The 140564-nt window shown below is 40.7% G+C and overlaps 5 protein-coding genes and 1 pseudogene across 9 annotated transcripts; 4 read left to right on the top strand and 2 right to left on the bottom strand.

The window, feature by feature from the left end:
- Positions 1-6915: 6915 nt before the first annotated feature.
- On the bottom strand, positions 6916-19137 carry LOC117502006 (G-protein coupled receptor 20). Its single transcript, XM_034160984.1, has 2 exons — positions 18557-19137; positions 6916-7626 (listed from the first exon to the last, which is right to left on the bottom strand). The coding sequence occupies exons 1-2, from the start codon at positions 19043-19045 to the stop codon at positions 7039-7041; spliced, it is 1077 nt and encodes a 358-aa protein (XP_034016875.1). The 5' UTR covers positions 19046-19137; the 3' UTR covers positions 6916-7038.
- Positions 19138-32282: 13145 nt separating this feature from the next.
- Positions 32283-36449, top strand: LOC117501932 (annotated as a pseudogene).
- Positions 36450-39867: 3418 nt separating this feature from the next.
- On the top strand, positions 39868-43793 carry LOC117501679 (cilia- and flagella-associated protein 20). Of its 4 annotated transcripts, none has more exons than XM_034160635.1 (7): positions 39868-40042; positions 41273-41352; positions 41433-41544; positions 41666-41854; positions 41944-42057; positions 42183-42207; positions 43783-43793. In XM_034160635.1, the coding sequence occupies exons 1-6, from the start codon at positions 39959-39961 to the stop codon at positions 42183-42185; spliced, it is 582 nt and encodes a 193-aa protein (XP_034016526.1). In that variant the 5' UTR covers positions 39868-39958; the 3' UTR covers positions 42186-42207; positions 43783-43793. The 4 variants fall into 4 exon arrangements, with proteins under 4 accessions (XP_034016526.1, XP_034016525.1, XP_034016524.1 ...); XM_034160633.1 differs by having other exon boundaries at positions 39869-40042; positions 42180-42207; XM_034160634.1 differs by lacking the exon at positions 43783-43793 and having other exon boundaries at positions 42183-43657.
- A 3245-nt stretch (positions 43794-47038) lies between these two features.
- Positions 47039-50332, top strand: LOC117501681 (cilia- and flagella-associated protein 20-like). Its single transcript, XM_034160636.1, is given in 7 exon segments — positions 47039-47065; positions 47067-47123; positions 48370-48449; positions 48530-48641; positions 48763-48951; positions 49041-49154; positions 49276-50332. Coding segments are annotated over 7 exon segments (585 nt in total). The 3' UTR covers positions 49282-50332.
- Positions 50333-53313: 2981 nt separating this feature from the next.
- Positions 53314-94122, bottom strand: LOC117501682 (diacylglycerol O-acyltransferase 1-like). The gene is given in 19 exon segments (XM_034160637.1): positions 53314-53728; positions 53819-53881; positions 54002-54089; positions 62660-62725; positions 64822-64934; positions 69594-69638; positions 73636-73647; positions 73649-73681; positions 73775-73809; positions 73949-74053; positions 74739-74799; positions 74801-74814; positions 75980-76108; positions 76336-76441; positions 77125-77183; positions 77949-78034; positions 80442-80482; positions 88074-88161; positions 93627-94122. Coding segments are annotated over 19 exon segments (1572 nt in total). The 5' UTR covers positions 93908-94122; the 3' UTR covers positions 53314-53581.
- A 1181-nt stretch (positions 94123-95303) lies between these two features.
- On the top strand, positions 95304-110377 carry zgc:63863 (uncharacterized protein LOC393372 homolog). Of its 2 annotated transcripts, none has more exons than XM_034160966.1 (10): positions 95304-95655; positions 99610-99664; positions 101527-101657; positions 101778-101858; positions 103371-103557; positions 104654-104755; positions 106120-106261; positions 106798-106982; positions 107502-107611; positions 108893-110377. In XM_034160966.1, exons 1-10 carry the CDS (start codon positions 95574-95576, stop codon positions 109072-109074), a joined length of 1257 nt encoding a protein of 418 aa, XP_034016857.1. In that variant the 5' UTR covers positions 95304-95573; the 3' UTR covers positions 109075-110377. The 2 variants fall into 2 exon arrangements, with proteins under 2 accessions (XP_034016857.1, XP_034016858.1); XM_034160967.1 differs by having other exon boundaries at positions 95306-95640.
- Positions 110378-140564: the final 30187 nt, after the last annotated feature.

Below are 140564 nucleotides of genomic sequence, written 5' to 3'. Positions count from 1 at the left end.
AAACAAACAAAAAAAAAACTGTTCAGAAACAAACGTCGTCTTCTCTTTTATTACTAAACTTTTTGAAGCCTTAACGTATTTTTCATATTGAATGAAACATGGACACACATCTGCTGATGACAGATGCGCTACACTCTACATACAGGGGTGCAGCCAGGAATCATTTATCTAATGTGTGTGTGTGGGGGGGTCTGTAAATATTTTATGTTTTGAAATGTTGAAAGGTACAAATAAATTGTGCCTTTCAAGCATTTGCAAGTGTCATCCTGTGAAGTAGTTGTTTCATTTAGCGTTGAAAGCACAGTGAATTTTCTGAACCAGTTTCATTTTGTGTTTGAAACCTTGAATCCTTTCGTTTTTCATAATTTTATTTAGTCGTGTTTACAACATTTTGAAATGATTACTCAATTCTTTGAAGCATCCATCCATCCATCCATGGATGGATACAACCCCTGGCAAAAATTATGGAATCACCGGCCTCGGAGGATGTTCATTCAGTTGTTTAATTTTGTAGAAAAAAAGCAGATCACAGACATGACACAAAACTAAAGTCATTTCAAATGGCAACTTTCTGGCTTTAAGATACACTATGGGAAATCAAGAAAAAAAAAATTGTGGCAGTCAGTAATGGTTACTTTTTTAGACCAAGCAGAGGGAAAAAATATGGAATCACTCAATTCTGAGGAAAAAATTATGGAATCATGAAAAACAAAAGAACGCTCCAACACATCACTAGTATTTTGTTGCACCACCTCTGGCTTTTATAACAGCTTGCAGTCTCTGAGGCATGGACTTAATGAGTGACAAACAGTACTCTTCATCAATCTGGCTCCAACGTTCTCTGATTGCTGTTGCCAGATCAGCTTTGCAGGTTGGAGCCTTGTCATGGACCATTTTCTTCAACTTCCACCAAAGATTTTCAATTGGATTAAGATCCGGACTATTTGCAGGCCATGACATTGACCCTGTGTGTCTTTTTGCAAGGAATGTTTTCACAGTTTTTGCTCTATGGCAAGATGCATTATCATCTTGAAAAATGATTTCATCATCCCCAAACATCCTTTCAATTGATGGGATAAGAAAAGTGTCCAAAATATCAACGTAAACTTGTGCATTTATTGATGATGTAATGACAGCCATCTCCCCAGTGCCTTTACCTGACATGCAGCCCCATATCATCAATGACTGTGGAAATTTACATGTTCTCTTCATACAGTCATCTTTATAAATCTCATTGGAACAGCACCAAACAAAAGTTCCAGCATCATCACCTTTCCCAATGCAGATTCGAGATTCATCACTGAATGACTTTCATCCAGTCATCCACAGTCCACGATTGCTTTTCCTTAGCCCATTGTAACCTTGTTTTTTTTTCTGTTTAGGTGTTAATGATGGCTTTCGTTTAGCTTTTCTGTATGTAAATCCCATTTCCTTTAGGCGGTTTCTTACAGTTCGGTCACAGACGTTGACTCCAGTTTCCTCCCATTCGTTCATTTGTTTTGTTGTGCATTTTCGATTTTTGAGACATATTGCTTTCAGTTTTCTGTCTTGACACTTTGATGTCTTCCTTGGTCTACCAGTATGTTTGCCTTTAATAACCTTCCCATGTTGTTTGTATTTGGTCCAGAGTTTAGACACAGCTGACTGTGAACAACCAACATCTTTTTGCAACATTGTGTGATGATTTACCCTCTTTTAAGAGTTTGATAATTCTCTCCTTGGTTTCAATTGACATCTCTCGTGTTGGAGCCATGATTCATGTCAGTCCATTTGGTGCAACAGCTCTCCAAGGTGAGCTCCTTTTTAGATGCAGACTAACGAGCAGATCTGATTTGATGCAGGTGTTAGTTTTGGGGATGAAAATTTACAGGGTGATTCCATAATTTATTCCTCAGAATTGAGTGACTCCATATTTTTTTTCCCTCTGCTTGGTCTAAAAAAGTAACCGTTACTGACTGCCACAATTTTTTTTCTTGATTTCTTATAGTGTTTCTTAAAGCCAGAAAGTTGCCATTTGAAATGACTTTAGTTTTGTCATGTCTGTGATCTGCTTTTTTTTTTTTTCTACAAATTAAACAACTGAATGAACATCCTCCGAGGCCGGTGATTCCATAATTTTTGCCAGGGGTTGTAGAATAGAATGCTTTTTATTGTCATTATACACAAGGTACAGTGAAATTAAAAGACAACTCCTGTAGTGCAAAGGTGTAAAAGTAAATATAAAAAAATATAAATATAAAAAGACATAAGTATATATATGTATTTACAAGGGAGCCAGTAGGTATATATGGATGGATGGATTTTCTGAAACTGTTGTTTGTATTAAACTTTATTTAACCAGATCAAAAACGCCTATTGAGGTCAAGACCTCTTTCTCTATCGTATTATCAGGTGTACAACAAGGATTTCATTGATATTCCAGTTCCTCCAGTGATGTGTTGAATGCAGGAGGTGAGGGTGACTGCCCAGGTGACTTCTTGCAAAACCAGCTGCTGATCTGCATTTTCAGGATTCTTTCACTCTGTGTTCTCGGACAATAACTTCTTAAATCAGCATCTGCAGTGCTTTCCCATGATGCAATGTAGTTTAAGAAGACGAGAATGGTACAGTGCATCCAGAAAGTGTTCACAGTGTTTCACTTTATCCACATTTTGCTGTGTTACAGCCTTATTCCAAAATAGAGTAAATTAATTTTTTCCCCAAAACTTCTGCTCACAACACCCCTTGAAAAAAACTTTTTAGAAATATTTGCAAATTTATTAAAAAAAATAAAAAAATAAAGCACACATAGGTGGGTGATTCTTAGACTACGGGCACTTATGTCCTTTGATCATATTGTATGAAAAACAGAAAAATGGGGACATTTCACACTTTTATAGTTATCTTTACAATGACAGTGTGTTAAGAAATTTGTTCTAGTAGTCTGATGACTTTTTCACCTTTTTTCAGCATCATTATATGCAAATATTGCCGTTTTGTGCTTGTCCCCCACCCAGACTTTTGATCTTCAATGATAAAAATGAATGGTAAAGAAATGTTTTTTCTAATGTTTTAAAATATCTCTGAATAAAATATCAGTAAAATAATCAAAACATAATTGGGGTAAATGCTGAAAGCAAAAGGAAAATCAATTTCAGCACAGCAGGCAAAGAGGAAAAAAGAACAGTGACAGTTCAGATGAGGGGGTAATTCTGCATAATTAGAATTAATTTTATGTAAAAAAAAAAAAAAAAGTATGGAAATTTGTATATATCACCACATAAAAAAATACATTAAAACCTTGTGGTGTTACTATAATACAAATCATAATTTCTTTTCAAATCATCCACACTAGGTGAGGAATCCACATACCAAGGCAAACTACTCAACATAATGGCTCTATTGCTGAAAATGTTTTCCTTCTATTCAGTCTCGACCTTTCAACCTCAAGGCTCAGCCCATGGCCTCTAAGGCCAGCATATCTTCTCATTTCAAAGAAAATTTAAAAATTAATATTTTCATGTTCATGTAAGATTTTGTACATTTCAATTAAATCACCTCTAGTGTGTCTATCATCTAAAGTAGTTGAACCGAGTCCAGCAAGTCTATCCATATAGGACATATGTTGCAACTCGGGTACCAACTTAGTGCAGGAAGTCAGCGAAAAAGAAATGATTCGATTTAAAATCCTACACCAAAAAAACCATCTCAAAATCCTGACAGGCGATACAGTGGTCTGGAGGGGGAACAGCAGACACCCAAAAGCTGTCCGAGTTGGACCAGTGCATCAGGGCCATCAGCGGGGCGATGGCACTCAGGTAGGCCATGGGTAAAATGTGAATCATTTTATATTTAATTTTCTTCTAGCCTGCGTTTCGGGAGTACCATTGACTGAGAGTCTGGATACAGACCTGGGCCCCAGCAATGCTTCCATCCTCTCCCACTGTGGCTGCTACTCCACTTGATTAATGTTAAAGTGTTGGTACATTGTAAAAACTGAAGTTCACCAGCTGCCTTGTAAATGTGAGTTAATTCAAATGAATATCAGTTAACTCACCTTAAAAATAAGCTTCATTTCAACTCAGTTAGTGAAGACAATGGATAGCTTTAAGTTCAGATTTGAAAACATGTAAACTTGACTCAAATATCCTAAACTTGCCATTACAAGTGGAGTAAATGAGAAGAAATAAGTTCACTGAATGGGGGCTATCATTTTTTTTTTTTACAATACATTTAATTTATTTTAATCTAACAAATACTCTGTAAATTACCAAAACGTAACATACTGTAATGAAGAGAGATCACTGCAATATCCTATTTTAATACCCTTCACATAAACAGACAACGCAACCAATGTGGCAACATGTCGGCACTGAAATGTGCATATATAAGCTTACTCCTGAGTTTGTAGGATTCCTGGACAGGAAAACATTCATTAATGCCACAGTCTTTGCAAAATCTTCGTAAGCAGGAGTTGGGAACAAATTTGTTCTTAAGAACAGTTGGTGAATGATTCCCAATGTCCTGCTGAAAGATGAACCGTCGCCCCAGTCTGATGTCAAGAGCGCTCTGGAGCAGGTTTTCATCCAGGATGTCTCTGTACATTACCGCATTCATCTTTCCCTCAATCCTGACTAGTCTCCCAGTTCCTGCTGCTGAAAAACATCCCCACAGCATGATGCTGCCACCACCATGCTTTACTGTAGGGATGGTGCCTGGTTTCCGCCAAACATGACGCCTGGCATTCATGCCAAAGACATGTCTGCAGTGCCACCTGTTGAATGATTAGTGAATGCTGTTTTGATGATGGATTAGTTTGCAGCTGTGCTCGTCAATCAATGAGACAGACACTTTCTGAAGAAAAAATAAAGCACTAAATGAGAGAAGTAAAGTTATGTTGTGATTGTTTAATAGCGATAATGTTCTAAAGCGGTCATACGTCTACACAAGCCAACAGGATTTTGTACAAATTTTGCCACAAAAGAAAAGGAAAGTAAGAGAGATGTTTGAGTGAGGTGCAGAGTCATCCATTAGTGTTTTCCACAAAAATGTACTAAAGACAAATGAACTGTTTTCTGATTAACAGTATTTATAGTCTATACCTCACATAGATTACATATCCACACAACCCCAAGGATTTTTAGACAAAGCGGGCGGCTTCCTTCTTTCTCTGTTTCAATTTGTTCAACTTAACCAGGGCTGCCCAATTTATTTTAAATTTAGAATATTCATTTTCTATGATGTAATAGAGTTCATTAGATCAACGTTTACATTTAATCTGTGGCCACTGAGATTAATTCACGGCTCTTCAAAGGAAATAATTTGGGCATCTTTGTGAAATTTGAAATTAACTTGTCAGTTTCTTTCCAAATCCCATACAGTAACTGCTGAGGCTGTTATGGACTGTTTGCTTTTATATGAGTCACGGACCCCAAGTTTCTATGTGACGCAGTTAAACATTTTTCCTACAAATGAATGAAAAGTCCTGTGTTGACCTTTGACAGTGGTAAAATTCCCGCTCGCTGTATCTCGGTAACCACAGATGCCAGAGAGAACATTTTACACTTCAGTTATTAATGAACCCCAAGTTTCTGTATGATCCAAATGAGCATTTTTACTGAAAATGGACATGTCTTTGACCCCAATGAAGTGACCCCCCCCGCTGTGGCAGATCAACAGAACTGTTACCATTCCAAAATTTGCCTTTTGCTGTGATTTGACTTGAAGGATCCTTCTTTAATGTTACATTAAAGGTTTTCAAGTAGGTACTTGGGGACGAAGTGTTCTGAGTGTTTATTCTTCTTGGTTTACTTCGAGTTTCAGCCCTTCTGCACTGTTTTTTTTTTTTTTTTTTTTTTTTATCTTTGTGTTGCTCGGTGTCCTAATGTTGTTTATGCCATCTATTCTAAATGCTTCTGTCCTCTAGTCTGGATGTACGCACTAATGATCACACAGTTAAGGTATTTTATCAAGTACCGCCTTACAATAAGTATATTTTTGAGGTATGTGCACTTTTATTGAAGTTTTCCATTTTATCTTGTGTTCATTTAAAAGTAGATATTTCATGCATTATACTTGTACTTTATACTCTGGTTATGCAAAATATTATGCACTTATGAAATTTATTTAACTTTTGATATTTAAATTGCATAACTAAATATAATGATTTTACATAACAAAGTGTGTATGCAGGAGTTTTAAAGGGATTCTATTGTACAAAATTGTCTTAAGCTCCTTCACAGTTATATGTGGTTGAAGATTCATGTCCTACAAATCCCACAGTTCTACATCAATGCACATAAAAACTACTCTGCTATAAGAAAATGTATGCCCAAGACATCTTGTTTCAGATTTCTGCGACATATGTCATGAAAGTACATATTGAATCATGCTTCGCCTTTTATTTGATGTGATAAAACTACCTTTTTTCATAGATGATCTGTAATTTATCATAAATACATTTTAAAAACAACACAACTGTTTGTTTTTTTTCAGTGATAAAAATACATGATTTTATTTAGGTGGTCTCCTGTAAGTTATAAAAAAAAAGGTTACATTGCGCGCGCACACACACACACACACACACACACACACACACACACACACACACACACACACACACACACACACACACACACACACACACACACACACACATATATGTATGAAGATTTGTAATTTTATAATTGATTAATTTTTAATTTTTACATTTCAATTTTCCTAAAATAAGTGTTTAGACATTTAAAATTGATCTTCAGTTGATCCACTAGTACATTAAAAACACATTTTTGCAAAAAGAAAAAAAAAAAGACTTTTGTGCTTTGTTGCTGTTGAAAGCCTGCATGATAACGATATGATCCCTTTCATGTACTTGATGATATCCTAGTTTTGCCTTGAAGGATCTGAATGCTTCTTCCATCACTGAGCACTGCTTCAAGACTCTTCTCTGTCTTTTCCTCTGCATCTTTTCCTCCCATTATGTTCTCCATACTGTCCATCTTTGGGACAGATGGTGTCCATGTGTGTCTCATTCTGTCTGGAAGGTAACATCTCCTGATGTCAGGGTGTAGTGGACTGGTCTATGTTGGTTACAGATAGGGGTGCGCTGGTGAGGGACAGCACCATGACACCTTGAGCTATCGCCTGCAGTGCCATACCTGAAATCTTCTCCTCTTCTCCCGGGCTTGTATGCCCCACTTCCCTGTCCCGCTCTTCTTCCCTCCCTCCCCTCTTCTTCATCCTCCACACCCGTTTGAAGCTGTCTGTCACGAAACAGTAAACCACTGGGTCCAAGCAGCTGTTCAGGCTGCTCAGGGTCACTGTCACATGATAGGCAAGGACATGTCCCGCCTGGTGTCTCAGCCCCTCCCATCCCCCCTGTACCCTAAAGTAAACAAGCACCTGCCGGATATGAAAAGGGGTGAAACAGACAGTGAAGACCACCAGGACGGTCACCAGCAGCTTGATGGCGCGCGCTCTCCTCAACCGGCTCTGCTGTGGGATCGGACCTCGGCTCGTGGAGAGAAAACAAGCCACACGCAGAGTGAAGCCCACAACGGCCAGCAGGGGGAGCAGGAACTCCAGGATGGTGAGGTAGAAAAGGGTGGGAAGGAGCACGCAGGAGGTGCTGAGCTCAAAAGCTGTGGTCTATAGAGAGGAGAGAACCAGGGGTAAGATCCCCACACACATAAAAAAGACACTATGAACAACAACAAAACGAAAATGGTGGAAAGTTTGACCAGGAACTAAATGAGTTGTTTCACAGCTATCACAATACGATACAGATCATGATACATTTATTAAGATTTGATACATATCACAATACTATCAAGATTTGATAAATATTACGATGCACAATTACATTGCTGTTCACAATAATTATGTAAGTACCATATTTTCTGAAGTGAGAGGTCCTGCAGATTATACTCCAGCATAATTTATACACCAAAAAAAAATCACACATTTTTAAAAAATTATTAATAGTAGTCTCCCCCTCTAGCTGCCGCCTTATCGTGGTGGGGGAGTTTGCGTACCCGGATGATCCTAGGAGCTATGTTGTCGGGGGCTTTGTGCCCCTTGTAGGGTCTCCCAAGGCAAACAGGTCCTAGGTGATGGGCCAGACTAAGGGCAGTTCAGAAGCTCCCATGACCAGTAAAAAATCAAGGACCGAGACATCACCTGGTATGGCGGAGCCGGGGCCTCACCCTGGAGCCAGGCCTGGGGTTGCGCTCACGCACGAGCGCCTGGTGGTCCAGCCTTAGCCCATGGGGCCTGGCCGGGCTCAGCATGAAAGAGCGACGTGGGCCCGCCCTCCTGTGGGTTCACCACCTGCAGATGGGGCCATGGGGGTCGGGTGCAGAGAGGACTGGGTGGCGGTCGAGGGCGTGTGGCCCGGCAGCCCGGTCCGCGCTCACAGCCCCTGGCTGTTCAATCAATCAATCAACTTTTTTCTTGTATAGCGCCAAATCACAACAAACAGTTGCCCCAAGGCGCTCCACATTGCAAGGCAAGGCCATACAATAATTATGAAACACAGTCTACGTCTAAAGCAACATAACCAAGGGATGGTCCAGGGTCACCCGATCCAGCCCTAACTATAAGCCTTAGCGAAAAGGAAAGTTTTAAGCCTAATCTTAAAAGTAGAGAGGGTATCTGTCTCCCTGATCTGAATTGGGAGCTGGTTCCACAGGAGAGGAGCCTGAAAGCTGAAGGCTCTGCCTCCCATTCTACTCTTACAAACCCTAGGAACTACAAGTAAGCCCGCAGTCTGAGAGCGAAGCGCTCTAATGGGGTAATATGGTACTACGAGGTCCCTAAGATAAGATGGGACCTGATTATTCAAAACCTTATAAGTAAGAAGAAGAATTTTAAATTCTATTCTAGCATTAACAGGAAGCCAATGAAGGGAGGCCAACACGGGTGAGATATGCTCTCTCCTGCTAGTCCCCGTCAGTACTCTAGCTGCAGCATTCTGAACCAACTGAAGGCTTTTTAGGGAACTTTTAGGACAACCTGATAATAATGAATTACAATAGTCCAGCCTAGAGGAAACAAATGCATGAATTAGTTTTTCAGCATCACTCTGAGACAAGACCTTTCTGATTTTAGAGATATTGCGTAAATGCAAAAAGGCAGTCCTACATATTTGTTTAATATGCGCTTTGAATGACATATCCTGATCAAAAATAACTCCAAGATTTCTCACAGTATTACTAGAGATCAGGGAAATGCCATCCAGAGTAACGATCTGGTTAGACACCATGCTTCTAAGATTTGTGGGGCCAAGTACAATAACTTCAGTTTTATCTGAGTTTAAAAGCAGGAAATTAGAGATCATCCATGTCTTTATGTCTGTAAGACAATCCTGCAGTTTAGCTAATTGGTGCGTATCCTCTGGCTTCATGGATAGATAAAGCTGGGTATCATCTGCGTAACAATGAAAATTTAAGCAATACCGTCTAATAATACTGCCCAAGGGAAGCATGTATAAAGTGAATAAAATTGGTCCTAGCACAGAACCTTGTGGAACTCCATAATTAACTTTAGTCTGTGAAGAAGATTCCCCATTTACATGAACAAACTGTAATCTATTAGACAAATATGATTCAAACCACCGCAGCGCAATGCCTTTAATACCTATGACATGCTCTAATCTCTGTAATAAAATTTTATGGTCAACAGTATCAAAAGCAGCACTGAGGTCCAACAGAACAAGCACAGAGATAAGTCCACTGTCCGAAGCCATAAGAAGATCATTTGTAACCTTCACTAATGCTGTTTCTGTACTATGATGAATTCTAAAACCTGACTGAAACTCTTCAAATAGACCATTCCTCTGCAGGTGATCAGTTAGCTGTTTTACAACTACCCTCTCAAGAATCTTTGAGAGAAAAGGAAGGTTGGAGATTGGCCTATAATTAGCTAAGATAGCTGGGTCAAGTGATGGCTTTTTAAGTAATGGTTTAATTACTGCCACCTTAAAGGCCTGTGGTACATAACCAACTAACAAAGATAGATTGATCATATTTAAGATTGAAGCATTAAATAATGGTAGGACTTCCTTGAGCAGCCTGGCAGGAATGGGGTCTAATAAGCATGTTGATGGTTTGGATGAAGTAACTAATGAAAATAACTCAGACAGAACAATCGGAGAGAAAGAGTCTAACCAAATACCAGCATCACTGAAAGCAGCCAAAGATAACGATACATCTTTGGGATGGTTATGAGTAATTTTTTCTCTAATAGTCAAAATTTTGTTAGCAAAGAAAGTCATGAAGTCATTACTAGTTAAAGTTAATGGAATACTCAGCTCAATAGAGCTCTGACTCTTTGTCAGCCTGGCTACAGTGCTGAAAAGAAACCTGGGGTTGTTCTTATTTTCTTCAATTAGTGATGAGTAGAAAGATGTCCTAGCTTCACGAAGGGCTTTCTTATAGAGCAACAAACTCTTTTTCCAGGCTAAGTGAAGATCTTCTAAATTAGTGAGACGCCATTTCCTCTCCAACTTACGGGTTATCTGCTTTAAGCTACGAGTTTGTGAGTTATACCACGGAGTCAGACACTTCTGATTTAAAGCTCTCTTTTTCAGAGGAGCTACAGCATCCAAAGTTGTCTTCAATGAGGATGTAAAACTATTGACAAGATACTCTAACTCCCTTACAGAGTTTAGGTAGCTACTCTGCTCTGTGTTGGTATATGACATTAGAGAACATAAAGAAGGAATCATATCCTTAAACCTAGTTACAGCGCTTTCTGAAAGACTTCTAGTGTAATGAAACTTATTCCCCACTGCAGGGTAGTCCATCAGGGTAAATGTAAATGTTATTAAAAAATGATCAGACAAAAGGGAGTTTTCAGGGAATACTGTTAAGTCTTCTATTTCCATACCATAAGTCAGAACAAGATCTAAAATATGATTAAAGTGGTGGGTGGACTCATTTACTTTTTGAGCAAAGCCGATAGAGTCTAATAATAGATTAAATGCAGTGTTGAGGCTGTCATTCTCAGCATCTGTGTGGATGTTAAAATCGCCCACTATAATTATCTTATCTGAGCTAAGCACTAAGTCAGACAAAAGGTCTGAAAATTCACAGAGAAACTCACAGTAACGACCAGGTGGACGATAGATAATAACAAATAAAACTGGTTTTTGGGACTTCCAATTTGGATGGACAAGACTAAGAGACAAGCTTTCAAATGAATTAAAGCTCTGTCTAGGTTTTTGATTAATTAATAAGCTGGAATGGAAGATTGCTGCTAATCCTCCGCCCCGGCCCGTGCTACGAGCATTCTGACAGTTAGTGTGACTCGGGGGTGTTGACTCATTTAAACTAACATATTCATCCTGCTGTAACCAAGTTTCTGTTAGGCAGAATAAATCAATACGTTGATCAATTATTATATCATTTACCAACAGGGACTTAGAAGAAAGAGACCTAATGTTTAATAGACCACATTTAACTGTTTTAGTCTGTGGTGCAATTGAAGGTGCTATATTATTTTTTCTTTTTGAATTTTTATGCTTAAATAGATTTTTGCTAGTTATTGGTGGTCTGGGAGCAGGCACCGTCTCTACGGGGATGGGGTAATAGGGGGATGGCAGGGGGAGAGAAGCTGCAGAGAGGTGTATAAGACCACAGCTCTGCCTCCTGGTCCCAACGCTAGACAGTCACAGTTTGGAGGATCCCAAAAAATTGGCCAGATTTCTAGAAATGAGAGCTGCTCCCTCTAAAGTGGGATGGATGCCGTCTCTCCTAACAAGACCAGGTTTTCCCCAGAAGCTTTGCCAATTATCAATGAAGCCCACCTCATTTTTTGGACACCACTCAGACAGCCAGCAATTCAAGGAGAACATGCGGCTAAACATGTCACTCCCGGTCTGATTGGGGAGGGGCCCAGAGAAAACAACAGAGTCCGACATTGTTTTTGCAAAGTTACACACCGATTCAATGTTAATTTTAGTGACCTCCGATTGGCGTAACCGAGTGTCATTACTGCCGACGTGAATTACAATCTTACCAAATTTACGCTTAGCCTTAGCCAGCAATTTCAAATGTCCTTCGATGTCGCCTGCTCTGGCCCCCGGAAGACAATTGACAATGGTTGCTGGTGTCGCTAACTTCACATTTCTCAAAACAGAGTCGCCAATAACCAGAGTTTGATCCTCGGCGAGTGTATCGTCGAGTGGGGAAAAACGGTTAGAGATGTGAACGGGTTGACGGTGTACACGGGGCTTCTGTTTAGGGCTACGCTTCCTCCTCACAGTCACCCAGTCAGCCTGCCTTCCCGACTGCACGGGGTCTGCCAGGGGGGAACTAACGGCGGCTAAGCTACCTTGGTCCGCACCGACTACAGGGGCCTGGCTAGCTGTAGAATTTTCCACTGTGCGGAGCCGAGCCTCCAATTCGCCCAGCCTGGCCTCCAAAGCTACGAATAAGCTGCACTTATTACATGTACCGTTACTGCTAAAAGAGGCCGAGGAATAACTAAACATTTCACACCCAGAGCAGAAAAGTACGGGAGAGACAGGAGAAGCCGCCATGCTAAAACGGCTAAGAGCTAGTAGCTACGCTAAGCTAGCGGATTCCCAAACAGGGAATCCGACACTAGACAGGCTGTGGAGCAGCACAGGTAACGCACGACAACAGCGCTAAATAAAAATCCACTGGACAGGCTGTGGAGCAGCACAGGTAACGCACAACAACAGCGCTAAATAAAAATCCACTAGACAGGCTGTGGAGCAGCACAGGTAACGCACGACAACAGCGCTAAATAAAAATCCACTAGACAGGCTGTGGAGCAGCACAGGTAACGCACGACAACAGCGCTAAATAAAAATCCACTGGACAGGCTGTGGAGCAGCACAGGTAACGCACGACAACAGCGCCCAAAAAAATAAAATAAAAATCAAAATCCACTGGACAGGCTGTGGAGCAGCACAGGTAACGCACGACAACAGTGGTAAAAAATAAAATAAAAATCCACTGGACAGGCTGTGGAGCAGCACAGGTAACGCACGACAACAGTGCTAAAAAATAAAATAAAAATCCACTGGACAGGCTGTGGAGCAGCACAGGTAACGCACGACAACAGCGCTAAAAAAATAAAAATAAATAAATAAATAAAATAAAATAATAAAATAAAAATCCACTGGACAGGCTGTGGAGCAGCACAGGTAACGCACGACAACAGTGCTAAAAAATAAAATAAAAATCCACTGGACAGGCTGTGGAGCAGCACAGGTAACGCACGACAACAGCGCTAAAAAAATAAAAATAAATAAATAAATAAAATAAAATAATAAAATAAAAATCCACTGGACAGGCTGCGGAGCAGCACAGGTAACACACGACAACAGTGGTAAAAAATAAATAAAAATCCACTAGACAACTGTTCCACATCCCAACTGTTGGGATGTGGAATGTCACCTCACTGGGGGGGAGCCTGAGCTTGTGCGGGAGGTTGAGAGATACCGACTAGAGATAGTCGGGCTCACCTCCACGCACAGCTTGGGCTCTGGTACCCAACTCCTGGAGAGGGGCTGGATGCTCCACCTTTCTGGAGTTGCCCACGGGGAGAGGTGGAGAGCTGGTGTCGCATTGCTTATTGCTCCCCAGCTCAGTTGCCATGTGTTGGAGTTCACTCCGGTGAACGAGAGGGTCGCGTCCCTACGCCTTCGGGTCGGGGACAGGTCTCTCACTGTTGTCTCGGCCTACGGGCCGTGCGGGAGTGCAGAGTACCCGACCTTCTTGGAGTCCCTGGGAGGGGATAGCGCTCTGACTCGGGACTCCGTTGTTCTCCTGGGGGATTTCAACGCCCACGTGGGCGGCAACAGTGAGACCTGGAGGGGGGTGATTGGGAAGCACGGCTTCCCCGATCTGAACCCGAGTGGTGTTCAGTTGTTGGACTTCTGTGCTAGTCACAGTTTGTCCATTACGAACACCATGTTCGAGCACAAGGGTGTCCATAAGTGCACGTGGCACCAGGACACCCTGAGCCGGAGGCCGATGATCGACTTTGTAGTTGTATCATCTGACCTTCGGCCATGTGTCTCGGACACTCGAGTGAAGAGAGGGGCTGAGCTGTTGACCGTTCACCACCTGGTGGTGAGTTGGATCCGCTGGGAGGGGAGGAAGCCGGTCAGACCTGGCAGGCCCAAACGTATTGTGAGGGTCTGCTGGGAATGACTGGCGGAACCCTCTGTCAGCGAGGTCTTCAACTCCCACCTCCGGGAGAGCTTCTCCCAGATCCCGGGGGAGGTTGGAGATATGGAGTCCGAGTGGACCATGTTCTCCACCTCCATTGTCGATGTGGCCGTTCGTAGCTGTGGTCTCTGGTGCCTGTCGCGGTGGCAATCCCCAAACTCAGTGGTGGATGCCGGAAGTAAGGGATGCCGTCAAGCTGAAGAAGGAGTCCTACTTGTCTTTGTTGGTAGGTGGGACCCCGGAGGCAGCTGACAGGTACCGGCAGGCCAAATGTGCCGCAGCCCGTGCGGTCGCAGAATCAAAAACTCAGGTCTGGGAGGAGTTTGGGGAGGCCATGGAGGCGGACTATCAGTCGGCGTCGAAGAAATTCTGGCAAACTGTCCGACGCCTCAGGAGGCGGAAACAGCTCTCCACCAGCACTGTCTATGGTGCGGGTGGGGAGCTGTTGACCCTGACTGGGGATGTTGTCGGGCGGTGGAAGAAATACTTTGAGGATCTCCTCAATCCCATTGTCACGTCTTCCGAAGAGGAAGCAGAGACTGGGGACTCAGAGGCAGACTCATCCATTACCCAGGCCGAAGTCACAGAGGTGGTTAGAAAGCTCCTCAGTGGCAAGGCTCCTGGGGTAGATGAAATCCGTCCTGAGTACCTTAAGTCTCTGGATGTTGTGGGACTGTCTTGGCTGACACGCCTCTGCAACATCGCGTGGTGGTCGAGGACAGTGCCTCTGGATTGGCAGACCGGGGTGGTGGTCCCTCTGTTTAAGAAGGGGGACCGGAGGGTGTGTTCCAACTACAGGGGGATCACACTCCTCAGCCTCCCCGGTAAGGCCTATTCCAGAGTACTGGAGAGGAGAATTCAACTGATAGCCGAACCTCTGATCCAGGAGGAGCAGTGTGGTTTTCATCCTGGTCACGGCACACTGGACCAGCTCTACACGCTCCATCGGCTGCTCGAGGGTTCATGGGAGGTCGCCCAACCAGTCCACATGTGCTTTGTGGATCTGGAGAAGGCGTTCGACCGTGTCCCTCGGGGCACCCTGTGGGGGGTGCTCCCGGAGTACGGGGTCCAGGGTTCTTTGTTAAGGGCTATCCGGCCCCTGTACGACCGCAGCAGGAGCTTGGTTTGCATTGCTGTTTGTAAGTCAAACCTGTTCCCAGTGCACGTTGGCCTCCTCCAGGGCTGCCCTTTTCACTGGTTCTGTTCATTATCTTTATGGACAGAATTTCTAGGTGCAGCCAGGGTGTAGAGGGGGTCTGGTTTGGGAACCATAGAATCTCATCTCTGCTGTTTACAGATGATGTGGTTCTGTTGGCTTCATCAAATCAGGACCTTCAGCGTGCACTGGGGCAGCGTCCGGGATGAAAATCAGCACCTCCAAATCTGAGGCCATGGTTCTCGACCGGAAAAAGGTGCTTTGCCCTCTTCATGTCGGTGGAGTGTCCTTGCCTCAAGTGGAGGAGTTTAAGTATCTCGGGGTCTTGTTTACGAGTGAGGGATGGATGGAGTGTGAGATCGACAGACGGATTGGTGCAGCATCTGCAGTGATGCGGTCGCTGTATCAGACCATCTTGGTGAAGAGAGAGTTGAGTGGGGGGGCAAAGCTCTCGATTTATCAATTGATCTACGTTCCGAATCTCACCTATGGTCATGAGATTTGGCTCATGACCAAAAGAACGAGATCGCGAGTACAAGCGGCCGAGATGAGTTTCCTCCACAGGGTGGCTGGGCGCTCCCTTAGAGATAGGGTGAGGAGCTCAGTCACTCGGGAGGAGCTCGGAGTCGAGCCGCTGCTCCTCCATGCCGAAAGGAGCCAGTTGAGGTGGCTCGGGCATCTTTTCCGGATGCCTCCTGGACGCCTTGCTGGAGAGGTGTTCCGGGCACGTCCCATCGGGAGGAGGCCCCGGGGAAGATCCAGGACACGCTGGAGGGACTACGTCTGTCGGCTGGCTTGGGAACACCTTGGGGTTCCCCCCGGAGGAGCTGGGGGAGGTGTGTGTGGATCGGGAGGTCTGGGCGGCTTTGCTTGAGCTGCTGCCCCCCGACCCGACTCCGGATAAAGCGGAAGAAAATGGATGGATGGATGGATGGATAATAGTAGTTATAATGACTATTATAAATAAACTCAAATAATAAAAGAAAACTTTTAATAATAAAAGAATGCTACAACAATGCACAAAAATCCCAAATTAAAGAGTTGATCATACAGAAAATTTGCGATTTATGTATGGGTTTTCCCTCTTCAAGAAGCATTTTTAAACAGGTGCGAATTAGACTCCGGTGCGACGTATACGCCACAAAACACGGAAATCTGTGATGAACATTTAACCTTAAGGGCCCCTTTACACATAATACGAATAAGTAGAAATCACGGCGAATCACAGCAGAACACCTCGTATGAGGGAACCACAAAAACCTCGAGTTGGCAGGCATGTGTGAATGATGCCACTGCGACAGTTTCATGCACACGGGAACAGAGTGCAAGCAGCTGCATCACGCAGCTCCTGTGAGAATAGAAAAATAAAAAATACATGCCACCCACGGGATTTGAACCTGCAATTTCCAAAAGCTCTGATTACCAGTCAGAAGCTTTACCACTGAGCTACCATTGCTGTCCTGTAAAAGGTGCAGGAAAATGCCTGATATCAAGAAGGACATGGATGTATTTAAAAAAAAACAGCCCATTTTATTGAATCCCTCTTATCAAGTGGGCAATACAAGTATGAACCATCTGGTCCTCTGTCGATGACCCATGGTCACAGACGTACAGTCATGAAATGACATGAATGAAGCAGAGCGCTCTTATCATGGCCACGTCTGCTGGCCGGCCCCACGTGTGTGTCCGGCCTGACACGCATGTCTTGTGGACGGTGCACCACACGACAGACACCGCGTCATGTGGAGCAGAGCTCACGTGGGTGACATGACATTCAGATCGCCCGCTGCATGTTATAATCTGAAGGCCATTTCACCTGGGGTAGCCTGTCAATGTGCACAGCTTGCGCTTGCTCGCTGCAGCCCATTGCAACAGCGATATATGTTTTTATGTATGTCCACATGAGGACAGCAAGCAGACACGCGCGTCACAGTGGGCAGTTGTTAGTTCATGTCCATCCAAACACAGTACGCGTTCTCCAGCCATGATGTCCAGATCCACAGATGTCCACAGCTGTTCCTGTGGGTGGACACACCCCCTGTCAGTTCAGCGCACACACCAACATGTCACTGTGTGTCTGTGTTATATGAGCTGTCAGTGAGTGTCTGGTCAGCAGCTGACAGGCACCTCACTGTCCTGTGTGTGCTCTGGCCTGCCTGTCCGGCCCCCATGTGATCATGTCTGTGCAGCATATATATATATCAGCATTTTATGCAAGTGTGCTCCCCTCCCCGGCACGCCACATGTGTTGGGGAGCGGGGGGAGTGCAAACCACACGTATGCCATATGTGGTTCGGAGGGAGGGAGCATGACACACACGCACATGTGCGACACACATGCAGACCACATGTGTGTTGCTGTTTGCAAAGCCACACTCGTGTGGGCACTTAGACAAATTTCACATCCAGCTTGACAGTGATAATCTGCTGACTGTTTTCGTGCTAATGACGTGCATGGCCACACATTTTCTAAGTGCCAAGCGAGCGGTGTTAGATATGTGTGCATGTCACCTGGAATTTAGCCTACACCTGCCGCAAGAGGGTTCGATGGGCTCTCACAGCACACACTCTGTCTTTCAGCCACTGCTGTGCACAAATAGTTGTAGCAACAGGTGTACGAGGCGTTGGAGGCAGCTACGATTTTACGCGTATTGCATACGATTCCTGCTTCATGTGCAATTTGACCACATTCACACTATGTGTGAAGGGGCCCTAAAGAAAGAAGTTATTCTGAAGTATAAATTGTAATCCATGATGTTAATCGTTTCTTATGTGTATTTTGTAAATCATGTATGATTTCTTCCATTCAGTACTTGACTTTTCATTGTATTGTGATACTCTTCGATACAAGTCCTACGAAAAGGTTATCACGATACGCAATGTATCGTTGCACTTTAGTAGCTAACCCTTGAAACCGTGATGAGGAGATACTGTACATCCTTCAAAAATGGTCCCACTCAACAGAACTTTGTTGAGAAAAACAGTTACACCTTTTGATTTTACAGGTTAAAACTATAAACAGAATATAGAAACTGAAATTATGTTATTTTGTATTGCTGTTGGCAGAATAAGAATAAGAACAGCAACAAAAGTTGTACTAGGACAATGAAAGGTCAGGTGCACAAAAAAAATCTCGCAAAATAGAAGAGAAAATAGTGATTGTAGCTGTTGAGTTTAAAATGTGTATGTGGTTATGTCTATAGTGCTCATGACCACACCTGGAAAGAGTAGGTGACCACAACTGCTGTCAGCCAAACAATGACGCTGATCCACCTGGCCGCTGCTGCAGTCCTCCATCGATGGAGAGTGTTGGCTGCATGTACAACAGCAAGGTATCGATCTATACAGATACTGGAAACGTAGCCCACATGAGAAATGAAGACAAAGACACAAAAACATACAAACTGTGGTAACTGCAGCAAGGCGTGTCCCACCCACCTGGTCAGAAAGAGGATACTGCAGTACATGTTGACAAAGTAGCTAAAGGTGTGGACGTAGGCACAGGCCACACAGCTCCCCCCACTGTGGTACAGGGCAATGCGGGCGGGGAGGGACAGCGCCACCAGCAGGTCAGCCACAGCCAGGTTCATGGTGTAAACCACAGAGGCCGACTGGTTAGTGGATCCACAGAACACGCAGAGGGCCAGACTGTTGAGGACCACCCCGAACACCAGCATCAAACAGTTACACACCTGTCTCCGAGACATCAAAACGATCCGTCAGTGACCATCATATCTGAGGGTCCAAACTCCCGTGGGGTTCATTCAGTTCCAGAAGCAAGAAACAATCACACACACACTCACACAACACAATGAGTAAATTCAAAATGACCACCAAAATTCGAGGTCTATTAGAAAAGTATCCGACCTTATTATTTTTTTCAAAAACCATATGGATTTGAATCACGTGTGATTACATCAGACATGCTTGAACCCTCGTGGGCATGCAAGAGTTTTTTCACGCCTGTCGGTTACATCATTCGCCTGTGGGCAGTCTTTGAGTGAGGAGTCGCCCACCCTCTCATTGATTTTTTCATTGTTTAGGAATGGCTCAGAGACTGCTGCTTTGTTTGATCAAAAATTTTTTCAAAACTGTAAGGCACAACAACACCATTCAATAAATTCAGCTGGTTTTCGGTAAAAATTAACGGCTGATGAGAGATTTTGGTCTGGTAGTGTCGCCGTAAGGACGGCCCACGGCGCCTGACGGCGATCTGCGCTTCGAGGCAGCAGCGTCTCGCCGTTTCAAGTTGAAAACTTCCACATTTCAGGCTCTGTTGACCCAGGAAGTCGTCAGAGAACAGAGAACTTTCAGAAGAAGTCGGCATGAGGAGTTTATTCGGACATTCCATTGTTAACGGACATTTTGTAATGAAAGAACGTGTGGGCAGAGTCGCATGTCGGGCCGGACCCGACTGCGGGGGGTCGCGACAGGAAAAACACCTCCGTTAGAAACCTTAACGGGCAAGTTGGAACATGCCCAAGCTGTTAAACAATTTCTCAGTTACTCACTTGTTGAAAGCCATCAAAAGCCGCCTGAATTTTACAAATGGTTTTCAACACGGAGGTGTTTTTCCTGTCGCGGCGCACACAGATTCGCTGAGTCATCACGGAAACGACTCGGCGAATTTGCGCGCACGTCTTTCATTAAAAAATGTCCTTAAACAGTGGAATGTCTGCATAAAGTCCTCATGTCGGCCTCTTCTGAATCTTCTCTGTTCTCTCACGACGTCCTGGGTGAATTAAGCCTTAAATTAGGAGGTTTTCAGGTCGAAACAGGCCGACGACGGCGTCTGGAAGCGCTGCGCGACGTCCTGCTCTGTGGGAAGTCCTTACACCGACAGAAACACCCCATAATCTCTCATCAGCCGTTAAACTTTTCACCGAAAACCAGCTTAATTTCTCGAATAGTGTCCACTCGGATATTCCTCACAGGTCCCGAAAAAATTTTGATAAAGCAACGCGCGCCGTCTCGAGCAGCGTGTGAAACATTGGAATTCAGCCGAGAGGGCGGGACCACATCTCACTCAAGGCCTGCACACAGGGAAATGACGTCACTGACATGCGTGAAAAAACTCACGCATGTGCACGAGGGTTCAAGCATGATTGGTGGAATCGCACGTCATTCAAATCCATATAGTTAAAAAAAAATAAAAGGGTCGGTACCTACACCACCAAAATTGGATGGAGGTTCCAATTTTATACCTGTTTGTCTTCCAGTTATCAGTCAGAAATCAAGTGCCAAAAAGCAATGAGAAATTGTGCATAGCAGAGAGAACCAATGTTCTGTGAAAAAGAATTCAGAAACACAAAAAAATCAATGCACAACCTAATTACATCTCCTGACATTTCATCACATCTAATTTATCTTATGGAAAGTCACTTCTAACAGGACTTTTACCTTGGAAATTCTTTCCAAGGTAAAATTTTGTGCAACCAGTGTTGGCAGAGGTTTGCGCTCTATGAGCGCTGTGGTCTAGTTCTAGTTCTGATGCGTTGGCATGCATAAAAATTTTTATTATTATTATTTTGTAGCTCCCCTACTGTTACTTCACCTGTCAGATCAATCCCAATAATAATAATAATAATAATGACTTGGATTTCTATAGCGCCTTTCATGATACCCAAGGTTGCTTCACAAGAGTGGGAGGAGGGAGGTAGAGGGCAGTGGGAGGGGATTTAGGGAGGATAGGCAAGAGAAAAGAGATGTGATTTGAGGTGCTTTCGGAACTGTGTCAAAGAAGTGGCAGAACGGATGAGAAGGGGCAGGCTGTTCCAAAGGGTAAGGGCAATTACACAGAAAGCCCTATCTCCAAAAGTTCTGAGTCTGGTGCGGGGAATAGAGAGTAGGTCCTTGCTGGTGGAGCGCAGGGGCCGTGACTGGGAGCAGGGGTGAACAAGGTCAGTGATGTACTTGGGTGCCAGTGAATGAAGTGATTTATAGGTAATGAGGAGGATTTTGTAGCTGATGCATTCTTTGACTGGGAGCCAGTGAAGTTTCTTGAGGGTGGGAGTGATGTGCTGCCAGGGCTTGGTGTGAGTTAGCACCCTGGCAGCTGAGTTCAATCCCAGTCCCAAGTGACTAATATTTCAAAATCTGCATTTTCAGTTATTCTGACTGGTATAATTTCAGCTTCAAGAATCATCCGGAGACACTGGAAAACATCCGATGTTCTACGTGGAGAAGAATGGATGGAGGCAGCTGTGGAGACGGCATCATATGAGTGTATGCTCAACAGACTGAAAGGAGAAATGGATGATGGGACTCTGTTATGGAATAGGTTTTGAACTTATGAAGGAAGATTCTCTGTCTACTTAATATAGATCATAATTTGCTTTTTAAAGTCTGTGACTGAGGGTTGATATTTTTCCCCATATTTTTTCTCTTTTGTATATTTGATATCTCACTTCATGCATTTGTTTATTATGGTCTGTGCCCCCCCCCCCCCCCCAAAAAAAAATAAAATAAAATGGCACAATCCCTTTCTCTATATCTTCTTTTATTTATCATTTATTTATTTTTAAAAATCTTACCATAAGAGAGACCCAAACAGCATAGAAGTCTTGATACAGTTGCATGTTCAGTTGTGCTAGACTGTGCACGTATTGCACCCCCCATTGCTGGTCCCAGGCACTGCAGTTACTTGGGTTAGGGGTCAAGGTGGCATGAAGGGCTCCAACTGTGGATGTGGAGCTGATGTTGATGAGAACGCTCTCCATTTGTTGAGAAGAATGAATCAAGAGCAGGTTCATCTTTGACAGGCAGGAGAGACATATGTGCCCAGAGGAGAAAAGTTTAAGTTTTCCTCAAGTACAAAGCAATGTAAGGGGAAGTTTAGTATAATACAGCAAAAATAGACAATATAATGCAAGATGAATACAAAAATAAGGGACAATCAATTTATATAAAATACAAAAATGCTGTTATATATGGGTCTAATATGCCCATATTTAGTACTGTGTATGTTTGTAGGATATTTGTGACATCATAACTGTGATAAATTCATCATAGCTATTTCAAAGGTTTCTGATGAGACTGGGGTGTTATAATAACACTATGTAACAAATTTTTATTTTTGTTTTGTTCCTGGGTACACAGTGTGTTTTCCTAACCTGTTATGCCTTAAATAAATAGAAAATAGCTGTTATTCCACAGAAAATTTGCTTCTGTGATCAGGACAATGATATTTTGAAATTTGTCTGTTTTCAAGAATATTCTCGATTTGCCTTCACTACTACTGAGTAGTCTTCTAGAATATTCTTTAACTGCTAGAACTGTCCAGAATTTTCTAGAAGTTTCCAGAATTATCTAGGAATTTCAAGAAACTTTTAGAACTTTCTAGAACGTTAAAAAAAATTAAATCAAAGTTTGTGCTGAATGTAGTCATTTTTCCATAGACTTTAGACATAAGCAGTTGAAATATAACACTTAGAAGCCAGGAACAAAAATTGTGTTACATAGTGTAATTTATGATTGTACTACCCCAGTTCCAATGAAGTCAGGACGTTGTGTAAAATGTAAATAAAAACAGAACACAATGATTTGCAAATCCTCTTCAACCTATATTCAGTTGAATACACAACAAGGACAAGATATTTAATGTTCAAACTGATAAACTTGATTGTTTTTGTGCAAATATTTGCTCATTTTGAAATGGATGCCTGCAACATGTTTCAAAAAAGCTGGGTCAGTGGTATGTTTACCACTGTGTTACATCACCTTTCCTTCTAACAACACTCAATAAGCGTTTGGGAACTGAGGACACTAATTGTTGAAGCTTTGTAGGTGGAATTCTTTCCCATTCTTGCTTGATGTACGACTTCAGTTGTTCAACAATTCAGGGTCTCTGTTGTCATATTTTTCGCTTCATAATGCGCCACACATTTTCAATGGGCAACAGATCTGGACTGCAGGCAGGCCGTTCTAGTACACACACTCATTTACTATGAAGCCACGCTGTTGTAAGTTGAAGAGGATTTGCAAATCATTGTATTCTATTTTTATTTACATTTTACACAATGTCCCAACTTCATTGAATTGGTGTTGTAATATAATTTTTTTCTGTTTTTGTAAAAGAGAGCTATTAGACATTACCGAGTTTATGTCTTCTCATCGATGTGGATTAGGCTGTCCACAAAAGCCTATTAAAGAAAATAAATCAGAGTTGGTTTAGTCCTATATTAATAAAGGAGGAATCAGTGATATTTTGTACCAAGAAGCCACGAAAGGAAAATTATGCAGAAACAGCAGCATATCCTCAGCATACATGGAAATACTATGTTAGCTGTTACTGAATTTACCTGAATTAAATCACAAACTAGTTTGGCTTTACTAGTTATTCTACAAGGACGCTTGGTGTATCAATTTGACCCAATTTGTGACTTTATTGTTGTGGCATTAGGAGGGTGCTAACTACAGCACAATAGGTGCTAATTAGAGCTATTGTTTAGTCACCAGCCTATAGCAGTCTGCCTCTCGGTAGGAGGGGTCTGGTTAGGTTAGGTTTAAAACTCCAGCTTTTGTGACTTCTTGATTATTCTTCTCTACAAGAGTCAAGACAGAAGTCAGACCACCAGAGCAAGAATTTTAGCTGAGGAAACTTCTGTGATTTGAAGCGAAACATCCTCGCGTCAAGCAACCCAGTCCAGTCAAAGATTCAAGCTTCTCTACTATGGAAACCACCTGGACAACTGAGAGCCTACACAGAAACGTGGCAAGTAAAGGTAATAATTCTCAGATTTGATAGTTGACCACAAAAATCTTATTTGGACTACTTCCAGATGTAATGTTGCTGATGTTCTTCAGACATTCTTGTATTATTTATTATTCTAATTATTTGATTTGAGGAAAAACAGATTGCTTGTGTTTTCTGGCATACAAAAATCATAAGTAGTATTGATGGAGCATCATTCACTACATATTCTGAGGTGGTCGTTGTGTAGAGCTTGATTACAGTTTCAGTATCATGTGTGACCACTAGCATTTTAAAGTGAAACCATATTAAATATATTGTAATTTAGGTAGGTTGGAATCATATTTTGTTCAATATCATTTTCAAAAATTTGAATAATATTTGACCAAATGATGAGTAAATGCTTTATTATTTATTATAATGCAGGATTTGGAAAGTAAAGCCCCTCTCCCACAGACGGCACTGCTATGTTACAAAAAAAAAAAAATTCTGACAGAGACACTCGATTTGGCCAAAATGTCATCCTCCTTATAAACACCAGAGACAGATGAGCACCAAACTGTGAACACGTCTTTCCGAGGAAGCTCTTTCCACTCTTCATCATCATACATGACAGTGATGTAAAACATGGCCTGGGGCCTGCATACACATCTGAGTGCTAAAGACAGGCTCAAAATCAAAATAGTCGATAAAAAAGTATAGTTTTGACTAAGATTTTAAATGGATATAGCAGTATTATCTGAACAGTAACATATCTGTTGTTTCACATATTGTAGCCTTGTTAGAAATCACAATGGGTACTCGGAATGTGCATACCTCTACCAAGTACCCAAAGAAGGTTTTAAACTTGGGTTTATATGTCTGTGTGACATCATAAAGCAAGACAGAGTTCTAAGTCTCACCAGTATATATAGATTTTTGTGATACTATGAAGTCGTCTCCCTAAATTCTTAGACTTAAATCAATGCATCTCCATGAAAAATACATGAAACACTCATTTAGCTCATTATATTTGAAGTGAATCATGTCGGTTTCTTTGTTTTTTTCTGATGTTAAAACCTACCTGCTGATGGTGTGAGAAATAAATTAAGGAAAAGTCCTTTTCCAGTAGATTCACACTCCGTCTCCTTCTTCAGTTTGTGTGTCCTGTGTTCCGCTTGTGGCCTGGTGAGAAAGAGACGAATTGGGATGTGAACCTATCTGGGCGGGACAGTTTCTCCAGTGAACAGTGTACCATTAAATCTCTTTTTTTCTCTTCCTAATCAATCTCTCCTGTTGTTTCCTCCAATCTTTGTCTTTTTCTCTCACGCTCTATTCTTTGATTCATCCTCACACCTGGTTTATTCTTTTGTTACTGATTCTGCTGTTTTGAATGTTTAAGAACTAAGAAGTGAATAAATAAGGAAATAGACTTGTTAGAGATGGTGCGAGGAATGAGAGGCTGGCTTGTTTAATTCAAAAAGGTTTTCAGTAAAGTTTATTTAAAGCCATCTGTGTGTGGTCTCACACTGAGAGGACCTGAAGTAAAAGTATATATTCTCCTCCACCTCTGTTTGTCTCTATAAATAAATACGACAAACTCATTTAGAAAAGAACGGGACAGAGAAAAATGCACACACAAAGTACAAACTGCTTTTTGCAGGTTTTTTCATTTGTTTTTGTTTTTGTTGTTGTTTTGTTTTTACAATGCTGTCAGACTGTGGCTTTAAATCAAATTTACATACATTTTTACAAATAGAGCAACGAGGGAAAAATAGTGATATTTTCTTTTTACTTGTCATTAACAAGTATGAATACATCTATAGAGTGGTTAACTTAAAATCATATCTATATACATAAAGGGCTACGACTGTCTGTCCGGGATAAACTCCCAAACTATAATATGTTGCCCTAAAAACTATATATATTCTGAATCCTCATGACATGGGGAACAAACTGGTACCATTTTTTAAAAAGTTGAACTGAAAGTTACCCCCAAAATAGCCGTTTATGTAAGACCATACATTGTTGTACCATGTGCTTTTCATGCTGTCACTTCTGTTTGTCTTTCTGTCTGTCCGGGATAAACACCCAAACTATGTCCTCATGACATGGGGAACAAAGTGGTACTATTTTTTTTATTTTTTTTTAAGTTGAACTGAAAATTACCCCCAAAATAGCTGGCTATGGGTATGACCAGGCAGATTCAAATTTCCAGCCCTGTATATGTGTTGGCCATCTCTGTTTATTTAATCCCTTTCTACAGCACACTCAGCACAGCACAGCTACAGCACACTCAGCAAAACAACAACATGCTTAGGCTGAGGCTGTGACAACAGGCAGATTCAAATTTCCAGCCCTGTATATGTGTTGGCCATCTCTGTTTATTTAATCCCTTCCTTCAGCTACTTTATGTTCTCAACTGTTAAGCACCTGACTGTCCTGTACAACCCAGTTTGCCTTCCTGTCTGAAAACATTCATCTGTTTGTAAAAATGGTGAAATACACCACTACCTCAATTTTGATTCATTGATATTTACATTTACTGTTGCCTACCTTTTGTGTGTAATTTTGTTATAAACTTGATTGCAAAACAAAGTCTGAATGAAGGACTTCAAATGTGTTTGTCTTTTAACCAAGTATTTCCACTTAGTTTGGGGAGTCCACCTCTTATAGTTCTGCTGGACAAACTTTAGCCCATTAACTATTATATTATAAGACATCAACATTACAAAAACAAATGTTGGGCAGTTGTTTTGATTAAAATGATTGGCATTTGGCTTATGTCTAAAACAGGTTAACCCGGGCAGCGCCTGGCGTACCCGCTAGTTTTAAATATTTGGGTATTCCTAGTCCAATGAAAATACTGTAGGCCTGATGTTACGCTTTAAAAAAAAAGAAGCCCATCAATACAAATAAAAATGATTAATAAATAATCCCTTCTGCCACCAAGCAAGTAAAATACACTCAAAAAATGGACTCACTGGATTGGATTTCCATCTAAAAAAGTATATGGCATCCCAACTAAATGAAATTAAATTATCTTGCATGGATGTGCTTTTTTGAGTTGGGTCTACATATATTTATTAGATGGAAATCCTGCACATAATTGAATTGAGTTCATCCAATGAGTCATTTTTTTAGTGTTGTGTCAAATAGACAAATGAGCACAATAAATCATGTACAACAGTACGACATGACACAAATTGTTCATGCTGTGCTGATTACTCCTTCCAGTGCAACCCTGTACACAACTAAAAAGATCATTCAACAGACAACAGGCACTTGAATACAGTTGAAAAGAAATAGACATTTGAATATATACACAGAAATGACAGATGGCTGTCCCTCTCACTGACCCCATTCACTGCATCACTTGATGCTTTCCTTCACTGTTTTTCTTTAGCCTCTAAATTAATGGAAATTCCTTTCCAGTTGGTTACAGTTTTTTTTTAACAATTTAAAAGAAAACAATTTATAACAAAACAAAACAATATGTAATCAAGTATTTGCAATTGTATTGTTGAGTTATTATCAGTCATGATTTTTTTTTTTCCGTATAAGAAACATTACACTAATTACACTTATTAGGGCCCGAGCGATGATGACCCTCTTGAAATCGCGTTGTTTATTATTACTTATTATTATTTATTTATTATTCTTTACACTTTCAATCCCAAATTTCGCTCCTTTCCCATGCTCAAAAACTCACCAAACTTTGCAAAGTCATTCAGCCAGATCCGAAATTTGAGATTTTGGGGGTCAAGTACATGCTTGCAGCGAAATGGCAAAATGGCGCCCCCTACAAATTTTCAGTTATTCTTTATACTTTTCACACCCCAATTTTGCCCCTTTCCCATGCTCAAAAACTCAACAAACTTTATTAAGTCATTTGGCCGGATCCAAAAGTCGATATTTTGGGGGTCGCGCACATACTCATAGTGAAATGGCACCCCCTACAAATTTTCAAAAGCACCTCTCTTGTAGTGATAAAATGTTGACAGGAAGTGGACATTTTTGATTGTTTGGAAGTTTTGATTTGAAGTTTCGATTTTGAGGTCATTTTTGCCATTTCCACTACTTACATTTGAACAAACTTGTCCTAGGGATTTCATCCAATCATCTTCAAATTTGGTACACATCATCATGACCCCATGCTGATCAAAAGTTATTAAAGTTATTCTGTAGGTGAAATGGCGTGGCTTCTTGGGTCCGTCAAACTTTGCAGAGCATTTTGTAACACGCCATTTCACTTCATCGTAGATCCATCAAACTTGCTGGACATGATGAGGGCTCCAAACATCCCCATATAGTAACTTCCCACCTAACTCATAACACCCCCCCATGGTAAAAGGAAATGTCCTATTTATACTTTAACAGGTACTGATGTCACATAGTTAGCCCCATCAACTTCATTACACTTCTAAAACATGCAGAATAAGTTGGTGAACGTACATTATGATCGCCGTGAAGCTATGAGTAATGGCGTCCGTGTGGCTGTGTGCTGAATATCGATCCTTCGCCATGAAATTATTTTTTTCCTTTTGATGGCTTTAATTTTGTCATATCATCATGAAAATTGATACACAGGCCAAGAATGACAACCTCTTACATGTGATCAGGGCATCGCCCATGGGCGGGGTAAAATGCCTCTACAGCACCCCCATTTTTTTTTTTTTTTTTTTTGAGTAGGGAGATGAAAATTGGTACACATGTAAGACTTGCTTAGACATACAAAAAAGTCTCTTGCACCATTGGTCTACTCCAAACAGGAAGTCAACCATTTTGAATTGTCGTGTCATTTTGGGGTGATTTCCACAAGTTGTATTTGAATGAACTCCTCCTAGGGATTTTGTTCAATGCACTTCAAATTTCTTTCAGATCATCCAGAGACTATACTGATCAAAGGTTATTAAAAGCTTTTTTGTATGTCAAAGGGTCTGGCCGCTATGGCACCACCATTTTGACCCTTCACCATGGAACATCAAAACATAACTCCTTCATGCATTGTCTGATTGACTTGAAACATCACATGTTTGATGAGGGACAGCCCCTGAACAGAAATCGTGCTTGCCCGGGAGCAGTGGTGCAGGGATGCGAGGGCCCGCCCATGACTGCTTGCAGTCCTAGTTAATTTTGTTATTTGAACATGCTGGTTGTTGTTGTACCTTGAAATAAAGGTGTTGTACAGTGCATCCGCAAAGTATTCACGACGCTTCACTTTTTCCACATTTTGTTATGTTGCAACCTTCACACTCCAAAACAAATGAAATCCATTCTTTTCCTCAAACTTCTACACACAATTCCCCATAATGGCAATGTGCAAAAAAGTTTTGGTTGAGATTTTTGCTAATTTATTAAAAAAAAAAAAAATAATAATAATAATAATAAATTAAGAAATCATGCTTACATAAGTATTCACAGCCTTTGTCATGAAGCTCAAAACTGAACTCAGGTACATCCTCTTTCCACTGATCATCCTTGAGATGTTTCTACAGCTTAATTGTAGTCCACCAAGGGTAAATTCATTTGGTTGGACATGATTTGTAAAGACACACACCTGTCTACATATAAGGTCCCACAGTTGACAGTGCATGTCAGAGCACAAACCAAGCATGAAGTCAAAGGAATTGTTTTTAGACCTCCAAGACAGGATTGTCTCAAGGCACAAATCTGGGGAAGGGTACAGAAACATTTCTGCTGCTTTGAAGGTCTCAATGAGCACAGTGGCCTCCGTCATTTGTAAATGGAAGTAGTTCTGACTACCAGGATTCTTCCTAGAGCTGGCTTCCTGTCTAAACTGAGCGATTAGGGGAGAAGGGCCTTAGTCAGGGAGGTGACCAAGAACCAAATGGTCACTCTGTGAGAGCTCCAGCATTCCTCTGTGGAGAGATGAGAACCTTCCAGAAGGACAACCATCTCTGCAGCAATGACCAATCAGGCCTGTATGGTAGAGTGGCCAGACGGAAGCCACTCCTTAGTAAAAGGCACATGGCAGCCCACCTGGAGTTTGCCAAGAGGCACCTGAAGGACTCTCAGACCATGAGAAACAAAATTCTCTGGTCTGATGAGACAAAGATTGAACTCTTTGGCGTGAATGCCAGGCATCATGTTTGGCAGAAATCAGGCACCATCCCTACAGTGAAGCATGGTGGTGGCAGCATCATGCTGTGGGGATGTTTTTCAGTGGCAGGAACTGGGAGACTACTCAGGAATGAGGGAAAGATGAATGCAGCAATGTACAGAGACATCCTGGATGAAAACCTGCTCCAGAGCACTCTTGACCTCAGACTGGGGCAACGGTTCATCTTTCAGCAGGACAATGACCCTAAGCACACCCTAAGTCCTTGAATGGCCCAGCCAGATCCCAGACCTGAATCCGATTGGACATCTCTGGAGAGATCTGAAAATCGCTGCGCACCGACACTCCCTATCCAACCTGATGGAGCATGAGAAGTGCTGCAAAGAGGAATGGGCAAAACTGCCAAAGATAGGTACACCAAGCTTGTAGCATCATATTCAAGAAGACTTGAGGCTGTAATTGCTGCCAAAGGTACATCAAAAAAGTATTGAGCAAAAGATGTGAATACTTCTGTACATGTGATTTAATTTTTTTTAATAAATTTGCAATAATTAAAAAAATAATGTTGTCATTATGGGGTGTTGTGGGAAAAATGTGGAAAAAGGGAAGCACTATGAATACTTTCTGGATGCACTGTATCTTGGTCTTTCCACAATTTAAACCTTATGGTCTTAACACTCACTGGCAAAAAGTAAAACGGTCACCCTTGTTTCTTAGATAAATAAGAACTGAAAAGAGGTGGATGTGGATGTGGTGGGCTGCATGCCTGTGAGAATGTGGCATTATTCTTTAAAGGACATGTTGCATGTTATTTTACAACACAGCATCAAAATATTCATGATCGTAAGTCTGTCTATGCACATTGGTCATGATCAGTGGTCACGCACTTTACTGCAAATTAAGCCTCTTCTTCAGTGAGTCAGCAGGTGCATTTCAGGAAAACCTTTTACTCTGCATTTCTCAGCGGGTGATGGTGGTTTAAACAAACGCAGATGCAGCACAATGGCAAACAGACAGAGGGAAATTAATGTTGCAATGTCAGATCATGAAACTACTGACCAACCAAAGTGATGGCTCAGCATTCATTCAGATCAGTGGACCTGCAACCAGATGCTTGGAAAAAGTTGGGAATACCTTATTTTCAGGAACATCAGAACTTCCTACCAGCTTGCTGATGTGCACAAGCGTTGTGCGTGCGCCAGTCTGTTCATTCAGTGTGCTCTGAACAGAGAGGAGGTGATGCACTTCACCACCAATTCTTTTAATTTTTTGAGAGACTCTCTCAGGTTTCAGATCCAAATGTGCAAAGAGTCTGCGCTCTGTCCCAGACGCCGACACTTATGATCCCGTTGCCACCATGAATGCACACGTGAGACTCTCCACCGTGTCACCCTGACATGACATCACACTTATATTAACTTTGCAATTAAATCTGCTGCTCTGTTCTTAACTTTAGCAGCAGTTTCCCTACATTCCAACAGCGTGTGTTGGGACATTTGCTCAGAGTGATGTAAATGCTGTCAATAAAAATGAGTGATGAGTACTGTTTTCAGCAGCCTCCATAGCTAATTGTTTTGATTGACGTATGCACAAATTAATGCAGGTATATTGCATGACCTTTAACAGCCAAAATCTGAGTTGTTGCTAATTCTGTGCAAGATGTCCTTTAAATAGAATTCTGAAAGTAACATGGTAGCAATTTAGCTAGCAGGTTTGTGTGAGGAGTGTCCAGTACAGGAGTCAGTTGCTCATATCATGGTGAGTTTCAGGAAAGATAGGGAACAAAGTACGGACTAAAGAGGACATTAAAGGTACAAGAAGTCACAAAATACAGAGAATAAGTCAAAGAAAGTCAGCATAACCAAGAAATCCAGACTTCTTCCTCATGATGAGACCTATTTATCACATCAGCTAAAGGGGAATCCTTACTAACTCGGATGGCAGGAACATATTTAAGTCTGGACCGCACGGCTTTTTAGGTTTTAGTGGTTAAGAAGTGTGTATTTCGTCTGAGCTACACTCCGAAGCACACGGTGGCGATAAAGCACCATTAAGCTGTACGCCAACTACATTAAGGCAAAAACACAAAGAAGAAGCATAGAATTCTCCAACTGACTTGTAGAGGGCAACAATACACTATTGCTGTGTGTAGTGTGCCAGAAATTCTCAACCGAAGAAGAAGCCTAGCCGAAAGCGCGATGTTTAAAAACACTTTTAAGAGCGGCTTTTTGTCAATTTTATACAGTATTGGCAGCGAACCTCTTCAGATGTGGGACAAAAAGGTGAGCAGCGACTGTAATAATAGCTTCCGAAGAAGCTAATTTAGCCATATTTACATTTCAGTTTTATTTGGTTGGTACTTAGCAACCGTTCTCTTTCCATAACAAGTGTTGACGGTGCATTGGTACAATGCTGCCCCCGTCTGTTGGATGCCTGTAATCTCAGTTTTAGTCCAAGTGTTATGTTGTGTATATCCGTATTATGCAGATAATCCAGCACCTTTTCTCCAGTTGTACAGCCAGGTCCATACATACAACAATTATTAATCCTTTTCCTCCCAGGCAAAATTATAATCTTTTTTTTTTAACACATTTTACAAACTTCATGTCTTGACAGTAGCAAGGCTCCCATTTTGACTTAAATGGGAATTGGTCAGTAATTCATGCAAATACAGTTTGTCCACAGTAGGTTCTGTGATGAATGATATGTGCACAACTTAATCATAGGTCTTATCAGATGGTTTCACCGTGCAGCAAAGTACAGAAGAGTTGGGAGGGAGAGGATTAATATAACTAAGGCAAAGCCTTGGACATCGATGCAAGTTGATGTAAATATATAATGTCGTTGCTTGGGTGTATGAAGGGCTTGAGATGAAGGTACTTTAAATAGACTGACATGATTTGTTAATGATAAACTATTGTAGGCTTTAATGGTACATACATATGGGTTTATTAAGGGTATTCATGAAAATATCATTGCTAAGTAGAAAATCAAAAACAGAAACTTTAGATTTATTGAATGATCAATGTAATTTGCAACAACAGCAGGGTTCCCACCAGGATTTTTTCGCAGCATGGGGGAACTTAGCGGGGCATAGCCATGTGACGAGCGTTGCAGGCGTGAGTATTGTATGAGGGTCCGCAGGCAATTTTGAAATTTATAACCCTTTGAAACATTTTCCTGCATTTTGAAAGCCACTTTGTGTTGCTAACTGAGAAGTTAAATAATGTGCGACAAGTCCTTTAAAAAAGAAACATAGACGTAAAAGCCCCCCTATGCTAGTTAAATCACAGCACAGGGGCCCATATCACAGCATAGGGGATCAACATCACAGCATTGGGCCCCCTATGCTCAACTGCGCTGGCAAGAACCCTGAACATTAAATAATATGTTTATGTCACCGACATTAATGAAGAAGGCTCCAAACTATCTCACCATGTCATTTAGGTCCTTCAGACTTTTTTTATGAGTAAAGTGGTTCTGGGTAGTATTAGCATGGCTAAAACCCCCCAATTAGGGCCTTCTAGACCCCCCGCCATTTTAAGATTTTTCTTTATTTGCCTCTCACATGCCTGGAATCTCCTCACCATCTCACCATGTCATTTAGGTCTATCAGACTTTTTTCAGTAAAATGGTTCTGGGAAGCATTAGCATGGCTAAACCCGTCAGCCCCAACCAGGGCTCTCTTGCCCCTCCACCATTTTAAATATACAAAACACACATACAATAAAGTTAAAACAGCACATGAAAACAAAACATGTCACAGCTCCACTGGGTATTCAAAGCCAGCTTAATTTTGTTTTTTTGCTTAAATTTAAATTGTTTGGGCAGCAGTACCCACTACTTACTTTGAAATCTGAGATGCATTTTTGGTCTGTTGCTTCAGTCACACATCCAGGCAGTCAGTCTGTGAGGTTTTAGCATCATGCTTAGCAACGCAGGTGACTGATCTGACACAGAAGCAAACCAGAAGTGACTTTTTTTTATTAATTTTATTATTCCTTGTCGGAACCGAATCAGTTCTTCACCCACACTATTTTAGATCACATCATGTGACCTTTGGTTCTATGGCTCCTTCAGGTGGATGAAGGAGCACGAACACTGATCTGATGCAGTAGTGAACTGGAAGTGACGTTCCGGGACCAAATCTTTGTTGTTGTTGTTTTTTTTTTGTTTGTTTTTTTGTCGTGACCAAGTCAGTTGTTACCCAATGCCATTTCAGATCACATCATGTGACCTTTGGTTCTAGGTGTCCTTAAAATGGACACTGATCTGACATGAAAACAAACCAGAAGTGATGTTGCTGCGACCGGGTCCTCGTGGCAGATGAAGCGGACTGCACATGTGACCATTCAGAATGGCAGCGCCCATCGGCTTTATGGGTCCTCATTGTGGATGATGCAGGTGGCTTTGTTGGATTTATTTATTTTTTGTCATCACCCTTCAGCCTCACTCGATGTTCAGAATCATTTTTCCATTGCATACTGCCACATTGGAGTGTAAACAACACAATCAAGATGTGTTTGTAGTGTAGACGTTCAGCTTTTTGCCAGAAGGTACATCAGAGATGCCAAGATTTGATCTGTTTTCTTGTAGAATAATCCTTCTCTGTAAACCTATACCATGAATGTGTGACCGGTGGTGGAAGCGACAACACTTGCACTGTGCACACTGCACAGCCACAGAAGCATAACTCATTCAGAAGAGTCATGGGTGGCTTCCCTAATCAGTCTCCTTCTTGCATGGAGACTGGTGCAACAAAGCAACTAGCACAGTGTACGTTACTCTGCCTTCACTCAGATTAACAGTGTTGCATCGCTCGACATTTGCATAAAAAGACTTCTTGTCTATTTTGGGCTTTCCTAACTTGAGACATAGTGGCCACTTGTCTCTTGTCACTGGAAATCACCCACTGTAATTGAATATGAATGGTAGATGGTGGCTTTGCATCTGCAGCTCGCTAATGTGAGTAAATGGTGATGGGGTTCCAGCCATGCTTGACAGCATTGTGAACAACGCCCACTGATGGACTGACTATGTAATGACATTATTTAACAGCCATTTAACTGTTTTTCCACATTGTTTATTTGGTAAGTTTTTATATTTGCAAATATAATGCCAACACCGATGTTTGTGACAGACTCATATTGGCCGATCATGTTGACCAACCAGTATATTGTGTGGCTCTAGGTTGTATGTCTTATTGGTTGATGTAAATGAAGTCCAAGATGTTCAATTACTTGGAAATGCCACACTACCACCTTGATAAATTCGCAGAATGTGAAACCAGATTCCATTCGGAGTTGCACCGTCTGTGAGTGGGACGCAGTCACACCACTGTCCAATCACAGACTGCAAAGAGTGGATCTCTGGAAGCAGTTTGCTCGCCATGTCACCTAATCTAGTTGTTGGACAGTACAATATGCTGAGAAACTCTGTATGAAACTTAAAAGAAATGTTTGGTCATACAGGTGAGAAATGGCCACATAAAGAGAGCGACAGACAAAACGACATCCACTCACTGGTGCTGGAGGTGGAGGGAGTGAACGTCAGGTGAGTTTATTTCTGTTTGAATCAAGTCACCTCACACTAAAGCTGTCAGTCACAAGTCAGCTGCTTTTTCCCCCCTCCAGTACCACATACATAACATGCCCTGCAGACCCCAAGAAGACGCTGAGCATCGGTCATCCTTTTTTGAATCTGATTATCAAGAATATGAAGAAGTATTTTACCTTTGAAGTGCAGGTCGACCACAGAACAGATATTCCTTCATACCTAGAGATAAACAAATATTCCTATAACTATACAGCAACCCGATGCTCATGGTTGGTGTTTTTTTTTTTTTTGGATTAAATTCCCGTCAGGTATTAGATGATAAAAATGTCAGACGGCGGTTTCGGACTAGCAACTATCACAGCACCACACGTGTGAAGCCGTTCATCTGCACCATGCCAATTAGACTGGACGAGGGCTGGAACCAGCTACAGTTCAACCTTTCAGATTTCACCAGGAGAGCCTACGGAACCAACTACATGGAGACACTGCGTGTACAAGTTCGTCTCCTGTAGTATTTTTGAGTGTGCTTGCCGTGTGTGTGTGTAATAATACACCTCGTCTCTAACTCCGGTCTGTTTTTCTTTCAGATCCATGCTAATTGTCGCATACGAAGAGTATATTTCTCCAATAGGCTGTATTCGAAGGATGACATTCCAGCAGAGTTTAAACTTGACCTGCCTGGCCAGAGCCATAAATCCAAGGTGAGGCTCACATTTTCCTCATTAAATGATTTTTCTGATCTTGAATATTGCACATGATGGGTGGATATGCAGACGTTTGTCTAATTCTTTGGGGGTTTTTTTTGTTTTGTTTTTTCCTTGCAGCAGTAGAGCTTTCGGATCTGCACTCATCCCTCATTTGGAGCCTCTTGTTTTTGCAACAATGTGGCAAATTCCTACTTAATGATATCTGCTTTGGACACAACTTTGGTATTTTCAAACAAACGTCATGCTGATTTTGAATAGGTAAAACTTTATATATGTAGGTGCATTTAATTAGTTATGTTTAATGTACAGTAAAACCCATCTAAACCGTCATCATATGAACCGGATATTCGCACTCACTGGAGAAAAACAAAAGCCCCAATGCTTTTGTGTGGTTTTCCATGTAATAAACATAGTATAGTATATACCGGATTGAAAACAGATTTTCACTCACGTTGGACAAAACGTCCTGCCCCATTGCAATGCATTTCCATTAAAAAAAAACTTGTATGTATCAGACAAAGCCTGTGAAAGTGGGTACCATATTTCCTTGTTTAAAAGCCTGGCCATTAATTTTTTTTCCTAATCGGGCTCAGACCTGGGACCCACAGCCTGATGCTAAATAAGACACCACAGAGGGCTGTGATTTGTCACTTTTCACTCCTTCCTCTTCAGTCATATCTTAAAAGTTTTTGCAGTGCACACACTGATTACATTTCGATCACAAATCAAATATGTTTGGCAGAAAAGTCCACAAATATGACAAACGTCACAACACAAAGTCAGAAAATTATGCTCAAATGACCTGCAGTTCATTGGGGGAAATTATACACCTTACCTGTGATTTGGAGGTAGATGATTGTAGAAAGATGAGCTCATTGAGGGACAAATTAATCCAGAAAATTTTCATAAAGATGCGACGGAGAACTTTAAAACTGTCCCGCACGTTGATGTTTTTACATGGCACGAAGTTACAGAGCTGTAGAAGCATAAAAAAGGCTTTAGGATTTTAAGATACACGCCGCAATTGGGAAAAAAAGTGACTTGAACAAATGTAATCTTTTTAATGGACATAATGCCCACCGGTTATTTAAGGCAGGCTTTTATTTTTTTCAGAGGAATTTTTGACATGAAATTACATAGGTCCTGATTCAGGATTCCCCGTAGATCGTTCGGTGCCTCCCGATTGTACCTAATCCATTACATAAATATAACAGATTTTGTCCGTTTTATGCATATAACAGATTTCGATTGTAACGGACAAAATTCACTGGTGCACCTGAATCCATTGAGAGTTTTACTGTCGTTACCGTAAAGTAAGCTGTTTTGTGTATAAAAGTGTGGATGCAATGTTAAATGAAAGCAGTATTTAAATTGAAGTGTGTGTTACACACCAGCTGTTGATACTTTCAGTTTGTCAGTGAAACTTAATATTTACAAGAAATTGTGATCTGCACAGCTTTTTAAAAGGAAGTTTATTCACACTGTGCTGCTATTGCTTCAGTCTGGACCAAAATAAGTTTGTGTTGAAACATCTTACATTCTTTGTGTGTGAGTGTCAACACTTTGCGCTGGTTATTGTGTTTGTTCCTTTGAAGCCGGCTGAATCAAGTTCATGTGTAAGCTTATGTTGTTACATCAGTAACTTGTTTTTGTCCCGTTCCATCCATGTGACAGTGTAGCCACCCCCCCCCCCCCCAAAAAAAAATTTAAGATGAGTGTTTGGATGCAGGGACTCAACTTTTTTAACTTAACTTTTTTCACATAATAAATCTTGTTTCTTCTTTCTCCTTGTGCTTCACTTATTCCACATTTTATGTTACAGCCTTATTCCAAAATGGATGATTTTTTTTCTTAGAATTCTACACACAATACCCCATAATGACAATGTGAAAAACATTTTTTGAGCATTTTGCAAATTTATGAAAAACAAAACAAAACAAAAACTAAGAAATCACATGTACATAAGTATTCACAGCCTTTGCTATGAAGCTCAAAATGCTGTTTCCATTCAACATGCTTGAGATGTTTCTACAGCTTAATTGAAGTCCACCTGGGGTAAATTCAGTTGATTGGACATGATTTGGAAAGACGCACACCTGTCTACATATAAGGTCCCACAGTTGACAGTGCATGTCAGAGCACAAACCAAGCATGAAGTCAAAGGAATTGTCTGTAGACCTCCGAGACAGGATTGTTTCAAGGCACAAATCTGGGGAAGGGTACAGAAACATTCCTGATGCTTTGAAGTTTGGGGAACCACGTACAAATCTAACACAAATCCTATATTTTTACTTCAAAAGAAAGCTATAAGAATTATCAGTAAGAAACCTTATCGTGAGCCAACTAATCTTTTGTTTGTCCATTTGCATATTTTAAAATTTTGGGACTTGATTGATTACATTATAGTACAAATCATGTTCAAAGTGAAAAATAGACTTCTGCCACGACATGTCCAGGACCTGTTTGGAATGAAGGACTCCAGCAACAACTTATAAGGAACATTATTATTTCAGAACAAACGTAAAAAGACATTGTATTTCTGTTAAGGGTGTAACTATTTGAAATAATTGCCCAGATAATATAAAATCATTCGGTAGTTTGTTTGTTTTAAAAATTTCATTACTTGCTATGGCATGTTAAATTAGGTTTATTGTTTCTGTTTATTGATTTTGTGCACTGCTGCTCGCATGTTTGTATTTTTTCTTTCTGCTCAGAATCATACTCATGGATTAATGTATATTTTGTATTAGTTATGTTGGGTATATGTATAATTTTATATATAAATGGTTACATTTTATTTTTGGTTAAAGGGGTAGGCGTTTACAAGCTCTGCTTCAGGCACATGGGTGCATTGTTGAATTATTTTCTTTGTCTTTTGTTGTAAGTTTTTTGTTGTTCTGGACCAATGTGTGCTGTATAAATTCATTCATTCATTAAAGGTACAAGAAGTCACAAAATACTGAGAATAAGTCAAAGAAAACAAGTCAGTATAACCAAGTAATCTAGACTTCTCATGAGACCTATTTGTGAGGTGATGGTCAAGTGGTTAAGGCATTGGGCTTGAGGCCAGAAAATCCTATGTTAAAATCCCAGCCTGACTGGAAAATCACTAAGTGCCCTTGTGCAAGGTCTTTAATCCCAGTGTGTAGTTAGTGCCTTGTATGGCAGCACCCTCACATCAGGGTGAATGTGAGGCATTATTGTAAAGCGCTTTGAGCATCTGATGCAGATGGAAAAGCGCTATATAAATGCAGTCCATTTACCATTTGTCAGATCAGCAAAAGGGGAATCCTTACTAACAGATGGCGGGAACATATTTCAGTCTGGACCGCATGGCTTTTTAGTTTTTAGGGGTTAAGAAGTGTGTATTTCGTCTGAGCTGCACTCGAAAGCACAGGGTGGCGATAAAGCACCATTAAGCTGGACGCCAACTACATGAAGGGAAAAAAACCACAAAGAAGAAGCATAGAATTCTCCAACTGACTTGTAGAGGGCAGCAATACACTATTGCTGCGTGGAGTTTGCCAGAAATTCTCAACCGAAGAAGAAGAATTAGCCTAGCCGAGTTCACAATCTTTAGCGCATCAGAGAAGTAGAAAGGACGATGTTTAAAAACACTTTCCAGAGCGGCTTTTTATCAATTTTATACAGTATTGGCAGCAAACCTCTTCAGATATGGGACAAAAAGGTGAGCAGCGACTATAATGCTAGCTTCCGGAGAAGCTAATTTAGCCATATTCACATCAGGTGTCTTCTGTCGTTTAATTGTTTCAGTTTTAACTCCTTGTTTTACTAAATTACGACAGTCGTGTTTGTTAGTTAACTAATTACTTTACTCTGATAAGGCGGTAGGGCAGCTACACGTTATGAAAGATTGACATTATGTTTGAAATAGGAATTGTTTGTGTATGTCTTTTTATCTATTCCAGTAAAAGAGCTCATTTGAAAATACACCTAATTGAAATTACACAAAAATATAACTGATTTTGTAAAATTGCTGCCAAATCCACAAACTTCAGCCCACGGTTGATATTTTGAAACCCATCATTCACAACTTCAAACTTTGCGCAGAAACATGCAAAAAATTTTAAGGAGGCAGGTGATTATAAATGGAGGGAAACGGCATGTTCAATTTCTAAATTCCTCATAATCATATGTTATACGTATAACTTATAATAAGAGGAATTGTGAGCCACAAGGCCTGTTTTATTTAGTTGTTACTTAGCAACCTTCCTTTCCATAACAAGTGTGGATGTCGCATTGGTACAATGCTGCCCCCGTCTGTTGGATGCCTGTAATCTCAGTGCTATGTTGTGTATATACTGTATCCGTATATGCAGATAAACCAGCACCTTTTCTCCAGTTGTACAGCCAAATCTATGTAGTTGGATGGCAACAACTAAGGCAAAGCCTTGGACCAAACATCGACGTAAGTTGATGTAAATATATTGTATCGTTTGTATATGATACACCATTGTTCAAAATTGCTTGGGTGTATGAAAGGCTTGAGATGAAGGTACTTTCAATAGACTGACACGATTGATGATGATAAACTAAAAAAACAAACAAAACTATTGTAGGCTTTAATGGTACATACATATGGGTTTATTAAAGGTATTCATGAAAATATCATTGCTAAGTAGAATATCAAGAACAGAAACTTTTGTATTCTCAAGATGGATAGATTTATTGAATGATCATCAGTGTAATTTGCAACAACAGCAGGATTCCCACCAGGATTTTTGTCACAGCACCCTCTGTGAGTGGGACATGCAGTCACACCACTGTCCAATCACAGACTGCAAAGAGTGGATCGCTGGAAGCAGTTTGCTCAGCATGTCACCGAATCTAGTTGTGGGACAGCACAATATGCTGAGAATCTCTGTATGAGACGTAAAAGAAATGTTTGGTCACACAGGTGAGAAACGGCCACATAAAGAGAGTGACAGACAACGACATCCACTCACTGGTGCTGGAGGTGGAGGGAGTGAACGTCAGGTGAGTTTGTTTCTGTTTGAATCACGTCACCTCACGCTAAAGATGTCAGTCACAAGTCAGCTGCTTTCTCCTCCCTCCAGTACCACATACATAACATGCCCTGCAGACCCCAAGAAGACGCTGGGCATCAAACTTCCTTTTTTGATTATGATTATCAAGAATGTGAAGAAGTATTTTACCTTTGAAGTGCAGGTAGACCACAGAACCGATATTCCTTCATACCTAGAGATAAACAAATATTCCTATAATTATACAGCAACCCGATGCTCATGGTTGGTGTTTTTTTTTTTTTTTTGGATTAAATTCCCGTCAGGTATTAGATGATAAAAATGTCAGACGGCGGTTTCGGGCTAGCAACTATCAGAGCACCACACGTGTGAAGCCGTTCATCTGCACCATGCCAATGAGACTGGACGAGGGCTGGAACCAGATACAGTTCAACCTTTCAGATTTCACCAGGAGAGCCTACGGAACCAACTACATGGAGACACTGCGTGTACAAGTTAGTCTTCTGTAGTATTTTTGAGTGTGCTTGCCGTGTGTGTAATCTCAGTACACCTCATCTCTGACTCCAGTCTGTTTTTCTTTCAGATCCATGCTAATTGTCGGATACGAAGAGTATATTTCTCCGATAGGCTGTATTCGGAGGATGAAGTTCCAGCAGAGTTTAAACTTTACCTGCCTGACCAGAGCCAAAAATCCAAGGTGAGGCTCACATTTTCCTCATTAAATGATTTTTCTGATCTTGAATATTGCACACGATTGTTGGATATGCAGATGTTTGTCTAATTCCTTGGGTTTTTCTTGTTTTGTTTTTTCCCTTGCAGCAGTAGAGCTTCCGGATCTGCCTCTTGTGTGTGTAATTCCCACTTAATGATATCTGCTTTAGACACAACTTTGGTATTTTTAATGCAAATGTCATGCTGATTTTGAATAGGTAAAACTTTATATATGTAGGTGCATTTAATTAGTTATGTTTAATGTACAGTAAAACCCGTCTAAACCGTCATCATATGAACCGGATATTCGCACTCACTGGAGAAAAACAAAAGTCCCAATGCTTTTGTGTGGTTTTCCATGTAATAAACATAGTATATACCGGATTGAAAACAGATTTTCACTCACGTTGGACAAAATGTCCCGCCCCATTGCAATGCATTTCCATTAAAAAAAAAAAAACCTTGTATGTATCAGACAAAGCCTGTGAAAGTGGGTACCATATTTCCTTGATTAAAAGCCTGGCCATTAATTTTTTTTCCTAATCAGGCTCAGACCTGGGACCCACAGCCTGATGCTAAATAAGACACCACAGAGGGCTGTGATTTGTCACTTTTCACTCCTTCCTCTTCAGTCATATCTTAAAAGTTTTTGCAGTGCACACACTGATTACATTTCGATCACAGATCAAATATGTTTGGCAGAAAAGTCCACAAATATGACAAACGTCACAACACAAAGTCAGAAAATGATGCTCAAATGACCTGCAGTTCATGGAGGAAATTATACACCTTACCTGTGATTTGGAGGTAGATGATTGTAGAAAGATGAGCTCATTGAGGGACAAATTAATCCAGAAAATTTTCATAAAGATGCGACGGAGAACTTTAAAACTGTCCCGCACGTTGATGTTTTTACATGGCACGAAGTTACAGAGCTGTAGAAGCATAAATAAGGCTTTAGGATTTTAAGATACACTCCGCAATTGGGGAAAAAAGTGACTTGAACGAATGTAATCTTTTTAATGGACATAATGCCCACCGGTTATTTAAGGCAGGCTTTTATTTTTTTTTCAGAGGAATTTTTGACATGAAATTACATAGGTCCTGATTCAGGATTCCCCGTAGATTGTTCGGTGCCTCCCGATTGTAGCTAATCCATTACATAAATATAACAGATTTTGTCCGTTTTATGCATATAACAGATTTCGATTGTAACGGACAAAATTCACTGGTGCACCTGAATCCATTGAGAGTTTTACTGTCGTTACCGTAAAGTAAGCTGTTTTGTGTATAAAAGTGTGGATGCAATGTTGAATGAAAGCAGTATTTAAATTGAAGTGTGTGTTACACACCAGCTGTTGATACTTTCAGTTTGTCAGTGAAACTTAATATTTACAAGAAATTGTGATCTGCACAGCATTTTAAAAGGAAGTTTATTCACACTGTGCTGCTATTGCTTCGGTCTGGACCAAAATAAGTTTGTGTTGAAACATCTTACATTCTTTGTGTGTGAGTGTCAACACTTTGCGCTGGTTGTTGTGTTTGTTCCTTTGAAGCCGGCTGAATAAAGTTCATGTGTAAGCTTATGTTGTTACATGAGTAACTTGTTTTTGTACTAAAGTTTGAGTGCTGTTCTAATCAGTCATTTTTAATTGCAGTAACTCGACTTGTTAATTATATGGCAGAATCACAGGTATGGGTAGAATTCAAGTTCATGTGCAGTCCAAAGCTCAGAACCTTTATAATAGCTTTTATTTCCATACATGCAAATGTATTGGGAAGACTGCACATTCTGTTCTAAAGCAAACCATGAAGAAAAATGTATCAAATTCATTACTTTACAGAAAAGGAAGAAAAAGTAATATTAGGCTCTTCAAAAAAAAAAAAATAGTATCTGCATTTTTCTTTCTGTGATCCTTACAGGTGCCCAAAGGCAGCAAACGTACATGCTGGTTGTCATGCATTTCACTATGAAACTCTGAGTAAAATGGGTCATTCTGGACATGGTTCAGAAGAACAGTGTCCTTTGATTAAAAAGTTGATTGGCAAGGGGAAACTTATAAAGGAGTACAGAAAATGATCGGCTGCTCAGCTAAAATAATCTCAAATGCTTTAAAATGGAAACCAAAGTCAGAAAGACATGAAAGAATACCGAAATTGGAACTCCATGAAACAGACATGAAACAGCTCTCAGAAACTGGTTACACAACTAAATATTAGTTCAGTGATTCACAGAAAACTAAATCTTCAAGCATTTTTCTGTTCGTACAGTAAATGTTTGAGTTTGTAAAGAAAAATGCAGACACTGCCATTTTTTTGAACATCTTTTCTCTTTTCCTCACTTTCTGTCAAGTCATAAATTTTTCTAACATTTTTCTTCATATTGAGATTTGGAATAGAATGTGCAGTGTTCCCATTGCATTTGCGTGTATGTAAATAAAAGCTATTTTATGGATTTTGAGCTTTACTCACTTTTTAAAACTATCATTTTGAACAAATCTGCAATTACATATTTTTAAAACAAAGGATGAACAGATGATTTGAGTCTGCAATAATAACCTGCAAACAAGTTATTTTCAAGAGGATGAATGAAAACAAGACAACTGCCATTACAGAATATAAACTTTATCAAACATGACAAATGAATTTCAGTCAAATGCTGTGATAATGTTTCACATTCCAAACCTCTATTTTATACAACATGAAGACATTAATTTTCCTAGTTTTCAAATGTCTGGTCAAATTGAAATCATAATACGGGTCATCTCAAGCCCTGAACAGATTTTAGGCATCAAATAATGTTAAAGTACAACATGACAGTCAAAGTGAGCAGTGAAATCAAAGCGAGATGACACTGTTTGCTTTGATTTAGTAATTAAACAACAAAAAGCAGAATTGATAGCCCAGGACACATTCTCAGTACTTGATTTTGGCAAAAATGAAACTTCGTCTTGCAAAAAAAAAGCACAATTAAACTTTCCCTAAAGCCATTTGGATGTACAAAATTTTCCTATGTCCTGTTCCATCCACGTGACAGTGTAGCCACAAAAAAAAAATTTAAGATGAGTGTTTGGATGCAGGGACTCAACTTTTTTAACTTAACTTTTTCACATAATAAATCTTGTTTCTTCTTTCTCCTTGTGCTTCACTTATTCCACATTTTATGTTACAGCCTTATTCCAAAATGGATGATTTTTTTTTCTCAGAATTCTACACACAATACCCCATAATGACAATGTGAAAAACATTTTTTGAGCATTTTGCAAATTTATGGAAAAAAAACCCAAAAACTAAGAAATCACATGTACGTAAGTATTCACAGCCTTTGCTATGAAGCTCAAAATGCTGTTTCCATTCAACATGCTTGAGATGTTTCTACAGCTTAATTGGAGTCCACCTGGGGTAAATTCAGTTGATTGGACATGATTTGGAAAGATGCACACCTGTCTACATATAAGGTCCCACAGTTGACAGTGCATGGTCAGAGCACAACCAAGCATGAAGTCAAAGGAATTGTCTGTAGACCTCTGAGACAGGATTGTTTCAAGGCACAAATCTGGGGAAGGGTACAGAAACATTCCTGATGCTTTGAAGTTTGGGGAACCACATACAAATCTAACACAAATCCTATATTTTTACTTCAAAAGAAAGCTATAAGAATTATCAGTAAGACACCTTATTGTAAGCCAACTAATCTTTTTTGTCCATTTGCATATTTTAAAATTTTGGGACTTGATTGATTACATTATAGTACAAATCATGTTCAAAGTGCAAAATAGACTTCTGCCACGACATGTCCAGGACCTGTTTGGAATGAAGGACTCCAGCAACAACTTACAAGGAACATTATTATTTCAGAACAACCATAAAAAGACATTGTATTTCTGTTAAGGGTGTAACTATTTGAAATAATTGCCCAGATAATATAAAATCATTCGGTAGTTTGTTTTAAAAAGCTCTATAAAAATGATTTCATTACTTGCAATGGCATGTTAAATTAGGTTTATTGTTTCTGTTTATTGATTTTGTGCACTGCTGCTCGCATGTTTGTGTTTTTTCTTTCTGCTCAGAATCATACTCATGGATTAATGTATATTTTGTATTAGTTATGTTGGGTATATGTATAATTTTATATATAAATGGTTACATTTTATTTTTGGTTAAAGGGGTAGGCGTTTACAAGCTCTGCTTCAGGCACATGGGTGCATTGTTGAATTATTTTCTTTCTGTCTTTTGTTGTAAGTTTTTTGTTGTTCTGGACCAATGTGTGCTGTATAAATTCATTCATTCATTAAAGGTACAATAAGTCACAAAATACTGAGAATAAGTCAAAGAAAGCAAGTCAGTATAACCAAGTAATCTAGACTTCTCATGAGACCTATTTGTGAGGTGATGGTCAAGTGGTTAAGGCATTGGGTTTGAGGCCAGAAAATCCTATGTTCAAATCCCAGCCTGACTGGAAAATCACTAAGTGCCCTTGTGCAAGGTCTTTAATCCCAGTGTGTAGTTAGTGCCTTGTATGGCAGCACCCTCACATCACGGTGAATGTGAGGCATTATTGTAAAGCGCTTTGAGCATCTGATGCAGATGGAAAAGCGCTATATAAATGCAGTCCATTTACCATTTATCAGATCACCAAAAGGGGAATCCTTACTAACAGAGGGCGGGAACATATTCCAGTCTGGACTGCGCGGCTTTTTAGTTTCTAGGTGTTAAGAAGTGTGCATTTCGCCTGAGCTGCACTCCAAAGCACACGGTGGCGATAAAGCACCATTAAGCTGGGCTGGACGCCAACTACATGAAGGAAAAAAAAGAAACACAAAGAAGAAGCATAGAATTCTCCAACTGACTTGTAGGGGGCAGCAATACACTATTGCTGCGTGGAGTTTGCCAGAAATTCTCAACCGAAGAAGAATTAGTCTAGCTGAGTTCACAATCTTTAGCGCATCAGAGAAGTAGAAAGGACGATGTTTAAAAACACTTTCCAGAGCGGCTTTTTTATCAATTTTATACAGTATTGGCAGCAAACCTCTTCAGATATGGGACAAAAAGGTGAGCAGTGACTATAATGCTAGCTTCCGGAGAAGCTAATTTAGCCATATTCACATCAGGTGTCTTCTGTCGTTTAATTGTTTCAGTTTTAACTCCTTGTTTTACTAAATTACGACAGTCGTGTTTGTTAGTTAACTAGTTACTTTACTCTGATAAGGCGGTAGGGCAGCTACACGTTATGAAAGATTGACATTATGTTTGAAATAGGAATTGTTTGTGTATGTCTTTTTATCTATTCCAGTAAAAGAGCTCATTTGAAACTACACCAAATTGAAATTACATAAAAATATAACTGATTTTGAACAATTGCTGCCAAATCCACAAACTTCAGCTCACTGTTGATATTTTGAAACCCATCATTCACAACTTCAAAATTTGCACAGAAACATGCAAAAAATTTTAAGGAGGCAGGTGATTATAAATGGAGGGAAACGGCATGTTCAATTTCTAAATTCCTCATAATCATATGTTATACGTATAACTGATAGGAATTGTGAGCCACAAGGTCTGTTTTATTTGGTTGTTACTTAGCAACCTTCCTTTCCATAACAAGTGTGGATGTCGCATTGGTACAATGCTGCCCCCGTCTGTTGGATGCCTGTAATCTCAGTGTTATGTTGTGTATATACTGTATCCGTATATGCAGATAAACCAGCACCTTTTCTCCAGTTGTACAGTCAAATCTATGTAGATGGATGGCAACAACTATTAATATAACTAAGGCAAAGCCTTGGACCAAACATCGACATAGGTTGATGTAAATATATTGTATCGTTTGTATATGATACACCATTGCTCAAAATTGCTTGGGTGTATGAAGGGCTTGAGATGAAGGTACTTTCAATAGACTGACACGATTGTTAATGATAAACTGTAAATGATGATAAACTAAAAAAAAAAAACTTGTAGGCTTTAATGGTACATACATATGGGTTTATTAAAGGTATTCATGAAAATATCATTGCTAAGTAGAATATCAAGAACAGAAACTTTTGTATTCTCAAGATGGATAGATTTATTGAATTATCATCATTGTAATTTGCAACAACAGCAGGATTCCCACCAGGATTTTTTCACAGCACCCTCTGTGAGTGGGACATGCAGTCATACCACTGTCCAATCACAGACTGCAAAGAGTGGATCTCTAGAAGCAGTTTGCTCAGCATGTCACTGAGTCTAGTTGTGGGACAGCACAATATGCTGAGAATCTCTGTATGAGACGTAAAAGAAATGTTTGGTCACACAGGTGAGAAACGGCCACATAAAGAGAGTAACAGACAACGACATCCACTCACTGGTGCTGGAGGTGGAGGGAGTGAACGTCAGGTGAGTTTGTTTCTGTTTGAATCACGTCACCTCACGCTAAAGATGTCAGTCACAAGTCAGCTGCTTTCTCCTCCCTCCAGTACCACATACATAACATGCCCTGCAGACCCCAAGAAGACGCTGGGCATCAAACTTCCTTTTTTGATTATGATTATCAAGAATGTGAAGAAGTATTTTACCTTTGAAGTGCAGGTAGACCACAGAACCGATATTACTTCATACCTAGAGATAAACAAATATTCCTATAACTATACAGCAACCCGATGCTCATGGTTGGTGTTTTTTTTTTTTTTTTGGATTAAATCCCTGTCAGGTATTAGATGATAAAAATGTCAGACGGCGGTTTCGGGCTAGCAACTATCAGAGCACCACACGTGTGAAGCCGTTCATCTGCACCATGCCAATGAGACTGGATGAGGGCTGGAACCAGATACAGTTCAACCTTTCAGATTTCACCAGGAGAGCCTATGGAACCAACTACATGGAGACACTGCGTGTACAAGTTAGTCTTCTGTAGTATTTTTGAGTGTGCTTGCCGTGTGTGTAATCTCAGTACACCTCATCTCTGACTCCAGTCTGTTTTTCTTTCAGATCCATGCTAATTGTCGGATACGAAGAGTATATTTCTCTGATAGGCTGTATTTGGAGGATGAAGTTCCAGCAGAGTTTAAACTTTACCTGCCTGACCAGAGCCAAAAATCCAAGGTGAGGCTCACATTTTTCTCATTAAATGATTTTTCTGATCTTGAATATTGCACACGATTGTTGGATATGCAGATGTTTGTCTAATTCCTTGGGTTTTTCTTGTTTTGTTTTTTCCTTGTAGCAGTAGAGCTTCCGGAAGTTCGCACTCACCGGAAAAAAAACAAAAGTCCCAATGCTTTTGCATGGTTTTCCATGTAATAAACACAGTATATACCGGATGGAAAACCGATTTTCGCTCACATCGCACAAGATGTCCCACTCCATCGCAATGCATTCCATTAAAAACACCTCGCAGGCAAAACAGTCTGGACATTCCCAGTAACGGAGGTATGCAATTAAGTTCAGCACTGACACTTGCCGATTCGAGGAAAGTGGGTACCATAGTTCCTCGTTTAAAAGCCTGGCCATTCATTTGTTTCCAAATCGGGCTCAGACCTGGGACCCACAGCCTGATGCTAAATAAGACACTGCAAAGGGCTGTGATTTGTCACTTTTTACTCCTTCCTCTTCAGTCATATCTTAAATATTTTTGCAGTGCGCACGCTGATTACATTTTGATCACGGATCAAATACGTTTGGCAGAGAAGACCACAAATATGACAGACTTCACAACACAAAGTCAGAAAATGATGCTCAAATGACCTGCAATTCAAGGAGTTAATTGTACACCTTACCTGTGATTTGGAGGTAGATGATTGTAGAAAGATGAGCTCAGTGAGGGACAAATTAATCCAGAAAATTTTCATAAAGATACGATGGAGAACTTCAAAATTGTCCCGCACATTGATGTCATTACATGGCACGAAGTTACAGCGCTGTAGAAGCATAAATCAGGCTTTAGGATTTTAAGATACACTCGGGAATTGGGGGGATAAAAAAGCGACTCGGCCAAATGTGATCTTTTTTTTGGCCATAATGCCCGCCGCTTATTTAAGGCAGGCTTTTATTTTTTCAGAGGAATTTCACTATGAAACTGAGTAAAATGGGTCATTCTGGACATGGTTCTGAAGAACAGTGCACTTTGATTAAAAAGTTCATTGGTGAGGGAAAACATATAGAGAAAATGATCGGCTGCTAAGCCAGAAAGACATGAAAGAATGCCTATGTCAAGCCAAGCTATGGGCAAGAAGCCCCCCAATGTCCCATTGTTGAAAGAAAAAAAAAAAACGAGGTTGCAATTTGCCAAAGAACACATTGACTGACCTAAAAAGAAATAGCGCCACATTTAGTGTACTGACAAAAACACGATTGTTCTTTTTACAACCCCAATTCCAGAGAAGTTGGTACATTGTGTGAAATGTAAATAAAAACAGAATACAATGACTTGCAAATCCTCTTCAACCTATATTCAATTGAATACACCACAAAGACAATATATTTAATGTTCAGACTGATACTTTTTTGTTTTTGTGCAAATATTTGCTCATTTTGAAATGGATGCCTGCAACACATTTCAAAAAAGCTGGGACAGTGGCAACAAAAGATTGGGAAAGTTGATGAATACTTAAAGAACACCTGTTTGGAACATTCCACAGGTGAACAGGTTAATTGGAAACAGGTGAGTGTCATGATTGGGTATAAAAGGAGCATCCCCAAAAGGCTCAGCTGTTCACACGCAAAGATGGGGTGAGGATCACCACTTTGTGATCAACTGCGTGAAAAAAATAGTCCAACAGTTTAAGAACAGTCTTTCTCAACATTTAATTGCAAGGACTTTAGGGATTCCATCATGTACAGTCCATAATATAATCGGAAGATTCAGAGAATCTGGAGAACTTTCTACACGTAAGCAGTAAGGCCGAAAACCAACATTGAATGCCCGTGACCTTCGATCCCTCAGGTGGCACTGTATTAAAAAAAAAAACGACATAATTTTGTATCTTACCGCATAGGCTCAGGAACACTTCAGAAAAACACTGTCAGTTAACACAGTTTGTCGCTACATCTAAAAGTGCAAGTTAAAACTACCATGCAAAGTGAAAGCCATACATCAACAACATCCAGATTCTTACCAGTGCAAAGTTCAAAAGCCATCATCTGTGATGGTATGGGGGTGTGTTAGTGCTCATGGCATGGGCAACTTACACATCTGTGATGGCACCATCAATGCTGAAAGGTACATCCAGGTTTTGGAGCAACACATGCTGTCATCCAAGCAACATCTTTTGCAGGGACGTCCCTGCTTATTTCAGCAAGACAATGCCAAGCCACATTCTGCATGTGTTACAACAGCGTATCTTCGTAGTAAAAGAGTGCAGGTACTAGACCGGCCTGCCTGCAGTCCAGACCTGCCGCCCATTGAAAATTTGTGGTGCATTATGAAGTGCAAAATACGACAGTGGAGACCCCGGACTGTTGAACAACTGAAGTTGTACATCAAGCAAGAATGGGAAAGAATTCCACCCACAAAGCTTCAACAATTAGTGTCCTCAGTTCCCAAACGCTTATTGAGTGTTGTTAGAAGGAAAGGTGATGTAACAGTGGTAAACATACCACTGACCCAGCTTTTTTAAAACGTGTGGCAGGCATCCATTTCAAAATGAGCAAATATTTGCTCAGTTTGAATATTAAATATCTTGTCTTTGTGGTGTATTCAATTGAATATAGGTTGAAGAGGATTTGCAAATTGTTGTATTCTGTTTTTATTTACATTTTATACAACGGCCCAACTTCATTGGAATTGGGGTTGTAGGTCTCGGGGCTGCAGTCAGTCTGTTGGATGACCCTCAAAAACTGAATTTGAGCAACTGTGAAGACAGTGAAGCCTGGTGCAACAAGCATGAATTGGGGATACCAGGGATCATGGATCAGTTTGAATACATTAGAACACTTGAAGAGGTCATGTTGCTGCTAAAGTACAGTTTGAGGCAAAACCATGAAATGCAGAGGAATTATGGAATGTAGTCCAATTGAACTGGGCTGGAATACCTGTTCACACGTGCCAGAAGTTGGTCAACTCCATGAAACAGTTCTCAGAAACTGGTTACACAACTAAATATTAGTTCAGTGATTCACAGGAAAACTAAATCTTAAAGCATTTTTTATTTGTACAGTAAATGTTTGAGTTTGTAAAGAAAAATGCAGACACTGCTATTTTTTTGAACAACTTTTCCCTTTTCCTCACTTTGTCAAGTCGTAAATTTTTCTAACATTTTTCTTCATGTTTATATTTGGAATACAATGTGCAGTGTTCCCAGTGCATTTGCGTGTATGTAAATAAAAGCTATTTTACGGATTTTGAGCTTTACTCACTTTTTAAAACACTTACTTTGAACACAACTGTAATTGCATATTTTTTAAAACAAAGGATGGACAGATGATTTGAGTCTGCAATAACCTGCAAACTAAGTTATTTTCTAGAGGATGAATGAAAACAAGACAACTTACATTACAGAATAATACATTTTTATCAAACCTGACAAATGAATTTCAGTCAAATGCTTTGAAAATGTTTCACATTCAAAATCTCTTTTATACAAAATGAACACTGATTTTCCTAATTTTCAAATGTCTGGTTACAAATTGAAATCATAATATGGCTCAACTCAAGCCCTGAACACATTTTAGGCATCAAATAATGTTAAAGTACAACATGACAGCCAAAAAGTGAGCAGTGAAATCAAAGCGAGATGACACCATTTGCTTTGATTCAATAATTAAACAAGTCTGTGCAACTGTGGCTGTTGCCATCCATACCCGCATGTTCCCAAAAACACCTTTAGTATTTCTTCATGTTTGGTATCCTATTTTTTAAAATAAAACAATATTTGATATAGTTACATCAAAAAGAGTAATATAGGAAATTTATACAGAACATGCAACAACAACAAAAAGCAGACGTGATAGCCTAGGACACAATACTTGATTTTGGCAAAAAATGGAATCTCATCTCGCAAAAAAAGCACAATTAAACTTTCCCTAAAGCCACTTGGATGTACAAATTTTTCCTCTGTCCTGTTCCATCCACATGGCAGTGTAGCCAAAAAAATTTAAGATGAGTGTTTGGATGTAGGGACTCAACTTAACTTTTTTCACATAATAAATCTTGTTTCTTTCAGCTCCTCCCTTTTTGCTCAGGGTGGCTCCAGTGGGTCACATATGGATCGTTAATAACCAAACTGCACAGACACTGGGGACAGTAGTGACTGAATCCCAATTTTATATATCTACCACAACTGCTTGTTGAAAAGTGCAGATTTCCTATAAAACATGAAATATTGCTTCAAAATGAGCACAAATGAGACATTATTGTTTTCTGTCATCCAGAACTCATGTTCAATGTGAATTTTTTTTTTTTTTTTTTTTTTTTTGCTGCATCTTAGTCTGAGTTTAGTCATCAAGTTCCGCTTCACTGGCTCTACATTCTTCCATGGGATTGTCCTTTTGGCAGGGAAACATGATTCCCGTCAGTGTGTCTTTGTCCAATACTATGTCGTGGTCCCATAATGAATAATATAGTAGTCATGGACGTACATCAACACTGCGACAGGCTGGCCGATGATGAGTGAGATCCACACAGCTGCGTTGCCGTAGTTTCCATTGAGGAAGCGACTAACAAACCAAGCCAGAGGAACCTGGACAGATTAAAGGTTAAAGGTCAAAGTGTCTCCCTCCAAATTTAGGATAAGATGCATTTATCAGCTGAGGAAGAGAACGTGTCTCACCTGAGCCATCATGCCCATGAAAGCCCAGAGTCTGAACATCTTCAAAGGAACACTCACGAGATACTGACACATAGAGAATGGCAGAGTAAGAAAAACACATGGAAGCGCACTCAGTGCGCATACCTCCACCTAACCACTGGAGCACAGAAATAGATGAGGCATCAAAAACTGCTGCAGTTTTACCTCATGGAAGAACGCAGACACCAGGAAGACGGCCGTTTGAGCCAGAAACTTGTTGACCCCTTTCCTCAACATTGGCTTATAAAAGTGTCTGTGAAACACAGGAATGAATGAATTTCATTAAAATAAAAATAAATTACATTTACAGTCGTTTGTAAAAGATTGGGGATCCCTGATAATTTTCCTTTAGAAATCATTGGTTGGTTGGATCAGCAATTTCAGTTAAATATATCATATAGCAGACAAACAGATATTTGAGAAGTGAAATGAAGTTTATAGGATTTACAGAAAGTGTGCAATAATTCTTTAAACAAAATTAGTCAGGTGCATAAATTTAGGCACCCCAACAGAAAAAAATACATCAATATTTAGTAGATCCTCCTTTTGCAGAAATAACAGCCTCTAAATGCTTCCTACAGCTTCCAATGAGAGTCTGGATTCTGGCTGAAGATATTTTGGACCATTCTTCTTTGCAAAACATCTCCAGTCAGGTTTGTTGGTTTCTGAGCATGGACAACCCACTTAAAATCACACCACAGATTGTCAATAATATTCAGGTCTGGGGACTGAGAAGACCATTCCAGAAAGTTGTACTTGTTCCTCTGCATGAATACCTTAGTAAATTTGGAGTATTGTTTAGGGTCATTGTCTTGTTGAAAGATCCAGCGCAACTTCAACTTTGTCACCGATTCATGAACATTGTTCTCAAGAATCTGCTGATATTGACTGGAATCCACGTGACCCTCAACTTTAACAAGATTCCCAGTACCTGCACTGACCACACAGCCCCACAGCATGATGGAACCACCTCCAAACTTTACTGTAGGTAGCAAGTGTTTTTCTTGGAATGCTGTGTTCTTTTTCAGCCATGCATACCGCCTCTTGTCCACATAACTCAGTTTTAGTTTCATCAGTCCACAGCACCTTATTCCAAAGTGAAGCTGGCTTGTCCAAATGTGCTTTAGCATACCTCAAGTGACTGTTTGTGGTGTGTATACAGAAATGGCTTCCTCTGTATTACAACATCTCCTTGTGCAAAGTGCACTGTATAGTTGAATGATGCACAGAGACACTATCTGCAGCAAGATCATGTTGCAGGTCTTTGGAGCAGGTCTGTGGGTTGACTATGACTGTTCTCACCATCCTTTGCTCAGCTTATCTGAGATTTTTCTTGGCCTGCCACTTCAGGCCTTAACTAGTGCTGTGCCTGTGGTTTTTCATTTCCTCACTATGTTCCTCACAGTGGAAACTGATAGATGAAATCTCTGAGATAGCTTTTTGTATCCTTCCCCTAAACAATGATGTTGAACAATCTTTGTTTTCAGGTCATTTGAGAGTTGTTTAGAGGCTCCCATGTTGCCACTCATTAGAAGAAATGCAAAGAGGAGGGAAACATTTGCAAATGGCCACCTTAAATACCCTTTCACCTGTGTAAGGAGGTCAAGGCCCAATGAGCTTACCAAACCAATGTTGTGTTCCAGTAATTAGTGCTAAATGTATTCAAATCAATAAAATGACACGGGTGCCCAAATTTATGCACCTGCCCATTTTTGTTTAAATAATTATTGCACACTTTCTGTAAATACTGGAGACTTCATTTCACTTCTGAAATATCAGTGTGTTCGTCTACTATATGATATATTTAACTGAAATTTCTGATCCAGACAGTCAATGATTAATAAAAGGAAAATCATGAAAATTATCAGGGCTGCCCAAACTTCTGCAACCGTATTTGGAGAGCACTTTTAAAAAGCCATCAGTATAAATTTAATAAAATGAGATGAAAATTTATTCAAATTGTGACTGAATAAAAGGTGACTTAAGTTTTGATTGAAACTATTCAGTATCTTCTTCTTCTTTGTCTTTCGGCTGTTCCCGTTAGGGGTCGCCACAGCAGATCAATCGTTTCCATCTCACCTTGTCCTCTGTATCTTCCTCTGTCACACCAACCACCTGCATGTCCTCTCTCAGCACATCCATGAACCTCCTCTTTGGTCTCCCTCTTCTCCTCCTGCCTGGTGGATCCATCCTCAGCATCCTTCTCCCTATGTACCCTGGGTCCCTCCTCTGCACATGTCCAAACCATCTCAATCTCGCCTCCCTGACTTTGTCTCCAAACCGTCCCACCTGAGCTGTCCCTCTGATATGTTCATTCCTAATCTTGTCCATTCTTGTCACTCCCAAAGAGAATCTCAACATCTTCAGCTCTGCCACCTCCAGCTCTGCCTCCTGTCTTTTTGTTAGTGCCACCGTCTCTAAACCATACAACATAGCTGGTCTCACTACTGTCTTGTAAACTTTCCCCTTCACTCTTGCTGATATTCTTTGGTCGCAAATCACTCCTGCCACCTTTCTCCACCCAGTCCACCCTGCCTGCACTCTCTTCTTCACCTCTCTACCACACTCTCCATTACTTTGAACAGTTGACCCCAAATATTTAAACTCATCTACTTTCACCACTTCTACTCCTTGAAACTGCACTATTCCACTGGGCTCCCTCTCATTCACACACATGTACTCAGTCTTGCTTCTACTGACTTTCATTCCCCTTCTCTCCAAAGCATATCTCCACTTCTCCAGACTAGACTCAACTTGCTCTCTACTCTCACTACAGATCACAATGTCATCTGCAAACATCATAGTCCATGGGGACTCCTGTTTGATCTCATCTGTCAACCTGTCAATCACCACTGCAAACAAGAAAGGACTCAGAGCTGATCCTTGGTGTAATCCCACCTCCACCTTGAATGAGTCTGTCATTCCGACTGCGCATCTCACCGCTGTCACACTATTGTTGTACATGTCCTGCACTACCCTAACATACTTCTCTGCCACTCCAGACTTCCTCATACAATACCACAACTCTTCTCTTGGCACCCTATCATAAGCTTTTTCTAAGTCCACAAACACACAATGTAACTCTGTCCTTCTCTGTACTTTTCCAGCAATATTCTCAGAGCAAACATTGCATCTGTAGTGCTCTTTCTCGGCATGAAACCATATTGCTGCTCACAGATCTTCACCTGTTTTCTAAGCCTAGCTTCTACTACTCTTTCCCATGCCTCTGTAGTTACTGCAGCTCTGCACATCACCCTTGTTCTTGAAAATAGGAACCAGCACACTTCGTCTCCACTCCTCAGGCATCCTCTCACTTTCTAAGATTTTATTAAACAATCTGGTTAGAAACTCTACTGCCATCTCTCCTAGACATTTCCATGCCTCCACTGGAATGTCATCTGGACCAACTGCCTTTCCACTCTTCATCCTCTTCATAGCAGCCCTCAATTCTTCCTTGCTAATCTCTTGTACTTCCTGATTTACTCTCAACACATCATCCAGCCTTTTCTCTCGCTCATTTTCTTTATTCATCAGCTCTTCAAAATATTCCCTCCACCTTCTCAGCACATTACCATGTGCATCTTTTACCACCCTAACCTGCTGCACATCCTTTCCAGCTCTGTTCCTTTGTCTGGCCAATCGGTACTAGTCCTTTTCTCCTTCCTTACTATTCAACTTCTTGTACAGCTTGCAATATGCCTTTTCCTTTGCTTTTGCCACTTCTCTTTTCGCCTTACGCCGCATCTCCTTGTACTCCTGTCTACTTTCTTCATCTCTCCGACTATCCCAAAACGTTTTCGCCAACCTCTTTCTCCTTATGCTTTCCTGGACCTCTTCATTCCACCACCAAGTCTCCTTGTCTTCCTTCCACTGTCCAGATGTCGTAATATTGACAGGATTAGCCTCAGGGATGAAATACATATGAGGAAAAGAAGGCTGACTTGCTCAACACCGGGTGATAAGATGCCTGGTTGTCATGACAACATGACAGAACATGACAGTGCATCTGGAAAGTATTCACAATGCTTCACTTATTCCACATTTTTTGTTACAGCCTTATTCCAAAATGGATTTTTTTTTCTCAAAAGTCTACACACAATACCCCATAATGACAATGTGAAAAATGTTTGAGATTTTGGACATGATCTGGAAAGACACACACCTGTCTACTTATAAGGTCCCACAGCTGACAGTGCATGTCAGAGGACAAACCAAACATGAAGTCAAAGGAACTGTCTGTGGACCTCTGAGACAGGATAGTCTCAAGGCACAAATCTGGGGAAGGGTACAGAAAGATTTCTGCTGCTTTGAAGGTCCCAATGAGCACAGTGGCCTCTGTCATCCATAAATGGAAGCCATTCAGATCCATCAAGACTCTTCCTAGAGTTGGCCACCCGTCTAAACTGAGCGATCGGGGGCAAAGGGCCTTAGTCAGGGAGGTGACCAATAACATGATGGTCACTCTGTCAGAGCTCCAGCATTCCTCTGTGGAGAGAGGAGAACCTTCAAGAAGGACAACCATCTCTGCAGCAATCCACTAATCAGGCCTGTATGGTAGAGTGGCCAGACAGAAACCACTCCTTAGTAAAAGTCACATAACAGCCCATGACAAAAGGTACCTGAAGGACTCTCAGATCATGAGAAACAAAATTCTCTGGTCTGATGAGACAAAGATTGAACTCTTTGGTGTGAATGGTGTCATGTTTGGAAGAAACCAGGCACCATCCCTACAGTGAAGCATGGTGATGGCAGCATCATGCTGTGGGGATGTTTTTCAGCAGCAGTAACTGGGAGACTAGTCAGGATTGAGGGGAAGATGAATGCGGCAATGTACAGAGACATCCTGGATGAAAACCTGCTCCAGAGTGCTCTTGACCTCAGACTGCGGCAATGGTTCATCTTTCAGCAGGACAATGACCCAAAGCACACGGCCAAGATATCAAAGGAGTGTCTTCAGGACAACTCTGTGAATGTCTTTGAGTGGTCCAGCCAGAGCCTAGACCTTACTCTGATTGAAGATCTCTGGAGAGATCTGAAAATGGCTGTGCACCAATGCTCCCCAGCCAACCTGATGGCGCTAGAGAGGTGCTGCAAAGATGAATGGACAAAACTGCCCAAAGATAGGTGCAGCAAGCTTGTGGCATCATATTCAAGAAGACTTGAGGCTGTAATTGCTGCCAAAGGTGCATCACACACACACACACACACATATATATATATATACTCGTATAGTATATTTTTTGAGGTGTAGAATTTTGAGGGGAAAAATTAATTTACTCCATTTTGGAATAAGGCTGTAACAAAAATGTTGAAAAAGGGAATCACTGTACATGCAGTGCAACATGCAGGACTCCGAGATGTGACAAGGAGCTGCACAAGTGGAACTGTGGTGTTTTTTTGTTCGTTTGTTTTGTCATCTGTCATAAACAAGTCAGCTCATCACCCCTGCTTCAGATCATCTACAGCAGGGGTTCTGAAACCTTTTGGGGCAACAGACCCCTTAAAACAGAAAAAAAAATTGTTCAAGGACCCCCTCATAATCCTCACACCAATAAACATATGTTTGCTACTATTTGTGATCCCAGATGCCATAGAAATGATTTTTTTTTTTTTAACTAAATAATATAAAACATTGGTTTCATAGAAATGAACACACCCAAATTCAATTTTAATAATTTTAGTAACATTTCTATCATTTTACACACAGGGTGATTTGCTCAAATACAATTTTGACTTCACAACATTTTTCAAGCTGTTGGTCTTGAAGCTTTCAGGAAAATTAAAAGTACCAAAATGGGCACAAATGAAAGTTAATTTCAAAACCATTTTAAAGCTTTCTTATAACATTAATGTAACTTATTTCCCCTTATTCACAAAATGAACAGCATAATAACCTTATTAATTATTAAGCTTTGTCGTGAATATTTTTATTATTTTATACACATACAGTGGGGAAAATAAGTATTTGACCCCCTGTCAGTTTTGCAAGTTTTCCCACCTACAAAGAATGGAGAGGTCTGTAATTTTTATTGTAGGTACACTTCAACTGTGAGAGACAGAATCAAAAAAAAAAAAAAAATCCAGTAAATCACATTGTATGATTTTTAAATAATTAATTTGCATTTTATTGCATAAAATAAGTATTTGATCACCTAGAAAAACAGAGTTTAATAATTGGTACAGAAACATTTGTCTGTCATTACAGAGGTCAGACGTTTCCTGTAGTTCTTGACCAAGTTTTCACACACTGCAACAGGGATTTTGGTCCACTCCTCCATACAGATCTTCTCCAAATCTTTCAGGTTTGGAGTTTCAGCTCCTTCCAAAGATTTTCTATTGAGTTCAGGTCTGGAGACTGGCCAGGTCACTCCAGGACCTTGAAATGCTTCTTACGGAGCCTTATTTTCCCCACTCTATATTGTGTTTTCGTGATCCATTGAGCCACTAAATAAGAAGCCCTCTGTGCTTCTTCTAAAGTTGTGTCCAAGTTCACCATTTGTGTTTTCTGCTTTATATATTCCTCATGTTTTTGACAAAAAAAACAAAAACAAAACAGTTTGTTTTGTCCTTGCACTCTTGGTGCTTTGGAATGAGATGCCACTTTAGCTTGGCGCGCTTCATGGCTTCATTTTCTAGCACCTGAAGACACACCACACATTTTGGTCTTCTGTCGCTGTTCGCAATCAATCCAAAGTAAGTATAACATCATATTTTCTCAGTTTAGATGGTTTGGGTTTAGTATCACTCGATGAAGTGGACATACTGAAATATTTGTCCACTGTCGCCAGCTAGAAATGCTAAGCAGCTCAGCAGGAGCTGTGCACCAATTGCCTCATGAGTAAAGCAACTGGTACATGATAGCGACACGTGACAGATTTACGTGATGTGTCAATCATGAGATTTTTTATCGACCCAGAGGTAATAGGGAGTAATTGGTTTGTTATGTTTGTTTTATTGGCGCAGCGGTCCCTGCATGTGATTATGCTATTTTTTTAAACGATACAGTATAACTTTAAGAATTTATTACAAATTATTTTGCGGACCCTCAAGCTAAGGCTCGTGGACCCCCAGGGGTCCAGGGACCCCAGTTGAGAACTGTTGATCTAAAGAACAACAACTACAGACAAACTACAATAGTCGCTGAGTCGATATGTGGAAAACATCACCACAATTGGCAGTTTACGGTGAAGACAACAAAATGTTCACATACATTGTTTGATTATATAATAATACAAATACGAGGGCTGTCAATAAAGTATAGGTCCTTTTTTATTTTTTCAAAAACTATATGGATTTCATTCATATGTTTTTACGTCAGACATGCTTGAACCCTCGTGCGCATGCGTGAGTTTTTCCACGCCTGTCTGTGACGTCATTCGCCTGTGAGCACTCCTTGTGGGAGGAGTCGTCGGAATTCCTTTGTCTGAGAAGTTGCTGAGAGACTGGCGCTTTGTTTGATCAAAATTTTTTCTAAACCTGTGAGACACATTGAAGTGGACACGGTTCGAAAAATTAAGCTGGTTTTCAGTGAAAATTTTAACAGCTGATGAGAGATTTTGAGGTGATACTGTCGCTTTAAGGACTTCCCACGGTGCGAGACGTCGCGCAGTGCTCTCAGGTGCCGTCATCAGCCTGTTTCAAGCTGAAAACCTCCACATTTCAGGCTCTATTGATCCAGGACGTCGTGAGAGAACAGAGAAGTTTCAGAAGAAGTTGGTTTCAGCATTTTATACGGATATTCCACTGTTAAAGGAGATTTTTTTTAATGAAAGACGTGCGGACGGGTCCGCGCGTTGGGACGCAGCCGGCGTGGTGCGGCGGCACAGGAAAAACACCTCCGTGTTGATAACCATTTGTAAAATCCAGGCGGCTTTTGATGGCTTTCAGTGGAGTGAGTATATGAGAAATTGTTTAACAGCTGGACATGTTTCAACTTGTCCTTAAGGCTTCCAACAGAGGTGTTTTTCCTGTGGCGGAGCGTCGCGGCGGCTGCGAGCCGACGCTGCGATCCGTCCGCACGTCTTTCATTAAAAAAATCTCCTTTAACAGTGGAATATCCGGATAAAATGCTGAAACCGACTTCTTCTGAAACTTCTCTGTTCTCTCACGACGTCCTGGATCAATAGAGCCTGAAATGTGGAGGTTTTCAGCTTGAAACAGGCTGACGACGGCGCCTGAGAGCGCTGCGCGACGTCTCGTACCGTGGGAAGTCCTTAAAGCGACAGTATCACCTCAAAATCTCTCATCAGCCGTCAAAATTTTCACTGAAAACCAGCTTAATTTTTTGAACCGTGTCCACTTCGATGTGTCTCACAGGTTTAGAAAAAATTTTGATCAAACAAAGCGCCAGTCTCTCAGCAACTTCTCAGACAAAGGAATTCCGACGAGGGGCTGGACGACTCCTCCCACAAGGAGTGCTCACAGGCGAATGACGTCACCGACAGGCGTGGAAAAACTCACGCATACGCACGAGGGTTCAAGCATGTCTGACATAAAACATATGAATGAAATCCATATAGTTTTTGAAAAAAATAAAAAGGACCTATACTTTATTGACAGACCTCGTAGATGTCATGCCAAACTCAACAATCAATGTAATTTTGGTTTGGAATGCATTCAGCATGTAAAACATTTGTGTAGGAAATATTAAGTGTTTTCTGTTTTCTTGCTGAATCCATTCCAACTACAATTACATTGATTTAAAAAATAATAATTTACTGCATATATCAAGCATTTATGCAAAGTGTACAGTCTGTTTCTGAAATAATCCTCAGTTTAGCAGTACACATTACTTACAATGTATTGCAGGATTTCATTGCTCACCTCAGGCACCACTTATGAACTGGGATGTTCCAGTTGGCCCAGAAATAAGTGACAGTTTCAGAGTTCCTGAAGTGAATAAACAAATAACACCATGAAAAATTATTTGCTTGAGAAATGCTTATATATGATTACAATACACACTGTGCATATGTTTGCATACTATGCGAAGGTGGACAAATCTGTAGTCAGACCTGGACCACATTGAAATCTAAGTGCCCAAAACAATTGTCAGGATCTGGAATTTCCAGTTGTTTTATGCATTTCTACCATTATTCTACAACCACAAACAATTTAAAAGTAATTTACATGGCTGCTAAGCAGATGAGATGTCCATCTACTTGGAGCCTCATTCCAAAACAGGAAGCGTGCAGCACGCTTCTGAAAATGGCAGTTTCAGAAAAAGCACAAAATCTTCTGAGTTTGCCCACCGTAATATACAGCGTGAAACATATCCACTTTGTTTACTGATTTAAGCATGCACTGAGAAACAAATTATCTTAATTTTTTCCCCCTCAAACATTAATGTTACAACCCCAATTCCAATGAAGTTGGGACGTTGTGTAAATAAAAACAGAATACAATGATTTGCAAATCCTGTTCAACCTATATTCAATTGAATACACCACAAAGACAAGATATTTAACGTTCAAACTGATAAATGTTGTTTTTGTGCAAATATTTCCTCATTTTGAAATGAATGCCTGCAACACATTTCAAAAAAGCTGGGACAGTGGTATGTTTACCACTGTGTTACATCACCTTTCCTTCTAACAACACTCAATAAGCGTTGGGGACTGAGGACACTAATTTTTGAAGCTTTGTAGGTGGAATTCTTTCCCATTCTTGCTTGATGTATGACTTCAGTTCTTCAACAGTCTGGGGTCTCTGTCGTATTTTGTACTTCATAATGCGCCACACATTTTCAATGGGAGACAGGTCTGGACTGCAGGCAGGCCAGTCTAGTACCCGCACTCTTTTACTATGAAGCCACGCTGTTGTAACGTGCAGAATGTGGCTTGGCATTGTCTTGCTGAAATAAGCAGGGACGTCCCTGAAAAAGACGTTGCCTGGATGGCAGCATGTGTTGCTCCAAAACCTGGTTGTACCTTTCAGCATTGATGGTGCCATCACAGATGTTTAAGTTGCCCATGCCATGGGCACTAACACACCCCCATACCATCACAGATGCTGGCTTTTGAACTTTGCTCTGGTAACAATCTGGATGGTCTTTTTCCTCTTTTGTCTGGAGACACAACATTCATGATTTCCAAAAACAATTTGATATGTGGACTCATCAGACCACAGCACACTTTTCCACGTTGCATCTGTCCATTTCAAATGCGCTCGGGTCCAGAGAAGGTGGCAACGTTTCTGGATGTTGTTGATGTATGGCTTTTGCTTTGCATGGTAGAGTTTTAACTTGCACTTGTAGATGTAGCGATGAACTGTCTTAACTGACAATGGCTTTCTGAAGTGTTCCTGAGCCCACACAGTAAGATCCTTTACACAATGATGTCGGTTTTTAGTGCAGTACCGCCTGAGGGATTGAAGGTCACGGGCATTGAATGTTGGCCTTTCAGCCTTTTTGCTTACGTGCAGAAAGTTCTCCAGATTCTGTGAATCTTCTGATTATATTATGGACTGTAGATGATGGAATCCCTAAATTCCTTACAATTGAACGTTGAGAAACATTGTTCTTAAATTATTGGACTATTTTTACACACAGTTGTTCACAAAGTGGTGATCCTCGCCCCATCTTTGCTTGTGAACAGCTGAGCCTCTTGGGGATGCTCCTTTTATACCCAATCATGACACTCACAATTAGTGTCCTCAGTTCCCAAACGCTTACTGAGTGTTGTTAGATGGAAAAGTGATGTAACACAGTGGTAAACATACCACTGTCCCAGCTTTTTTGAAATGTGTTGCAGGCATCCATTTCAAAATGAGCAAATATTTGCACAAAAACAGAGTTTATCAGTTTGAACATTAAATATCTTGTCTTTGTGGTGTATTCAATTGAATATAGGTTGAAGAGGATTTGAAAATCATTGTATTCTGTTTTATTTACATTTTACACAATGTCCCAACTTTATTGTAATAGGGGGTTATAATTGCAATCTGTGTTTTTTTCATGTCTTATTGTGTAATGCCTCTCTACTCACCACCAGTCCCTGTAGAACTCTCTGTCCCCAAACTGCATCAGCTCTGCCACAAAGTTCATACAGGAGTGGAAGAACCAATAAAAGAACATTAACCAAATAAGATGATTGGGAACCTGTGAGAGCAAAGTAGAGCAGATCACGATACAAGTTCCAAAGGTTATCTGAGCACGCCGAGTTTACCGGCACGCCTCAGTCCTAATCATAGAGGATCTGCACATTTAGTCTCCGTTTCTGCTCCAGCCAGACCTGATCAGCACTTTTCATCAAGAACCCCAGACCTGAACCAGCTGTGGGCAGAGGGGGGACAAATAGGACCTAGAGCTTTGAGATCAAGCTCACAAACTGACACCCTGCTATGCCACACTAGCTGCAGAAATGATTTACTACCACTGATATAAATCACACGCACTCATTTTCAACCGCTTAGTCCAGTTAAGGATCGCGGGGGGCTGGGGCCTATCACAGCAGTCATAGAGCGTGAGGCGGGGTACACCCAGGACAGGACACCGGTTTGATGCATGATATAAATCAGTGGTAGTAAATAATTTCTGATTAAATGCCTGAATTAACCAGCTGGTCAAACTCCATATTTAAGAGCCCAACATGTCTCTTTATACAGTAGTGTTCAGAATAATAGCAGTGCTATGTGACTAAAAAGATTAATCCAGGTTTTGAGTATATTTCTTATTGTTACATGGGAAACAAGGTACCAGTAGATTCAGTAGATTCTCACAAATCCAACAAGACCAAGCATTCATGATATGCACACTCTTAAGGCTATGAAATTGGGCTATTAGTAAAAAAAAAGTAGAAAAGGGGGTGTTCACAATAATAGTAGTGTGGCATTCAGTCAGTGAGTTCGTCAATTTTGTGGAACAAACAGGTGTGAATCAGGTGTCCCCTATTTATGGATGAAGCCAGCACCTGTTGAACATGCTGTTCTCTTTGAAAGCCTGAGGAAAATGGGACATTCAAGACATTGTTCAGAAAAACAGCATAGTTTGATTAAAAAGTTGATTGGAGAGGGGAAAACTTATTGCTTGCTGCGTTTGATACGGTGGATCATCATATTTTGCTCAATAGGTTGGAGAATTTTTGTGGGATTACTGGAAGTGCCCTTGCCTGGTTGACGTCATATCTGTCCAGTCGTTCTTCGTTCTCAATGTGTCTTGCATAATGGCACTACCTCTGACCTTGCTGACATGAGATTTGGGGTTCCACAGGGATCTGTTTTAGGTCCCTTGCTTTCCTCCCTGTATGTGGCACCCCTTGGGCGTATACTGCAGAGTTTTGGGATTGCCTTTCATTGTTATGCTGATGATACTCAGTTGTACATGCCAATAACTGCGGGAAATCTCACTCCCATAAAATCCCTGGAGGACTGTCTTCTATCAGTGAGAAGTTGGATGTCTAGTAACTTCCTACTTTTAAACTTTGATAAGACTGAAATGATGGTTCTTGGTCCAGCGAGACATCGGCATCACTTTGACCAGCTGGCGCTCAGCCTGGATTCCTGTGTCATACATCATACGGACAAAAAGAGGAACCTTGGGGTAATTTTTGATCCTACGTTGTCTTTTGACCTCCACATCAGGGATGTTACTAGGACTGCTTTTTTCCATCTGAGAAATATAGCGAGGATCCACCCCATCCTGTCCATGGCTGATGCTGAGACCCTGATTCATGCTTTTGTTTCTTCTAGACTAGATTATTGTAATGTTCTATTTTCAGGGTTACCACAGTCCAGCATTAGGGGTCTTACGCTGGTTCAGAACGCTGCCGCCAGACTTCTGACACGTAGCAGAAGGTCTGAACATATCACACCCATTTTGGCATCTTTGCACTGGCTCCCTGTCTCTGTGGAGAGCATATTTTAAGGTTTTGTTATTGACTTATAAGGTTGTTCATGGATTGGCGCCATCTTATCTGGCTGATCTGGTGGAACTCTACGTGCCGGCCCGGGCTTTGCGGTCGCAGAATGCAGGACTTCTCTGTGTTCCCAGGGTGAAGAAGAAGTCAGCAGATCAAAGAGCCTTTCGTATCGTGCCACCCACCCTGTGGAACAGTCTTCCTGCGACCGTGAGGCAGTCTGAGTCTGTGGACATTTTAAGTCAAGACTTAAAAACCTATTTTTATTGTATTTCTTATGGATAGTTTTTATTTTTATTTGTTTTATTCTTTTACTGCTGTTTTTATTTATGTATTTGAATTTTTATTCATTTTAATTATTTATTCAATTTTATGATGACTTGTTTTATGTAAGTCGCCTTGAGACAGCTTTTGCTGTGATTTGGCGCATTATAAGCTAATTAAATTAAATTAAATCATACGCAGGTGCAAACAATTATAGGCTGTTCATCTACAATGATCTCCAGTGCTTTAAAATGGACAAAAAAAACCAGAGACATGTGGAATAAAATGGAAAACAACCATCAAAATGGATAGAAGAATAACCAGAATGGCAAAGACTCACCCAATGATCAGCTCCAGGATGATCAAAGACAGTCTGGAGTTACCTGTAAGTGCTGTGACAGTTAGAAGACGCCTGTATGACGCTAATTTATTTGCAAGAATCCCCCGCCAAGTCCCTCTGTTAAATAAAAGACGTGCAGGAGAGGTTATAATTTACCAAAGAACACATCAACTGGCCTAAAGAGAAATGGAGGAATATTTTGTGGACTGATGAGAGTAAAATTGTTCTTTTTAGGTTCAAGGGCTACAGACAGTTTGTGAGACGACCCCCAAACTCTGAATTCAAGCCACAGTTCACAGTGAAGACAGTGAAGCATGGTGGTGCAAGCATCATGATATGGGCATGTTTCTCCTACTGTGGTGTTGGGCCTATATATCGCATACCAGGTATCATGGATCAGTTTGGATATGTCAAAATACTTGAAGAGGTCATGTTGCCTTATGCTGAAGAGGACATGCCCTTGAAATGGGTGTTTCAACAAGACAATGACCCCAAGCACACTAATAAATGAGCAAAATCTTGGTTCCAAACCAACTAAATGAATGCCTCGCAGATGTGAAGAAATCATGAAAAACTGTGGTTATACAACTAAATACTAGTTTAGTGATTCACAGGATTGCTAAAAAGCAGTTTGAACATAATAGTTTGAGTTTGTAGCATCAGCAGCAGCTGAACACCCTCTTTTCTACGTTTTTTTTTTACTAATTTCATAGCCTTAAGAGGGTGCATATCATGAATGCTTGGTCTTGTCGGATTTGTGAGAATCTACTGGTACCTTGTTTCCCATGTAACAATAAGAAATATACTCAAAACCTGGATTAATCTTTTTAGTCACATAGCACTACTATTGTTCTGAACACTACTGTACATGCAAGTGACAAATGAGGTATTACAAAAAAAAAAAAAAAATCACCTCTTGAAGAAGTTGGACTGGAATAATTTTCCTTCCCAGACATCTTACCACTGTGTGAAGTTTTTTTTTTTTTTTTTTTTTTTTAAATCCATGACCAGATTTAGCAAAAGTTGCACTTTGGGCAATGTGGATTCAAATGTAGGTCATCCAAGAGCAAGGTATTATGTAATAAGAACAGGTTTCCTCACATACGATTATAAATCAGTGAAGACCCAGTGTGGTTGGTGTGCGGCTCTATTGGTAAAAATGATCAAAGGTCTCATTATGTCCAAGTTTTTCTAATCCATGGTGGTTGGTTTGCTTTCCTAGTTCAAAATGGTGTCACTTTATGAAGTTCTTTGTTATGCAATTGCTCCAAAAATCCTCCACCACCCCCCTAATTTAACCTGTGCTAAAGTGTTCTGTATTTGTTACTCAGTCAGCAATTAGTCCCTGAGCATCTTTAAATATATACCCTTGTGTAATCCTTCACTGACCCCTACCTGACCATAACCACCACCCTGTGATGTCCACCATACATTTTTCGTGCAGGTCTTGGGAAACAGAGGCTGGATTTTAAGTGTTGTTTATACCATGGTCAGTGAGAATTCCATGTCTAACTGGCGTGCATTATTTTCGTATATATGCACACGTAGTTCGGCGACTTAAACACTGTTATAATCACTCCGCTCTGATTGTCACCATAGCAACACGCAAATCACTTGGTGCAGATCAGCTGTGTTTTGACAGGTGAATGACAGAAACGCGATAAAACATGTATTTCCAAGCAAATTTGAATATTTGTGGCCAAAATAAAATGTTTGAGGAATGGAAAGAGGAGGAGAGCAGACGAGAAGAACAGCAAAAGCAATGGTGTAAAGATTTAACATCGGATGAACTGGACAAGATTGAAGACGGGAAAGAAGAAGAGAATGGTTCTATCCTTGCGGGCTCCACATCAAAACAGTGAGCATAGTTTCTGGACCTGTTGCCAGTTTGCCACAGCTCCACTCAGCAGAGAGGGGGGCGGTGTGAGTGGCCCACTGCGGCGCGAGCCCACAGACTCGGTAAGTGCATCAGAGAGAAAACATAAAATAGTCCCAAATACTCACACATTTTTATCAAGTTCTGTTAAATAAATATTTGTGTGTTAGCTCACTGTGTGGGACCATTGTATAAACGGATTAAACAACTCGAAGCCGTGCATTATTACGGTGTTTTAGACTCTGCGTCGTGCATTCCGACCGTATAATGCACAGCTCCTCGTAGTTTAATCCTTAATTAGTCCTCTTAAGCGGTAACGTTAGGTCAAATTGGCGTCAGGGTCATAGACTAAATGTGCAGAAAGATCGACTAAAATTTCCCCAGAACAAAATATTACAAGAGGATACATATTGTGATACTCACAGCCAGCTTCAACAGGCGCTCCACCATCCGAGAAAAATTCATTTCCTGCAAGTGACACAAGGAACAAAATGTTTTCAGTTCACCCGAGTATTTTTGTTTCTTCAGGTCCACTGACACAAGCATGCCTTTGATTATTTATGCAATAGCACGACCTGTGTCGTGCTAGATAGTAAGCTCATCTTTAATGGGTGTAGACAGGATGCCAGTGGGGCGCCGGTGCGTGCTATTGCACAGAGAATTTTGAAATGTTCAAAAAAATCTTTCACACACAAATGCCGTGCTATGTGGTGCGATCTATCTCCAACACTCCCTGCAGCTCATCAAGTGGAGTAAAGAAGTGAACAGAGCGAGTGGTGATGTCAGCGGATCGCATCAGAGCGCAGCTCATCTGAAGGATTATAACAAGAAGTTAAATCTGTTATAAACATACTTTAACAGCTGCACACAAGAAGGAAAGAACACGCAACTGTTTTACCAAGCCATGACAATGTAAACATGACAAATAATTACCTTTTTAGATGGGTCAAAATGCTTACTGCAGGTAGCTAGGCGCACGCGCGTGCGAACATCTACGGCTGCAGCCTCCTCTGTAATTCAGGAAGTGATTAGAGCAGTTTTCAACGGCCAATTTGCAGAAAAAAAATTATTTAAAAAATGATTAATCCATTCAGAACCTCCATGACCAGTAAAAAAAAAAATCAAGGACTGAGACATCGCCTGGTATGGCGAAGCCGAGGCCCCACCCTGGAGCCAGGCCTGGGGTTGGGGCTCGCGCGTGTGCGCCTGGTGGTCGGACCTTAGCCCATGGGGCCCGGCCAGGCTCAGCCCGAAAGAGCGACGTGGGCCCGCCTTCCTATGGGTTCACCACCTGCAGAGGGGGCCATGTGGGTCGGGTGCAGAGAGGATTGGGTGGCGGTCGAGGGCGGGTGGCCCGGCGGCCGGGTCCATGCTCACAGCCCCCTGGCTGTTGGGATGTGGAATGTCACCTCGCTGGGGGGGGAAGGAGCCTGAGCTTGTGCAGGAGGTTGAGAGATACCAACTAGAGATAGTCGGGCTCACCTCCACTCACAGCTTGGGCTCTGGTACCAAACTCCTGGAGAGGGGCTGGATGCTCCACTTTTCTGGAGTTGCCCACGGGGAGAGGTGGAGAGCTGGGATCGCATTGCTTATTGCTCCCCAGCTCAGCTGCCATGTGTTGGAGTTCACTCCGGTGAACGAGAGGGTCGCATCCCTACGCCTTTGGGTCGGGGACACTGTTGTCTCGGCCTACGGGCCGAGCGGCAGTGCAGAGTACCCGACCTTCTTGGAGTCCCTGGGAGGGGATAGCGCTCCGACTCGGGACTCCATTGTTCTCCTGGGGGATTTCAACGCCCACGTGGGCGGCGACAGTGAGACCTGAGTGGTGTTCAGTTGTTGGACTTCTGTGCTAGTCACAGTTTGTCCATCATGAACACCATGTTCGAGCACAAGGGTGTCCATAAGTGCACGTGGCACCAGGACACCCTGAGCCGGAGGTCGATGATCGACTTTGTAGTCGTACCATCTAACCTTCGGCCATGTGTCTGGGACACTCGAGTGAAGAGAGGGGCAGAGCTGTCGACCGATCACCACCTGGTGGTGAGTTGGATCCGCTGGGAGGGGAGGAAGCCGGTCAGACCTGGCATGCCCAAACGTATCGTGAGGGTCTGCTGGGAATGACTGGCGGAACCCTCTGTCAGCGAGGTCTTCAACTCCCACCTCCAGGAGAGCTTCTCCCAGATCGTGGGGGAGGTTGGAGACATGGATTCCGAGTGGACCAGGTTCTCCATCTCCACTGTTGATGCGTCCGCTCATAGCTGTGGTCACAAGGTCTCTGGTGCCTGTCGTGGCGGCAATCCCCGAACCTGGTGGTGGACGCCGGAAGTAAGGGATGCCGTCAAGCTGAAGAAGGAGTCCTACTTATCTTTGTACTTATCTTTGTTTTGGGACCCCGGAGGCAGCTGACAGGTACCGGCAGGCCAAGCGTGCCGCAGCCCATGCGGTCGCAGAGGCAAAAACTCAGGTCTGGGAGGAGTTCGGAGAGGCCATGGACGAGGACTATCGGTCGGCTTCGAGGAGATTCTGGCAAACCGTCCGGCGTCTCAGGAGGCGGAAGCAGCAGGGTGGGGAGCTGTTGACCCTGACTGGGGATGTTGTCGGACGGTGGAAGGAATACTTTGAGGATCTCCTCAATCCCATCGTCACGTCTTCCGAAGAGGAAGCAGAGACTGGGGACTCAGAGGCGGACTCATCCATTACCCAGGCCGAAGTCACCGAGGTGGTTAGAAAGCTCCTCGGTGGCAAGGCTCCTGGGGTGGATGAAATCCGTCCTGAGTACCTTAAGTCTCTGGATGTTGTGGGACTGTCTTGGCTGACACGCCTCTGCAACATTGCGTGGCGATCGGGGACAGTGCCTCTGGATTGGCAGATGGGGGTGGTGGGGACCGGAGGGTGTGTTCCAACTATAGGGGGATCACACTCCTCAGCCTGCCCGGTAAAGTCTATTCCAGAGTACTGGAGAGGAGAATTCGACCAATGGTCGAACCTCGGATTCAGGAGGAGCAGTGTGGTTTTCGTCCTGGTCGCAGCACACTGGACCAGCTCTACACACTCCATCGGGGTGCTCGAGGGTTCATGGGAGTTCGCCCAACCAGTCCACATGTGTTTTGGGGATCTGGATAAGGCGTTCGACCGTGTCCCTCGGGGCACCCTGTGGGGGGTGCCCTGGGAGTACGGGGCCCGGGGTCCTTTGCTAAGGGCTATCCGGTCCCTGTACAACCGCAGCAGGAGCTTGGTTCGCATTGCCGGTAGTAAGTCAAACCTGTTTCCAGTACATGTTGGCCTCCACCAGGGCTGCCCTTTGTCACCAGTTCTGTTCATTATTTTATGGACAGAATTTCTAGGTGCAGCCAGGGTGTAGAGGGGGTCTGGTTTGGGAACCACAGAATCTCGTCTCTGCTGTTTGCGGACAATGTGGTTCTGCTGGCTTCGTCAAATCAGGACCTTCAGCGTGCACTGGGGTGGTTTGCAGCCAAGTGTGAAGCGTCCGGGATGAAGATCAGCACCTCCAAATCAGAGGCCATGGTTCTCGACCAGAAAAAGGTGCTTTGCCCTCTTCAGGTCGGTGGAGTGTCCTTGCCTCAAGTGGAGGAGTTTAAGTATCTCGGGGTCTTGTTCACGAGTGAGGGACGGATGGAGCGTGAGATCGATAGACGGATCGGTGCAGCATCTGCAGTGATGCGGTCGCTGTATCGGACTGTCGTGGTGAAGAGAGAGCTGAGTAGGGGGGCAGAGCTCTCGATTTACGATCCTCACCTATGGTCATGAGATTTGGCTCATCACCGAAAGAATGAGATCGCGAGTACAAGCGGCCAAGATGAGTTTCCTCCGCAGGGTGGCTGGGCGCTCCCTTACAGATAGGGTGAGGAGCTTGGTCACTCGGGTGGAGCTCGGAGTCGAGCCGCTGCTCCTCCACATCAAAAGGAGTCAGTTGAGGTGGCTCGGGCATCTTTTCCGGATGCCCCCTGGACGCCTCGCTGGAGAGGTGTTCCGGGCAAGCCCTGGGGAAGACCCAGGACACGCTGGGGGGACTACATCTCTCGGCTGGCTTAGGAACGCCTTGGGGTTTCCCCGGAGGAGCTGGGGGAGGTGTGTGTGGATCGTGAGGTCTGGGCGGCTTTGCTTGAGCTGCTGCCCCCACAACCCGACTCCGGATAAAGCGAAAGAAAATGGATGGATGGATGATTAATCTGCCATAAAATAATTATTTTATATACACAGCATCCAGCGCAGAGCATTTGGCAGCCGGTAGAGCAAAGAAGGGCATTCCCACCCACTGTGAACAGCAGGTTCGTGCTATTGCGTGAGTCTCAGGCATGCTCGTGTAAGTTCACCGTTACTCTGGAAAGAATCACTCGTGTCCAAACGCACAGTTTTAGTACAGACAAACCGTAAGCAGCCGCATTCCTTCCAAAGTAAGACAAATGTGGGCGTCCTTTTTCATAGTGTGTGTGAGTGTACACACCTGGAACGGTTTTCATCGAGTTCTGTATCGTGGGAACCATCCACTGAAAATGACGCAAATAAATAAACAATCAACATTTCAAAACCTACGACATCTGCTTGAATGTTTGGCTGTGTAGTTGTGTGCCACATGTACCGTGCTGTATTAATCCCACCAACAACTGTATGAAAAAAAAGCTGACACACCACACACACACCACACACACACACACACACACACACACACACACACACACACACACACACACAGTAAGTCACAACCTGACGTGTGTCCACGTGTGTCTGTGGGTGATTTGTTAAAATGTCCCCGCTCACCATTTCAAAGAGTCTTCTCATCAGGAACCTCTTGCGTATTCGAGGTGACCGTGGGAAGTTGAGTTCGTAGCAGAGGGTCGGTGCAAACACAAAGTAGTACATGTCTGAAGGGAAATGTTCAAACCAGCTGCTCAGTGTGCATGTTTACACACACAACTTCGAATACTGTTTCTCAGATTCTTTCCAGCTTTGTATCCTGAGGAATGTTGGACTATTGGTCTGGTGTGGACCTGGAAACTCAAATGAAAGCTACACAATTTATCTCCCATTGAAGATGTTGGACTGATATTATTTTCTTCATGTACGCAATCATATGGATCTTGCTTAGGAGAGGAGAATCAAAATCATAGAATGCATTAATTTACACAAAATTGCAATTATTTCCCCTTAAAGACATCAGACTGGCAGCATTTTCCTTCATTGATTAGTATCACTTTGAGCAGATGGAGTCAGTAAATCAGTTAAATCACCTGGTGGAGTCAGTGGCTGCAAAGAAAACCTGCACCATTTTGGCCCTTTCTGGAACAAGTTGCCCACCCCTGAATTAAACATTAGATCAGTCGAACTTTACACAATTGTAGCAAAATATATAAAGATGTGCATGAAGGAAAATGCGGCCAGTCTGATGTCTTTAAGGGGAAATAATTGCAATTTTGTGTAAATTAATGCAAACCCTTTCTGGAACAAGTTGCCCACCCCAGGTTTAAATGATCAACTGCTCTGTGTTTATACTAAACACAGATTTACATCTAGATTTAATCAATGCAGGTGTTGGGATTATTTGCTTACCTCTGTGAGTCACGTTACCCGGGTACGAAACCTCAGCATGAAGCGTTGAACCATTTAACTGGGGCCACAGATGGACCTAAAACAGGCACCATGGAAAATCAGGCAATGACATTCTCATATGCTCACTTTATAAAATATTACATCAACATTTTTCAACGCCAGTGGAACCATTTTCATTATCATTGCAACATTAAAATAACATTTCTTTGTGTGTCTTCACGAAAGTCAGCAAAGAAAGTCATCACAAGTTTGAATCCGCTCACGACTCACTTCTACTTTCATAATTGTTTGCTTGCAGCCACTAGATGACACTAACAGCATGACCACAGTAAGTAAGTACATTTTATTTCTATAGCACCTTTCACAGATAAGACATCACAGAATGCTTCACAAAGCAAGCACGTTAAAACACTGATTTTAAAAAATCAGGAAAACAATAAAGAACAAGAGCAAACAGATTTATGACATCTGCCAATCCGGTTCCGGATCACCTCTAAAATTCTGTGGAGTCTTCCATGCCCTAATATCTATCTGTGGTGCAAATTGGGTAAGAATCTGATCTGTGAAGTTGTTGTGAAGAATCTTTCAAAGCCTATATAAAGGGAACCTTGATCCACAATCCGGATCACCTCCAAAATTCAGTGGAGTCTTCCATGCCCTAATATCTATCTGTGATGCAAATTTGGTGAGAATCCGTGAAGTTGTTTTGACATAAACCTTCAACGAGTGTATAAAGTGAAACTTGATCCAGAATCCAGATCACCTCCAAAATTTAATGGAATCTTCCATGGTCTAATATCTTTCAGTGGTGAAAATTTGGTGAGAATCCATCAAGAAGTTTTGATGTAATCCTTCAAAATCTATATGAAGTGAAACTTGATTCAGAATCCAGATCCAGATCACCTCCAAAATTGAATGTATTCTTCCATGGCCTCATATGTATCCGTGTTGAAAATTTCATCAAAATCTGTGTAGTAGCTTGACGTAATCTTGCTAACAGACAGACAGACAAATAAACACCTGTGATTTTATTACGTCCTTGATGGACATAATAAAAATTAAAAACCCTTCTTTAAGTAAAAGCCTGTTTAGTCTTAAGCTGGCTGCTGGTAAATAAGCAGCTCCGATAAAAGGCTGTAAAAGGGATCATTGCCTTGCTCAATAGCACCTCACACAGCGAAATACAACACAAGCTCGCATATTTTGCTGATTTTGTGTGTGTGAGCTGTTCAGATGCTTACATGAGTGTGATCGTGTCAGTCTCTTGGCCGTGGCTTGTCTGGTTTCTCTGCACCACCTGTTGGTCTCCCGATATGAGTACAGTTTAAGAAAGAGGACAGTGTAGATTCCTAAGGCGATCACGCCACCCACTGACGTGCGCACACACACACACATATAAAACACACATTTCAACATTCAGAAAATCAATATGTCTGCAAAACCATTTGTTTATGTGGAAAAGTCAAATGAGATAAAGATAAACATCAAAAATGTACTAAAATGTTCAGTTTGGAGACCAAAAAAACAAAACAAAAAACAAAGAAAAGCAAGCAATTTCAGCAGGCAAACGCTGAAATGTGGCGTGTGTCACATGCACCTGGGGTCATGGAAGGCACCGTGAGCACAGTAACTGCAGGAAAAATCAGCAGCACTGCCAAGTTAAAAATATGAAGCATCAATCCTGTCGTTTCGGATATCGTACCCTAGAAACAATTCCACAAAACAAAGGGAAGCTGAAAAGTATTATTAACAACATAAAGTGTTTTACATGCAACTATAGAGAGCTTTCACCAACATTTTACAGGGCTTACACAAAAAAAATGGAACATTAATGAAAACAGCAATAGGGATAATCATCCCAATCATTTATTAATGTGTTCATGATAAATAAGGTATTAATTCATGTATTCAATCATTTATAGAGACTGAACACCATTAGTAATATTACTAAAGATCAGTTTCCATTAATTCACTATTAGTTCATGCTTATCACTGCATGAACTAATGTCATTTAATGTACCCTTATTGTGAAGTGTAAGCAAGCATTTTATCATGTTTTGAGATGAGATCCTTTAATGTCAGTCAGTAACATTGTTATCAGTTAGAACGGGTATAAAGAGTGAAGGTAACAATCTTTAATAACTGTGCAGATGTCTGGAGGTCACATCAAACTGTTTCATGCAGGTAGCTGTCACTTCATGTAAGACAACAAATAGTCAACTTTGAAAGCAAACCTAGTCTGTTTTAATAGTTTCTCTAATACTTATGCAAATAAGATTCATCACTAACAATAAAAATTGGAGTTTTCTCAAATATTGTCACAAATTTTATTTAAGTGCAGCTTAACTTAAATTTGCACTACAATCGTCACAATTTGTTTTAAAACCTTACCACAGGCCAGACGTGCTCTCGTGTACAAGGCCGACAAGATGAAGACATTAGATACTGAACACACAAGGGACAGTTTTTCAGTTATTGAACATCACAAAACCAGATAGAAGAAAGATTCTTATTACGTACACTTACAACACCAATATAAAGGACCTGTATGACATTTAGCCCAAGTGCGTTCACACTTACAAACAATTTACACTGTAACAAACATTTACAAACTGAGAGCTGAACGTAAATTGAAACTAGTGCCTGGTTCAGATGGTCCGCCCATCACATGTGGTCCAGCAACTGGTGTTCCTAGTTTGATTCCCACAATGATCAATCAGCGTTTGCTGTGTTTGTCTCCTTGTACAAGTCCCTCAATTACATTAAGTTTACAAAAAAAAAACCTGTAAATGCTGAATTCTTGGATCTGTCTCTGGATCTGCATAAAAAAAATTAACAGCTTCATTCTGTGGAACTCTGAATAACCCTGGTGACAATGCAAACCAACTAGCCGATACACACTCGGGTGAAACATAACCTCCTTGTCATAGATTAAAATAAGTGTGTTCTTTTGATTGCACACTGACATTATGTTTATATGAGCCATTCCTGGGCATCTAGCCCATTAATAATGACTGAGGTCTGAGTGGTCAGATCACTTATCTGGGACAACCCATAATTTTTTTTCTCTCCACAGTGTTGCCTTGGTTGAAGTGTACAAATTAGACCACTTATCTGAAATTCAGATCTTAAGGTCACAAGAAGACAATGGGCAGACTCACTCTCCATTTATTTAGAAGACGTAGAGAGAGTAAAATAAGAGCTCCCTACCAATAATCAGGCAAGCTGCTGGCCAACTATAGGGTGTCCTTCAGGACAAAGACACAACTTGGATTGGGGTCCACCAGATACCATACCTAAATAAGAGAGGAAAAACAAGCAGACATTTATCTCTTTATGTGCAGAGGACCTTTAATTAGCTCAACCGTTTCTTTTCTAAAAATATCCTTTATTGCTCCTTTATGGAAACTTGTCATCTGCGGTTATTAATCAGAATCACTAGTTAGAGACACAATCAAACCACAAGGTCAGTGGGCAACCACTCAAGAACTTCTGACAGTTATGAAAACCTTTCACTGTGAAGAATATAAAGGAGAATACGTAATGGCTTTACACATTCAATTACTGAAACAAAAAGCAACAAAAATCTGAACACTTTTACATGTTTTTGGGCACAACTACATAACAGCGCAGTAGTTGGAGAATCAAATGCATGTCTGCTGCAATTCAGTTTGAGCAGCTTAATTCTCAAGCTCTTATGACAAAAAGGCCACCTGCTGGCCATAAACTTTTGTCGTTTCCTGTGTCTGTCGCTTTAAGTGGAAAAGAGCTGCTGCTCATCACCTCCACCCATTCTGAAGGGAGGGGCCCATCAGGAATATGGCCATGGCTTTAAGACTCTGTCCCTCTCCAACAGACCCTATGTGTGTGCTGCACAGAGCACCTATGTATAGAGGACCCAAAATAAGTCAAGCATGTAGCCATTTAGTTTCCAAACAACATGTTTCCCCATTAAAATAACTAGCTGTCACTTTACAGTTGGTCCCTCACTATAAACGGTTCACCTTTCGCGGGCCATCGCAGTTTCGCAGATTTTTTAGTCAAATTTGCATGCTTTTTTTTTTTTTTTTTTAAAGCGCATTGTGTTCTGCTCTCATCAAGCAGGCCGGGTCGCGGCACCGCAAAGGGGAGAGCACGTGCATTGTGTTCTGCATGTGCCTGTTATAAGAATCTTCTCGCCCAGAAGAAAAAAGAGCGGCAACAACTACCCATAACTGTGTTCTTCACTCGGAAAAAGACACCTGCACCGAGGTGTCACTCAGTGGAAAAAGACGTGACAGCGGAGCGGCGCCAGGACGAAGAGGCGCGATCAGAGGTACTGTGAAATACTGGTCAGTCACTATTAATAATTTCTTATGTGTTCAACCTACGAGGTTGATCGTTAAAATTAATTTGTTACTTCTAAAAGCCATCATAATTATTTATAGGAAAATGTTCTATTTTCATTTCTCAAACAAAGTGTTTGGGCCTGAAAACAGGTTGGTCTTATTTTTCTACTAAGGTTTTAACTTGAGTGTTTACACAGGGAGAGGAAAGTAGGAAAATATTAATGCCTGTTTGAGAAAAGTGTATAAAGTGTGGTAGTGAGGGGTTTTTACGCCTTAAAAACATCTAGAATAATTGTAAAAAATAAAGCTGACTACTTCACGGATTTCGCCTATCACGGGTTATTTTTAGAACCGTAAACTCCCGGTGATAACCGAGGGACCACTGTATAGGGGTTTGTGTGCTCTTAATTTTATCAGTGGGTGTAAAAAAACCAAAGAACATACAGTTGTGATCATAACAGAAAAAGCCCATGCAAGTAACAAAATTTTACCTTCTGTTACACACAATTTACACATATGAAACAACCTGTTTCAGATTTAGCAACCACAAGGCATTGAGTCTATTAGTGGGGCAGCATAGCAAAACAAATACTCATTTGTGATAAAAGCATGGAATTCGGCACACATATTCGAAATGAACTAATCTCTCTTGGCAGGATGCGGAGGAATCCCGGAGCCGGAGCTGACCGCTAACAAGCACAGGGTCAATAAAGAATTACACAGGGTCAAATTTAAAAATGCTCCAATCTTGTTGAAACTATACCACATTATTGTCTGATCTTAATGATTCCAAAAAGGTATAGTTTGACTATCTATGACGGAATGTTCTGGAGGTATGGGGTAAACACAGCAAAAATGGTGACAAAGATCAGTTTCAGTTTATACAGGGGTCAAAAGTTAAAGTTGCTCCAATTTTGGTAAAAAGTGATGCAAATTATTGGTTGAAATAAAAGGATTAATAAATGGAACAGTTTTGACTGTGTTGAATGCTTGGTCTGCAAAGTAAAGGTCAAACAAGGTCGACGTGCATTGGATTCTATGATGTATGACATATGTTACCCTGTAACATGATAACTAAGCATGACAGATGGTACCAACCTTCCTTTTAAAAAATGCTATCAACTCACCAATAATTTGTATCAATTCCATGCTTTTATCACAAAAGGAACAATTTTTAATGGAAATTTTAGCTAAGCTGCACCACTATATACATAAACAGAATTGTGGAACTTTGACCATCGTTAACACATGACCCCAACAATATTTAGCTGAAACTATTTTGTCAAAAATTGTTTTTGCTAAACCTGACATAAAAATCAACATTACAATGGATTAGATGTTTGTGTGTATTTCTATGCTGTGCATTTATTCTCACTTTATAAGGTTCTCCAAGAAGAGGCGGGCATTACTGAGCACCTGAAACAGAAGACAGACATAAGTTCAAAGCATTACCAGTAAACAAATAGTATTTGTGAACCTTCTACTTAGCAGTTGGGCTACCTATATGATGGCATGGGTCTGATTCCCAGTCACACTATCTGTCTGCTTCCTTGGACAAGACACTTCATCTATATCAGAGGTGCCCAAGTTCAGTCCTCGAGATCTACCTTCCTGACACTCTTAGTTGTCTCCCTGTTCCAACACACCTGAATCCAATGAAAGACTTGTTAGCAGGCTTTTAATGAACCTTTCATTAGATTCAGGTGTGTTGGAACAGGGAGACAACTAAGAGTGTCAGGAAGGTAGATCTCGAGGATGGAACTTGGGCACCCCTGATCTATATAGTCCCAGTCCACCCAATTGTAAATGGTTGCTGGCCTTGGCTGGGGAAGTAGGATTTACTTCTCTTTTAATGGCTGAGACCATTTCACAATTAGATGCAAAACATTTTACTTTTTAAAACCAGAGCAAACTCACCTACAAATCTTGTGTATGATTTGTAAGAATTCTGTTATTCACAAAAGAGCAGCAATACACAGATTACATTATAAACTATCATTATGACTGTTAAAGCTCTGCACTTATAAACACTTATGCCAACACCTGTTTATTATTGAAGTTATGTGTATTTTTTGCTGCACAAACACAAAAAGCAACATTGAAATTACATCTGATTAAGATGGAATTTTATACCATTATTTCAGATTTTGCCTGATTTTTAAAAACAAGGCTGATGTGCAGAACTGCAGTAACTACAGAGGCATAAAGCTGATCAGCCACAGCATGAAGTTATGGAAAAGAGTAGTAGAAGCTAGACTTAGAAAAAAAGGTGAACACTGTAAGCAGCAAGATGCCAAGAAAGAGCACAACTGATGCAAGGTTTGCTTTGAGAATACCAATGGATAAGTCTAGAGAAGGTCAGAAGGTGTTACATTGTGTATTTGTCGATTTAGAGAAAGTTTATGACAGAGTGCCAAGAAAAGAGTTGTACTATTGTATGAAGAGAGTAGCAGAGAAGTGTGTGAGAGTAGTGCAGGACATGTACAAGGACAGTGTAACAGCAGTGAGATGCGCAGAAAGAATGACAACTCATTCAAGGTGGAGGTGGGATTACACCAAGGATCAGCTCTGAGTCCTTTCTTGTTTGCAGTGGTGATGGACAGGTTGACGGATGAGATCAGACAGGAGTCTCCATGGACTATGATGTTTGCAGATGCCATTGTGATCTGTACTGAGAGTAAAGAGCAGGTTGAGTCTAGCCTGGAAAGCTGGAGATATGGTCTGGAGAGAAGGGAATGAAAGTCAGTAGTAGTTACAAGGAGTAGAAGTGGTGAAAGTACATGCGTTTAAGTACTTGGGATCAACTGTCCAAGTAATGAGAGTATGGTAGAAAGGTGAAGAAGAGAGTACAGGCAGGGTTGAGTGGGGTGGAGAAGGTGGCAGGAGTGATTTTGTGACCAAAGAATATCAGCAAGAGTGAAAGGGAAAGTTACAAGACAGTAGTGAGACCAGCTATGTTGTATGGCTTAAAGCCCCTTTGACACCGGGGCTGCTCCCAGTTGCGTCATGACGACGCAGGAATTTCTGCGTCAGGTGCGCGCAGCAGGGGGCAGAGGAGGTGAGAACGCAGCCGCACAGTCTGTCTGCAGCCAAACTGCACTCTGACTTCTCTTCTACTTTATATGTTCTTGTGCTGAGCTGCAGGTCTGCGCTCTGAGTTCTGTTATAGTTTATCTTTCCTCCTTTGACCGTAAGATGCGCGCGTGCACACGAACGAACCGTCCCTGAGCAAATGTGGAGATGTCTGGAGTTCTACTTGATGTTGACATGTCCTGTCTCTGGCAATCAGTCTGTGAGCAGGACTTATGTCCTTTTTTAAACACAGTGATGAGAGTTTGAGGGGAAAACAAGGAACTAATGCCTGCAGCCAGACAAATTATTTTTTCCTTTCTTTATTGTTCACATGTGCGCGCGTGAACGAACTGTCTGTAAGTGGACTAGAGATGTCCGTACTTTTTAATGGATGTCTCTGGCAATCAGTCTGTAAGCAGGACTTTTATGGATTTTATTTAAACACATTTGTGAGAGAAGAAGCTGCTTCACAGTCCCTCTCTTCACCAGACAGCTCCACACAGAGAGGAGCAGCAGCTGCAATCAGCATTTTTTTTTCTGTGGTCTTTTTTTTAGTGTGTAGTTTTTACTGCATTGAGTACATGGTATAAAAACAATCCTGCGTGATTTATACTGCGGGAACAATGGAACACAGCAGAAATCATAAACTGGCATCGGGTAACATCGTCTTGTGAGGGTGTGGCTTCCAGTCACGCTGAGTACCGTCCTGTTGCTCTGACTTGCACTGAAACCACTTAATTCTGCGTCGAGCAGAGGACGCAAAAAAAATTAAATATGATTTTTTGTTTGCGTCCCTCACGCTGTTGTGGCGCTGAGCTGCATCGTCTCCGCACCAAGTTGCTTCCACATGGCGTCGTCATAATGACACACGACACAACTGGGAGCAGCCCCAGTGTGAAAGGGGCTTTAGGAACAGGTCAGGTGGGACGGTTTGGAGACAAAATCAGAGAGGAGAGATTGAGATGGTTTGGACATGTGCAGAGGAGGGACCCAGGGTATACAGGGAGAAGGATGCTGAGGATGGAATCACAGGCAGGAGGAAAAGAGGGAAGTCAAAGAGGAGGTTTATGGATGTGGTGAGGGAGGACATGGAGGTGGTTGGTGTGACAGGAAGATAAAGAGGACAGAATGAAATGGAAAGGATTGATCTGCTGTGGCGCCCCCTAACGGGAACAGCCGAAAGAAGAAGATGATTTCTGATTTTGTCACTGTTGTCTTTGTTATTATTATCTAACACTTCTCCCTTTTCATGCTGCCTGCATAAAATGGGGATATTGTTATATTATTGATTAAGGTTCAAGGTTGGACTCTTACTGCATTCATCACTTATCAAACCTTCTTAGACGAACCTATCCTCTCTCCATATAAGACAAAGCTGCATGCACAATATAGATGTTTAGATTATTTTTATGGTAGTCATATTCAGTATATAAGTGTTACTACTTTAAAGACAGTAAGATCAGAAGAAACATGACACATGCCCAGATTATGCTGTTGAGACTGTGGAATGTTTCAACTTAACACACGTTCACACAACTCAACACACAAAACCTGGCAACAATGTGGTGTCAATATTACATTCCCTCATCGTTAACCTCTGGCTTAGTAACCTTCAACATCAAGAAGTGATCACCACCATATGTAACACAATACACCGGCCTGTGGCCTGCACAGGCTGTATGATTCAGCAGGACTCAGACTGTTCAAATCAGTCATTTCTATCGGCCAAAGGTCTGCCTTCCTACCAACTAGCATGACATATCCTACTGACAAAAACAGAACCTCCTCTACACTGGCAATTATGAGTTTGCTTCATTAGTACTCATTTTAGTTTACCAATTAACCTAGAGCCAACTGCTGTTTGCTGTGTGTCAGAGAAAGTTCAGATTTTGTAGATAGTATTTCTAAAAATACGACAGCCTCTTGAGCAGTCAGTCTTATACCTATAACAATGGACTGGATGAGCCACAGTGTTTGTTACACTATAACTCACTTAAAAATGTATCAGTAATGCCAAACATGCCTACCCTTAACCTTATGACTCCATAAAGTCTTTCCAGGCGTCTCCTGACCTCTAAGGTCTAGGATTCAGAGACATGAATGTTGCAGCTCAGTTAATGTCTCTACAAGTACTGAAACTTTCACCACATACAGATACACTTCTGATGGAAGGAAGACATTGAAAGCCTGGAATTTAGTTTTGATCCAGGACAACTGCAATCCCACTCACTAACTCCTTACTCACCTTGTCAAGTGCTGCAATCAGGGTATCCAGCACTGACACCGCAAAGTTCATAGCATCAACCACAAAGTCAAGGTAAGTAAGCATTTCCTCACCAACAAAAACACCTAAACCGCTGGTTTCCACAACCCAACCCAACATTCACTCCATTCAAGCACTGAACAGTGTAGGAGCCAGAACACATCCCTGAGGAGCACCATGCACTCAGAAAGGGTAATTTGCGTCATTTTAAATTGTGTTTGCCAAATAGGTCAATGTACTGTAAATGTGTTTACTAGATGACGGGTTTGCAGCAGAAGAATTAATTTAACCTGAACAGTCAATGGGAACAGTTTGTGTAAAAGCCCAGGATGTATGATGCTTTATTTCAGAAAACCACCTTCAGGAACAGGCATGCACATAACTGGTGCTCATGTGTACTAAAAATAAATAATACACAGCTAAAACACAAAGGGAAGCGCTTTTCTTGCAATCTGCCATCATTACATTCCTTCTGCAAAGTGATTCCCTCAGTGTTCTGCTGTACATTATTTATTTTTAGCATGCACAAGCACCAGTTATCTGCACGCCTCCTCAGGAATGATTTGTGCACCGTGCACTCCCTAATCATTATAAACACCTTCGTTATCCTGCATATCTCTGCAGAATGTTTACCCTGACATATTAATGGGCTCTTTTACCATCTGATACAGACACTCAAAAAAGGCTAAATTAATACAGTCCATGTACCATACATATGGTAAATCTGAATTAATTACAATTTTATTTATATATATATACTCGTATGTCAGCCTGATCCCGTCAGATCTCAGAAGCTAAGCAGAGCAGGATCTGGTTAGTACTTGGATGGGAGACCTCTTTGGAACACCAGCGGCTGCGAGTGCTTCTCCAGGTGAAACTGGAGTTGCGTCAGGAAGGGCATCCAGCGTAAAACTTGTGCCAATTTTATATATATATATATCTCCAATACCTGCTCTATTGGAACATACAACTAGCACTTTACTGATGGCAGTGATGTTCTTGGTAATTAAGGGCAACGTACACAATGTAGCTTCTTTATTGTGCATGTCACACATGCACAAACCTCTATGTTTCACTTATCAGTCCTAGTCTAATCAAGCAGACCTTACCAAAATGTCCCAAGCAGTATTGCTAACTGTCCTTGGAGACCACAATAGTATCAACATTCAAATATGTGACTAATCCAGCCACAGAACTACAGATTTATGCTAGATTTAAACATGCACACAAAACTACACTGATATTTCCTTACAACAATATAAAGGACTACAATTATCTTTCATGCAAGTACATAAACATGCATTTATATGCTCTTGCACACACTGTAGGTGCACGACGTGCATGCACAAACATGCACACATGGTTAGTGTGTGACTTTAATGTTGAGTCAATTTATATCTATTTCATTAGGATTAACGTTAACTGGATATTAGTATCGTCCACTCTTATCAACATATTAAGTGTTATTAGACGTGCACAGCGGGCTGCTTTAGGATAAACACACCAGAGTAAAAAGCGGGCCAACTAAAACAAAGGATTATTTTTGTGGGGGCCTGTTGTCCTTAAGTGACTTCAGCTGTGGGGAAAAACAAACAAAACAAACAAAAAAAACAAAACAAAACTGTGGCACATTAGTGAACCCAGAAATTTAACTTTAACAAAGTATGATACATTCTGTATCAAGCATGAGATTTTAATCTTAATGTCTCCATTTCTTATTTACATTATGAGAAAGCTACCAGGCAGTTGACAAAAAAGCATAGCAAAGCTACTCAAAGAAAAATCATAGCATAAAACAGATCAAAGATCAGTTCAGAGTTGATTCTTGACTCAACTGAATAATAGTTTGAAAAGATCGAACACTACAGCATCAGAAAAAAAATTACTTTTGGAGCTCAAACTAATATTCAAATAATTCTTACAGTCCTTCACACCTGAAAGTTTTGGAACAAGGGCAACTCGTTTGTTTTTGTGCTATATGCTGATGATTTTTGGGTTGGACATCAAAAAATTAGTATGAGAAGACAGTTTAGATTGTCAGCTTTTAATTCCCGCTGTTTATATCTGGACATGTCAAAAGACAAAACATAGCACTAATTTTCTTCTCGGTCCTATTACAACCCCTGGCAATAATTATGGAATCACCCTGTAAATTTTCATCCCCAAAACTAACACCTGCATCAATCAAATCTGCTCGTTAGTCTGCATCTAAAAAGGAGTGATCACACCTTGGAGAGCTGTTGCACCAAGTGGACTGACATGAATCATGGCTCCAACACGAGAGATGTCAATTGAAACAAAGGAGAGAATTATCAAACTCTTAAAAGAGGGTAAATCATCATGCAATGTTGCAAAAGATGTTGGTTGTTCACAGTCAGCTGTGTCTAAACTCTGGACCAAATACAAACAACATGAGAAGGTTGTTAAAGGCAAACATACTGGTAGACCAAGGAAGACATCAAAGCATCAAGACAGAAAACTTAAAGCAATATGTCTCAAAAATCGAAAAATGCACAACAAAACAAATGAGGAACGAATGGGAGGAAACTGGAGTCAACGTCTGTGACCGAATTGTAAGAAACCGCCTAAAGGAAATGGGATTTACATACAGAAAAGCTAAACAAAAGCCATCATTAACACCTAAACAGAAAAAAACAAGGTTACAATGGGCTAAGGAAAAGCAATCGTGGACTGTGGATGACTGGATGAAAGTCATATTCAGTGATGAATCTCGAATCTGCATTGGGCAAGGTGATGATGCTGGAACTTTTGTTTAGTGCCGTTCCAATGAGATTTATAAAAATGACTGCCTGAAGAGAACATGTAAATTTCCACAGTCATTGATGATATGGGGCTGCATGTCAGGTAAAGGCACTGGGGAGATGGCTGTCATTACATCATCAATAAATGCACAAGTTTACATTGATATTTTGGACAATTGAAAGGCTGTTTGGGGATGATGAAATCATTTTTCAAGATGATAATGCATCTTGCCATAGAGCAAAAACTGCGAAAACATTCCTTGCAAAAAGACACATAGGGTCAATGTCATGGCATAGGGTCAATGTCAATGAGCAGATCTGATTTGATGCAGGTGTTAGTTTTGGGGATGAAAATTTACAGGGTGATTCCATAATTTATTCCTCAGAATTGAGTGAGTCCATATTTTTTTCCTCTGCTTGGTCTAAAAAAGTAACCGTTACTGACTGCCATAATATTTTTTTCTTGATTTCTTATAGTGTTTCTTAAAGCCAGAAAGTTGCCATTTGAAATGACTTTAGTTTTGTGTCATGTCTGTGATCTGCTTTTTTTCCTACAAAATTAAACAACTGAAGGAACATCTTCCGAGGCCGGTGATTCCATAATTTTTGCCAGGGGTTGTATAAGCATACTTAGTGCTGGTGTGTAACACAGAATTAAATCATAAATATTGACGTCACAAGGCAGTGGATTTTTAGTACTAAAATCCAGAGGTCTAAGAACAGAGAAGCTCCATGATTCAATGTACATCATGATGCTTTCATCATAATTCGATACATTATTACACCCCTGTTCACGCTCCATTCATTAAAAAATAAATACATAATAATAGAAACAGGCTCCACGATATGATCATCATGATATGCGATTTATCGTTCTACTCCTATGAAAAACTCAAGCGGCTTTACTCACCAACATGACAACACACCAGTTGAGGATTCCTCTGTAGTTGTTGAAGCCGCTGGCTGAGCTCAGGAGAGACTCCTGGAGGACATGACATCTACAAAGAAACAGTCCCATAATGTTACAAATGTCTTTTAGGTGTGTTCTTTCATAAAACCAAGAGCACTGAACAGTCATTTCAGTTACTGTATGTTTCTTTTACATTTATATGAAACAAATTATATGAACTGAATAGTTTACCTTTTAACAGAAAGTAGGTGTCATTTCTTTCCAACACATTTTTTTATTTTTTATTTTCATGGTTCTTGGTTGTATACCTTCAGTATTTTAAAGAGCAGGCAGGTGCTGTCCGACCATCTGACTGCTGGCTTCAACAGAGTCAATGTTAAAATGTAATTTATTTCTTACACAGTGAATTTCACAGTGTTAAATCAACAATGTGTCCATCATGTATTTGGTTCCACTGCATATCGTGTAAAATCAACTGTGTTCTTGAGGGGTGGTGGCCAAGTGGTTAGTGCACTTGGTTTCAGTGCAGAAGGTTCCCGGTTCAAACCCCACCCCTGCCACATTTCTCCATGTAATGAATGCCAGAAGGGCATCCAGCGCAAAACTTGTGCCAATTCAACATGCAGATCCACCTCGGATTTGCTGTGGTGACCCCGAGTGAAAACAAGGGAGCAGCTGAAGGAACCTTTTATAGCTGATTTAGTGTTCAGGTGTATTTGGTCCAATTCAAAATAAGGTTTACTGTGCATTTGAGTTGAAATAATTAACAAATTGCGAATCTACTATTAAATTAATCAACAACTATTTTGATAGCTGCTTAACTGTTTTGCACCATTTGTTTTAGAGGGGAAAAAAATCCAATTTGCCTGATTTCAGACAGTTAAATGTGAACATTTTCTGGTTTATTTTACTACGTTCTCCTATGTGACAGTAAACTGGATATCTCTGGGTTGTGGACAAAACAATACATTTGAAAGTATCATTCTGGGGTCTTTTTTTTTTTTTTTTTTTTTTTTTTTTACCATTTTCTGATATTTTTATTGACCATCAATTTGTTGAGAAAATAATCAAACGCTTAATCAATTACAAAGATAATCCTTAGTTGCAGCCAGACTGTGTGTACATTGTCTGTCATGTGCGTTTAAATTATTCTATAGTGAACATTTTGCTACTTACACTTTGTCACATTTATGAGGCAAAATCTTGTTGGTACTGTAGAAAGAACTGTGAGAGGTTTTCTTGAAGGTGGAAGCCAGAGAGTATTATAAAGACCTGGGATCATTTTTCCGATGGATTTTATGAAAGATGATGGATTAGATGAAAGACAATGGACAGGAAAACAGAAAAAGCAGGACAGAAAGAGTAGATGGCATATGGAGGAACAGCAGTGTAGAGAGAAGGAGATGAAATGATAGAAGAGCCTGAATGACGATTAAGGATTCAAAGTAAAAAAGAGCAGCATGCAAAGATGGGTTTAGTCATGGATTTCTGAAGGCAGATGTGCACAAGACCACAGCAACAGAGGAACGTGTATCTAGAAAGGTAGATGTGCTTCGGTGGTTATAATAATGATACAGAGGAAGCTACAGTGAGTCAGTGACAGCTCATGTCATTGGCACTTCTCCAATTAAACTGTTGCAATCGCTTCATTTCACCATTCTGGTGTTGCTCACACAACAATCATCACACTCACGCTGTATTGTATCACATACACATCAAGGGCCTGCAAGCCTGAGCTTGGATTTTCAAGAGTTTGACTTTATTTTGCAAGTAGATGGACTGCATTTCTACAACACTCTTCCATCTGATGTAGATATGCAATACTTTACAGTGATGCGCACACACACGTCAGCATCTTGGTGATAAAGGATGTTGCTCAATTTCGGGCACCTTAGTGAGTTTCCTGTCTCATAGGGAATCAAACCAATAATCCTCCGGTGTAGGGCTGCAATTACCAATTATTTTCATAATCTATTAATGGATTGATTATTTTCCTGATTGTTTGTTAGGTACATAACATATCTGGAAATTGTGAAAACTATCGATCAGTGTTTTCCAGAGCCCTTGGTGATGCCTTCAATGTCTTGTTTTGTCCACAACCCAGAGATACTCAACTTACTGCCAGATAGGAATCAAAAAACTAGTAAAATAAACCAGAATGTGTTCATACCGAAGAAGTGGAAATCAGAGAATTTGGATATTATAAGAGACTCCAAACAATTAATCATTACAAAAAAGAAATAAATAAAAAAATGCTGATTAATTTAATAATTAGTTGCTGCAGTCCACCTCTCTAACAGTTTCTATGGTACAAAACACATTCCTATACTTTTGTATAAACAACAACAATTATTATTACATTGCTGCATTTTGATTTGATGTCAAGGAAATAAATAAATGTAGCATTTGTCTGTACGTCTACAGACCGTCCCCATGTAGTAATATTGTGGTATAATTTTTACCAAAGACAAGCGATGTGCTAATAACAAACACGTTATGATGATATGCAAATGCCAGAAGATGATTATGTTGTGTATTACTGCTAATATTTAACAGATGTTTAGAAGGATAAGTATAAGCTCTTTTTGCACAGACTAGGTAAAAGCATTTAGAAGATATATTCAAACGCTGTATGCAAAAACATGTTGTGTGAAAAATGTTTTATATATATATATATATATATATATATATATACACAAACACAGACACACACACACACACACACTTAAAAAGCTATGGGGCAACAATTTGAAATTAAGGGTGAAAATCTGAGTGAAGCACTATTTAAAAAAGGAATATTGAAATAAATCAAACATACCAGCAGAAATTTATGATAATTTGAGTTTTTTTTTTTTTTTAAAGGGCGAATTTCCATGACCCGGGTACTTTCCAGAAAAGTGATCTCACCAAACCCTGGTACCGGCTGAAAAATGATATCTTCTAACAGAGGTGGAAAACTCCAGCTTCAGAAAGTAAAAGCCCAATCATGTATTGCTTCTACCTGTGCACCTCCAACAGGTGATCTCAATAATTAGCTCTTCCACCTGCCTGAAGAGCTGAACTAATTACAGTCAGCTGGTTTATTAGGACAATGGAACAAATATGTGGTTGGAATGTACTTTCTGAAGCTGGAGTTTTCCACCTCTGCATCTACAACAGTTTTTTATTGATGTAAGATTTGCTATATTTAGAAAAGACTACCCTCTGGGGTGGAGAAATTACCCTTTTCACAGTATTTAAGATGACCGCAAACCAGTGTAAATCAAAGCTGATCCAGTGAATTTTTCTTGCTTTGTCGGCAAATAAAAACTGTCACTTTGGGACTTTGATTTTTCTTTGACTTTTCTGGAGACCTTTATGGAGATACATTTGAACAGTTGAGCACAGCTAAACCACTGAGACTCTTGTCTGGTGATCAAGGACTCTGTCCAACGTCTCCACATTATTTATGACCTTTAGTGGTAAAGCTGCCCTTCTGGAGGGCAAAAGAGACTTTAGATCTTATTAATCATTAACGGGCCCATTGCTATCAGAATGCAAAGCAAAGACACAGTCTGTTTCCCTCTAAATGCATTTGGACACTTTGATGGAATGATATGTGGCAGAATATCAGCCTGTAAGAGAGTGGGATCCATCCAATCCACAGTAGTATATTTATATCCACACAACTACACAAGTCAAGTAAAACTGGTTGAACTCATTACTAACATTTGACTGAGAACATAACACAAAACATTTGAACCAAAGCTAAAGTTCACCAGTAGAACTTGTAGCCAAACCTGGAAGTGCACTTATTCACACACTCATCTTCAACCGATTCCAGCCCCTTTCACACCGGGCCTGCGTAGAGTTGCATTGTGCTGTGTATCTATCAAGCACGAATGGCTGTGTATGTTGCATGCAGGGGGAAGCTTGGCCTGCCTCTTCTTCTTCTGTGTTTTTGAAGCTTCACTGCCAGCAAAGTTCAGCAGAGTCCAGCGGGATGAATAAAATCTAGCAATGCAGGAATGTACTGATAAAAAACTTAAAAGGATTTTTCACTGGACTGGTGTAGGGTAGCACACAACTGCACAAGCATGGTGTACAGCAGCACTGCACAGTGTTGCGTAGAGTTGCATACAGTAGCGGAGTGTTGCACAGAGCACTACGTCCAATGCTCTACGCCAAATGTCTGCAAAAAAAATAATAACCATGTTTAATTTTTTAAAGAGTTTAATTTAAATATATTTAATTTTTTGCATCCATTTCGCGGACCCCTTTGCATCCTTCAGCGTATTGCCACATAGGGCTGCATAAGCTCGGCGTAGTCAGTACGCCACATTACGCAACCCTACGTTGGTCCGGTGTAAAAGGGGCTTAAGAGCTGGAAGTGCACATATTAGTTTCTAAAAATACAGATGTGGAAGAGTAACCTGAGAATTATGAATTCCTTTTGTAGCAGGAATGCTGTCAACATGGGATCCGTGAGGGGGGCCCCGCTCCCAACAAAATGTGAAGGGATCATTCTAAACTTATAAAAACACAGATTCACATACATAAATCAGGTTTAATGACAATAAATTCTGATCTTGTCTCCTCAAATAACGGGAAGTTTGTTCTGTACTGAGTTTAATCTTCCACGTGTGAAAAGGGCTGAGAGCTGGTTTCAATTTATGGAGAAAAATAACCAGCCTGTAAACCTGATTTTACCTGAGAGTGTGCATGCGCAGATAGAAAGTGTACAAATCTGGTATGGGGGGTGTCATCTCAGTAGAGTGACACTGTATTACACACGACGCCATCTGGAGACCTAGGTGGCCATGGCAGACCCATTTTGTCTGTTTTTTTGCCATCCAGTTGTGTGAAATATGTGCACGGAACAGAAAACTACAAGAGATTTGTCACCTCTTGTAGTTGCAAAACAAGAACTCAAATTCATAATGTGTTAAAGTTGCTAAACTGCTATCTTGTCACATCATCTGCCACGCATCGCCTAAAATCCACTTACAAAGGGTATACATTTTCTTTCAACATGCCTGAGGCAAATTTCAGACTGAATAAAAACAGGTGAAACTTTGCACACACTGGACATTATGCATCCACAGAAAGTAACGGGTAAACGGTCTAGCCACAAAACGGGAATCCTTGAGTTTCCACTGAATGCAGCAGTAGTGTGAGGGGGAGACGATCTTGGCGCAACTTGGTTTGCCGATAATGTAATCGTGGTCTATTTTAGGAAACAAGAAAAAACGCTGGTCAGAACCTTCACTTTTGTGGATACGAAAGAAAAATAATGTGTCCGTTCGTTCGACCTCTGCCGAACAAGGTCGCTTGTTGTCGTTATGCGGCGTTCACAGCCTGTCGTTAAGTCGAACCCCCAGAAAAGAAACCAATTAACTAATGGACAAACACTCAACAATTAATTAAGGTATTATCCACAATTCAATATTGGTAGGGGCAGGATTTATCGACAGCAATTTGGGTAAATTTAAAGGAGTGATACAAAAGGTGAGGACGCGAGTTGTGTTTAATCCCCGGGTTTTTAACTTTGTGATAGTGAAAAGACGAGCTCACCTGAATCTCTCGTCGATGTCCTCCGCGGGGCTCTCCGCCGTCCTCTGGCTGTCTGTGGGCTGTTTCTGCCCCAGTATCTCCCACTCCTTCTCCTTGTCGTTTTTCCTTGCATGCTTTAACACCTCGTCTGTTTTCGCCTTAGCGTGATGATGCTTTGCTTTCTCCCCGGTTTCGAGCCACTTGCCCCCGTTGGCTTGTTTCACGGGAGCCGCTCTGCTGCTGGAGCTGGTTGTCCGTCTTCTGCGGGCTGAAGGCCCTCTCTTCTCGGCTTTGTCGCTCATTTCAGCGGCAGGCTTCTTTTTTTTATCTGTCTAACATTGCTCGGCAAACCACTGCCATGCGTTTCTGTGGGTGTTATTTATTTATTTTAAATTACAGGTTGTCTGGACTGTGTCGGTGCTGGTGAAAACGTGTTTATCATCACTGCTGTTCAAAGTGCGTTTGTTAGCTGAGTTGCCAGATCTCAGTGTTCAGATGAAAATCCCCCTTTCCAAACGGAGTTATATGCCACTTCATCTCCCAGTTTATCTGAGAATTAACAAACAGTGGCGTCTGCAGAAAATAAATTGGGGGCAGCAGGGTGACGCTACATAGCATGTTAATATAAACATAAAGATGCTAATTTGTGTCTATAATAAATTTTATGCCATTTTATTCTTTATCTCATGTCAATATCAGGTTATGACATTTTGATACTCCTTGATGATCAGACAAGGATTTATTAGCTCATCAATTTCCAAGTTGCCTACATAATTATTAATAAGGGTGTGGGATGCTTACACATAAATATTAAAATGTTTCATTTATGTCTAGTATCCAGCACATCATATTTTATATTATTTAAAAGTATCAAAGTATTGAATTATAGCCCTGGACACCAGCTGGATTTCAAATATCAAGATTGAAGAAGTAGCTATAATTCTAGGTGTTGGAGGTCAGTGTAATAAAATAGTGAAATATGGATGCAAAAAATGACTGACATCAGAATCAAATTCAGAATCAGAATCAAATTTATTGTCAAGTAAGTTCTCACATACAACAAATTTGATCTGGTGTTGTTGGAAATAAATTAATGCTAGAAGTAACAATATAAGTACAAAAACACATCACATCATTTGAAATGTCTTGTCCTTGGTTGACCAAGATATGTTGGGGAAGACTATTGGAAACTTTGGGGAATGATCATATACAGACTGAAGCTTAAGCCTTTTGAGGATTTATTACAATTTTTATGGGTTCTGTTTTTTTGGGGGGGGGGGGGGGGTCACCCTGTATAATAAGAAAAGCTACTTTAATACTTAATATTTATAGATAAGTAATAATTCAGTTGGATAATTTTTACTGTTAAAAATACCTCATTTCTAACTTGTCTCCTATAGAATGTGTGATTTATAAATTTATTTTAGTCATAATCAGCAACTTTCTGTGGCGTTTATATGACCCAAGCACTACACTTACAAAAACGCCAAGATTTTAATTTGATAATTTATTTTATTTACTGGAAACACTCCCATATTTGATTTTATTATAATATTTGACTTGTCACATTTGCTCTTCTGTTGACCTACTAACATAAAATGAAATACTGCATTTTTAAAAATCATCACCTATAGCGTGATTAACATTTTTGTACAATACTGTATATTATATATCTCATGTAATATTGTATGGATCGTCCACGATCGAAAAAAAACTACATTCATGATGTGATGAGGCGCGCGGCGAATAGCCAATGACGTCCATGAAAAGAGACTCGTGCCATATCTGACCAATTGCGGCGTATAAGCAGACATCACGGTAGGTTGACTTAGTTGCTGGTAAGCAACATTGGTATGGTTGCTGACATTTTCCGCGTTTTTAGTCCTTTTAAGAACGAGCTGTGTCATTTTTGTTGTTACGTTTAATCCACCAAAAGCATCGTAGGTTTTCAGAAAGTTTTAAAAGGCGATGAAAAAGTCCAAGAGGAAGAAATGTCACGCAGGAGGTGTCGCTGTGAACGGGTCTGTAACAAGAGGTAAAGTCAACCAAGGTAATGCTTAAAATTTGGAAAAATGAACATTTAAGTTACACAAATCTATTCCTGCAACCGAAAAAAAGCTGTTTCTTTACGGTAACTAATCCACGAGTGGACTGTAACCAGAACTCCATGTTGCGAAGAAACGTGTGAATTTTAATGTGACAACAGGCATCTAAACATTGGGCAATAAGAAAGAGTTGTTTGTTTATTGTTTTACCAAAGTTGTATGAAATGGCATATTATTTTGTTGTCCACGTAACTTATTTATTTATTTATTTCTGTCTGTCTATCTTCAAGTACTGCTTGCGTGGCATCTTGTTATCCGAACTGATCTGCTTGAAACCAGACAGGGGACAGATGGGTGTAAATTACCCTTTAATTATTGTACCTGCTGTCGTTTGGGTTTTGGATTAACCATTGGGCCAATGAACAATATGCCTGAAATCATGTAATATCACAATATGTCAAGATAACTTAAATGTAAATCCACTTGGAAAAGCACCCCCACAGAGTGCAAAGTCTGAACAATTCTCATACCCCATCACACATACGCCGATTGAGGCTGAATTGTGTCAGAATGACACATCCGGCCACAATCTGGAAATATTGAGGTGCGGTCTGAAGACCAACGGACAGCAGTTTGTGAACATCTACATATTTGGTCCCATTTGCTCAGCTGTCCCAAGTGTATTGCACATGTTCAAAACAATCTTGGCGCCATCGAGGTGCCACGCACATCTGACTGCGATCTATATGCAGTTTTTGCGTCATCTGATCGCAGTAGACATATTCTGATGGCATCAAAACAGCATCTGAAATGATCTGATCACGGTTGATTGAGCTTTGAGATCGATCAGTCACAGCAAAGCCTACCGACATGTTGTGCCACAGATGTCCACCTCCATTGGATCCCGGCCAGGGAGGGCAAAGGAGTGGTTGATATGTAATAACATGTATGTGGCATGCATTCATAATATACAGTGGGTGTGAGCAATGCGCAATCAAACCGAAAGTACCGTGTGCTGCTGCGCCTCTCCGTAATCTCATGAGCAGTAATGCGTCATAGTGCATGTCAGGCATGAAGCTGAACGGATCTCACCACTGTAATATACATGTTATTACCTGCTCACCATCTAAACTCTGTAGAATGTGTGACGTGGAACTGTTTCACCAGACCATGACAAGATTATTAAATATGGATCTCACCTCCAGCATGGAACCAGGACAGTGCAGACCGCACAGGATCCAAACAACAGCCTGTAGTGAAAAGCCTTTCACCAGGCGTCTGTGTGCTGCAAAAAATAAATCCCATGTGATAATCAAACTGACATCGCAATGTACAGACTTGCGTTGTGCTCCTGAAGTGAGCAAAAATGTCATCCAGATGTTTGGACATCGGGCAGTCTTCAGTGCCTTTTATGGCCATCTGATGGCAGTCTGTCATCTACCTGTTGTCCACATACGCTTTGGATGCCATCGTGTAGGTCTGGATGAGGTAATCTGGATGCGTTCTGACACGGCTGACCACACCTCTTTCCCTCCCAACTGCATCCGATTATGACAATATTTGCCGTTTCAGCCTGGTCCCTACACATTCTTTCTATGTGTGACGGGGCTTCAGACTTCACACTGGGATAAATGAATAACATTGCATATGGGGATTATAACTGCAACAATGCTTGTTTGTGCATGTAATTTTCATTATATTGGAATTTTCACAGACACAGGATGCATATTGTGGACAGCCAAGTGTGACATTTTATACACCCTCTGCCCCTTCCTGGGCTAAATCATCTGAATAAGTGACAGTTTCTTCAAGCTCAGGATACAGTCAGGTATATAAGAATTTGGACAGTGACACCATTTTTGAAATTGTGCAAATTACAAATGATGACTTTTGCATCCAATTTTCCAATACAGATATATCAAGCAACTCCGTTTGTTGTATTTCTTAATGGTTGCTGTAAATGAAGTTGTAGGCATTCTGGAAATGTTCACATATCCATCTCCTTTCTTAGCTGTTTAACGGTTCTCCGTAGCGGTGAAACCATGATTATAATTATAATAATAATTTTTTTTATATATATATATATATATATATATATATATATATATACACACACACACACATCACAGTGAAAGCCACCTTTCTGAGATCTTCCGAGATTTTGCGGGATTTGAAACTTCAACATGGTGAATTGATTGCCGGCTACGGAGAGTGTTGCTTTCCATAGCCATTTATCAGCTATGGAGTCTCGCCTCTTCTGTTAAGATGCTGTAAAAGAGATGATTTTTCTTAGTATTATTCCTGATGTTTAGTTTGTCCAGTTACTAATGGCCTGTGTAAAATGGAGGACTATGCGTAAAAGTGACTGTAATTCCTAAATAGTTAATGCAGTATTTTTGCTGAAAGTCTACACAACAAGCATATGTTGGTTGTTTTATTTCAACTTTATTAGGTGGTATACAGAGGCAAAATTGAAAAATTGTCACTTTCCAAATACTTACATACCTGATATACCTTAAGAAATGGAATGTCCCATTTTGCTGTCTAACAGTAAGAAAAAAAAATCCAACTCATATGGAACTCAAATTAATCATATTATGCACATCTGATTTGGCACAAGACTTTTGCTGGATGCCCTTCCTGACACAACTCCAGATCTGCAGACAAATGCACCACCTTAGTCAAGCATAGTGAATGTGAACTACACACAGACTTGAATGCAAGACCTCCTTGTTGTAAGAGTATTAACCACTGCAACACAGGCTGTCAGCTGATGTGTTTATAACTAAAGATTGAAAAGTGATTCATAATTCACATGCAGATTAGCTCCACAATTTAATATGCACATTTATTCATAAAAAACTCTTCATTTTTGTAAAACAAAAACTTTAATGGCTAATTACGCCATATTGTCTACAGCTTTAATTAATTAATTATGATCACAGAAATTAATTCAACAATGAGGGTTTCATAATTTACTCCATTGAATGTGGATAACATTATTATTATTATTATTATATGGTTGCGATGGTATGCGCGCTCTGATTGGGTGATTTCCATGACAATCAGTCTGGAACGCGTATCACATTTGCAACTTTGTTTAAAATGATCCGAGCGGAGTGGAGATGGTGAGGATGAAGTCCAAAGCCAGGTGGGAGCCCACAGAGCTGATGAGGTGCGGGATCTCTGGAGGCGAGGACTGAGTTTCTCGCGCACGTTATGATGAGTGACAGCTGTGATGATCAGCTCCGCAGCATGCCACCTGGAAAACAGACAGAAAAAGAGGCAGGACTCAGCAGGAAGCAAGGCGACACACAAATCCCTCTTTAAATAAGAAATTTAAAAGCAAAATAAAACTAAAAGCGAACAAAGAAATTATCAGTTACGAAAGGGGACCATAGCGAATTTTATTTCACTTCAACACTGACGAGTTTGAACTGGAGAAATTAACAGCAAACAAGCTTAAAGTGGACATGTAAAATGAAGACCAACAAGATGAAAACACATCTCCAAGCAGCCATATAATAATCAAATTATTTCGCTCGGTCTGTACTGTCGACACCTCAGTCAGATATTTTCCTGTACAGACCTTGCGCTCTGTTAATAATCCTTTAGTATGAAGATTTTGCCAAGCAACATTTGGGCTTAAGTAAGAATTTCATTTCTCATAATGCAAAGCACCTGTTGTACATCCCAAAATTAATATGAAACAGTGTGCCAATTATTAGGCTTAAGCCTACATGAACTAACTTTGGCAAAATTTATTTGTTACCTCTTACCTCTTTCTCTGTTTCTCTCTCCCTATGCCTGTCTGTTTCACTTTGGGCTTTTTCTTGCTTTACTTCCTTCTGTACAATTTATTTTCTGTTTACACTTTACTCACCTCTGCCTCTTTCTTTTTTATCTTGTATTTTTTTCCTGTATCTTTCATCACCCTCTTCTCTCTTCCCCCTCCCCAGAACCAGACTCTGGAAGGAAGCAGAAACTGGCAGAGATCCATCAAGCTTTGAATAGGTTGGAACTGATGTCACTGTGACTGTCCTCTTGTGTTATTTACCTTCTTTTTTTTTTTTTTTTTTGGAGGAATCTGAAGCAAATTCTTCATTTGGTGACTTGTTTGTATGATTTGGTCCAAATTTGAAAGTCACTACATGCTTATGTGAATGACTAATGATGTATGTGTTTTTTGGAGAGGGAGAGGTGCCGTGATAGTGTGACTTAGCATCATGTGGAGGAAGAGCTGTTAACACCCATGACAGCTGAATTCACTGAGCTGCAGATGAGATTCATGGCCTGAATAAGCATCGTCAACCCCCAGACCAGACTCCCACAGCTTACTGACAGTGTGCCATCAGAAGAGATGCTTGCGGAGGTTCCCCATTACTGGCACCTCAGAAAACAATGAGATCATATCCTGTGTGCCACTGCAACATCTGGGTCCACAATCAAGAGAAGAAGCCAAAGAAAGTATAAACACAATCATAAAGGAGAAAGCTGGAGGTTGAGATAAAGAAGACTAAGATAAAGGCAGAATAAACACAGAATAACAAGGCGAAGATAGAGAATGCTCTGAAAGACATTAGCTGGCAAACAGAAGTGTAAAAGGCCATAATGAAGAACAGTTTATTGTCCACAAGTGACTCCCTAGAAACTACCAGTCAAAGATGGTCAGCTCTGTCCAGTTACAAAGTTGAAGAAATATACCATGGCAGCATAGGAAGAAGAGAATAAATGACCTGTTCTCCAGAGGAGCATTCAGAATGTGCTCACAGGTGCAAAGAAACAATGGTACAAGAGCAAACTCACACAGATTTATTGTTTTGTAGTTGAGATGCAGCAGAATTGATTTTTAGCTCACTTTTTAGACAATTATAAGTAAGTTCTACACAGGCCCTTATTTTTCACTGGACTGGTGCTTATCCCTGGATACTGTTTTGTGAAGCAGATTGTGATTTCCCTTGGATGGGGTGCCAGTGCATCGCAGGTGACTTCCCAAGTCAAGGTTGACCATTTACAGTCGGGTTGGCTGGGACGATGCGTATGAGGTGTCTAACCCAAGTACATGCGTGTGTCGTAAAGGATGAACATGGAATCAAACCCTTCTCTATATTAATCCACAGTGCCACATGTTCTTTCAAATGACACAAATCCTCACATTTTACTGGCTTTTCTCAAGTAATCTGCCTTGAAATATTATTATTATATTATTACAGTCAGATTTGTGTGTTCCATTGTACAAATTCCATTCCTTTAGCAACAGAGCTAAAGGCCACGGCCTCTTTGTTCCCAAGTGGGAATGCCTCTGCTCCCATAATCCAGCACTTCACAATTAGATTGTATTGTATTTATTCATAGACAGTGACCTTCATCGCACTCAGCTAAGCTAATTTCACACATGAAATTACACGCATTCCTCAAAGGGATAGTGGGATGAGGGCTTTAGCTAGGCTTGGTAGGAGGCGGCACATGGAAGCTAAGCGATTGTCTTCCTTCATATAATGGTCAGACAGCAATCCAGAAAAATGCACAAAAATAATGTGGTGTAGTATTCATTGTAGGGCAGACACCACGGTGTTTTTGTCAGATATAAAATTTGTAATACAACAAATTTAACAATCTTGAATTGTTAAATAAACCATTAAAAAAAACTTTATAAAGGTGAATAAGAATTTAAATTATTTTTAAATTCTGAATGTAGAAAACTTGCATTGGAAAAACAGTTATTGGGCACTTTATCCACAATGGTTTTAAGAATTTTTGAATTAATGCGATTCTCTCATTTGGTTCATTAACATGATTACTGTTGTTGTTATTATTTTATTTTTTGGTCTATCAGTGAAGTGTACAGTTCTGCTTTTTTTTTTTTTCTTGAACAGTGATCCAGTGGACATTGAGATGCTAAGGAGAGCAGCAGCCACTAAAGGAGGACTTCTCACCGATGAACTAAGAAGAAAGGTGTGGCCCAAACTGTTGAACATCAATGTGTATGATCTACCACATAAACCTGGTTTGTATGACTAAAGCATCATCTTTGTCTATGAATAACTGTCATTAAAATAAACAGCCTCAGTGAATTCTTTATTGTAGGATGTTGATACTAATAGCACAAAGGTTTTATCTGTTGTAGGTCGAGATGTGAGAGAGAACCACAAGGACTATAATCAAGTAGTCTTAGATGTCAGGAGATCCATGAAGAGGTTTCCTAAAGGTCTGTGTGTTATTTTTGAAGATAATACAGGACAAATTAAATGCAGACACTTCCACATGGCTGTATTGTATTGTTAACTAAGCCCCCTTTTTTTTAATACCTTTTTCAGTGTATTCCTTTGTTCTTACCTTTTTTAAATCTATTGATCAAATGATTTCCTTATTCATATGGGGAGGTAAAACTTCCAGGGTTCATTAATCATTACTACAAAAATGTCAGCTCAGTGGAGGTCTGTCTTTACCTAATTGGACGTTTTACTACTGGGCAGCTAACATTCAAAAATACATTTACTGGCTAAAATATCTTCATGTAACTTGATGTCAGTTAGAAGCTCACTTGTGTATCTCCGTGTCTTATTATTTTTCTTGTCTCTCCCTGTGTCCCTGTCTCAGTACACAGACAATCTTGTTGTAGTCGCCTCTCTTAAAATATGGTGTCAATTTCAACTTCAGTTGAGATATATTTCAGCTTCTGCTCTTGGCCCATTATGTAATAATCACCTCTTCCCTCCTTCCTTTTTAGACATTGCCTTTCATTTATGGGGTAAGAGGGGAATTAAATGTTTCAGTTATTTTTTTAAGGATAATATCTTTCATAATTTTACTGGTATGTCTTCCTTATATGGCCTGCCATTTTTCTTTGCCCTAAACTTCTGCCATACGTATTTGATTTCTTATTTTGATGTTATCTGTCACGTTCTTGGAGTCTGGCTGGAACCTTGTCTGCAAAATCACTGTTTTTGCAGTTCCTGGAGTCTCCGATGTGTCCTTGGCTAGCTAGCAGGTGGATGTAATTGCTTTTACCTTATTGTTAGCACGACACAGAATATTATTATCTTGAAAAGCTCCACACTCCCCATCCATTTCTCTCTGGTTGAAAGATCTTATGTTTTTCTTAAAACTTGAAAAAAATCAAGTTCAGATTTTTTATTATTATTATTTTGTAGGGCTTGTGGTTGGTTTAGGAGTATTGAAGGTTTGTGATTGTTCGGGTTTTTGCGAGTGGTCACATTCATATGCACTTTTGACATGCTTGCACTTTTGTGAAGGTTTTTAAAATGTTTTTAAAAAGATGGATGGAATACAATACATAAATCAGCAAATCATTAAAAAACATCTAAGCCTGTTGTGTGGGAGATTGTGGATCAATGCGTTACATAGCACTCTGCCACCACCACCACCGTCATACCCCAAGTGAGGGAATATCTTTGGGAATAATGGTGTCCCATCCCTCCAGTAATGTTCCAGAGACTAAAAGAATCAGTGTCAAGGTGCACTGAAGCTCTGGTTGTCATTTATCATAGCATACATGAACGTTTGCAACCAACACTCAGATATCTACCAAGGGTTAATAATTAATGAACTGTAGGACTTTACCAAACTCTTGTTGTAAACAGATTGTGAACCTGAGTTGAATCGACTTATGTTGACTCACTGATATTGAAGGCAGAAATGGGTGTTTCCCTGGTCAATGCTTCGGCGTGATAAGCAGTTGGTACTTTGACTCCCTCAGGTATGCCAGCCGGCGAGAGAGCAGTGCTTCAGGAGCAGCTGATTGACATCATACTGGAGGTTTTGAAATGTAACCCTCAGCTCCACTACTACCAGGGTTATCATGACGTGGCCGTCACTCTCCTGCTGGTGGTTGGGGAACGGATGGCCATTGCCATGTTGCACACACTGTCCATTTATCACCTCAGGTAGTATTTCATGTTCCTCTGAATCTCTTTATTCAAAGTACCCAGCAATTTTAAGACTTTGAAGTAATATGGCATTGTTACCATAAATTTCCCAGAGTACGTATAAGTCCCACCTTTTGTCTGTATTATCAGCTCTTTAATTTGGGATTTTTTGCATTGTTGTAGCATGCATTTTATTATTGGCAATAATTTTTTCAATGTTAGTTTATTTTGGTTAGTGTTTTGCTTCCTGGCAAAGCCCTACATAAATAGGCATTGTTATTATTAATAATAACAAATACATGATTTTTCTGTATATAAGTTGCACTGGAGTAGAAGTCACAGAAACTCCAAAACTAGAAAAAAAAAACATAATTACAGTAGGAAATATGGTAATTAGTTTGGAAACCATCTTGTCTGCTCAGAAAAGAAACGTGTATCACATGCAATATATGTAAGATTCTGTAAACTAGACAAGTTTGACTTCAAGATGTAGCATAGAGGGCATACAACAGCAAAGTCAGTAGGACAATGTCAGTAGATTTCTTTTTCACTAATCAGTCAACTTGGTAATTCTCACACAATGGAGCACATTAAGTACAGAGATCATATTCAGGCCCTGGTTGTAAATGTTTTTGATACATTAACACATTCCTTCTATCTGTGCCAGTATTTTTTCCCTGTACAATTCCATGTTGTAAAAACTCAGGTCTAAGTCTAAAAATCTAGCAACAAGGAAAACCAGTTCCAGTGGAGAACTAATTCAATTTTTTTTGGGGTCTATTTATGTCTTTGACATTATTCATTCCTTTGATCAATGCCAGCATGTTTTTCTTGCAGTTGTGCATCGTAACAACTCTCTCTCATGATATCAAATTCTGCATCTAGCAAGAAGGAAAACTGCTGCATTGATGCTAAAACCTGTGTAGTCTGACATTTTTCCACACAGAAAATTGAGCAGGAATTGATAAAGAATTTGATTGATAAGCAGAATCGATGATGGCATCCATATCAATAAAATTTTCACAATTCCCATCCATAATTAAGCAGAAATATTCTAAATTTTACCAAGAATACGAGTATGTTTATGATTCGTCTTTGACTTGTTTGTTGACAGGGACTTCATGGACCCTACGATGGATAGCACTAAACACATTTTAAACTACTTGATGCCTATACTGGAGCGTGTAGATGCTGAACTCTATGACTTCATGATCAGGTACTTATAACCACTAGAGGGCATCCAAGTACTGATTTTCTTCAGTTACAGAAAGGTGATGGCTGTTTAATTGTTGAGTTGGGAACAAATTGAAAACCAATCAGTGGAGAATTCTGGTGTCAGGCGGTCTTACAGCTGTTTCAGGGGCTTTTCTGACAAGCTGAGGTCTGCACCATGTTTACACTTTCAAAGTTCTATCGAACAGTGAGTCCTCAGAGGTTGTTGTTTGCTGTTTTTTCCATTCTTATCTGATTCACACACAACTGAGGAGGTGACTCAGGTGTGTTTAGCCAGTCAGCATCTGGGACATGTTGCGTGTAACACAAAGAAAGATGCAGTCGTGTGGTTCACAGGGACCAAATGTGGGAAACATTGCAAGCAGTTAAAAGTAATATATACTGAAATCCATTAAAACCACAACAACAAGCATTGGGGTTTGGGAAGAGTGGGGTGTCCTCTCTGTGACTTTGTTCCTTGTTATTTGTAATTGATGTACTGGTGGCAGCCTCCATATTTGCTGGTTCCCTGCACAGTCTCACAAACAGGACAGTAGATTTAAAGCTAAAAGAAAAACTGCAGGATAAACAACCTTCACTTCAAAGTCTGCAGTTTCTCTTCACCTTACCTCCTTAATTCTATCCCTTTTCCTCTCTCCTTTCTGCTGCTTCCTCCTCTTATTTTGCTCTTTCACCCTCCCATCATGTGTTCTCCTCAATCACCCATCAGTTGTCTTCTCTTTGCATGTCTTCCCCTTTTCCTTCTGCTCTTCTTCCTTCCTCCACAAATGCTCCTATCTAATATTTATCAACAGCCCTCTCACTGCCTCCAATTTAGTTGAAACTCTGTCAAAAATAACTACCTATTTATGTCAGCAGACAACAGAGAAGGACGTCGGGGGAGAGTCTAGGAGGGTAGGCAAAGGCAAAGCTGGTGTATTTTTCTTTGACTTTCATATGGCAGATTCTTTGCAAATTGATGAATCAGGAGAGAATCTTGCAGCTTCAGTGTCTGATGGGCCTACAATTGGGCCATTTTTGGTATTTGGCTAAGGTGTGAGCTGTAAAGAAAGGACCTCAGTGTTTTTGTTGTTTTGTTTATTTCATGTTCATTCAGTTTTTACACCCCCCGATTTGATTTGCTGATGTGCTGTGCTCCCATTGGTTTACATTCATCTTACTATAGTATGCAAATGAGTTGGTTTACTGTCTATTGCTTCTGTCAGGCAGGTTTTGTGCCAATGCATGTGTCATACTGAAGTTCACTAACACCACATTTTGGCAGGAATGTAGGGACCCTGACCAAAAATTAATTGGACAGTAGTACCCTAAGTTGTGTTCTAATTTCTGTTTACTTCTTGCTAACAGAGCAGAGGTGGGAACCATCTTTGCGCTGTCGTGGCTCATCACATGGTATGGTCATGTCCTGTCAGAGTTCAAACACACCCTGAGACTCTACGACTTCTTCCTGGCCTCACACCCCCTGATGCCCATCTACCTTGCTGCTACGGTGAGATTGTGTGGACGCCGCAGAAAAGAGGTTTTGTCACTCAGGACAAATAGAATGTCTTGCTGAGCACTGTGAAGCCAGCGGCTTATTAGATAGGACCTAATGATCAGATGAGAGAGTGAGAAATATTAACTCTTTGCCTTCTTAGGACTTCTTAGGACTAAATAGATGTACCTAAATAAGATCACATTTACGATTGGCTGGCTAATCCCTGTTTGGGCTAAAATTTATACAGGCTAATGGTTGAAACTTTTAATGGTCTAGAGCAGGGGTCACCAGCCTTGCTGCTGGAGAGCCCCTGCCTCCAGGAACTGGGTTGGTGACCTCTGGTCTAAAGGTCAAACAGGTTGGCTTGTGACCAAGGTTCTTAATCTCCAGGTTGCTCACAATGTGCAGTTGGGCACCTTCCATGACAGTATGTAATGGGTGAATGTGAGACATTGTTATAAAGCACTTTTAGCATCTGCATTACATTGAAAAGTGCTATATCAGGGCAGTTTATTTACTCTAACTCTTCCTCAAACTCTCCTCCTCAGATTGTGTTGTATCGAGAGAAGGAGGTGAAAGAGACAGAGTGTGATATGGCCATGGTCCACCACGTTCTGTCTCGCATCCCCCAGGACCTTCCTTATGAACTTCTAATTGGACAGTCCCAAGCCCTTTTTGACCAGTATCCTCCTTCTTTACTAGCCAAAAATGCCGCACTGCAGTCTCGCAAAAGGTGAGGAATTTATAAGTTCAGTAAAAAGGATTTGCATGTGATGTCAGTGCTTGCTGATATAGCATTTTAGGGTGAGCACATGGGGTTGTTTTCATTCTTCATGGATGAAATCACTTTTTTCACCTTATGATCCTTTGGAAAGCAACAGAATCCGGCATCCTTTGAACATCAAGTGGCAACATTGACTCAGGGAGTGCTTGCAGTGTGCTACACTGAAATTGCAAACCCTCTGTACTTATGAATAATACCTTGTGGCAAACCAAACAGCAGCATTATCTTAAGAATGTTACATTCAGTGATTCTGCAGGAATGTCCCTTAGATAATTTTTGACTGATAGATACAGTGTTGCCCCATCATGCTTCACTCGCATTAGTGTCTTAGCTACTTCTATCGGTCTCTGTCATCTCTCTTTAGCGGCCTGTACCCTCATTGCTGTCCAGCTGTTCATGCTTAACCTTCTTCTCCATCACCAACTAACTCTTGTTTTATCTCTTTCTTCATGTCTTTTCCCGCTCCAGTCTCTCCATCAGCACATTTCAGGCGTTTCAGCGCTCCACTATCCACCAGAGGCCAGACTCTGTTCTCCAACGCCTTACCAAGGCTCAGGGTGCCAAAAACTCCAGACATGGTAAAAATATTAACTGTAACTTTATTACAGACTGTGAAGGAGCTGAAGAACCGACACAGTAAAGCCATGAATAAAATTGAAGTTTTCATTGGACGCTGTATGAAGTGTAGGGATATAGATTTTGAGATCAGACATTTGTACCCAAACAAAATCGTTAGAGAAAGGACTAAATATTTGATGTGCACGTTCAGGCATTATATGCTGCTGTATGTGGGAACGTAGTTTTATTCATGGCAGCAGTAAATATTCAATCCTGTACAAACGCTCACCCCTTTGGCAAATCAATATCGAGTAAACAAATCAGACCACTCAGTGCAAGTTTGAATATGCCTGAACAGAATGGAGATGCATTATTCTCTGAGGTTTTATGAAAAATCTCACAGTGGCCTCTGACATGATGTATAGGCCATCTATAATAAGATGTAGCATTCCCTGGAGGCCAAGCAGTGTAATGATAAAAGTGATGCATATCATTCCCAAAAGTTTTATCTAAATTCAATTAGCAGCAGGCTGCCGTGCATGACAGAGGGCTGATGTGTCAACAGTGAATGGAAATCAGTAATCCTGACAGGTATGATGCCGGCTACGGGTCCGATCTATGGTGCATAGTGCATTTGTTTTGTGTGCAACTCCATGTTGCTATTCAGAGGGCATGTTATCTGCATTCAAAGTTTGTTATGGGTGCAGTGCGTTCAATGCCACCTCTAGTGAGTGCTTTCCTGGCAGGTGAACACATACATTCTAATGCAACCAAGCGTGCCTGTGGAGATCAGTCGCCATAGCTCCCTGAGGTGAAGCAGTTAAGGAAAATAGTGTATTTGTCTGGTAGTATTTATTTTTATTTAATGTTTTCTTTGTGCATATAATCAGAGTGTACATGCATTTTCAACCTGCCTATGTAAGGGGTGTATGAGTATTGTCATATAAACACTAGAATAACTCTGCGCTAGACTTTAGACCAGTTTTTTATTTTATTTTATTATTTTTTTTTTTGGTGGTCTGTGTAGCAGTCAATTTCTGCTGCCACATAATAGTACTGCGATTTTCTTGTGATTTAAGGAGGATTTATCCATTTGGCTTCTCTCCAGTTAATTTAATGGTGAATTGCTATTATTTGGCTAAGGTTATAGAGTAGTTGACCTTTCCTTGTTTCTCTTAGTTCTTTGGTTCTTCTTTGTTCTACTTCTGTTTTTATTCTTTGCAGTAGAACAAAGTTTATCCTCCTCTCGTTCTCTTCTTTGAGCCATTCAGTCTGACCCATTTCTTGTTTTGTTCTTGTAGCTTTTTGTCATTCCCAACTGGAACCATTTTTGCCGCGGGACCGAGGCCAGCTGTGGGGGAAGGGGAACAGAATGGTGAAGATGGCGGTGTGGGGACTGTCCGCTACACTTGGCGCCGCTGTGTTTGCTGTGGCTCAGACAGCTTTGGACTGGGGACCTGAGGTGTTGCTCCAACTGTTTTGATGTGACTGATAGACACACTGCTACTTAGTATCAGCAGATCCGTGTCTGCATTGACATTGTACAAGCGTGCACATGCACATAGATTTGAGGCTCGTCTTCCCTGCTGATATGCAGCAGCAAACAAAAACTGGTGTTTAAATATTTGGTGCCAACAAGTTGTTGCTGCTCAACTGCAATCAGCATTTGTTTGTCGGCATCATGTGTGAGACTCACAAATGATCATTTTGTTTAAATTTTTTAAATCAAGCTCTTGTCATGTTCCTGTTTTCGCATGTGTGTTGGCTTTTGGCTGACGAGTCACTTTCGGTCTGTCGCGCTCGCTTTTGCTGCACCTTGTTGATGGTGTTTTTAGGGCACTTGTTGGATCAGCAGCCACATCTGAGAACCAAAAGTCTCTGCACGATGACACGTGAATACAAATTATTAAAGAGTGGCATTTTCCACTGAAAGCTTCATTTCTAAGCAGGAAGGGGAAAAAAGGTGGGGGACGGTAGGACAGAAATTGGAGGAAGTGATGAAGAGAGAGATTTAGCCTGTGAGTCACTGCTGTTAATTGCTTTACTTCAGGTGTCTGAGTTACATTTAGAATATGACAGAAAATGAGCTGTCAAACCTCTGCCCCCAAATGTCACAACGCTGCAGTCAGTTAGTGTGTAACGGTGCAAAACGTGGGCTGCTGATGTATTTTGTATGGGGGTATTGAAAATTACACGTTTAAAAAAGTTATTTATTTATATTGTGAAGCAGTTTTCTATCTGCTGTGGCTGAATGGTGCTGAATTAACACAGGCAACACACCAGTACTTTTGCATTCTTAAAATATTTAGCAGGTTTGCACCAGCATTCACCCTGAACAACCGTCAACAGAGCTCCACTATTTGTGCTGCGTTCTTCTCATTATCATATTTTTCTTCAGGTTTTTTTTAACCTAACTCTGCACTATGTGGGTATAATTTGGCTTATTTTTCTAGCACATTATGTGATGGAGTAAATTACATTTAATTTATTTATTTCTCCCTGATTTACTACCTGCATCACATTAAGATATTATTTCTAACTCATCATTGGCATCAGGTTAAAAATAGTGCAGGTTATTTCACATGAAGTATCAAACATTTTGGGTTAGACTTATTATTATCATTATTATTATCATTATCATTTTTAGCTTCTAGCTCTCGCTAAAATATAGCCAAAAATCATTTGAAGCCTCACACAGTCTTGTCACATTCTGCAGACCTTCATGCACGGTTTAACCTGTTGAATTCAGTGTAATCTGCTTTCTTGTCCACAAAATTAAATCCTCATCAACAGGAAGCAGCAGAAGAAAATGAACTCAAAATGTAGGCAACACACATGGATAGCGTTTTATGTAAATGTATAAATCCAGATGACTCCAGAAATCATGTTATCAGACACACCGTGGTCTGAGAAGGATTACACATGTGATTACTTCAGACTTGTCAATCAGTCTGTTAGCTTCAGGATTGTTGCTGTGATTGTGATCAGTGAAGATCACACGAACATTAGGCAGTGCAGTCATCAGCAGCACGTAATCAACAGTCCGACAGGTTTCTTTTCAGAACAGCAGGTGAAACATCCAATCATCTTAATTACTTTGAATGAAACGTATGAAGTCCATTTATATGAAGGATTCCAATCTGAATGGAATCCAATCAGAAGTCTTTCTGATTGGATTCCATTCAGAATCCAAGTCTATGCACACGCTTAAGTCAATTTCATAGCCTTACGAGTGTGCATATCATGACTGCTTGGTCTTGTTGGATTTGTGAGAATGTACTGAATCTACTGGTACCTTGTTTCCCATGTAACAATAAGAAATATACTCAAAACCTGGATTAATCTTTTAGTCACATACCACTACTATTATTCTGAACACTACTGTATAATTGATCTTTGTTAGGGAAAAAAAAAAATCTATCTTTGGATGTATGAATCGATCTGTGGGAATTAAAATGAGAATGGATTAAAAATTGGCGAATCGATCTTTTGGGTATTTAACCATCCCAGAAGTCTTTGGCATATATTGCTGATCCTGCATCATTAGGCAAGTGATGAGGATGCCCAGAACGTTCTGCCTGTAAAGAATAATTGGATGTTTACATGGCTAATAGACATTAATGTCTTCTTACCAAACATCATAAAAAAGAGTAAACCCTGTGACCACTAGAAGAGGGTTGGAGGTTATCTGCTCAACCCTCTGTTTATATGATGGAGTCTAAATTTTGAAAGCATTTTCTTGAGTGATGTTCTGTAGGAGAGGCTCAGAGAGGTTCTCAAAATATTGGTCTGCCTCACAATAATTTAATTTTTCTTTTTAATCATTTTTCATTTCTTACACAGAGAGATTTCCCTTTGATGTCTGACATTAACATTCTTGCCTTTTGACATCATTAAGAATTCTGGCTGCCCTCTTCTTTCTGAACAGTAGTTGGTGGTTATTACCCCAGCAAATGTGTGTATTTGACTGTCTTTCTTGTTTGGTTTTTAAAAAGTCATCAATCTGATGTGAATTTAAATGTGATCCAGTTCGTTCTCATAAACTCTGCTGCATGTAGTGACTCACAGGAAGGTTAATTTGTAATATTGCTGCAGCTGGGAAGTTGTGTTGTGGTGAGTTGGTTACCACTTGCTGTAATTTTTACCCTTAATTTGTCTTTGTTGCTAGGACTCAGGTCATTAATATGAAACACAATCATAAGCTATTTTTCATGTTTGATTATTTTTTGTTCCCCCCCCCCCCCCCCCCCCCCCCCGCCTTTGACGTGGTATCTGTGATCAACATGTTATGAAGTAGGATTTGTGTTCACACACTCACGAAGCAAGCAAGTGGTGGTGCCAGAGAGTAACGAGAGTTTAATTGCTGCCTTTGGCTTTTGGCTTTCCAACACATTCAGTAGTTTCAACTTGAGAGATGCTGCAGATGATAAATCATTAGTTTGAATCAAACCAACAAAAGATGAAAGAAGAATCTCAAGCTGTTAAAAATGTTAATTGCTTTTAAATGTGAATCTTGGATCCAAAGTTGACTTAAAAATGTTTCGTTGCCATATACGCTGCCAGGCAAAAGTTTGGACACACTGTGTACAAACTGTTGCAAAAGTAGTAACACAAAGTTAATAATATAGTGCAATGCTAAAATACCCTCAGCCGTATGAGCATGTAGCTTTTAACGGCGTCTGCAGAAGCGCGTGCGAGTGAGCATACATGAGCTTTCGGAAAGGCCGGAAGTTACCTTTGACCGTGTGTGATGCATGTGTACACTGACGTTCGCGAGATGTTTTGTAAATCACTCCAGAGGTGTTAACAGGTTACAAAAACAGCAGTTTCAGTTTTAGAAGTGTTTATTTCTCGCTAGCTTTTACATAATATATGAAAACATGTTAGTTTTACATAGAAAGGCAGCGGTTTCATCACTTTGTTGAGAGTAATAAATTTAGTCTGTTACAACTTGCATTCATCTTTCTTTTTTTTTTAACTGTAGCTGTTCTTTTTTTGGTCCTTGTATCACTGCTCACATTTAAAAAACCTTTCAGGTTTTTTTTTTTTTTGTCTTTAACCCCTTTAACCCCATCGTCGCATATACAACCCCTTGCAAAAATTATGGAATCACCGGCCTCGGAGGATGTTCATTCAGTTGTTTAATTTTGTAGAAAAAAAGCAGATCACAGACGGGACACAAAACTAAAGTCATTTCAAATGGCAACTTTCTGGCTTTAAGAAACACTATAAGAAATCAGGGAAAAAAATTATGGCAGTCAGTAACGGTTACTTTTTTAGATCAAGCAGAGGGAAAAAAATATGGAATCACTCAATTCTGAGGAAAAAATTATGGAATCATGAAAAACAAAAGAACGCTCCAACACATCACTAGTATTTTGTTGCACCACCTCTGGCTTTTATAACAGCTTGCAGTCTATGAGGCATGGACTTAATGAGTGACAAACAGTACTATTCATCAATCTGGCTCCAACTTTCTCTGATTGCTGTTGCCAGATCAGCTTTGCAGGTTGGAGCCTTGTCATGGACCATTTTCTTCAACTTCCACCAAAGATTTTCAATTGGATTAAGATCCGGACTATTTGCAGTCCATGACATTGACCATATGTGTCTTTTTGCAAGGAATGTTTTCACAGTTTTTGCTCTATGGCAAGATGCATTATCATCTTGAAAAATGATTTCATCATCCCCAAACATCCTTTCAATTGATGGGATAAGAAAAGTGTCCAAAATATCAATGTAAACTTGTGCATTTATTGATAATGTAATGACAGCCATCTCCCCAGTGCCTTTACCTGACATGCAGTCCCATATCATCAGTGACTGTGGAAATTTACATGTTCTCTTCAGGCAGTCATCTTTATAAATCTCATTGGAATGGCACCAAACAAAAGTTCCAGCATCATCACCTTGCCCCATGCAGATTCGAGATTCATCACTGGATATGATTTTCATCCAGTCATCCACAGTCCACGATTGCTTTTCCTTAGCCCATTGTAACCTTGTTTTTTTTCTGTTTAGATGTTAATGATGGCTTTCGTTTAGCTTTTCTGTATGTAAATCCCATTTCCTTTAGGTGGTTTCTTACAGTTCGGTCACAGACGTTGACTCCAGTTTCCTCCCATTCGTTCCTCATTTGTTTTGCTGTGCATTTTCGATTTTTGAGACATATTGCTTTAAGTTTTCTGTCTTGACGCTTTGATGTCTTCCTTGGACTACCAGTATGTTTGCCTTTAACAACCTTCCCATGTTGTTTGTATTTGGTCCATAGTTTAGACACAGCTGACTGTGAACAACCAACATCTTTTGCAACATTGCATGATGATTTACCCTCTTTTAAGAGTTTGATAATCCTCTCCTTTGTTTCAATTGACATCTCTTGTGTTGGAGCCATGATTCATGTCAGTCCACTTGGTGCAACAGCTCTCCAAGGTGTGATCACTCCTTTTTAGATGCAGACTAATGAGCAGATCTGATTTGATGCAGGTGTTAGTTTTGGGGATGAAAATTTACAGGGTGATTACATAATTTATTCCTCAGAATTGAGTGATTCCATATTTTTTCCCTCTGCTTGGTCTAAAAAAGTGACCGTTTGAAATGACTTTAGTTTTGTGTCATGTCTGTGATCTGCTTTTTTTCTACAAAATTAAACAACTGAATGAACATCCTCCGAGGCCGGTGATTTCATAATTTTTGCCAGGGGTTGTATGCTACAATCTCTGACTCAAATATGCAACTTAACAAATTGACCTGTATGCCTGTTGTCGCAAATTTGCAACATACCATCATTATTATTATAACATAAAGACATTACCAGAATACCCAATATTACTATCTAGTTTTTGTGCAAAAGTGAAATTAATAATCTCAACATTATTTACCATCTACTTAAAGGCAAAAACACACACAAAACTTTTTTTTATATACAGCTATATAAATTTGGGCGTTAAGGGGTTAAACTTTTTATCACTATACCTAAATAAAATTGAGTCATTTGTCATACATTGTCAAAATTTGACAAACATGATCAGTTTTATTGTTTATTACAGCATATGAATTTGAAGTGATCACTGTCATTTTGCTTCTGTTGAATCAGGTTTATTTATATTTGAAGTTTTTTGTTTGTTTACTGTTGCCAAAGGTATCTGCTTTTTAAGATGGTGTTTGGTGGGTTTTTTTTTTTAGTTTTTCTGTAGTTACAAATCTGACGACAGTTCTCAGGTTTGAAATTTCTGCACAGCTTTCCTCACACCAAATGTGTTTATGTAAAATACGACCCCTTTATTTGAGTGTATGTGGCACTTCTGTGTGTGGTTTAGTGAGTTTGATGCAAACTATATCCTTGAACATATAATTTTTTGCACATTGTAATGTTCTGTTGAGGTTTTTATGATTGGGTGAAGCCACTTTTTCAGTGAAGCAGAACACTGAATAAATCATGGAGAGTAACACTTCTTATGTTTCTTTTTAATGTCACTCAGATTATGTGACATCATTTTCTGTTAAATGGATTTCTCACCTTTAGGTGTGCTTGACCCTTTGAATCACAGTACGCCAAATACGTTTACCTGCTGAGGGACAGTGGTGGTCCCAGTTAGCAAAAAGCGAGTTTAGCATCAGCTAATCTGCTAACTGAAAGGGAAATGCTGCATTTACATGTTGGCTGTAAGAGGCAGACTGTTAACCAGATATGTTGTTTTCATTGATTAAAAATGTCTCATCACATCACCATCTACAGTCTGTCATTGCAGACAACAAGAATTCTGCTATAGCGACGGCTATGACATTTTTCCTGCTGCTGACGAGAACGCACTGGTAATCCTGAACCAAAAAGAAAAACCTAGGCCAAAAAAATTAACTGAAGCTACTGCTAAATGCTAACTCTTATTATATAAAATTAGTTATGTGGATGAGTCAATCCAAAATCAAACGCATTTGGATATAAGGATGATATGATCAGGTGGCCGCCTTACCTGGTTCCTCATGGTTTAAGCTACAGTCACATTAGCTGCAAGTGACAGGCTAAGTGATGAGTTGCCAATTCATTTCAATCAGAGTGGCTGTTTTGTGGTGGCAAGACAAACGGTCGCTCTACTGCCAATTAGGCAGGTCCACAATAGACATGAAGAGTATTTTGTGCAAATACGGGGCGATGCTCCATGGCAACTGCCGGTCTGAGTGAATATGCCGCGGGTGCCAAGTGGTTGTTCACGTGAACAAAAAAAAATCCAAGATGGCAGAATGCATTCTGAAACAGCTATGTTTCTGTATAAATCTAATATGTTTCTCATATATTTTGTAAACGTTAACAAGATAACTCCTCTGAAGTGATTTACAAGACATTTTACAGAGATGTAGTGTGCGTGTACTGGGAACACCCATCAAGTGACAAAGCCAACTGCGTATCACTGTCATTTTAGCTAATGTGGCTGTAGCTTTACTGTATGTCTGCAAAGTGACTTGGGGAACACAGAGGAAGCAAAGACAAGGCTGCCAGTGGCAGTGCTAACTAATGCAACAGAAAGACTTGCACAAAACTTCACTACAAGTTTTTAATCACAATGGCAAGATGCTAACTTTTATTATCATTTAATCACTGTTAGTACAAATTACCTTTTAAGCTTCAACAGAAACAAACATACATTTTGGACAATTAAACTTTTTTGTTTTTGTTTTTATAGTGGACTTTAAAGTTAGCTGAATTAAATTTAGTGCTAGCTGATTGGTGCGCTAATGGTAGCTGAGACGCTAATTTGCTAAAGTTAGTTTTGCAAGAGAGCGCAACTGTGCCAACCACTGCTGGGAGGTTTTTGTTTAGTTTTTTTTACAAAAAGCTAATCGTGCCTCCTCCTTTGTGTTTGCATGTATTTTTCTTGAAGAAATTGGGTCAGAAATGTGTATGTATTTTTTTTTTGTTTGTTTTTTTTTTTTTTTGTACAGCAGTGGGAAAAGGTTAGCACATCTGTTTGACTTGAACCCCCGATGGAGAGGAGAGAACGGGGGTGAGGCAGAAAGCTGGAGGTTAAGGGACGCGAGAGACGAGTTGCAGTAAGAAGCTCTCGTATAGTGTATGCTGCAGAAAAGACATCTGGTGGACGTGTTTGTGGCAGACGAGAGGTAGCCGAGGTCCCTTGAGGATGTTTAATGAGGTGAACGTGGGTCTGATCAGAGATGAGAGCAGATGTGAAGAGAGGGCAAGTCTCAATTTATGCGCAGAGCCGTCTGCAGGGCGCTGTGGTCTTAATTCACCGCTAACTGATGACCACGAACCCCCTCCAACACTTGCCTCCTTCCCCTACTGATGCACTGGTTATCGGTTCTTACCCTAAGCAGCACTGAAGATGTGCATGGCGGATTCTCTGCAAATAAACAAAACCTTGAGTTTGGCTTTCTGTGTGGCTGCGTAGGGCGAACAATCCAGGAGAGTGCTTTTGTGAAAGCGCACAATGTGTGTGACAGAAACATTGCGTATTCTCAGGACAACAGCTGCTCCAGAGGACTTTATGATGGTTTGTTTGTTTCTCTGGTGAAACGTGCGTGCACTTGTATATAAAATTACCAACAGCCTTAATACCGCCAATAACAGGAGCTGCAGCACTCAGTTTCAACTGCTGAGCCATAAGAAAATCACTTAATTTGAATTAATGCTTGGTGTTGACTTGTGCAAACGTCACAGGCTGGTGTGCTCATTCAAACACGCTTGAATCATTATTCCCTGCACTGGTAATAGGGCTCATGCAGCAAAAATCTAAATGAGTGGGTGGGTCAGGGAGTCCATCCCAGCTACCTTGTGTAAGCAATAACTCTGCAACAATAAATGCTGTCATCTTGTGTCTCACCATACTAAAAAAATAAAAAAATACAGAATGAAGATTAACTCATTAGTTAATAGTTAACTTTGATGCACCACGTTAATTGAAAAGGCAATTTTATTTTACCTATGTGATATTCCATGGACACGTCTGCTACGGGTTGGATGCAGTGTCAACTAACAAGTTAGTAACTGAAGGAAGAAACATGTTGCACACTACATACCAAAATTCAGGACAAAATATACAAGAAAATGGGAAAGAAAAATCAGAATCAAAGAATAGATGGAAATGATGGCAAAATAATTTGGTGGTATAGTAAATGGACTGCGTTTATCTAGTGTCTGGAACTGTTGACATAGTACAGCAGGAAAGGTGAAGACCCATGCAGACTCATGACAGATGAGGGAATTAGAAAAAGGTTTAATAAAAAAAAAAAAAAAAACAGGCTGAGGTCGGTATACAAGATGACTATCACACAGGCGGACATACAGGTGGTCGTGAGGCAGAGGCGTGGTCAGTCAACGAGCAGAGTTCCAGCACTGGCGAACAGTTTTATAGGAGGCGGCAAAAACACGGTCAGAAAGCAAGCGAGGTTCAGACACGGAGAAGCAGGATAACTGGCTGAGACAAAACGTGGTCAAAAACAAGCGTGGGTCAAGAACGGCAAGAACACAGACTAAAACAGAACTATGGTAGGCTTGGAAGGAGGCAGGATGCACAATGAACTAGCACTGAACTGAGGAAATCATGGGGTTTAGCTCCAGAGGGTAATCAGGGCATGATGAGGTTTGGGTGCAGGGAGGAAGGCGTGGCCAGACGAGATGAGACAAGGGTGGAGTGACAGGTGGGCATGTCAGACAAAAGCAGCAATAACAGGAATGTGACAGTGACAACATGAATCCCAAACATCTAAGAAATGAAGATACCTAAACTCCAATTGTGAGAGAACCAGAATTAACAAATGTAAGAACTGAAAAAGAACAAAAGAAAACAAAAGGCTGGATCTAAACTAGAACAGAACTCAACATGTATAACAGATAAACATGAGAAACTAATGTGATTAAAAACAGAATGACTGAACAACGAGAAAATAAAGGACAAAGACTAAACTAGAAAAGAACTCAACAAGTGGCTGAAGAATAACAGATAATCCCCAAACCCTAACATGATAAACAGAATGACTAAGCAACAAGAAAATAAGAGGCAAGGACTAAGCCATGACTAAAGAAAAAACAATATAAACACTCAGGGCCAGACAAAAGGACAAAGAGAGGGAAACAGGCGAAGACTGGGGGAAAAACATGATTTTGGGCAGGACCAGGGCCAAAACATGACATATAGTGCTTTTCCATCTGCGTCAGAAGCTCAAGGCGCTTTACAATTATGTATCACATTCACCGATTCACACAGACACACTCCGATGTCAGGGTGCTCCATGCAAAGTGCTCACTACACACTAGGAGCAACTAGGGGATTAAGGACCTTGCCCAAAGGCCCTTAGCTGAGTTTTGAACCAAGGATTCTCTAGTCTGAGGCCCAAAGCTTTAACCAGTAGATCTCCAGCATTTGTCATTTTGTAAGGACAAAATCAAAACACTGTTTGGCTGTGTTTCAAAGCCTCATGCTCCAGAGTCCACACTAAAAGACAGACATGCGGTACGCTGGCACCTGCTGGGCGTGGGCATATTTAAAGGCTAGAGTCAATGCAGGGTCTCTGTGTATTGCTTCTTATATTGAATAAACAGCATTTGGGGTTTATTGATACAGTGATGCAAGATACATTGCTCACACGCTGATACTTTCATGATGTGGTTATGAGTGTGAATCTGGTTTCAGACTGTGTTACACTAAGTCTGTTGTAGCATTTATCATTGATGTGGTCAAGGTCTTCCAGTTGGTCCTTGGGATGCAAGAGTCGTATATATCCAGTTATCACATTGTATTGTTAGGATCCCCACCACAAGACTTCCATAGCAGAATTTGAGACCTCTGCAATTTGGGGTCCTCTTTAACAGATATCTTTAAAAGATTCATAGTATTACGAACACCGGTACAAACTATGATACAAAAATATAAAACGATTGGGACCATACAGACTGTAATTTATTGAGGAAGAAGCCCAAATAATTATTACCTAGGAATTAACAAACGTGGTCTTTTTTTAGTTTTTGGAGGTCGGGTGCAGTGAGAATAGAGCGCACCAGAGAGAAAAACGTGCGTGAATGCAGGTAACGCATACACACACGAACAACATTTCATTTTTTGTTTTTCTTAATTTTCACCCTCGTTATACCGATTTTATGAGGACTTCTATGAAACTTTAACGAGAGCAAATATAAGATAATACACAATACAAAAACACACACACACACTCTATTTGATTCTATCCTGTCCAGGGTGAAATGGGTTTGAATCATTTTCTCTCAGCATTTATTTTAGCCATATTTTTATTCACTAAAATTCCAACTAAGTGCAACTGTGGAAAAGTTTTATATTCTGGGGCTTTTTGTGATTTTGCAAAACTTTCCTTTGACCAGTTTTCCAGTTCAACAGTGGGTTTCGAGAATATTCTGTTATCTCTACAGACTCATTTAAAATGTGTCATAGCTAAGTCTCGTTAATCTTTAAAACTAGCTCTTGGTGGTCCGGCTTTCATACGATGTATCAGCTTCACATAATCTAATTAATATGCGCTGCGGAGAGGAGGCCAACAAGAAGACGGCAAGTAAATTTTCTGCTCGAATTGGATCTGTCTGGTCTGTCTGCACACACTGCATATAAGCGCATTTTCACAGACAGTGAAACCTGCTTTATGGCAGCAAGGGATCAATCTGTCTTAAGTCGCGGTGATCTATCTTATGTCCTTTATTAAAAAATACCCGCCTTGCGGGCAAATCTGTAGAGCTGGTAAATGTCAACAAGCGTTCAGTGAGAGTTTGTGAGGCTGTACTTCAACCATTGAGCACCAACAGGGTGACCGTGTGTGTGTGTCTGTGTGGGTGTGAGAAATATGAATTTGTTGCTAAATGTCAAGAAGTTGGCAGTCTAATGGCCGCACTGACAGATGATCCATAAAACCATAAAGTGATTGGCTGAGCGATTCTCTTTCATTCTGATGTAGCTGTCATCATGAAGGAGCACGAGCGAGTGTGCGTTTGGGTGTAGGCTGTGTAAGACAGAGGATGGTGGAAAGCAGCACAGTGGTGTAGCTGAAGTTAAGTTTGCATGTGGTATAGATCTTGCACTTAACATGTGGACTCACACCAGATCTGCTGTGGTCATCTGAGCAAAAATGGGAGAAGAAAATTAGTTTAACTTTTATGTATAATTGCTAAGCTAATTTCTTCATTTCATTATCATTAGAAAGTTTAGGATGTCTAGATTACAAAAATAACTGGTAACGGTAAAAATACTGGGACTCACTATGACGTATGACAACACTGGTTTACTACCTTGTCATTAACTGCCCTATTACAGGATACAGAACTGTCAAAGAATGCCTGCAAATCGCAGAAGATGCCACATATGAAGTAGGTCAAGAGTATGTCATTAGAACCTTCGACATGGGGGTTTATATGACGGCATACACTCTGATTTTGGCTAGGCAAAATAAAATGCCTGTTTGGGTCATTAAAAGTGCTTATATGTCATAGTGAGTCCCAGTATTGTTACTGTTACCAGTTATTTTTGTAATCAAGACAGCCTAACCTTTGTAATGACACCAAATTTATAGGGTTGTAGTGGGGGGGGGGGGGGGGGGGGGGGGGTGTATGCGGGACCATGCTGGCCCATGGCTTATCTATTGTATAAAGGAAATGGGGGGACGTACATCAAGAACAAACTCCTGGTTTGCAGTCGACAGAAAAACCTGGGGGTACTTACCTTGCTCATTATCAACCACATTTAGCAAAACGAACGTGTATTTATTAGCAGTAGAGTTGACCAGCACCAATATTCTCTTGGGGCAATAGTTTTTTCCGAAGTGTAAGTCACGTTTTTTTGTTTTTTTGTTTTTTTAGTTTGGGAGGTTCTGCGAGTGCGACATATATACAGAAAAATCACACGTTCATTATTACACAATGCATAATCTGAGCACAAAGTATGGTGCAGGAGGAAAAGGGGTTGTAGTTAGATTTGGGCATAACATTAAATAAATTAATCAAAGTGTCTTCTTTCATTGCTTTTAAGAGACAGGTGCTCCAGCAACTGGCACATCCCTTTTTAGATGGTGAACTCATAAAGGAGAGGTTTTCTGGCGAGGAAAAGTTTATGCGAGCAAAGTAGGGCTATAGTTAACAATTATTTTTGTAGTCAATTAATCTGTCAATTTATTTATTTTTAATGAAATGATTGATTTTTTTATTAGTCTGCTGATTATTTTCCAATTAGTTGATTTACCAGTAAATCATAATGATAAATGCTATCAATAACTTTCATCCTTGCATTCAACTTTTTGTCATACAATGTATTTATTTTACCAATTTTAAAAATACCAACATATAGGATATGAAGCGGCCAAAATTGGCAAGGCCGGAAACAAAAGGGAAGAAAATCTTGCACACAGCTTCAAACTTTTCCTGACACACAAAAAGCCAGAAAATAAATTTAAACATATTTCCTCAGGCTGCGACAAACAGTTATTTTCATTATCAGTTAAGCTGTTGGTTAGGTTGCCTAGATAGGTGCCATAGGTATTAAAGGCACTGTGCTGCGGTGGTTTGAATCATATTTGTCTAATAGATTACAATTTGTTCATGTAAATGGGGAATCTTCTTCACAGACTAAAGTTAATTATGGAGTTCCACAAGGTTCTGTGCTAGGACCAATTTTATTCACTTTATACATGCTTCCCTTAGGTAGTATTATTAGACGGTATTGCTTAAATTTTCATTGTTACGCAGATGATACCCAGCTTTATCTATCCATGAAGCCAGAGGACACACACCAATTAGCTAAACTGCAGGATTGTCTTACAGACATAAAGACATGGATGACCTCTAATTTCCTGCTTTTAAACTCAGATAAAACTGAAGTTATTGTACTTGGCCCCACAAATCTTAGAAACATGGTGTCTAACCAGATCCTTACTCTGGATGGCATTACCCTGACCTCTAGTAATACTGTGAGAAATCTTGGAGTCATTTTTGATCAGGATATGTCATTCAAAGCGCATATTAAACAAATATGTAGGACTGCTTCTTTGCATTTACGCAATATCTCTAAAATCAGAAAGGTCTTGTCTCAGAGTGATGCTGAAAAACTAATTCATGCATTTATTTCCTCTCGGCTGGACTATTGTAATTCATTATTATCAGGTTGTCCTAAAAGTTCCCTAAAAAGCCTTCAGTTAATTCAAAATGCTGCAGCTAGAGTACTGACGGGGACTAGAAGGAGAGAGCATATCTCACCCATATTGGCCTCTCTTCATTGGCTTCCTGTTAATTCTAGAATAGAATTTAAAATTCTTCTTCTTACTTATAAGGTTTTGAATAATCAGGTCCCATCTTATCTTAGGGACCTCGTAGTACCATATCACCCCAATAGAGCGCTTCGCTCTCAGACTGCAGGCTTACTTGTAGTTCCTAGGGTTTGTAAGAGTAGAATGGGAGGCAGAGCCTTCAGCTTTCAGGCTCCTCTCCTGTGGAACCAGCTCCCAATTCAGATCAGGGAGACAGACACCCTCTCTACTTTTAAGATTAGGCTTAAAACTTTCCTTTTTGCTAAAGCTTATAGTTAGGGCTGGATCAGGTAACCCTGAACCATCCCTTAGTTATGCTGCTATAGACGTAGACTGCTGGGGGGTTCCCATGATGCACTGTTTCTTTCTCTTTTTGCTCTGTATGCACCACTCTGCATTTAATCATTAGTGATCGATCTCTGCTCCCCTCCACAGCATGTCTTTTTCCTGGTTCTCTCCCTCAGCCCCAACCAGTCCCAGCAGAAGACTGCCCCTCCCTGAGCCTGGTTCTGCTGGAGGTTTCTTCCTGTTAAAAGGGAGTTTTTCCTTCCCACTGTAGCCAAGTGCTTGCTCACAGGGGGTCGTTTTGACCGTTGGGGTTTTACATAATTATTGTATGGCCTTGCCTTACAATATAAAGCGCCTTGGGGTAACTGTTTGTTGTGATTTGGCGCTATATAAAAAAATTGATTGATTGATTGATTAGGTTGTGGATTAATTAATTTATCGTTTGGTCCATAAAACATCAGAAAATGGTGAAAATTATTAATCAGTGTTTTGTAAAACTTAAGGAGGACCCAAATATATTCAGTTAACTCTCAGAAAGGACTGAAGAAACCAGCAAGTATTCACATGTAAAAAAAAAATGAAATCAGGAAATCTGAACATTAAATAAAAACAGTCAAAACATTTGATCAGTTACCAAAATATTCAGTGGTTTAATTAATAATCGATTAATAGTTGATTAATTGTTGCAACTCTAGAACATAGCATCAAATTAAGCAAGTGAAAGTAGCGGTCTGTCATCCAGCACAGCTCCCTGAGGTGAAACATTAGAGCTTCTCTTGTAACTCTTCTTCCTCTTCCTCCTCATCATCCTCTGACCACCCGATCTTTATTATTATTGTTGGTATTTTGTTCTATTCCATTAGGTTTTCCTTTTATCGTATGTCATTTTTTTTTTATTTCAGTTATTCATAACCATAAATCATTTTAAGACCAAGACACCCATGGGCACCCAGTAAATCTGGGCCCGTATGTGCGAAGCAACTCAAAGCCCTGTCAGAGAGCTCATAACTTAGCCTAAAATTTCCTGGCAAGGAATCTTAGCCTAAGAGAGATCCAACAGGTGTCTGAGAGCAAGTCTGAGCAAGGAGGGGACAGAAACTCCTATCTTTGTGAGGAGGTGGAGTTGACCGCGTTGCGAGGTATGACGCAATCCTCTAAGAGCTGTGATTGGTTGTCATAGAAAGGGGAGGAGACATAAGAAAAACAAATGTTCTCTGCCCTCCTAGTCATGAATGGACAGTGAACTCAACCGATCATATAACCTGAACTGCATAAAGACGTGTAATCATGAGGATAACTTTGTTATGATGATGAAACCCAGCAACATTAAATGAATTGTTACACAGCTTGAAAATATTTAAACATAACTTTCATCTTACCAAGGGAAAATTCTAATGGCCTCTTCACACATAAGACGATTAAGGCAGAATGGCGCACAAAGGAGGAGTCAAATGCCACACGTGAAAAATGGGAGCCGCCTCAAACACCTCGTACAGCTGTTGCCACAATCATTCACCCACACCAGCGGCCGAAAGACAGCGAGTGCCCTTTCGACCCCCCTCTTGGCAGGGGTCGGCCAAATTCCAGGTGCCCCACATGAACATCCAACACCACTTGCTGGACACTTAGAAAAGGCGGGGCTGTTCACACTCCCGGCTTGAGAGTAGAGAGCAGATGACCACATTTGAGCTGTCTGTGAAAATTGTCTAAGTGCCACACGAGTGTGGCATCACCAAGCAACACACATAGGTGTGGCTGTGCCGAACTCCCCCCCAACACATGTTGTAATGACAATGATAATAAAGCTATCCATCCATCCATCCATGACATACTGATATTTATGTACACACAAGATCACATGGGGACCGGCCAGCCATGTCTGAGCATGCACAGCACAGGAAGGCACCTCTCAGCTGATCTCCGACCAGCTACTAACTGACGACTGGAAATGACGGCTCAGTGCACACGTGTTAAATTAAAAACACAGAGAACAGAGCCAGGACAAGTATATGAATAGTTACTACAATAACTACATACACAATTACATAACAAATAACTAAAACAAATAATCACAGAACACGGAAACAGAGAGTGACACTTTGTTCTGTGGGCTGAACGACAGGTGGGCGTGTCAGAAAACAGCAGCAGCTGTTGAGATCTCTGGACCCCCAAGTCACAGCTGGAGAACATGTTCTGTGTTTTGAAGGACATGACATTACAACTCTACACCATGTGGCGCGTGCGTGTGCTTGCTGTCCTCATGTGGAAATACATCAAAACATATATCGTCTTTGCAAAGGGCTGGGGCGAGTGCACAGAGCACACATCGGCAGGCTGTCCCATGTGAAAAGGACCATCTGATCATGAGTACACTTGGCTGGTGATCTGAATGTCACATCACCCACGTGAGCTATGGTCCACATGATGCGGTGTCCTTCGGTGCACCGCTTGCTGGACATGCACGCGGGGCTGGCTGGACATGCCAGGCCAGCAGGTGTGGACATGATAAGGGTGCACTGCTTCAGTCATGTCATTTCATGACTGTACGTCTATGACCATGGGTTATATACAGAGGAACAGAAGGATCATACTTGTATTGTCTGCTTGATAAGAGGGATTTTATATTAGAAATTGCAGTGTTCTTTTATGATGTGCATTTTTTTTTTCTCCACGGCAGCAGCACGTTGTGGTGCCACATGCTCCAGCTGCTTGCACTGTGTTTGTGCACAAAGCCGCTGTATCGTGTACGCCTGTCTGACTGTGTCTCCCTTCTGACAGCAGGTGGAATGTTTTGCGATTCCCCATTTCATTTTTGTTCATGGATTTTCTTCTGGTTTCTGCTTCTTTTGTCCAACGTCGTGTTATGTGTGAATGGGCCATAAGAAATGTCTATGAATTCGAGAAATTCTAAGATCTTTCTAAGAATAACGTCACTAGGAGCTGTTTTTAGCCTTAGGCTGCTTCGTGGATATGGGCCCTGGTATTTTACTGCATTAGGTGGAAACTTGTCATGGCGGGTGCATTGCACTGGTTTGAAGATGGTACTCTCGATGTGGTACGCCTTTATGGTGCACGTGGAATTGCTGTCACAAGATTGTCACACGCACCACATTCACAATAAAAGAGGAGATGCACACAAACTGTTTTGCTGCAATCAAGAACAAAGCTTCAATTCTGTCAAGAAGGCTGGTCATGCAAAGGAAAAATACAGCTCTTCTTCCAACGTAGAAACATCACTTTTTTGTATCATTGCAACAGATTTGTGTGTGTGTGTGTGTGTATGATCCAAAGCATATCCGTGACCACAGATTAAGCCATAAATAAGTACGTCCGAGCATTGAGGTTTGATTACGCTGTCACTGCTCTGGACGTGACATTACTTGAAATCCCATTTCAATGTCATTCCGCCGCACTTCCACTTGGGCTAGGAAATTGACTATCAGCTTAAGCTGTCTTCCGCTGTATATTTTTGACTGTTTCAGTTTATGGCCGATTGGAAGTGAAAACTGACAAATTTCCTTGTGTGTTAGAAGGCAGAAAATCAAATGCATTCCCCAACTTCTTCCTAAAGAATATGGAAACAATTTCTGCCTTCCTGTTTACAAAGTCGACTAACTGAGGTGTTAAGGTGAGGCGGCGTCGCCTTGCATGTCCTGCATGACTTCCCGGACAACATTTCTTCACCTGATGATCTCAGCCCCTGAAAGAGCCGGGGATTCTTATGACGCCGATTTAGTCCGAGGAATCGACAAACGGCACTGAGAGATCAATTCGCTCCGAGTGTAATGACTATTGATTGTGTAGGAGCAGAGAGGGAGTCGAACATATTCACATGAAATAATGCTTGGCTCTCACGCCACAGTCAGGTGAATGAGAGAGCGTCTCAAGTTCACGCACTCGTACAAGTACACAACAAACATTAATGATTAGAACTACTAATGTTTATATATGTGATGATAATAATGGGAAAATAATAAGAACCAGCATAATTCCTGTGGATAAATCCACTGTAATCGAGACAAAATTCTTCCAAGGATATCAGGACTACCTTTTAAGATTGACGGTGCTTTTTCTGTGTCGCTCCCCATTGTTTTCTCCCTAAAAGTAATTGGACAATTGGCTGCTGATGTCTTTCATGGTTAGGTTTGTTATGCATTCATTATTTTATTACCTGGTCACCAAAGAGTATAAGCAAAAAGGTTAACAGAGTTTTAACAAAGCTTTGAAAAGTTCCAGGAAGTATGCAAAGTGCTTGAAGAAGCCCTGTCGCATTCCATGCAAAAACTGTTCTGACTCATCCCCAACACTCACTGGTGTGAGCCCTGTTTATCTAAGTTGTTTAGTGTTACTGTGCTTTATATTGGAGTGGGGCAGGGGTGCATAATAGAGTTTGCTGATTCAAACATACTCTTGATAATATATACTAAAAAAAATCTTTAAGATTCCAAGTGCACTCAAAGAAATAACTTGCTCAGTGAACATAATAAATTTATTGAAAGTATTTCCACCCAAGTAAAATGTGTTGACTTAGCCAGAAACAATTTTGTTGAGTGACCTAAATGTAAATTTGTTGGGTCAACATGATGAATTTGTGTTACTGTTACTTAATTACCATGGTTCAGGCCAACTAGATTTGTATGGGTAAATGTAACAACAAAAGAAGTAAGTCCTTTCAGCTTCTCCCTTGTTTTGCGCTCGGGGTCGCCACAGCAAATCCAAGGTGAATCTGCATGTTGAATTAGCACCAGCACCAGATGTCCTTCGTGCTGCATCGCCACATTACATGGAGAAAAGTAGCAGGGATGGAGTTTGAACTGGGAACTTTCCACACTGAAACAAAGTGCCCTAACCACTTGGCCACCACCCCTGCCCTGCAAGGGTAAATGTAACACCCTGATGTAATTTTCCTGAGCCATTTAAACTTGTTTGGCATGATTTCGAGCTACTTAATTTAATAGGATACGAGTAGTTACAACTACTTTTTAAAATAGTACAGTTACATGTCAACTTAACTTTGCTTTGTTGGATTAGCACAATTTATTCATGTAATATACTATTTTAAAAAGTAGCCGTAACTCCCCTATAAAATTAAGTAGCTCATAATCATGTCAAACAAGTTTAAATGGCTCAAGAAAATTACATCAGTGTGTTACATTTGCCATTACAGGGCAGAGGTGGTGGCCGAGTGGTTAGTGCAGTTCGTTTCAGTGCAGAATGTTCCTGGTTCAAACCCCATCCCTTTTACATTTCTCCATGTAATGTGGAGTTACGGCAGGAAGGGCATCTTACGTAAAACCTGTGCCAATTCAACATGCAGATCCACCTTGGATTTGCTGTGGCGGCCCTGAGTGCAAAACAAGGGAGCAGCTGAAGGGACTTTTTGTTTTTTTTATTTACATCTACCCTTACAAATCTAGTTGACTTGAACCATGTTGACCCAACAAATTTACATTTAGGTCACTCAACAAAATTGTTTTTGGCTAAGCTAACATATTTTATTTAGGTGGAAATACTTTACACAATTTTATTATGTTCACTAAGCAAGTTATTTGCTTTTTGAGTGTGGGGCCAGATGAAGCTCACACCCAATGCAGGAACAACGTTTTGATTCTTCATCAGATCGTTCTGTTTACTTCTTGCTTTTCATTTAAGCCTTTCTCTCTGTGAAGCTCTAAATGTGCAGACTCACTCGGTCTTAAAATCATGCGTGTGTGGGCCTCACGAGCTTTGTTGGGTCATGAATCTTTTACCAGTCAGCACAAATCTCCGTCTGACAGGCGCACACAGCTGGCAAGAAAAGTATATTTTGCTTGACAGATCCACGATGTGTTAATGTGGGTCGAAAGACAAACAGAGGACGAGGGCGAAGGGAAGACGAAATGTTCAAAAAAGAAAGAAAGATGCAAGACGGGTTTGAGACAAAGTCAAACGAGGAGAAAGAGGCAGAGCGTGGAAGGAGGAGGGGAAGTAAAGAGGGAAGGATGAGGAGAACTGGACAGGAAAGAAAGGTGTGAGCTTATCTCACTGGCCAGACTTCAGTGAGGTCACTCTGCAGAGGGAGCGAGGAGAAAGGATATAAGAAGAATGCAAAACTCCACAGAATGACTCAGGAGGGACTAAAGAGTGGTAAAAATGTACCTGCCATTTAATTACTCGTATCTACAAGAGCCGGACAAAATAATAAACACACGTCATGAAACAAATATTCTCGAGCAAGTTGGAATTACAGGCGTTGCTACAAAGGATACATTTATTTATAAGTGAAATGTGAAAGCAGCACTCTACAAAAAAAACATGAGTTCTATCTCACAAGTTGCAGACATGAAAGGTTGTGGCAGTGCAGTATTGTTTATTTGTGCAAAACCTGAAAAAGTGATGTGCTGAATTGGCGTATGGTCGCTACTCTCAGCCGAGGTTGTGACATCATGGCTTAAAAGTCTGTCATCATAAAAGGTAAAAGAGGGACAAGCATCATAGATAAGTGCAATTATGTGTGTACAACACAAAAATGTTGGGTTAAGAAACGTGCTGCTACATTGCTATGGGATCACACCTTATCACCATCTTTTTGGTTCTGAGCTGGGTCAGTGCTTTTACCGTTACTGGAAGCTGTTTCCATGTTGCCTTCTTTAGTGTGTGATTGGCATCCAGGACCCAAGGCGGTTCTGTAGTGTGGCAGATACAGTGACTCATAAGTCGCAGCCCTGGTGAATGTTCCCAGACCTGACCTGGAGGACTAAATCTGCCTCCAACCACATGGGCAGGTTAGCAGCACCAGCTCTAGACCTGAATTTAAATCTATGGCATAATCAGGACACTGCAGTATGGGCCTTAGTGTTTTGTCTAAGGACACGTCGACCAATAGGTGTAACCAGGACTCGACCCCTTCACCCCATTTTTAGACAACCTGCTGTACCCTCTGAGGTATGGCCTGCCCCAGCCATACCATACAATGCTGCACCTTAGCACATGATGTTATACTATACCACAAAATAGCATGCCATGGCACACTATATCATATCATAGTGTACATATCATGCTATATCGTATGTTACACCATACCATATCACTCTGTGCCACACTATACAGTATAGTATGCCACAACATGCCATACCCTACCAAGCTACACTATGCCACAGTACACCGTACCACACCATGCTACACAATATCACACCATACTACACCATACCATGCATGCCATACCAAACCGTGCAATGACATACCATAAATACTAATATACACCATACTACACCATATCACAAAATAACGTACACACTACACAATGCCATACCATACCACATCATAGCTTGCCATACCATACCAATGCTCCAAAATGCCATACTAAACCACATCATAGTGTGCCATACAATACCATGTTACATCATGCCAGATTGTACCATACTCCATTATACCATAGCATATGAAGTACCTTCGCAAAACTGTAACAGCAAGTACTGAAAATTACATGCCATATGCTATGCAATCACTTACAACATGTGATCAAGCTGTGCCAAATCAATAACTTCAACTGTGTGTCTTCAAATTGTACAAAAAACCATTTCAGCTGTTTACTGATTGTGGGTTCTGTTCATGATTGCAAATATTCTGATACTGCATTAAAAAAAAACCTCCAATAAGGCTAAGCAATCCTAAATTTTCAATAGCTGGGCAAAAACAAAATACAGACACAAACAAAACAACAAAATGTGGATGGGGGGAGACCTTCCACATAGACAAATATGTATTGTGGTCACATTGAGTATTACCGACAGTATGTTTTGGACAAATGCTGCATCATAGCATCCAACTTGCGACACTCACTGCAGTGTTTTAATGGTGACATATCTCTTCACTGGTGCAGTAATTGCATTAGTTTGTGTAGAATCTGTCACTTTCCAGTCTGTATTGCTCTTTCTTATAGGCTACTATGAATTTCTGTTGTCAAGAGCTTTTGAAAACAGCCAGTTCTGGATGTGCAACTGGTCCTTAGTGAGGTTTTTCAACTAAGTTCAGAAAAAAAAAAGAGTTCACAATGCCAAGCATCATCGCTAGTTGTTCAAACGACTATAAAAACACAAGAGGTCTATCTCACAAGTTGCAGACACAAAAGGACATCATGCATATAAAATCAAAACTCTGGCTTAGGGGGTGTTCACACTTAAAAGTACAAAAAGAATAAGACAAGCAGCAGTGGCCACCAGACTCAGACTTTGAAAATAAAATAAACTGATAGCTCATTTCAAGCAACATGTAATGTCAGAACCACACATATGTTGAGAAAGATGCAGAGGGGAAGACGAATTGTCCTCTTTGGCAGCATTCATACAAAATTTTTGTTGAGGATTGAGTGGACTTGTGCCTGTGTTATTTGCATGTTAGAACACAACCACTGTGAAGCAATCATAAAATAACACATTACTTCTCTGATTTAGTACATCTCTATATGGATTGTCTGCCTCCCTCACTAACCACACCTGCTCCTAATTGATCATCAATCCTGCATGCTCTTATCATCCAGCAGGTGGCTTGTCTATGCAATATTACATAACAGACAAACATATTACTTAAATTAAAAATTGTTTTATATATATATATATATATATATATATATATATATATATATAGGAATGCACTGATCCGGATACCAGTATCGGGTATCGGCCCGATCTCGTATTCATTTATTTGTAATTGCAATCATAAAACTAGTTGAATACTATGACACCTGATACTCTACAGCAGCGTGATGTCAACCTCTCAATGGGAGATTTTCACACACACACTCCGTAATTTATGGATTTTTACAGGCTTTCATGTAATTTATTCATAAATCGAAATATGTCCATCAATGCTGTCCATTGATTGGCTGAAAGCCGCAGTCCTCATGTGGAGAAAATTCATACACGGAGTAAAATATGAAGTCTTACCTGTTTTGTTTCAGTGGAATTCATCATCACATGATCCTGAAGAAAAATTATCCACATAAAACCTCTTGAGTTTGGAAAACAACATCTGAAAATACTTTAATTCATTGTCGTGGCTGAAAAAAAGTTCTTCTGTGACTTCAGCACTCTGCCACTCAGATCACAGTTTCAGAGGCGGAGGTTGTCCATCAGGTTGATGTGTTTCAGCCCTTGGTGTGGCTGCCCAGGCCGATGGGAGACCGGCTTGTTCCGCTGCAGGTGTAATCCGTCTGTTGAATTTCTTCCTCTCCTCCCCATGAGCTGCACTTTTGTGCCAGAAGTTGACAGAGTCACAGCACCTAGTTAATGTCAGTTTCCACAGGCAACAGGCGTTTATTCACGCAATGAAATTATCCCATGATCTACAAAGAAGAAAGAAAGAAATAAAATAATGTTGAAATTACTCCGTTTTGCTTCCATGTAGAGCGGAGGTGCCGTGCAACACCATGTATGTGTGTACGTGCACGCCATGTGCATCCATATTACATGTTCCACCTTTGGGGGGAAAAAAAACATTTACGGTATGTATTTGTGTATGTTACCTGTACGTATTTTATTAAAGGTTTTTTAAAAAAATAGTGTGGAAAGGCTGTTTAGCTCAATGTCGCACATTGTAGATAAAAACAGAAACAGGCTCACAGCTGATAATGCAGAGAAGCTTCTTTTCATTCAATTTTTCAATTTCAATTTATTTCATTTATATAGCACCAAATCACACAAATTTGCCTCAAGGCTTCACCCAAGTCTAACCTTACTAACCCCCAGAGCAAGCACACAGGTACCACACCCATCTCTGGATGGAGCTGCACCTCAAACAGAGAGAGAGAAAAAAAAAAAAAACGAATTAGGCAGCAGAAAGATAACAAATACAGTATAATTTGTCAGTATTAAGCAACAAGAAAAAAGAAATACTAAGGTATTCACCGGCCACTAGCCCTAGCCTTCACTAAAAGACCCAGAATTTAGATAAAGTTGAGGCCGCGGCCCGCTCCGTTTCCTAATAAATTGAATTTAAAAGAGTAAAAAGCATAGTAACACACTATGCCAGTATGCTAGCCATACGAAAGGGAAAATAAGTGCGTCTTAAGTCTGGACTTGAAAGTCTCCACAGAATCTGACTGTTTTATTGATGTAGTGAGATCATTCCACAGAACAGGGGCATGATAAGAGAAAGCTCTGTGACCCGCAGACTTTTTATTCACCCTAGAGACACAAAATAGTCCTGAACCCTGAGAACGCAAAACCCGGGATGGTACGTAGGGTTTAATTAGGTCATCTAGGTAAGGAGGTGCCAGTCCATGAACAGTTTTATAGGCTAGTAGCAGAACCTTAAAATCTGATCTCAAGCCAGTGAAGAGATGCCAAAATGGGTGTAATGTGGCCAAACTTTCTGCTTCGTGTCAAAAGTGTGGCAGCAGCATTTTGAACCAATTGGAGATCCCTAATACTGGACTGTGGTAAACCAGAAAATAGAACATTGCAGTAGTCCAATCTAGAAGAGACAAACACATGAATCAGGGTCTCAGCATCAGTCATAGACTGGATGGGACAAATCTTTGCTTCATAAAAATGAATCTGACCCTCACATTTTCAGAAAAAGGCTTAATGCTCACAGACATAAGTAAAGTAAGGGCCCGGTCCCACTGGAGAGAGGATTAATTGTGCATGAATTGAGTATACAACAGTCGGGCGTTCGTTGTCGTCCGCAACAAAATTGGCCAAAAATGACAAATGTCTCAGTATGAATTACGGATATATTAATAATGCATAGTGAATATATAATGAACAATCACGGATGTATAACGCATGTATTGAGTAAACGGTTCGGATGCATCGCTAACTATTAGAATGCATTGCGCACGTATTGCGGAAATAGTGGTTGCATGCGCAGCATCTGCATTGCGGTCATAAAAGAAGTGCACTCGGGCCACTATTCACACCAACACCACCACGACATGTCTACATGACCAACGTCAAAGAAGCAGGGGAGGAAGAGGAAGAAGGCTGCTGATGATGCAGAAGAGAGGGCTCCATCTCCCACCCCACCTCCTCCAGCAGTAGATATGGCCAGGTCTCCCACCCCACCCCCTGAAGCCGCTGCTGTCGATGAGGTCCTGGAAGTCATTCCTGGACTTGGACAAGTTGACAAGTTGATTGGTATGTTGTTGGATGGCAGCAACTCTCACACTATGTCTTTGGGAGATCCATAACTACATCTGTACGTCTCTACAGCTGGACCGGCAATGACTGGCAAGTATGTCGACTTCTGCCACATTTATATAGTACTTTGGGATTACATGAAGTGTTTGTTGTGCATTAGCAAATTGTCCGCAAATCAGATGCAAAGCAGATGTAATATAAACGCTTTATTCATGTATGCATTCGCTAAAAATAATTTTAGTTTGTGATGTGGACGTGATAGACACACTATATATCCATTTTACACACTGTCCCAGTCCGCTGCCAAGCCGCAATACCCCGTCAGTTGCGGATATCAGCGGATAACGGCGGATATACAGCGCATAGATTATGTATTGAGTTTGTATTGTGTATGTCATCCGCAACCAAAATTTTGTGCAGCTCAAAAATCCTGGCAACGGAAAAATGTGCCTCTGCAGATAATTGCGGACTTGTGCAGATGTCGGCCAACTCATACAAGCATGTTTCACGTATATTGCGGATGATTAGCAAATATACCCAAATATATTTTGTGCTCAATTCATGCGCATATCTTCCTAAACCCCAGTGGGACCGGGCTTAGTGATGGACACTTTCAGTTCTGTTCCTGGTGTTGTATATTTTGTAATGCTGAAGTCCACAGGTTACATTTCAGTGAGATGTCTGCCAGTGACCTGTTTGTTAAGAAACACACGGTTAATGTTAAAGGACAATTTGTTGTAGTCAAAAAGTGATGTTACATGATTCAAGTGAAATATTTGTAAATAAAACCAAGCTAATGATATTGGTAGCAGTTACAGTCAAAAAATAAGGAATAACTAATGAATAAAACATGTTTTCAAAGTCATCATAAATGGTAAATGGTAAGCGCTATATAAATGAAGTCCATTTAAAAAAACTTAAAATTTGTTGGACATTTTATTATTATTTATATTTAAGTTGATTTTACACAAACAAACCATGTTTATTGAACTTAAAATAAGTTCAATAAATAAGTGAGATCATTTGCATAAAGTAAACTTAAAGGATTTGCAATACAACCCCAATTCCAAAGAAGTTGGGACGTTGGGACTGATAAACTTTATTGTTTTTGTGCAAATATTTGCTCATTTTGAAGTGGATGCCTGCATCACGTTTCACAAAAGTTGGGACGGGGCAACAAAAGACTGGGAAAGTTGATGAATGCTCAAAGAACACCTTTTAGGAAACAGGTGAGTGTCATGATTGGGTATAAAAGGAGCATCTCAAAAAGGCTCAGCCGTTCACAAGCAAAGATGGGGCAAGGATCACCACTTTGTGAACAACTGCTTAAAAAAATAGTCCAACAGTTTAAGAAGAATGTTTCTCAACATTCAATTGCAAGGACTTTAGGGATTCCATCATCTATAGTCCATAATATAATCAGATTCAGAGAATCTGGAGAACTTTCTACACGTAAGCGGCAAAGCCGAAAACCAACATTGAATGTCTGTGACCTTCGATCCCTCAGGCGGCACTGCAATAAAAACCAACATCATTGTGTAAAGGATCTTACCAAGTGGGCTCAGGAACACTTCAGAAAACCACTGTCAGTTAACACAGTTTGTCGCTACATCTTTTTTTCTTTTCTTTTTTCCCCGTCTGCATATATAGTAATGGTAAATGTCACACTGGCAAAACCATTTATGTACATTAATATACATATATGCAATTTATTCTTGCAAGACAGAAGGTATTTAGTGCGTGAGTTAATGTGGTGTGCATGTGTGACCCCCCCATATGCCCTTCCCGATCAGCCTATAACATCCTACTCAAAGCCAACCGACAACTTCTATCAGGAAAGGCCGGCCCACATAACAACATGAAGACAAACAAGAACGAAAGACAAGTGGTGAAGGCAATGACTGAAATGATTAAAAGTGACACACCGAGGAGATGGGGCCCCAACTATACAACTTCCCAGGACAACCAACCACACATGAACAAGTAGTGACAGTAAGTATGTTATCTAATTAGTGAGCATCCATACTCTAATCTAGGACACCGGAGTCTTGATCCCCTTAAGAGCACCCAAAACCGAATTGTGGTGACAGCCACAAACACACAACCATCCACGCAGACCCAGATCACAGCTAAATATCCGATCACTACTGTGGGTGGTGTGTTGGGCCAAGACAAAAGTACAGAACCCTACCATATGATGTGAACCACTCCAGCACGTCGGAAGCCATACGGCAGACTGCATGCAATGACAGAAATGGGCCCAGGCCGCAGGGCTCCAGGAGAAACCAGGAGAAAAAGGGCAGCGGAAGGGCACAGGGGCCAGGAAGGGCAGCCACCAGAGCCACCGGGGCAGTACAACCAACCACCAGGGGAACGGCCCAGTGGCGCCAGAACGCATTTGTCGCTACATCGCAGTTCGTCACTGCATCTACAAGTGCAAGTTAAAACTCCACCACGCAAAGCGGAAGCTATACATCAACAACATCCAGAAAAGCTCATTCGAAATGGACAGACGCAAAGTGAGAAAGTGTGCTGTGGTCTGATGAGTCCACGTTTCAAATTGTTTTTGTAAATCATGGACGTTGTGTCCTACAGACACAAGAGGAAAAAGACCATCCAGACTGTTACCAGCAGAAAGTTCAAAAGCCAGCATCTGTGACGGTATGGGGGTGTGTTAGTACCAATGGCATGGGCAACTTACACATCTGTGATGGCACCATCAATGCTGAAAGGTACATCCAGGTTTTGGAGCAACACATTCTGCCATCCGTCTTTTTCAGGAATGTCCCTGCTTATTTCAGAAAGACAATGCCAAGCCACATTCTGCATGTGTTATAACAGTGTGGCTTCGTAGTAAAAGAGTGCGGGTACTAGACTGGCCTGCCTGCAGTCCAGACCTGTCACCCATTGAAAGTCGTACATCAAGCAAGAATGGGAAAGAATTCCAACTACAAAACTTCCACAAATTATTATTGTGTCCTCAGTTCCCAAACGCTTATTGAGTGTTGTTAGAAGGAAAGGTGATGTAACAGTGGTAAACATACAGCTGTCCCAGCTTTTTTGAAACATGTTGCAGGCATCCATTTCAAAATGAGCAAATATTTGCACAAAAACACTAAAGTTTATCAGTTTCAAGATTAAATATCTTGTCTTTGTGGTGTATTCAATAGAATATAGGTTGAAGAGGATTTGCAAATCATTATGCTGTGTTTACACATAATGACGACAAGTCAGGAATGCCACAAAGTATACATTCTTGGCCACTGATCACGAATGTGATGATTCGGAGCAGAGGCATCAGGTCTCCTCAGGAACTGCTGCAACCTGTTACCACGCGTTACAGTTAATGGTACGTGTTGCTGGAGAATTATCAGGAACCATTATGCACCGTCAAGAATAATGTTCCGCGTTGTTGCACGTAACAGGGCATCATTATGTTCTGTCATGTTGTGAATGAGGCGAATTGTCTCCACATACACGCCCATATTCATCCATCAGCTGCTGAACAATTCAGATTGCTTCGGTTTTTCCTCAACAGCCACAGCAGAAGAACTTTGTGACTGCATGCTTCGTTGGGCTCTGTGCCATGGAGTGGCACAGAGAGGAGGAGTAGACAGACAGAGCCAGATGTGTGGCTTCACGCGGCTCTCATCTCGCTCGTTTTCCCAAACATCAGGCACATGCAGCAGGTGGAACACCTGCAGGAGCGCACTGAGGAGCATTGGAACAAGACTTTTAGCTGACTTGGCGTCACTGTCCTCCTTCAGCATACTGCAGCAATGAAAATGAATGCAGTGCAGCAGGGTTTAATTGTGCACACGTCAGAAAAGAACGCTGTCACACTCTATTAAGGATCATCACTAATCAAGACGGATCAACACGCTCAGTTGCGACCCGCACGACATGAGGCGAAATGAGGGTGGTGGGTGACATTCGTGGAAGATTTTTTTTGACAGCCAAAAACATGCTCCACGAAAATCGCGACTATCGCGCACCAACACGTGCTATTAAGAAACCTATTCAGATGCGTTAAGTCACGTTGAGAATGTCAGGAATGTGCCAAGAATGATGCAGATATGACATTCGTAATGCGTCTTGCCTATGTGTAAACGCACTTTTTTCATTGTGTTTTTATTTACATTTTACACAACGTCCCAACTGAATTGGAATTGGGGTTGTGTGTGTGTGTGTGTGTGTATGTATATATATGTATATATATATATATATATATATATATATATATATATATATATACACACACACACACACAAGGTCTGTTAGAAAAGTATCCGACCTTTTTATTTTTTTCAAAAACCTGATGGATTTGAATCACGTGTGTTTGCATGAGCCAACCTTGAACCTTCGTGCGTATGCGTGATTTTTTTCACGCCTGTCGATTGCGTCATTTGCTTGTAAGCAGCCTTTGTGTGAAGATGGGTGGAGTCTGTCGTCGTTTTTTTCTTTGCAAGGAAATGGCGGAACGACTGGAGCAGCGCGACTGCATCAAATTTTGCCAGAAACTGGGCGACAGCCAGGTGGAAACCATTCGGATTATTAAGATGGCTTTCGGTGACGATGCTATGGGCATCACACAGATTAAGGAGCAGTACAACCAGTTTAAAGATGGCCACGCAATGGTGGAGAGCGCGCCGCGCTCCGGTCGTCCATCAACAAGCTGAAATGACCGGATCATTTCCAAAGTGAACGCTGTGGTGATGTGGGACCGTCGTGTGACTATCCGAGAAATTGCGGAGGAGGTGGACATCAGCACTTTTTCGGCACATTCCACTGTGACAGAAGATTTTGCCATGAAGAGTTGCAGCGAAATTCATCGGCACAAAGCTGATGGCGGAGCAAAAGCGCCACTGTGTTGAAGTCGTGTTGTGACATGCCCAGCTCTTCCCCGTCATCGGATTTTCATTGTCTGGAAATGGCGGAATAATTTGGGGGTTTTTTTTCCATCAGAATTTTTTCAGAAGCTGTTAGAGACTGGCACCTGGAAACCATTTGAAAAATTTATCTGGCTTTCGGTGAAAATTTTACGGGCTTCACAGAGAATAAGGTCTGTTAGTACAGCTTTAAGGAAGGTCGGTGCGCCGCGCTCCGAGCTGCGACGACGAGGCACAAACCTCGATTATTGGAAAAAAAACCCAAATCATTCCGCCATTTCCAGACAATGAAAATCCGACGACGGGGCGGGACCACTCCCTCCACAAGGCGTGCTCACAGGCGAATGACGTCACCGACAGGCATGGAAAACCCACGCATGCGCACAAGGGTTCAAGCTTGTCTGACGTGAAAACATATGAATCAAATCCATATAGTTTAAAAAAATAAATAAAAAGGTACGATACTTTATGGACAGACCTCGTATAATGTGTCATTGGTATGTAAAAGATATATTTATATATTTATGGTTACAAATAAGTAATTTTCTTCTGAGCTAATACGTAGCATCCACTTGTTTCAGTAAGGTGTCATCACTCCACATTATGCAGACATCTGATAAATAATTAAATATTATTTCCAATAATTAATATAGAAATAATAATTTCTTTTAAACATCATTAAGCATCCATAACACATTGGGAACCATGCTGAGGACCGAATCTGTGCATGTTGAGAGGTTTGCATGATTAATTTGTATCCAGACTGTGCAAGATGAAACTTGCAAATGTGAACCGGCACGTTCAAGAACTTTTAAATATACTTGCAGTTTTGCATTGCATCTTCTCAGCACCTGCAGCAGTAATATGTTTTTCACTTATGTGTGTGAGCAGCACAGTGGGCTACACTTTCTTAATGTGGCATACTTGTGTACTCAAGTGTTTCTCCTCATTTTTGTTACCTTAACGCATCAATCCACTAACGAAATTCCATAAACACTCATGACGCCCCTCCCTTCCCTGTTTTAAATGAGGCGTAAAACGGATAAGCATCATCCAAATGATCTTTATACCTAATAGTATTCTGTCAGAGGTACATAAAAAGGGGAAAAAAAAAATATATACAATCTGACAGTCTCGCATGGGGTAGTCCTGAGTAAACAAACACTGATCCAAAATGTGCTGATCCAGCCCTTCCATAGCTCCCAAGATGCAGTCGCTCTCCTCCCATCTTCATCTGTTCATTAAGGTCAACCTGGTTTCTGGTGCTGTTGGTGGAGGGGGCAGTGAGGAAGAGGAGGAAAATGAACAGATAATTAGGGGAGTAGCAGGAAAGAGACAGAGGGTGGGAGGGATGGCATGAGAAAGAGAGGATAAGTGATAGAGGAAGAAGGAATGGGGTGAAAAGG

This window comes from Thalassophryne amazonica, chromosome 20 (assembly GCF_902500255.1).
Source record: "Thalassophryne amazonica chromosome 20, fThaAma1.1, whole genome shotgun sequence".
Taxonomy (NCBI): Eukaryota; Metazoa; Chordata; class Actinopteri; order Batrachoidiformes; family Batrachoididae; genus Thalassophryne; species Thalassophryne amazonica.
The sequence above is the reverse complement of the archived record's forward strand: the minus strand, read 5'-3'. Positions and strand labels throughout refer to the sequence as shown.

Excerpts from the sequence above, each read along its gene's own strand:
- LOC117501679 (XM_034160633.1), top strand. The coding sequence starts at position 39,959 with ATGTTTAAAAACACTTTCCAGAGCGGCTTTTTATCAATTTTATACAGT. Across the intron at positions 41,353-41,432 it reads GTGGAGGGAGTGAACGTCAG|TACCACATACATAACATGCC; the intron begins GTGAGTTTGTTT and ends TCCTCCCTCCAG. Across the intron at positions 41,855-41,943 it reads TGGAGACACTGCGTGTACAA|ATCCATGCTAATTGTCGGAT; the intron begins GTTAGTCTTCTG and ends TTTTTCTTTCAG.
- LOC117502006 (XM_034160984.1), bottom strand. The coding sequence starts at position 19,045 with ATGTCTCGGAGACAGGTGTGTAACTGTTTGATGCTGGTGTTCGGGGTG. Across the intron at positions 7,627-18,556 it reads TGGTCACCTACTCTTTCCAG|ACCACAGCTTTTGAGCTCAG; the intron begins GTGTGGTCATGA and ends TCCTCTCTATAG.
- zgc:63863 (XM_034160966.1), top strand. The coding sequence starts at position 95,574 with ATGAAAAAGTCCAAGAGGAAGAAATGTCACGCAGGAGGTGTCGCTGTG. Across the intron at positions 95,656-99,609 it reads AAGAGGTAAAGTCAACCAAG|AACCAGACTCTGGAAGGAAG; the intron begins GTAATGCTTAAA and ends CCCCCTCCCCAG. Across the intron at positions 106,983-107,501 it reads GCACTGCAGTCTCGCAAAAG|TCTCTCCATCAGCACATTTC; the intron begins GTGAGGAATTTA and ends TTCCCGCTCCAG.